A 121,896-nucleotide genomic window follows, 5' to 3' on the forward strand; every position below is an offset into this window, starting at 1 on the left:
TCCGTTTTAGTTTCTTCTGTGAGAAAAGTGAGATAAATGATGTGTACATGTCCATCAGCTAAAACATTTGATCGCTTACCTTCTCAGTCATCACTGATCTTTAGTCGCTTATTATGTAACATTAATCCCAATACAGATTGCTCTGGGGGAAAAATCACAACCATGCAGCCAGCAGGAACAAGACAGCAATTTGTCTGTAGGAGGAAGGTTGCTCTTTTCTGCGCACCCTGTTTACAGCATCATTTATCATGGCTGAGAATCGCCTGGAGGCAGCAGAACAATGCTATGCTGAAGTCACCCGAGGCCAGCTGCCTTCTTACGGGCTCCTGTCCTGTTAGCAGCCCAGCCCTAAGACTTTCCCAGGGCAAAGACCTCTAAAGTGATGCCAAATCAGTCAGCCCAAGTAGGCCTACAGGACTTTTTAAACTCTTGGCCACTGCCATAGCAAAGAATGGTCTTTTTCAGGCTACCTCTGTGACAGTGCTGTGTTCAGAGACCTATTGTACTTGCAGATTGAAGACAGATCTATTTGGTAATAACAAAATAAGGGAGGAAAAAAAAAAAAAAAAGAAACCCAAAGCTAAACCCTACAAACAAATTATTTCCTAGCAAAGAAAGTTTCCTGATCCTATGAAACCTAGCTACACTTTGGCATCTTTTCCCAAACACAGCATGCAAAGTTGTAATATTTTATGTTGTGATTATAGGACACTGTGGGCTGCAGCCATCTGCTAAAGGAGGGACATTCTGCTCCCTGAACATCCTGGCTGTAATCTGCACAGTATTTGAGTTTCTGAGTTACCACAAGCTCTGGTATGGTGTGGTTGCCCATCAGCACCAACAGCACATAAAACATGGGAGAGCTGACTCGGGGCCGACAGCAAATTTTGGCACCTTCAGATTTTTCCCTAGGCAGTGGAAAATGTTCCAGCATGAAATAAACATGTAAAAAGATTTCCCCAAAGCACGTGCTGCCCCTGTGGCAAACAGAAAGCACAGAGATGTCTCATGCAGTCACACTATTTCCTTTTTTCAGAGTTACAGTTGGGTTCAATTTTCTATTATGACCGAGGTTTTGGGTGGGATTTTTTTGAAGCATTGAAGACTTGGCCTAAATCCTCTCCTGTTGGGAACAATGAGTCCCCCTCTCCCCCACGGCTTTAATGGCAGAAGAGCGAAGCCAACACGGAGCGCTTCGGGAAATCCCTGCCCTCGCGCCGCATCCTTCACAGTGGGTCAAACCTTTCATCCGCGTGTGAAGTCTGAATGAGCAGCATTGCACAAGGAGCCGTGGTGGGGAGCTGAAGGCGCTCTGCCAAGGGCCGGCGCAACCACTGCAACCTCTTGGTGTTAGCTGTGGCTGCTTGTGGACCGGCATAATTTTTGGGAACGTTGCTACCCTCCTGGGGGAGCCTGGACCTCTACAGGTGGTCATTTGACCAATGTCCACAAAGCTCTACAAGAGTAGGCTTGTGGGACGGGTATCGCCAGGACGTGGTTCATACTTCTGTCCCCTTATACAGCCAACACAGACCCTCACTTCCGAACTTCAGGGCTGTGGAGATGGGAAAAACCAAACTATTTTACAGTGAATTTTGGTCCCCTCATTGCAAATTTTGATGTAAGGTAGTATTTTTGAAAATCAACACATTGCATTCATTAATGGAAATAGCCACAAATTGTTACCTATGACCTTCAGAAGGAGAGAAATCTACTGCTGGTTGGAAATAGCTGTCACTACCTGCTATCACTCAAATATTAATTTGGTTAATATTGTTAATAGCTGTTATCACTCAAAGACAAACTATATTTGGAGATAAGGCTGTGGTGAAAGGGATGTCTATTTGCCATGTCAGCCACACCTAGCAATTTTTTGTCAAAAAATGTCTGGGAGCCAGCTTGATCTCAGCCAGGTATCAAAGGCAATCTGTGCTGAAAGACCTGCAAAAATCACACATTTTTCTCCTTTGACTCACAAACAGGACAGAGACTGTGGATGTCAACTTGCATTCCCACTGCTTCCTCACCCATGGGCTACCTCCCAGGAGAAGTAAATATGGGCTTGATAGCCTTGAGCCTATTCCTATAGCATCCCAGCTAGAGAACTAACCTTGTGTTGGGTGAAGAGTATTAATTTGCTGCTAATACTCACTTTTACATAATTATTCTTACTTATCTGGGATGTTTCTGGTGTGGTTCATCAATATTTTGCACAAAATCTCAGGCTGTGTTGCTGTAGGCCAAAAGAAATAAATAGATTTTTCTTCTGCATTAGTTAAACAAGCACAGTAAATGGACTCTCCCATTTTATGCTGGTTGAGGATCTGTCCCATCACCTTCAATGCCAAGATATCCAGGCATGTCTTATCATCCTTCTATTGAGATGACTACAGCAAAGGCATAAAAAGCTTTCTTCAGGCAGCCCTGTGAATATTGTGCTCATTTAAGATATAAGTAAAGAAGACCACCGCTGGATACGTCCTCTGGTAGCAATCAATGCACAGCATACACTTTTGATGAGGTTAGATAACAAGCCTCACATGGAGAGAGGAGTACCACGCACACACACCCTTCTGAATATGTCAGCAATAAAATGAGAACTACAAAGGCAAGCAGTAGCTGCCCACTGTAGGATGTCTCACCCAGCTCAAGTTCAGCTGTGCAGTACAAGTCTAGCTCTCTGTAGTTTGATTTAAAAAAGGCTATTACAGAAATCCACCATCTAGTGCTCTGAAGGATCAGCACGAGGATATATCTTTGTTCACAGAGACCTTTTTATTTCTGAAAAAGGAGTTTCTTATATCAAAAATAGAGAATTCTTTCATGTTACTGTCAGCTCTGTAGCCCACCTAACATTGTATTATTACCACTGACAGAAAGACAGGTGTTAACAGCTGGAGAGAAAACAAATATAGAGAGCTGTGGCAAAATCTGAGGAGAAACAGATGTGTGAGCAACTTCGTCTTTGATATTTATTTTAATAGTGCTTCTCAAGTGCATTTAATATTTATGTGGCTATCGTCTCAGCTTTCAGTGGCATACTGCAGCCAGCATAATGCGCTGCTCACCTCTGCCACCACTTCTTTTTTTCTTTTTCTCCTTTCTTGCTGCCATAAAACAGCATCTGTTAATCTCTCAGGAAATGCCAGTTTATTCCTCTCCCCTCCCCCAGTATGAAATGGATAGAGTTTTTTAGCAGTGGGAGCTCAGTGTGATTAGTATGCTAATATAGGAGAGAGAAAAGGAAATGGAGATGAGAGATATGGTCCTTTAGCGAAGAAAAGCAGGAACAACTGAAAGGAGGATCTCTGCTAATCAATTAACCTACAATGGACCTAATGCCATAAGAAGCTATTGTGCATAAAGGGACGAAATTCTCTGTGACAGATGGCACTTGGGCGCATGATATTGCAGGGTTCCTGCTCCAGAGCTTGTTTACCTCCCATACAGGGGTAAGCAATAAAGCAATAAAATTGCTTATTTATTTTAAAGAGAGAAGTTGAAATGCTTATTTACCAAATCAATCAAGGTTTACTAAGGCAGAACAGCCACAGTCCTCGCGGCCCTAAAATGCTGGATACTTCACTGATTTCAAATAGCAATTATCTATTGCAGTTTCTTGAACCTGCTCTGACTGCAAAGAGACATTTAATTTGCAAATTTTGATGAAAATTGTCATTTTTTTTTAATTGCCTATTTCACCAATTTGAATTTTAAAACAAACGATTAACTAGAATCTCATTTTTTACTTGCCTTGGGCAAGCCAGGAAAATATTTGTCAAGACCCAAGTCTGTCTGCTTAACATTTGAGTTGAGAAATGCACAACTGCCTTCAAGTCAACATTAGCTATGACAGAAGCAAGACTATTATTTAACAGTAGCTGGAAATGTCAAAAACAAGCGGCGCCTGGCATTTTGACAAGGCAGCGTTGAAAAGAAACCACTTTTTTTCACCACTCGGTTAACTGTAAAGCAAAACTGTACAATTATCGCGCGGCTCAGAGCGAGGCTCTGGAGGTGCCCTTTGAAGCGGCGGGGATGAAGTTCAGGTGGGTCCGTCCCCATCTCCTCCTGCCCCCGGCAGCCTTTGCGACCCAACCACGGCCAGACCTCAGCATCAGCTTCTTCTCTCCCGGCAGCACGACGCCATCCTCCCGCCAACGCAGCCAGCGTCATCTAATGACTTGTGTCAGGCCCCGGGCTCATCGGCTCGATGAAGACATCCCGAGAGCTAAGGGACGTATGTAAATGTTTGGAGGTGTACGTGTTAGATGTTGGCTGGCTGGCAGGGTGAAATGCAGGCGCTTTGAGAAGCAGGTAGTGCGTCTGGGCGTCAGTAAAGCGTGTTTTACATCAGAATTGACAAAAGAAAAAAAAGGGTTGGCAGATTTAATTGGAAGTAGTATTGTGATGAAGAGAAGCCTGGTACTGAAGTAGTATGGGAAAACAAGTACCTAAACCACTTTCCTCCCCTGGGAAGATTAAGTTGGAAGTTACCATTTTAGTCAACTGTGAGTGTTTATGACAAACAGTATTGAGAACCATCTCAGGGAACAGTGCAACAGGTGCTAAGATGTTGTTCTTGAAAATTTTAGATAGCAGAACGAATAGGCCTTAATCATCTAAGTGATGCTAAAGTGATGAATGTAGGTCAATCTTCATTGCAGACACCAGATTCTCAGTACTACTTATCTCTACTTATCTGAGTAGAAACGTTTTTAGCATTTTTTTCTTACCCGTTAAGTCCCTTTAGCATCAGAGAGCATCAGGTAGGGTATCAAATCCCATAACAATTCATCTGTACAAGCGTCAGTTGTCTCTTTGTTTCCTCCCGCAGTGAAGTCTCTGTGTGCACCTCACAGCAGCTGTGCAAGAGACATCAGGGGATGTGTACACGATCCCTTTTCCAGCTCACATCTCTGATATTCTGACATGTAGCAGCCACACCACCCACTTCACCCCACCTCTCTGGGTTTCGTTAGTTACCACCACCTTAGAAATCACAAATGGACTATCAAAGTCTGACAGTATTCCACCAAAAGCTGATTTAGATGAAATCCCACCAGAAAGCACGTGTCCCCCGTGGCTTTGAAACTTCCCTAATGAGATTGTGTGGGGTTTTCTGGCAGCAAATGGTTCCCTTCCTGATTGCACAGCTTCTCTGGTACCTTGCTTTTATGGCTAGTTGAAGGCAGGACACACCAATACTGCACTGACAAGCACCCTTTGCACTGACATTGGTGCTGCTATAGGCAGGAGGAGACCGTGGAACTGCTCCTGCTTAAACTTCGTTGTTTTTATTTGCCTGGAGCCAGCTTTCCACGTGCCCCCTCTGCCCACTGCCCTTTGCTGCTGCAGCAGTGGCACAGCCAAAGCCAAGTAAATCTGAGCAAATTCCCCAGCAAGGCGTGCATACCTCTTTCTACGAGCTTCACGGTTTCTTACACTACACTTCTACATTTATTACGTACATAATACTACATTTCTATCATCTCTTGTACTACTTATCACTACAGTGGATACATCACTACATTGATTCACGTCCTTGAAACATCAGTCTTCAGGAGCTTCCAATTTATCTTCCTTAAGCCACTTCTCCCGTTGCATTTCTGCTTGTTACGCTGGTTTGAGGAAACTGGTTGATACGAGGGGCCTGAAACCCCACAAAGCAGGATTATTTCACTCTCTGCAGTTTAATCAGAACAGGCACGGGTCCAAAACAAATCATCAGCGGAATTTCCTACAAGTGAAATACTGGACACAACACACAGGATTGTGGCAAGCCTTTATGACAACAAGCCCATCAGTGGCCAACATTTTGCATTTGCATCATTATTAATCTGATCTGCCAGATCTGATTTTTGTAAGTCTGTCCCCCTGAAGAGCAGATATAGCATATAAAAGGCACACAGTGTAAATCACTGAAAATGACACTTTTCATCAGCGGTGAAAGAAAAGAGGGACAGGCAGATTCTGCTGTGTGCTCGTACTTGCTGCACAATGCAAGACTTTTTATTTTTTTGACCTGTGGCACATTAAAGAAAGGAGCTCAAAACAATTTCATCCCTTTCAAACACAGTGGGCCAAATTCCTGGCTAGCACGAAACACCACATATCCACTGAAATCGGTGGAGCTCCGCCAGTTCAGCTGAGAACTTGGCTTTGCTTGTCAGTTCATTCAGCAGTGATTGCACTTGACATGCAGCACAGAACAAGCATTTGTTTTTAAAAGAAAACAGTGGAGTCTTTCAGTGCTAACCCAGCCTATAAATAGTCCCGATTCCAAGAACGGGATTAACTGTCCTTAACTCAGACTTCTATGCATTAGTGCAAAGGGAGAGGAGGAGGAGGAAAAGAAAGCGTATTCTTCCGTCCTTGGCACAATGACGGCAGATCTCAGCGCTCCAGACAAGAAATGACAGTCTGTAGAGCAAGGTAACTTTGCTTTTTGTTAGAACCTATAATTGAATCTACGCCCTTAATGCCCTTACAGGGATTTTCAGACCCCCTGAGCTCCATGTAGTCCCATTCCCTCAGCTCTAATTCATCTTTACCAACCGAAGCGCCCAGGGCCACTTCACTGGTTTCTCACAGAGCCCGAAAGGACTGCGCCAATCTCAGCTAGACCTTCCTAAAAACATTTCTTATGCAGTGGCCGGTGGCACAGCCAGGCTCACGCTGGGGTTTGGGATTGTTTTCTAGACACTGAGCCAAAGACTGGCATAGCTGGGATAGAAGAAAACAGACAAGCCAAAACATGGCCCAGTGGCCGTGGCCAGCAACGCAATGCCTTTGGACAGCAGCTGAAGATCAGAACAAGTCAGTACAAATGCACTGCATCTGTAAAGCTCCCCTTCCCCTCTTGTTTTGAAACGCAGCATGGAAAATTGAAATGATCGCTTATTGTCCTTTTCTTTCCTGCAACGTTATGCCAAGTGTCGGAGCTACCCCTTGCATAAGTTTTAGCCTGCAAGTTAAGCTGCAGCACTCTTCCTCCCAGCTTTTTCAGTTCATACATGTTTGCCGTAACTGGATGAAGCAAATCTTGTTTGAGATTCGATTGAAAAAAAAAAATTATATATATATAGGTGAAATTTCGGTTTATCACATAATGCAAGCCACACATTGAACTAATCAGAAGAAACAGAACTACGTTCATTGTGAATTTCAACATTTATAAATAGATTTATTTACAATGCATATTTTGCCATATTTGCTTAAAAGGTACAATTTCAGGATTTCTATCAACAAATTCATAAAAAGCAGATCCTATGGCTATTCCCCTGAACTTTGCAATTGAGAATACCGGGCAATGTGTGCGAATATCCCTGCATAACCCCATTACATCAGGTTACTCCCCACACGGAGGTTTTTAAGTGCAAAAGTCCAGGCAGACCTGCTGCCAGTACAGAAACTAATCCCATGCACGTGAATCCGGGAACGCTGCAGGTCGTGAGTCAGACACTGACGTGCACGGCGTGCTGTACACTGAGCTCCCAGGTCACTTACCTGGGGGAAAGCATAATAAAAGCCCTTTTCCATTATAATCTTTCCTGTATATTTAGTTTCCTACATGGTGTAGTGCTAGGTAGGGCAAAAATGTGTGAGGGTGCAGAAGTAGCTGCGAAACTTTGGCACTTCAAAAAGAAAGAGCAAGAAAGGAAAGCCTCAAGAAAATGCAAAACTACCCTTAAACCTGGATTTTGACTCCAGTCTGATTGAGAAATGCCCCCTACCTCTTCCTCGGAGCGGCTTTTAAGCATTCAAAGCACAACCCCCCAGTATGCTGCCTGAAAAGCCCCGGGTTAGCCTTTAATTTGAGGCTTTGTCATTTGACTGGGGGGAAAGTAATCAGGACGAGGCTTTGGACCACGCTGCTCAAAACATGACACCAGACACACCAAAAGTCCAGGCTGATTGTATGAAGCAATTAAGGTAGTGTTTACTATTCCCTGACAGTTAACACGTTGGACTGACCTTTCATTTACTGCTTAGTACTGAACATTAAGCCGCAAAATTACTTATGCTTTGCATTTAGTACTGGCATCAAAACTAACAGCATTAGATAGCTATTCCCCCTGCGAGACACACGCTCCCTCCGCCAGCTGTGCCTGTACTTTTATAAGCATTGTTTTTCACATTTAACCTCAACTCCATAGGTTGCATTCATCCCTTAACATCACCATTAGGAATTATTGGTGACACTGCTCCAAAATGTAAAAAAAAAAAAAAACGCAAAATGTCCAGGGTGGTGCCGCTGGTAAAATGACATCCCTTCCTTACACGCTGGGAGAGATGAAAAGAAAAGGCTGGCATGCCCACAGCTCCTCGCAGCAGATCCCAGCCAGATGGCAGAAGGGAAGTACAGGACCTACGGAGGAAAACTTCGTTTACTCTCCTCCTAGCTACTCGCATCAGCCCCGTCATAAAAAGAGGCACAGGATGCCTATCAAGAGAGCCTGGCAGCCGTGCGGCTGGAATATTCTTTCTGAAATGGGCAAGTTCTCATTCACAGCTGCAGGCTGAAGGCTGGCAGGGAGGACCTGCATTTCCCATTCCCCAGGGCAGTGCTCTCACAGGGCAGGGAGAGGTAAACACGCCAGCAAAGCAGCTTTGCCAACGTGCTTCTGAATGAACGTAGTGCTCCGACTGTGTAAAATTATAGTTATCTTTGCCTGCAATTTGGTCAGACACTTGGCACGCCCATGACTCTCTGCTTTTTGACAACAAACTTAGGTTTTTCGGTCACAGCTTGCCTCGTCCAACACAAACCTGGGGCTTTTCCGTTTGCCTCTGTGTTCTCTCCGGCTTTCAGTCATAGTGCAGTCCTGCTCCGAGACGGCTGTGGGACGTACACCTCAAATACCGATGAACCTCCCTCCCCACCCTTCCATCAGATCTGCCCTGAGTTTTTTTCGTCACGCATTTTTAAACCTCTACTTGTCACATCTTTTTGAGACAGTGATGGGCACTGTCAATAGGCAGTCAGTGAATATCTAGCATTCAGCTCATATCCAGACCAGAACATTAATAAATACAAATACCTCATTATGGGATTTCCTGTCATCACTTTTTTTTTTTCCCCATATTCTCAAGGACTATTTAAATCTAAATCTCTATACTTTGTATTGCAACTGAAGTTATCTAGTTTATTTTCCCCCAGCTCAAATGCTTTCATTGCAGATTCAAAAGGGCATATTTTCAAAGGCAGCTCGGCATGCTGTGATAAAATCACTGCTGATTTGATTGTGCCTTTTTTTTTTTTCTTTAACTATTTCCAGAGAGGTGTTTTGTGCAACCAACATGCCAGCTCAAAGTTATTATCAGACTGCTGATAGAAGACAATTCACTGTATTAAAAAAAAAATCAATATTATTTCTTAAAAAAAAAAAGAAACCTTTCAAACAACGTTGCAATTGTATTTAATGCACATTTTGCTTTTAACAGCAATTTGCCAGTTTAAACAGCATAGAGCTTACAATGCTTAATTAGTGAAGAGGTTATAGTGCTTATAAAGTTGTATCTAAAATATACCTTATTCATTCTCTATTGAACAACGTTTTTAAGACAGTCTAATGGTATAATTACATGCTATACAGTAGCAGCATGTTCACACCACTACAGTTAAGGCCGTGTCAGCATTTTTGTGAACCTTTGTCAGGGTTTGAACACATCAGCCACAAAATTACAATGCAGTTTGAAAAAAATGAGACATCCAAGATCTCATTCTTGTAACAACTTCAGTCGAATAAGAACAAAAAAGTAAAACACATGTAATAAAGGACTCCACCCAAATTTATTTTGGATGATTGCTGCCTTTGCAAGACGTGCTCAAAATTTCCAAAAAGAAATTTAAAAGATGTTAGTTGACAGCGCAGTCTAATCAGGTTTAGATGAATCTGAGTGCAAACTGCTGTAAAGTGGGTGCCACGAACGCACAATAACCACTTCTCACATACTGCACACATTTTCACATACACAAGGCTGCTTCTGTGTAAATATTTAGACTGGCAGGTAAAAGCAGTTCCACCACCAAGTGAATAATAAGAACTATTCATCTCGAGTTGTACACACTTACTGGTCACAATGAAAGTAAATTGTTTGCCAAGTCAGCACGCTGGCTACTGAGGTACCATGTTATTTCCTACAGTCAGGATAAGAAACACCAACATCTGAATTTTTATGCCATTCATGCCTTGATAATTCAAGAGGGACTCTTCATTCAGCCCACCAAGCTGAAACCATTCGTTGAAGTAGAGAAGACAGATCAGGCCAAATACTGTACAGAAAGCACAACAGTTTCTTTCGTGGGATGCCACAGCCTGCCTAAGGAAACTCACCCTTAGTTCATGCTCAAATGGTCTCCTGGTGTTACGAATTAAAAGCTTTATATTGCCACATGATTTGATTAAAAGAAATCTGTAGTCAGGGATCTACTTAAACATGGTCTACCTCAGTTTAGAATACCATGGTAAAAAACATCTGCAAATGCTTTCTTGAAACATTACCAAATGAAAGTGTGCTTTAGGTGCTGAATTGCCATAGAACTGTAATAAGCTAATGAAACTGTGGAGCTGCAGAACCAAGCTCTTTACACATCACTCGCTTATTTATTGGTTTTACACTTTCCCATTCAAGAAATTTTCCGTCTTGTGACCATCATTTTTGGAAGCACTCCATTGCATACTTTTCAGACTTAGATACAAGTATATAAGACTGAAAAAGAGTTGCCTATTTCAAGCTTCATGTACAATGCATATACACATTTATTAATAAAAACTTGTCTAAACATCTATTTGTTCTTTGGACCAACTCCAGTCTCCTTAGGTGACTGTAACATTTCTTATAAACCTTTCATGGAAGATTTAAAAAGTACTTCAAGACAAACAAACAAAAAGAATACAACAATTAACATCAGTACAGAAATAGAGGAAAACAAAGTAGAGTCATTCCACACCAAATTCACTGCTGGCACAGGCTGGCAGAGTCCTCTTCAAGTCTGCTTTCTGCCTTCTTGCACAGTTTCCTTTGTCTCATGCTCTTAAAAGGGAGCTGCAAAGCCAACATAAGGGAATTCCATGTATGCCCATGAACATGGATCACACCAAAATTCCCCTTCTTAAGAAGGGAACCAATTAATATATGGCCTATTTCAGCTCTGTCCTATCAGACTTTCTGTGCACAGGCACCTGTAAAACAAGGATAACAGGACTTCTCTACTTCAGAAAGTTGCGATGAGAACAAATGCATTTATGAGTGCGTAGACCAAGGTCACAGAAATAAGGGCTACATCAGTACCTAAAATATAGCCTTGCCTTCTCCTGCCAATCCCTGCAAACACAACAGGGAGAAGACAAAAACAATCACGAGTAACGATGGTAATGGAGGTCTTTCTGACACTATATGGTAGTGGCTGATTTAGTTCAGCAGAATTAAATTTCATTTAAAAAAAAAAAACGACAACACACCTTTTTAAAAGGGATCAACACAAGTCAGCTTAAGGATTTGTACAAGAATGACCCGAATTGTATCCTGGTACTCAGTACAAGCAGTTTCAGAATTTGTCCACATCTAATGACTGTCCACATAAATCCGTATCTAAGCATGTATATTGGTTGTACAAGGGGGGAAAACAGTGAAGCCTCAGTTTCCATTTCTACGTTCTGAATACGGGAAACTGGGCATGGATCACAGACAAATGAAATGATACAGCAATAACCCACGCAATCCATATTAAGTTTCCTCACCTGCAATGAAGAATGATACAGCATGTTAATAGGCAGGAATCAGTTAACTTATTGCATCAAGGCTCACCTGTAATCCATGAATTTCTTAAAGGTATTACTAGCTATCATCATGTAAAGAGATCTTCATTCCTAACTTTGAATCCCTTGTCTTTCATTGAGCTACTAAGAACAAATTCCTTAAAACTTTCAAGATAAAGTGAAGCAGAAGTTTCAGCTACAGAAATGTAGTGCAAAAGGTTCAGTTTGGCACTGCAACATTATGGACAGACAACAATTTATGGTAAACTCGGTTTAGATTTGGAAAAGAATCCTATATTTGAACCAATATTATCAAATGTATTGCATACTATTGTAACTTCACAGTAATCAAAAATCAGACATCAAGGTTTCTATAGAAGCAGCAATCACAGATTGCAGTAAAGTATACCACTGAAGGGAAAAAAATTGCATTTTGGCAATTTCATAGTCAAGTGTTCCTTATGCTCCTCCGACAGTCATTTGTCAGATATTTTCCTGTTTAAAAGGTGCATCTTGTTTCTCCTCAGTCTTCGTGAGACTTCTCTGCAATGACTTTGCATTCATACTGAAACACAGAAGTTGACAAAAACAACAACAGTAATTTACATAAATAATGAAAAAGACTATGAAGGAGAATTTTCTACAAAATGAGTGGTAAGACAGCTCATTTTACACTTCACCCAGATAAGTTTAGTCTCCCTAGGTTCTGTGCACATGCTGCTGGCTGCAATTTCTGCTTCTGCGAGCAGCAGACTTAGGGGATGGCTCGACTTCTCCCCATACCTGGTGTTCTTATTTAGCTCCTAGTCTTGAGATAACTAAAAGAATGCAACTGAGTGTACAGAGCAAAATGATGGACTGACTAACAGTGCTAACGGCTCACTAACTAGATCAAAAAACAAAGATTACCAGTTACTACCTTACTCCACCTCCTCAATTCAAATAACTGATTGGTATCTCTGAAGGAAACAATGATGTGGATTACATCTACTACTAGAAGGCAGTCAATCCTCCCCCCCAAACTTACCATTGCCAGCTGCCTGCCAATATTGCCCATAGTTATTCCACCAGCAAAAAATATACATGGCAACCAGGAACGAACATAAAGGAAATCTGGAGATGTGTATCTGGAAAAAATACATTTTTTTTTTTTAGCTCAATCTTGTGCAATACGTAGAGACCTCCAAACACAGGAGACAAATCCACAGATTTAAATAACAGGACACTTCAACTCAAAAAGCTACTATTATAGAAACTTAATTGCTTACAGCAAATAACAAATGAGACTTCTTACTGATTATAATCCCATTTGTTAAACTAAAAAAAAAAAAAGTGCATTGTTTGTAACGGCAGCAATTTTATTGAAATAAAGAACTCCCAACTAAAAAACTCACCTGCAAACACAAAGCTTTCGCAAATGTATTTTATGCTCCAAATTAAGTGCTGGCAGCTTTGGAAGTCGTGACAAATTCTGCCCCTTCAGTTATTCCGATTTTATTGTATAGCTTCAGGATACTATAATTTCACCTTAAAGAATTAGAATACTTACTGATAAACTCCATTGTAGACCAGAAACTGTGACACCAATGTGGCCAGGAAAGCAATTCCTACTCCAAGGCCAAAGCCACTTCGTGATCTATCAAATGTCCACCACAGTCCAATTGATAGGGCTGCTAATGTCAGAGACAACTGGATATTGTTGGCAAAATCCACTTTCTGGGTTAATTGTTAAGGAGAAGCTTGGAAATGTCAAATGCAAATGTAAAGTTTTCTTAATTCCTTTTATCATATTTTGACACAACAGATAGTGCTGTATTTTTTACTGTGAGACAAACTAACTGTATTGGCTACCATATTGCTATCAGGTATAAAGAAAAAAGTTATTTGTCACTCTTACTTCAATTGCAATTATGTTTAATTTACACACTAGTTTACATTCAGCAAAACATTAAAAAAATAATGCTTTCTATAAAACAAAACGTAAATAATATTAATGTGAAAGTATTCAACAGTGAAATTCAGTTTTTATCAAACCTGCAATAAAATTGTGAGTTGCTTGAGATATCTTTGCAGTATCTCACCTTCTTCAAAATGTTTTGGAAGTACTAACTCATCCTCACTAGTCCTTTCCAAAATAGATTATTAAAAAGGAGGCTGTCAAGTTTCATAAGCCTTAAAGAAAATTTATGGGATGACAACGTAAAACCACTGTCCTATTTTCTCACACAAGCCTGGAGAGAGACCTACAGGAAATTAGAAAAGTTCAACTAGCAAATAAATTAATTAATTACAGGATAAAAATCAATAGCATCAGAAAAAAATGTCAAACGAACAAAACCCACACCAAATATGGCAATGTGCAGAACGAGTAATAAACTGAAAAGAAAGCTGTCTGGAGAGCTGTCAAGGAAGAAACACAGACAGTACATTAATGACATTCTGGAATATGTGTAACAGCTGTTAGAAAACTGTAAGATGGTTTGCTGCAAATAATCTGACCCATGCAGAGAGAAGCTGTCAACTCTCTTGCATTCTTAAAAGCAGCGAAGTTGTATGTGCTTACAGATCAGGTATGGTCCAAGGCTGGTAAGAACCACAGGACCACATTAATTAATCTTTGACAAAAAAGCAAGGTTTGTCTGGGACAGCGAGTGTGACTTTGAACCTCGACAACTCCAGCTCATCTGGACATACTGCATAGGATGGCTTGCAGGAACAAAACCATAAAATAAAAACCGTTTAAGGGCCAAGTCACCTCAGAATTCAGCCAGCCCTTACACTGCTCACTTAACTTGTGCTCTTCTCTTGGAAATGAGGAGATTCAGTAGCAGACAATCAGAAACTTCTTAGCACTCCCCCCACAGATTTCTGGTAAGAGCTGGAGCTGACACTGAAAGAAATGAGAGTTCCAGAGATGATAAATTTTCTTTCTGACCATTTCATAAGAACCCCATTTTTACAGACAGAGGAGTCACTGGATATGACTACACAAAACCACCAGGACCGTGCTGCCAGTAAGGTGCACCAATCCACATGACAAACGCCCTGTTGTGATCCAGCATGCCCCCAGCACTACCAGCTGCTTCAGAGGGGAGGAATGCCAGCTTCCAGCACACTTGTGCAAGGCTGCACATGAACAGCTACACAAATAGGAGGAAGATAATGTAGCGTAACACACTGAGTTACTTCTAATTGCTCTTAGTGAATGGCCACAGGAATGGTAACTACCATCTCAGCATTAAGGCCGTGTTTGTAGAATGGGGTAACAACAGTAGCCTTGGAAAATGCTGTGTGAAGTCACTGGTATTACCTGGTCCCCACTTTTCCCCATTCTCTGCAAAGTGCACGTGCCTTCACACACACCCTGTAAGTATTTCTTGCTTCCTGGGCTGCATCAACAGAGGAGTGGAGAGCAGGGAGGGAGGGGACTGTCCTCCTCTGCTCTGCCCTTGTGAGGCCCCACCTGGAGTCCTGCGTCCAGCTCTGGGGCCCCCAGCACGAGAAAGATGTAGATCTGTTAGAGCAGGTCCAAAGGAGGTCCACAAAGTTGATCAGAGGGCTGGAACACCTCTCCTATGAAAAAAGGCTGAGATAGCTGGGGATCTTCAGCCTGGAGAAGAGAAGGCTCCGGGGAGACGTCACTGCGGCCTTTCAGTACTTAAAAGGGGCTTACAAAAAGATGTAGAGTGACTCTGCTCAGTCAGATAATGACAGGACAATGGGGAATGGTTTTAAACTGAAAGAGGGGGAGATTTAGATTAGATGTTAGGAAGAAATTCTTCACTTAGAGGGTGGTGAGGCACTGGAACAGGCTGCCCAGAGAAGCAGTGGGTGCCTCATCCGTGGAGGTGCGTATGTGGGGGTTGGAACCAGATGATCTTTACGGTCCCTTCCAACCCAAGCTGTTCTACGGTTCTATGATTTCCCTATGCTTAATTTTTCAGAGATAATAAAGACTATAAGACTAAGCCCAATACTGAGGCATTTCTAACGAAAAGCTTTTTCAGAACCAAAAAATGTGAGACTTACCACCTCCAATAATGCTATCCCAGTTTAACAGTAAGACATATTCAGCATTTCCTTTGCAAACATGCTGCACGTTATATTTTTAACAACAATTCACCATGACTATGTAAGCTTTGTTTTACTGGAAACCTATTTGTTATCGCCAATTTCATTAGAATATAGGATACAGCGCTGGCATGATTTATTCCCACAAAGACTGCTACACATCGCATCACACTGGACCATTCTCTCTTAAATTTATGTGGCTCTCCCAGATGTCTGTCCATGCATGGGTACAATAACCCAATCACAGCTGTGGAAACATGAAAGAAAAAAGGCCCAAAAGTTAAAGTACTGGCAATATTTAACTAAAACAAAGACTACCTAGACAATTATTGTAACCTAAACAAATATTTTAGGCATACATGGTACAAAACACACATTGCAACAAAACAGAATTTCAAACAATTTCATTATTTAACAAAGCCCTGTAGAATTGTTCAGCAGCACTGTCAACCACAGCAGCAGTGATGTAGCAGAAGTAGTAAAACTGAGCTGATTTGAACTAAAGGCTGAGGCTCAAAGCACTCTGCACCCTACCAGAATCTGCACTCTCACAGCATACTTCTAGAAGAGCAGTAATAGCTTGCAGGCTGGCACTTCTGAAAAGCCCACGTATCAAACATGCATGTTAAAATAACTACAAAACAAACACCCCACAGGAAGGGCAAACCGTTCTCTATAATGTCAATATTTTCTGTCTTCTTGTGTTGTTGTTACAAGCAGTCTTTGTTTGGATAATGTTTTTATTTTCTTCAGTGCTACTATAAAGGCTCGCACAGAAGAAGGAAAGCCAAGAACCTGCAGTAGCTGTTGAATACTAAAAGCAAACAGGACTTTCAACCCCAGGGAACTGCTATGCTCTTTGAACACTTCTTCATAAATTTATTCTGTACTGCAGTTGCAGTGAAAAAGACTGTTACCAACACAGCTGAGGATTAACACTGCTGCTTAAAGTTAAACTGGTGCTGCAGGAGGGAGGCAGAGGCTGAGTAATTGGCATGGACTGTAGTACCCTCAGTCTGGCATGCTGCTGGAGGTATGTTATGGCAAATGCTCTTTACTCAGACAGAGAGGAACCTGATCTCCATGATTCAGGAAAATAAATCACCAGTAAGGCTAGAGAGGAAAAAAATCTTCCATGAACAATTTTCGTGCCAAAGGCATGGGGCCAAACTGATGACTAATAACAGAGATGGATGAAAGGACTTCTCTGAAAGCAACCTCGATTACCACCGGTTATAAATATGCAAAACACCTTTATTCTGTTCATAATAATAAACCGTACTGCAAAGAAATGTTTGTGCCAGTTCCAGGAAGGCTGTACAAGTATAAATGGTAAGAAAATGGGTGAATTATCAGCATGTACCGTAGAGATTGCCTGTCTGTATGCTAGCAGAGGGGATAAGGAAGGTAAATGGAAAAGACTGATAATAAAAGAGAAAGAACTCGAACTTTAGCAGGTGTCACTCCTGCTGGGAAAAGCCAATTAAGTAATATCTTTAAATCAGGTGGTTTAAAAGCAAGTAGTGCAAATATCTAACAGATGACTGTGTTTCACAAACAATATCCAGTCTTTCCATCAAAACCACCGACACATGAGAAGCCTTTTGACTTCCCTGTACACAGCTGCAGATGGTGTTCTCAAACAAACCAAGAGTGCCTAGGGTACAACCTGATGCAAACAGTTCACAGTTCAAACTTTACGGTGAACTTTACGTGTTGCTGCTGCAAGATGGGATTCTGTAGGTTTTAACCCCCAGAGAAACCTTGAATGACAAATGGAAAGTAGTACTGCTAAAACACTGTGTGAACATGGTTTTAATAGAACACAAAGTGTACTATTGGTCCTTCAGCCTTTTCAACCATGTCACCCTTCTCACATTGTAAGCCTCACAGACATGGGACATCCATTTTCCAAGTAATAATTACAGACAGCTACATCCCAATGCTAAGAACCACAACACCCTAAATCATTCCTACACAGAAAGCCATAGAAAAACTGTTGACTAGCTGAACTCTGTCACAACTACGACAGCATTCAAACCAAACTTCTCCATACATAAAAGACCATTTCTTTACCAGATGTGTTTGTCTAGACAACCAATTTAAAGTTTAAAAGAAAAATGCAGAATACAATCCAAAAAAATAATCCACAATCACAGTAAGACAAGGGAAAGAGGAGTAAGACAACCAGCAGATAAAGTAGGTATGTAACTTCGGCCATACTGTGCCAAATGCATTTCCACAGTAGAACAAAACTGATGGATTCAGAGAGCTATTTCAACAAGCTATCAAAAGGAAAGCAATTAGATGAGCAGGAAAAAAAAAAGACTTAAATATTATCATCAGCACAACAGTAGTATCAACTCAAAAACTCATTCATTGACTCTTCATCTCCATGCCCATGGCTGGGGGTTGATGATCGTTAAGCTCCCTTTGAACCCAAACCATTCTATGCTGCTATGATTAATCCCCAGAAAAGTGAGCTTCTCAATCTTATTAAAACTATCTGAGAATATGCTGCACTTACTGTGAAGGTTCATTAAATCAGAACTCCTCCAGACCTCGCTGCTAAGGATATTCCCTTAGTGAAGTGTAAAATCGACCCATGTGATCAACAATCTTCAAAGCCAAGTAGAAAGCCTAACTCCGTCAGATTTGTACTTGATACTTGAAGATGAAAGAAATGGAAAAAGGGATATTTCTTACTACCTACAGTAGACATCTCACTTAAACTAGTTCCCAAATCACACAAAAAAGCTTCAACTCCCTACGTGGTTATGGGAGAAACGAAGCATGTACACATCATCCGACTTGATATATGAATCTAACTGAGGTGCTCTGTTCTGTAACGGGCTTCTACAACTGAAAACTGTGTATCTGGCCTTAACTCCCCGAGACACAGTCAGGTTTCTGAACTTCACACAGCTAAAGCAATACCTCAAACTGGACTGAGGAACAAATGGAAAGCTGGACCACAAAATGGAGCATTACTGGGAGTAGTTCATTGTGCTCAAAAACAAGCTGCAGTGCGCAGCAACATCTGACGCTTCCAGCCTGTTTCCATGGGCTGCCTGTAGAGCATATTCCTGTAACCAGCCCCAAAGTTACAACTGGCACCACCTTCCCAGAAGAAAACGCAAAGGTTATACTCTGCTAACAATATTACAGTGTAGTGAGTTAGCAGAACAATAATTTTTGGACACATGCACGCTATTTGTGAATACCCAGCGAGATCTGGATAGCATTAGCTTAGAAAAGGCAATGTGACTGAAATTTTTGTTTTCCACACCTTTCAAATGAAGATTTTTGCAACTATAACTACCTATCCAACCTCTCATCTCCATGCCAGGCATAAATACACAACTGAACTTACCTGACGCTGTGCCACAGCAAGGTGGCACCCACCAAGCTGAGGAGAAGATGCTTGTGATCACATCAGGGGGGAAGAGAGTAACGTTTCTCTGGATCTGAAGCAAGTTTAATACTAATGCAAGAAATACACCAATAAAAAACAGCACTATACCACGAATTACCAAATTCATGCCACGACTGGTTACAGATGAAATGTATGGACCACACTTTTTTGGTAAGGTTGGCATTGCGTCATTTTCCGCCATGACTTCTTATGCTCTCAGAGGCATCCGACAGGCTGGCTGAAGAGGATTCACTTGTAGTCGGTATTTTGACTCTCCTCAATTAGGAGATACCCAAACCCTGAAAAATAATAAAATGATGGTGAAAAATTCAGATGTAAAAAACATTATACATAGTCCTCCTAAATAAATCAGAAATTGGGTTTTATATTTTTTTCTGAATTTTCTGAAGAGGCAATTTGTCTTTGGAGACCAGAACCAACCACAGCTGCAAAAACGCCTTACAAAGAAAACAGGTTTTACAAATAGCTTTATCTACTAGGAGACAAGGAAGAAAATGTGGGATAGGACAGCTAGGAATGCAAAACCACAGCAATGAGAAAAATAAAACTGATATCAGATGGAAGAAAGGCTTGCTTCACAGTAACAGTAAATTTTGTCTTAATTCCCTCCTTTAAACAACTGGAGATTATGTAATTCAGAAGTAAGGCAGCCCTTGGTTTCAAGTTAGCCACAGGGGTTCACAGATCTTTCTTCTTGAAGAGAAGCCAGAAAACATTTCTCAACTGGAAAGTGAAATCTGAGAAATATTTTTCAGGATGGAGACAAAATTTCAGCAATCCCAGAGCGCACCAATTTGCATAATCCCAGATAAAGAGCAAATAACTTGCTGAACCAGAAAAGTAACCCCGGTACAGAGAAAATGTTTACCAAAGGAACATTTTGTCAAAGCTACCATCCATTATTATAAACTATAATTGTGGACAGGCAGAAAAGAATCTGAGAGCGAAGGGAAAAAGGAGCTCCACCTGCCCGTGCCCTGGATGGCTTCCTACATGAATAACTCTGCAGGCACTATGTGAATGGCAGAGTTCCCATCCCAATCACTCTTTTTAAAAAACAAAACTGTCAGTCAAGAGTCTTGTTATACACGGATTCGGTGCCACATTCGTGTATAACAACAGTTTTGATCGGCAGCTTAGCCACCTGGAACTCAAAAAAAAAAGAAAAAGAAAAAGCCCTGACATTGTTTTTAAATTTGAAACTGCCAGCTGGTGGCAGCTTCTGTTAACTCTTACTTATGGCCACGGGGACGGAAGGGGAGCCAAAACAGCGGGTGCATCCTTCCCCTTCCGCTCAGGTTCAGCAGATCCAGAGAAGGCTCTCTGCAGACGTAAGGGCAGTGCGGAGGCACCCGCCTTCCCTTTTGCTGACCGAATGCCAAGAGGCAAGTGAAATGCACCCAGGCTAGCTAAGACACTCTGGATACCTCCAGCAACAACACGATGCCATGCTGAGGTATCCTTCAGCACTGTGAAAAGTTCTAAGAGGCAAAACAAAAGAAGAAGATTTAAAAAAAAAAAATGTTCTTATCACACCTAACTTCCTGCTGGCAGTTAGGGGAGGCAGCAGAGCCCTCCCAAGAACACAGGATCTCTTCTACGCAGCTGCTTCTGAGCGATATTTGTAATCAGGAACCCGTCTTGGGGAGGCGGAGGGGGAAGATGGCAACCATGGTGTGTCTGGCTTCTTACTCAGCACCCTGACTCACACCGAGCATTGAGATGTCTGCACCAACGCTGGCACTGCAACACTTCCCTCCAGGAAAAGGGAGGTGCTCCAGATTTTTTTTCCCTCCTCTGGATGGCATGGCAGTAGAGCTTGGATAATACATTTAGCCTCCAGGAAAGAAAGCAGGGAATCACAAATAAATCACACCTTGAGTTGAGAACCTCCTCTGCAGGCTGTGCCCACCTGGCGATGGCAGGAATATTCACAGTCTACAGGGGAGGTCTTAAACGGCACCAGAAACCGTAGGTCCCAACTACAAAAAAAGAACTCCGTGGGAATACCGTACCTAATGGGGGAGGGAGGGGTGTTAAACCGTTAAGTCACTTCTTAGCTTTAGTTTTCCCAGGAAAACACACTAAACTCTGGACTCTCTACTTACTTCATCATCCCAATAGCTCTTGGCACTTCCTTTTTTCTTTTTTTCTTTTTCTTTTTTTTTTTTTTTTAAATGTGACCAGAGCTGACATGAAAATTTCCAGATCTGGCTCTCCTTGTACAACAAAGTTTCTACTTTTGTGTGCCTATTTAGCTGAGTTCTTCTGGGGCACTCCACATTTGCTTTTTTTCCACCGCCACAAAGCAGTTGCTCACATCCTGTGATCTGTTACCACATTCACGTCTTTCTTCTCTCCTGTTAGCAAACTGCTGTTTCTCAGTACCAGCTCCAAACTCTGCATGCCAAATGTTATCCCACATGTATCACTCTGACACTCGATGCCATTCAATTCTTCCTGCAGGATACCTTTGTCCTCTTTGACCCTGCAAACATTGCCCAACTTTGGGTCACCAGTAAACACCATTACTACAATTCTGTTTTGTGCACCAAGCTCATCAATTAAAATATTAAGCAAGACCAACCCGACTCCCAATCTTTGAAGAAATCTATTAATAATTTCCCTGCAGCCATTATTTCCCCATGTTATACCATCTCTTGATATCTTCCTCTAACAAGACTCTGCTTCTTGTAATTCTTTGAATGCAATAATCTCCAACTTAATTAAGAAGCATCAGCTGTCCCACTGGGCACTACGTAAAATGTTTTACTGACGTAAAAATCGACCAGATCTTACTCTTTTTTTAAAAAACTACAAATGTTGATGATCAAATTAAAGTCCATTTTACTCTGGCATAAACCAGTTTCAGAAAATGAAAACCGTATTTACCTGATTTCGCACTGAATACACCCTTTGGCAAATACATGATACTTAATTGTTAAGGCTTATCAAAACATAACAGGACTTTTCTATGCTAGGGAATTGCTTGCTGCTTTTAGACAAGCCCTGCAGCTGCAAGTCATTCAAGGCACTGCAGATTCCGGCAATGTTTTTACTACGAGGCAAACAGCTTTAGCAGCACAAGGACACTTTCAGTGGGTATATGTCAATGAACGTCTTTATAGCAAGTAATACCAGATCTCAAATTAGCATGACGCAGTGGTTTCTGTCCTGGTTTCCCACCCTACACACGCTGTTCCTATTTATTTTATTACAGTTCCCAAATTCTATCTGCTGCCTGGCTGCTGGCATGCCAGAGAAATGGCAGAGCAGAGCAAGGTAGCTGACCAAAACTAACATCAGGACTCTTCAGTGTCTCTGACAGCCTGGGTTTAAGGTTCCCAGGCAAGACACGCTAACTGCGTATCAAAGGTATTTACTACTGCTTCCTTTAATGAAAATGGACATTAAGATTTCCAAAGAAGACATCAACTCTTTCTCCTAGACTGCGAAGCTGGTGTACTTGCAGATGATTTAGACAGCCTGCCTCCTTTCAAGCCCTGTATTTTATATGTAGGGTTTCCCTTCAGATGGAATAGTTCACACATTGAACCAACACAACTTCTATGCCTTCGTCTTTCGGGAATGAACACTCAAAGCTGCAAAAACATACAGAAAGCTGCAGGCTTGGCACTGTTACAGAGTCACAACTTCACTTTCCCTCTTCAGTGGCACAAGGCCTCAGCCCGAGCTTTTTAACATACCAAACGTACCATGTGAGAGAACCAGATACGATTCGCAAGGCAACCACGCAATGCCTGGCCTTACGCAAAAAAAGTTAACAAGCAAATTATCACTCCTGACATTTTCAAAACACTTAACTGTCTTTTAATTAGAAGATCCATCCCGCCACTGCTCCCCAGCGCTCCCCAAGCTAATGAAGAGCTCTGCTGTGCGAGTTTCATCAAACTTCTCACATAATAAGATGCATTATGAACAATTCGGCATGTGGGGGGGGCAAGAAAGAAGAGATTTATTTCAGTAAGACCAAGAAGGAGGTGAACGCAATGGCAAAACGAAGGGAAACCAAGGGCGGGGAACCCCACAGCACCGAGCGCTGACCTCCCCACTTCGGCGGGCAGGAACCGGGCACCTCTGCGGCTCGGCAGCCGCCGGCCTGGGCACTGCCGCCGCCGGGACACCGCCTGCGGCCACCTTGATGCCGCCGAGGCTCGGTACGGGGCGACCGCGGACAGCGGGCCCGGCCCCGCCGGCGGCGCCCTCCGGGGGCAGGGAGAGCGTCTCCCCGCGGCAGGTTCAGCCCCGCCCGGCGGCACCGAGCCCCGCAGAGCGGTGCCCGAGCCGCAGCCGGCAGGTCAGGGCAAGGCAAGGCAGGGCTGGCGGCAGGGCTGGCAGCCGGTACCGGCGGGGCCGCCCCTCCTGCCTGCGCGGCGCCGGAGCCCCGGGCACCCCGGCCGCGGCGGGGGCTCTGCGCCATCCCCGCCCCGAGGCCCCAAGCTGGGGCTCCGCACGGCGCCTCGCCCGCCTGGCTCGGCTCGGCCTGACCCGGCTCGGCTCCGCTCGGCTCATCCCGGCCTGGCCCGGCCCAGCCGCCCCCCTCCGCCCGGCAGCCGCCGCCACCCCTGGACTCACTCGGCCTCCGCCATCTTCTCCCTCCCGCGCCAGTCCCCGCCTCGCGCAGCCTCCGCAGCGCCCCGCCGGGCCGCTGGCGGGGGAGGGCCGCGGACGGCCGCGCAGGCTGCTCGGGGGGACGGGGACAGGGACGGGGAAAGGAACAGGGAAAGGAACGGGGACGGGGAAAGGAACGGGGACAGCGACAGGCCTCTCCCTACGGAGCGCCCGGCCTCGCCCGGCCCGGCCCGCCAGGCGGAGGGGCAGCGAGCCTCCCTGAGGCACCAGCGCCCTGCCCTCGAAGCAGGGAGTTTGGCTGCTAAAACGCCAACGAATTAAAGACCGTTTTCATGTCTAAGTGTGTGATTCTTGTATTCTTCACTCTCTGCTTGTTGTCTCTTCAGGCCTGACAGAGTGTGCACGGGTGCGTTAGGTTCAGCTGGACTTCAACGAAGCTGAGCTGCCGGCCATGCCAGCAGGATTGGGGGCTGAGATTTGGGGGGAAAAGGAGAGAAAAGGGAAAAGAAGGGGTCACAGCGCCCTGTCCGCCAGGCCACGATTCACAGAACATAGGGAAACAGCCGCCACTTCCTCAGCGAGTTTCAAAGAAAAAGGAGAAGTGAAAAGGTGAACGTTGTAAAATTAGAATTTACGCATGCTGGCCAAAAGCAACACGTGTGCTGAATAAATGAAAGAGTAACTAGTACAAAAATCAGTAGGATGCTGTTTAAACTGTACAACACAGCTCTGGAAATGGGGTTTGTTACCAAAATGAAAGGGTATAGGCAGCTAGGCTTTTTGTAACATGCTCATGCTTCCAGCTTAGGTGGTTTTAGCCATGTACAGAGCGCAATATCCTTGGCAAATTTCAGTAACAGAAACACAGAAGATGAAACACTTGTTTCTCAGCTAAAACTGCTCGCCTGAGTCCAGCTGTCTCGAGCACCAGATTCTGCAGAGACTTTCACATGTGCTTAACTTTATTGATTAGGGCAAAAATGACACAGCTCATTACTCCAGAAACCACATTTTCATCACCAATTTGTGGCCTTTCAGGAAGAAGGTACAATGCGAAGCAGAAAACAATTTGCTTTCTTTACAAGTAGTACAGGCATAACAGTATTTACTACAACAAGTAGTAAAGGCTGCCATATGCATTATTAAATTAATTTCTATATCGTATAAATATTCACTATATCATTGTGTTATTATTCCTCAGTGAACTTTTTCTATTCTCATTGCACTGATATTTAATACAAGTTATTAAACAATGTTTGTGCGTTGCATTTATCCAAACTTAGTATTTCAGTTCAAACACTTTGCTGAGCTATCCATATTCCAAGGACCATTCTCAGCAATTCGCTGCAGTGCAGTTCCTTTTACAAGTCCCAGGATAATGAATGGATAGGATGAAATCTGTTACTCTATTTACTACAGCAGTATCTTTAGCGATAACTTTGGTTTCTTTGTGCTGATACGGATATGTTATGAAAAACACTTTTACCAAACATATATAAACTCAAAGGAGAGTGTAATAGATGTATTAAGAATGGTAAAGAAAGAGATTTACAGCAACAGAAACCCATTGTGGTTTATATGAGCAATGCAAGAATTTTCAAATCATTCAGCTTTGGTTTTCTTCACATAGAAACAAAATCTTGTTTTCTCAGTAACCCCTAGCTTGTTTGTGATTTAGATAGTTACTTTTCTGTACTTTAACGCCAAGTTTGGGATCCAGAAAGACAAACAAAAGGGCATTTTAATCAAATAAAATGGTCTTCCCCAATGTCAGATAAATTCCTTTGGACAGCCACGTGCCCAAGGCAGAGCAGAGCAGACCAGAATTGTCAGTCCTTATGGGAAAGCCTGAAAACAGAAACTTTGTGTACATAAAGTGTGAACATTAGAGGGGAAAGTGTGGCATAAGTGAATGGTGACTGCAAATGATTGCTGGATCTTTCTTTCTTTAGACACATACATAGTCAGGTGATGATTTGTCTGTCAATAAAGTCAGGTTACTTATAGTCACGTCTATAAGATTACAATTCCTATAAAAAATAAGCTGATCATATCAGAAATACTAGCTATATTAGTATAAGGGTATTAAAACCAATATGTGAGAAAGTAAATAACCAGGGTTGGTATAAATCAGTGCCACTCCAAGAACCTTATTGGCATTGACAATTTACACCAGTTAAAGACTCAGTCCTTATAGCCATCTGGTTACGTTGGAGGGTACAATGTCTGATGGCACAAAAGTGAGATGAGCATGAGAGGAAAGCACAGGAAAAAGCCTGAAATGGAAATTGCCAAAATAAATACATCAACAAATAGTTTTGCAAACAAAGGAGATAAACGTATGACCTGCAGAAAAATGTCATTTGTCCTGACTTTGACTGCAATTGCTATGAAACATCATAGGAAAAGTATCTTTTCTGGAAAGGAACACAGAGTTTTTCATTATGCTTGCTGCAGAACAAGACAACACAGAACATTCTGGATTTAGTTGGGGGAAATAAATATTTCTGTGGATATGATACATCTGAGAATGAAAATCTCAGCAAAGCTCATACAAAGCAGAGGAGCCTAGAGCAGCCACTTACCTACAGAAAAAGTGGAATTGTTCTAGCATCCACAAGAGCCACTTTTAAAAACTGGCGTTTGTCAAGGCCATGGTAGCTGCCTGACCCACTGGTTGTGTGAGCCAAGGCCAGCCTGCCTACCTGAGGGTTGTGTGCACAGCAGGGCAATGAATGAAAGGAGACAAGACAATGGATGAGTAGACAGAGAAAAAAAGGTAGAGAGACAATGAGAATAATAGGTAGAGCTCTACAAGTACAGCCTGCAGATCCTGAATATTTCTGGCAATCCTTTGAGCATTTTTCAAGAAGCCTGCATGGGAACTGCGCTGAAGGATGGCTGATGAGCAACTGCAGTTTCACAACATGCAAAACCTGTCCCCTCCTCATTCCAAGTTCCAGACAACTGCATCAATACTGCTGTACTTGGGGCCTTTAGCTATCATTGGGAAAGGAGGAAAAAAAGAAAAAAAAAAAGTAAATTACAGATTTGTTATTTATCAAAATATTCTTCAGGAATATAAATCTCCTTCAAAGCCTTCCTGGAAGTTCTCCATGCATACAGAAGGCTTCTAGAAGGCCTTCAGAAATGAAGGATTATAGAACTGGGCACATTTTCCAGCAATGCCTTTTAATTCACCAGCTGAGGCTGCTGTCTTGTCTCTTTTATTATCTGCAAAAGAAGGCGTAGTAGCCATCCTCGTTAGCACACAGCTGGGTCACAGGCGAAGATGAGAATGGCTGACAAGTCCTGCAACATATGGGAGGCTCGTTAGGCACAAAGGGGCAGTGTACTGTGAATGAGTCTGGGGTCTTGGCATGAGCTGCAGATAAGTTCTATAAAATTGATTTTCCAATAGGGTTGGCATTTTAAAGAGGGAAGGAAAAAGAGAAAGCAGCAATGTGAAACCGTCAGATCACATGCATTCTTACATATGGAAAAGGCTTGTGCTTATCTCAGGTTAGCAACAGGATGCACAATTCTAGGGCTGATATCAAAGGCATTTTTTGTTTGCTTTATTTATTTAGCCACTTGCAAAAGGTGCTGGGCTGTTAGCTCCAGAGGCTAAAGTCCTTTATTTATTTACTGAAAGGTGCTGCATGGATAAATGCAGCACGAGTTTCCCTGTATCAGTGTGCCAGTGTGGCTCAGCCCTGATCTGGTTTCCACACTCATTCAGTACTTGCTAAAATAGTTACCTAGGGAGTAAATGCTGCCAGCTACGGTCGTGGTTTCTGTGATATGGAGCCCAGCCCAGTCAGAAGTTTACCAAGATAACCTCATTGCGTCACACGCCAAAGAGCCACAAACAGCTGTAGTACTGAAGGAATATGGCATTTAAATAAAATACTGAAAATGTAATTTATAAAGTAATTTATAACATGCGAGGTAACTGCTATCATGTTAGAATACATCCAACTATGGGATTTAGAAATTAAAGACCTCCTATCATATTATTCTAGTGCCATACAACATCTTATTCAATAGACAGACTAAACAAAACTGAATAGCCAGGACACTGAACTTCATTAGGACATAGTTTTTTTTCAGAGAAGAATTCTGGTGGGAAGAAGAACAGTAAAGAAACTGAAGATACAGAGAATATATATGGATGCACTCCAGCTCTAGGTGTGTGCGTATGTGTCAGAAGCATGTCACTTGCTAAGAGTGAAAATAAGGTCAGTGCAGATGAATTAGTATATGGGAAAAGGGCAAGAAGGAAATTCGTGTCAAATCAAGCTAAAAATAGGTGGCTGAGTGGATGAGAAGAATGGCATGAGAAATGCAAACAGGAAAGCTGCAGTGTATGAGAATGAAAGCAGTCTTGGACAGGAAGTTAAAAGGTTTTGTGAAAATATTTTAAATATACGTGGCATTGAAGGTAGAAAAAAATGTTTTCCCCATTAATATATTTAAGGTTTGAGGGTTCACAAATTCTCTGCAGCTGTGAATTACAGATCCTCTTCCTTTTTCTCTCTCCCTTTTCTCTCTTCTTTCTTTATTTTTTTTCCTCTCCCTCTCTTGTTCTGTTTGTGGCATCTCAGATCCACAAGGAAGCTAAAGACTCTAGAAACTGTATTTGGAAAGCTCCTACCAAATACCACAAGTCTTGCTATGTCATTAGCAAGAAATTGCAATGGCAACTGCATTGGGTAATACTGAACTTATTTCAATCTGCATTAGATTTGTAGAGATACAGACCTTACATTTATGTCTTAAAAAAAAAAAAAAAAAGTGGCAACAACTCATTTTAACTTATTTTGAGATATGGCAATAGTATACACTCCTATTTTGCTATTCACTGTACAAATACATAAAGAGAACTGGTCTACCCTTGTGGACTTAAGGGACCTTAAGTAGGTTCCTCTGCAGCTAGAGAGAAATAGAGAGAAATAGAGAAATACTGAGTGACTCTTCCTGCTCATTTGGTGCATCTATTTTAAGTTAAAAAAATTATCTGCTGGAGAAGGCTGCTTCTTTCCTTCACCTGTTGCTGATGGAAATTATCATAGAATCATGCCAAACTTCATATAGGCGTGTAACTTTTAGGCCTCAGAATAAGGAGATAATGATGTTACCCTGTGTAATTTGTTCAAGAGCACAGGTTATCTGGGTCAGCGCTGAGGAATGTTTGTATTGCAACCGCTCTCAGACATGGCTGCGTTGGACAGCAATCATTGCTGGCATTGACACTGCCGGGAAGGACACATTACAGAGCAGCTTGAAAAGTGTCTGTTTCTCTTAGCCAACAGAAATCTGTCCATTTCCAGTGACAATTCAAATACTGAAAGATTTTTTGTTTCGAACAAATATTTCCATTTTGTGGCAACCCACCTTCCTCTCAAGTTGACCTTTCCCTCAGAAAGTACCCAATGCAAGATGCAAAACCAAGCAAACCAAGAGCTCACTTAGAAACACCATTTTCCATTAAAAGTAGTTTTAATGAAGTATATCCTGTCAGCCTTGGCTGCTTTTGACCATAAGCGATACAGGTGGTTAAGCATAGGACTCAGGCTCTGTTCTAAAAACACGTGGAGTTGTCCAGGACACCCGCGTGGAGCTGGGATGTGCAGGGCCCTCACCTTCCTGAGGTGCAGCTGCAGCTGGGGAGGCACACTGAGGCGTCTGGAATCATAAAATCATAGAATCATTAGAGAATAGGCCTCGCTCAGGCTGTTAGTCTGAATCTCTGCAGAGCTACAAGGTTTCATACAATCAAGCATCCCATCTGCTATTGTTACTAAAGGGCTCTCAGTCTGACGAAGGGGAGAGGCCCGTGCCGTAGCACGTTCAAGTCGCACCCCACACTCTTGACATCGCTTTGGCCCCTCCCGGTTACGTTACCACTGGAGCATCCAGAAATTCACAAGCGAGCAGCTCCGTGCCAGGACCTCCACCAAGTGCAGGGCACTGTGTACTTGGCTTCACCCACCGCCTGCGGTGCCAGGTCCTGAGGCAAGAGGCAGGTTGTGCTCCAGGCACCAGCAGCAAGGCACCTCCGTGCTCTCCTGGGAGCTCTCCTAGCACATGACACGGAGCCTCACCAGCTTGGCCAGAAAAAAAATATATAATAATTAGGCAAGGAAACTGGGATAAGTGGAGCTGTAGCTAGCAAGCAACCCCATGTAACTCCCCTGAAGCTATAAAAAGACAAGAAAGATTAATAGTTGTATGACTCAGCATTACAGGGTTTTTTGAGTCACAGGATCAGAGGCAACACTAGGAAACCATGTGCTGGAGAAGGAAAGAGACAGAATAACGCAATACAAAGTAATGTAAATGGAATTTGTATTCCAGAGTTCTCTGGCCTGAAAAATGGAAAACCCTTTTTTACCATTTTGGCTATAATCTTTGTGGAAAGAAAGAAAGAAAAAGGAAGGAAGGAAGGAAGGAAGGAAGGAAGGAAGGAAGGAAGGAAGGAAGGAAGGAAGGAAGGAAGGAAAAGGAAGGAAGGAAGGAAGGAAGGAAGGAAGGAAGGAAGGAAGGAAGGAAGGAAGGAAGGAAGGAAGGAAGGAAGGAAGGAAGGAAGGAAGGAAGAAAGAAAGAAAGAAAGAAAGAAAGAAAGAAAAAGGAAGAAAAGAAAGAAAGAAAGAAAGAAAGAAAGAAAGAAAGAAAGAAAGAAAGAAAGAAAGAAAGAAAGAAAGAAAGAAAGAAAGAAAGAAAGAAAAAAAAGAAGGAAAGAAAGAAGGAAAGAAAGAAAGAAAGAAAGAAGGAAAGAAAGAAGGAAAGAAGGAAAGAAGGAAAGAAAGAAAAAGAAAGAAAGAGAAAGAAAGAGAAAGAAAGAAAGGGAAAGAAAGAAAGAAAGAAAGAAAGAAAGAAAGAAAGAAAGAAAGAAAGAAAGAAAGAAAGAAAGAAAGAAAGAAAGAAAGAAAGAAAGAAAAAGAAAGAAAGGAAGGAAAGAAGGAAAGAAGGAAAGAAGGAAAAAGAAAGAAAAAAAGAAAGAAAGAAAGAGAAAGAAAGAGAAAGAAAGAAAGAAAGGGAAAAAAAGAAAGAAAGAAAGAAAGAAAGAAAGAAAGAAAGAAAGAAAGAAAGAAAGAAAGAAAGAAAGAAAGAAAGAAAGAAAGAAAGAAAGAAAGAAAGAAAGAAAGAAAGAAAGAAAGAAAGAAAGAAAGAAAGATTGTCTCTTCTATAGAGAACCACCAGTTATCGTCAGCAATGTTTTGTTAGGCTGTCCTATATTTCTGGGCTCTCTCTGTTCCTGCTTCAACTTGTCCTCTTCTGATGATCACTGGGATTTAGCCGTGTTGTTTAAGATCTGATGTTGCAACCAGAACATGAGGTATGAACCTTCTTAACTTGGATTTGAATGTGAGAGCAAATGGATCTGATAAGAAAATGAGCTGTACTTTCTTCTGCATATTTTTTTAAAGTGGATGATGATCTAATGGTTTAGTTTAAAGGCTGAATGAGCAAGGTTTAAGAAGGTTTAATGAGGAAGATTTTTTTACTTTATTTTTGTGGAAATCTTACACACAAGGTGAACACGTAACTTGTCCTACATAGGACTTTACATGTACTTAAAGAAACGTATACACTAAGCTACCTTGCTAATGCGGGTCACTGAACCATGACCAGCCTAAACCATATCTTGAAATTTGTCTTATTCCTTTACTACAATTTTTTGACTCAATTTATGCTGGCTTTGTAGATTTACCCCAGTGGAGAATTTGGCCTTCGCATTACAGAGACATAAATAAAATCTCAGGATTGTGTTTGTGTTTGGATTGTTCCATGTGTTTTTTTGGTCTCTTTTTTAAAAACAAACAAACAAAAAAAAAAACTTTTGTTAAAAAAGTTTTTAAAATGTCCTTTTGTTAAAAAATAATAATAATATATATTTTTTTCCTTTTCTTTTTGCTCTAGTGATTCATTTATGAAAAAAGTTGATGAGATTCAGGCTTCTGATGGTATTTCCATTACCCAAGAATTGAAGTACTCTTAACAGGCCAGGACTTGCGTAAAGATAAACACAGATACTCAAAGTGAACACAAATACTTTAAACACAGAAAAGAATTAGAACTTGTGTCCCATGCTACTTACCCAGAAGACCTTCTGATGTGGATTTATGGCTGTGGTCACAACACTTTCTTCTCTGTTTTTTCTCGAAAGAAAGATTTTTCAAGAACTAAATGAATTAAAATCATAGGGAGAGTTGAAATAAAAATATTGTCCATACATCTAGATGCAAATACATCTTATATAGTATCTGATAGTTCTTACAGAGGTCTGATCTAATTCCATCAGATTAGGTTATCTGATATTTAGTTTGTCTTGAGTTTGGATCTCTAGGGTAGATGCTGGGCTCCAAATAACATAATTAGCTTGCAAAAGAGCACCAGCTTCTCAGCGGTTCACTGTCATTTTCTGAAATGTGTTTCCTGAGAGTCTTATGAAGATCTTTGACTCCCAATAAATTCAAAGCTGTGTGTCAGTTGCCAAATATATTGTAAAAAGATGGGAATTTCATGCATCAGTCTTTTTGAGAGTAATCTACTTCTACAATTTCTTGACTCTTATCTCAATATTTCTAACATTTTTGGTGCAACAGAATAAAGATCATATTTTATTCTGGTTACTAAATTTTGGCTATATATTATTAGACAGTTCAGTAGTAATTTGACATGCTTGTAACCAGAATATGGGCCAAAATGAGTAATGTTTTGTCATCAGAGAATTTCTGCTGCTTCAGAAGAAGTGATCTCACCTTCATAGTCAGCAATGATCTTATATCTTATGTCTTCAGACAAAACTTGGTCTCTTCTGGCCACGCTAAACGAGTGGCACATTTACTATTTGCTCTTTAAGCAGAATCTCAGTTGCCCTGGCTTTCTCCTTTGCTGCATAATAAAGAAGGACTGCATTCAAATTTTATTTTTCCTCTTCATAAATAAGAAATCTCATTCTCATTTGGTGTAGAGACACTTCAGATGCTTTACTAACATTTTATTGTCTGCCTCAGTAACAAATATGCTGTCTATTCAGAAATACCTTGGCTTCCATTAGACCGTCCTATTCATTTGACTCAAGTGGACAATAAAACATGCTGAATGACAGTGTCACTGATGACTACAGAGCTTTAAAGAAAGAAACCATTCTGCCTCTTGCTTCTTCATTGGTTTTCCTATATCTGAGTCTACCCCCCACTATTGTATTTTAATGGAGGCATGGACCTTTTCGTATGTTTCTATTAGTTTTTAGTGATTAGCTCAGTGTAAAGCCTTGTCAGATAAATCTGATTACATTATTTTTCCAAGGGGAAATGTGGGTGCCAAGATCTCAAGAATTAGAACCCCGCTGTTGGAAAATGTTGGTGAAATTTATTTTTGGTAAATTACTCTGCTGCGTTTGAAAAGCATTGGAAAACTGCGTGAGGTCTTTAAACAAAGATATGCTGCTCTGGGCATAGATGGAAGAGGTGACTGCGAATGAGCGTTGACTACTAAATCTGTGACTCAGATTAGGGGTATAAATTGGTGGGATGATGCAACTGGTATGGTAACAAAAGACATTGCTTCCTCTCAGGTTGGAGTTTGCCATGTTGCAGCAGCCTGGTACAAAGGTACCATTACTTACAATCCCCTTTTTACTTACACAGTGCATAGGCCTCATATGCTGCACAGGGATGAGGTTTTATTTGAATTCATTTTTTTTTTTCTGTCCTCCCACTCATGCAGAAGTTTAAGCAACTGTGATCCCTCTCTAGTAACTAGACTTGGCACTTCAGCAGCTCCTGCCTGGCTTACATCTGGTTTTCTGGAATCCATCAGAGGCCCCTTAACCTGAGGGATCTCTGGGGCTTCAGTTGCCTTTCAGATATTAGGTATCGATTTGTGATTTTCAAGGAGACACAGGAAATATTTTTGTTTCTGAGATGCAAATATTTTTATTTTTTTTTCCCTCACTTATCACATATTTCTACTAAGAGGAAGGAATCAAATTCCAAGTGTATTGAAAATACTCCCTCCCTTTCTCAATACTTACTTTTTGTTCCTTACTAAGAGAGTCAGCATGGGGCTAGAGACTGTAGCTTGGATGCACGGGCCTCCTTTTCAGAAATTGGTTCATGAAGAGCTGGCCACAAGCAGTTTGTTAAGGAGGTTTTCATGTGAGTGTTTTTAAGATGGAAGACCTCGCACAACATTATTACAGAAACATAGAGTGCTCCAGTGAGCACATCCCTCACATTCTCAGTGATGTCTACCTTGTGTTCAGCCGCGCCGACCACAGCCTCTACCTCGAGCAGGTAAGATCTATGAGACAGTAAGCGTTTGGGGAGAGGCAGCATCTTTCTGCTAAGTGTGAGTGCAAGACATAGCATAATCGTGACATCTAGAAGCAACATTTCGAGAACCCATCTGTGAATCTCCTAACTGTTGTAATAAGCCATTGCTTACCCAAATGACCCCTTTGAAAATGACATTTGCAATACAGACCACAATAAACAGTGACAGAAATAAAAACAACAATGCATTTCTGTGGCTGCCTCCCTTTTCTCTTACACGGGAGACGTTCAGGTACTACAAGATGGATACGGCATATAATACAGATGTATTGTGTTTGGAAGTGGTAATAATGGCAGCACACACAAGGTAACTATAAGTGAACCATCCCGCAGAGTGATGGTAGCGTGTGCTCAGAATGTTACATCTCCACCTTCGAAAATTACACAGACTATTTACAACACCTCTTGGTCAAGTAGGGATTTATTTGTGTTGCTACATGTCCAGCTAAATGTTAAATATGACGTCACGCCATACTGCTCCATCTCTGCTCGAAGTTACGAGTGGCAAGACATACAGAACTTTCTTTTGTGACATTCCCATCTACTGATACGTGCGAATTGATAGAAATAACCTTTTGTAATACCCACAATTTTCTGTAGTTCTAATTTTTATTGTGCCTGCTGCCTGAAAGATGATAAGACTTATTCATAGAATTCACACTCCAGTGGTTTGATAAATATATAACGGTCTGAAAAGGAGTTTCTTGGTGCAGTGCATGTTATTCATCAGGTCTTAGTTTTCCTCGGGTTTGGTTCTAAGGTTTATTCTTTTATTATTTTTATTTTTTTATTTGACATTTTTGTCTGACTTTTCTGATCCTCTCCCTACCAGTATCTACAAGGAAAAATAGCACTTGGGACTACTAAAACTAAATACGGCGTGACAAAAAATATGTTTATATACCTTTATTATATTATCTCTTATTCTCTATCTGACAAATGAGGAGGAGAGAATATTGTAAAGTGATATTCTATAGCAGGCACAACGCTTATCAGTTATTTTCCTTTGACCTTCTGCCTTAGAAAATTAATTCACTTGAGCTGTTCGTACGCTAGAACATTAGGGAAAAAATAATGTTAGCACTAGTGAATATAATCTCTGCAGGAAAGCTGGGCAATTATTCAATGGTCTAATCTTATCTCTTGTTTCATTTTTATATGGCAAGCCTACATTTAAAGTATTAGATATACTGTGCTTCTGCTCAGTACCTTCAAACCACAGTAAATAAACGCCGCTAAGTGCCACCATGAGTGAAAGAGCTTATAATGAGAAGTGTGAGTAGACATGTGCACCATTCATCATCCTGCTCAGTCCGATATTGGGGCTCTTTTTATCAGCAGTATTCCTAGCAGTGTCATCACCTCTGGTATAAATCTTCTGTCAGTGTCTGTCGTCCCCGCGCCCTATTAAACTCATGCTCTCACATAATCACTGGACGACCTTTGGATGTCTTTCATTAACCTCTGACCTGAACCCTGCTGGCTTCTTGTTGGTAGGTAAATCTATAACATGACTTTTTCTTATGACCCAACCTTTATCCTTGCTTAATAGTCGTGCCTTTCAATTTTTTTGTTGTTGTTGTTCTGGAGCAAAAAGATAGTTATAATCTTAAACCACAGCTTGGGTTTCAAAGGTGGGAACACAATGTTCACCTCGGTGTCTGCTAATAGACTTTCTCTTATTTTCCACTGCTGCTTATTGAAACTTATTAGTTGTCAATTGATGCAAGATGTTAGCCTTGAAAATAATATATATGTATGTGTGTATACATATCTGGCAGAGCTTTGTTTTCTCTCCGATATTTTCTTCTTGCCATGTTTCCCTAGTCAGGGATTAGGGATTGATTAATTAAAATTAAATTGCACAGCTGTGCCACAGCGCAGCCTCAAATTCCTGATGCCGGCAATGATGGTAACTTTTTCACAGCAACAATAATAATAATAACAAAAATGTGGGATTTTGTTCTCGTGAAGATCAATACGGACTGGAAAGGAGCTGCTCCAGCGCTCTGTGTTGGCAATGTCTTACTGCAGAGCCTTGGTCAAGCTACTTGCTTTTTCTAAGACTCATTCACCTCAGCTGTAAAGTGGGTCTTGGTAAAACTCCACTCTGCAGAGTGAAACATGAAAAATGGCTTCTATTTACCTAGCTATCGCCTCTTGTGTGCTTGGGAATCACACTGATACTCTTATTAACCCTGCTCAGCTAGGTGTGTGTACAGAGTTAAGAGTGGGCTGAATTATATTTCTCTTCCTTCATCCCCATCTCCCCCTGTGAATGTGGCCCTAATTACAGTTAACTATAATTAGTTCCAATTAACTGAAATTCCTGCAAAGCCATTGATGAAACCATTGTCAACAAGAGCAAATGGTTATGGTCTGGAAGCGGGGGGGTCATGGAAATGGATATGGGAGCAGGGAGACCAGGGGATGTGATGCAGGTATTGCCTGGGAGGGGGGCTGTGGGGGACATAACAGGAAGGATCATTTCGAATAGGGGCTGTCTGCGAGGTGCTGGTGTCCTAATCCAGTCTTTTGGTTGACCACGGAACAGAAAGGACCACAGACAAAAAAATAATGTAAAAGTTGGAATGAAAGTATATAGGACAGCTTTTGCATTTTCTGCTAAAGTGCTGTAAATCGTCCTTCGGCAATGTTAAAATAAGAGATGACATTATCTTCTCCACAACTTTAAATACACCTTCCATAAGGGTGTTTGAGAAAACTTGTGGATGTATAATTAATTCAACTAATGTGTGTAATGGCAACAATGTTTCCTAACCATATAATGCACAGACATTCACAAAATCTGTGTCTTGATGATTACGCCATCTAGAAAGCTAAAGCAAAATGCCAATAGATTTTTCCTGAGTTTTCTCTCTCCATTTCTTTTTACTGTTTTCAAGTATGGCAAGTAAATTATGCTTCTATTTTCTGCTACAGTCAGAGGCTGTCTCCTCACAGCTGGAGAGCCCATCTCCTCTCAGCTCGTGACCAAGCTCGTGATCAAAATGGGGAAATTTTCAGGGAATTGGGAATGAACGGATAAAAAATTTGTCTCTTCTTTAATTTACTGCATTTGATATTTGATATAGCATTTACTTGTTTTTGCTTGTGTTGTCCTCCATTCTCCTTTCTCTCTGGCTTCGTTTTCTTCTACGCTTGGATATGGACTTCCTTTAAGATCGTGTTTTGAACTCCTTGCTCAGTTCTTCCAAGACGGAGAACTGGGGCACAGCGATTATTAGTTATTGCTGTTGGTTTGTATGGCTGGTTCCACCAAGCCGGTGCAAAGAAAAGTGTGCAGAATCCCCACCATGAAATGGCTGGTAAGTAGGTGTACAAAGCGAGATGAATAAAGTCACAAAAACAAGGGAGTAGAATGGGACATAAAGGATTGGAGAAGGTTTTCAGGGTGGAATTTGGCTAAATGTAATTGAGAACCTTGAGGAAAAAAGTGGATTTTGAGAAAAAACCTATAGAGTGAAGACTCTGTCCCTTTGGTGGCTCAGTCCCACAGACCTGAGTAGGCTTTTGATCTGGCTGGGGAGGAGCAGAAGTTTTTTGATGATGACAACTGAGAGAACTTGGGATAGCAGCAAGGAAACACAAATGGGTGGTTAATTGTGTGACCTACAGGGAGCACTGCAAGACATTAATGGGTATAAAGAGGCCATATTTCCATAAATGACCATTAGTCTTCTGCAAATGTTCCTTGAAATGTAAAGGAATGATTTTCTCTCTCCAATTAATCATCCTGGAAATTCTCCTTCGTGTAATCTTGAAAACACCGGAGAGGACTTAGTATCAGCAAATGTTGCCAGATGTACAAAATGGCAGAGTAATGTGTTGTATAAAATGATTTTGGGTGGCAGAAACTGGAGAGCAAGCCAAGAATATTGCACCAACATCTGAGCTTTTCTATGAGAGGCGTTGCCAGCCTCAGGAGGGAGCAATGGATAATTTATAGGTTAACATTTTCTTTTTATGTGAATAGCATTTTTTCTCATTTATAGTTAATTAGGTTAAGCATGCATGGGGAGCGAGGGAGGAAAGACTTTCAGAGAGAATCTAAACGATTAGTAATTTGAATGAAGTAAAAGAATCTGCTAAAAGATGTAGCTCTGGAATTAAATATGTTGCTATAACAAGTGTAAGTATCAGATAGGAATTTTAAAGGTTCTTAGATTAATTATAGCAGCAGCATAAAAAGAGGTAGAGCGTATTTACAGATTTGGCACGTGGATTCTTTTCACAAGCAGCTGCCGCTTTGTTTTACTAGAGGAGTAGAAGTTATTTGTCCCACCATTTCACAGATGTTTGCATCTTTTGCACACATTTCTTGCCTCAGAGATTTCGGCTCACCTATGGGATCAGTCAAGGTAAGCTACAAAGTAAAAGGAACATTGACTTAACCACTACATTTCTTTAAATCTTTTGCTCTGGATAAGATTCTCTTGATGCTTCCTGGTTAGCTGAACTTTTTTTTTATTTATTTATTTATTTATTTATTTTGTCCATCTATTTACAGCGAGCAGCACAGTTTATGTTCCTCCTTGGCAGCACTGAACCATGGGCTCTGTCCTGTCCTGTGGCCTCATGTGCCAGGCACAGCATGTGATCCAGCTATCCCCTTCCAGCACATCCATGAGACAAAATTTTACAACACAAAGGATGTTTCTGAAAAATTAGCTAAAAATACATTTCCAGCTGGAATGCCTTCTACTGTACAATTTTTTGAAAGCTCTCAGAACAGTTTTTAACTAATTTTTACTTTCCTTTGCAGATTACCGTTAAGCACTGGGTGCAGTTTTCTGAAGTATGTAAGTTTAAATTTGCTTACTTTATCTGAGGGGTCTGTTGTACAAGGTCTCCCAGCTGAAGAGTATGCAATGCTTCAGAAAATCAGGCAGAACTTGGAGTTAGATACTAAATATAGATTTAACAGTTTATCCCCTGACACCCAAATAATTCAAGAAGTGAACAATTTATGATCTCAAGAATTGAATGATTATTTATACTGGAAAACACTTCCATTTTTATTGCACATGAGCAGTTCCACATGGAGAGTTATTCAAAGTAGTCAAATGTTTGTGCTATGCCCATAGAAGTCAGTTTCTTTTTCTAGACATGGATCTTTAAAATAGCCTAAAGGAATTGAATGCTGAGCACCAGAGAAAGTCAGGCGGAGATAAGCGCCTAATTCCCTTACTCGTTTCAGAAAATCCCAATGTTTATTGGCTTACCCCAGCTGCAAGTTAAGCCCAAGTGAGGCTGAGGGTTGTGCAACGGCGGCACAATCTGCAGCCATCTCTGCTGGGTGGCTCAAAGGAAGACTTCCCGGTTTGTTCAGATTTACTCTGTCCACATGCTTTTGTATTTTAAAAATAAAAGAAAATAGAGTGGGTGCAGATTGTGTGTGGCTGCTTGGATGTGGTCGGGGAGAGGCTGACCCCAGCACAGGAGCAGAGCCAAGCTGAGCCCATTACCAAACCCAAGCCACAGGACCTGGATCCGGAGAGAGCAGAGCAAACGAGCGCAGCCCCAAATTGCACTGTGCTGACACAACAGCCTCGCAGGAGCTCTTCCAGGTTCCTCTGCCACGACACGTGTGGTTCAACAAGTTTAAATGCCTGGCCTAAGGTCATGCAGGAGCAGAGGCGGTGTGAGGGCAGAGGCATCTGACTCAGAGCCCAGCCGCCTTCTGAACCACAGCCCTGTTGCTAGGCCGAGGGGGTGCTTTCACACACGCAGGGAGACAAGTCAGAGAAAACAAGTTGATCCAAGCTCATATAGTGAGCTCAGATAAATATGTTTTTATCTGAGCCATGTTTATATATATGTTTTTATATGCAGCCAGAGTTGAGGACTGGAGCCCAGAACTTGGAACTGTTCACAGTGAACTGCACCCGTGCCTCTGGTGGCTCCTGCAAGGCCTTCTCGTCCCCAGCAGCCTGCAAAGCAGAAATGACCTACGGAATGACTGTCAAAATTAGCTAATTAACACTTGGCTGCCTTCAGTGGAACAGAAGCGAAGTCTGCTCTGTCCAGGGGCTATAGACTGCTCTTGCAGGGTAGGATTTAATTGTACAAGGCCTCGTCTCTTGCTGATGTGATCACTGGGGGAAATTTTGACCCACCCTATAGCACACGTATTTGCCTCAGCAGCCCCACTGAGCAAAGATTTGACTGGTGCAGCGAGAGGTGAGTTCAGGCATTTTGGGCATCATCCAGCTCCCACAGAGCAGCTCAAAGAAGGATCTATGCAGAGCTGTGCTGAAACACCAAGGGAGGTCATTGCTGCCTGCAGGGCAGCCATGGAAGACCTGGACGAGCAGCGTGAGCTTGGCCGTGGCTAATTGCTGCACCTCCAGAGCATGTCCACAGCTCTCCATGAAGTCATTCCAGCACAGCTAGGAAGCTGATATGACCTGTCCCTCTGAACACGTGCCGGTTCCCACACATGCATGGCAGGAAAGGCCACAGCAGGAGGATCCAGGCAGAGAGCCACGAGACTATTCATTTCCTAATATCCCTTTGGTTCAGGGAGCTGGGCTCGTTCACAGGGGGGCAGCTGTGGTCTCTGTTCCTTTCAAGACCAGAAACATGCCATTATCATGTGAAACACTTCCCCTTGGGCCAGCTGGTTTTCCCCATCTCTGGGAAGGGCTCCTTCCTTTGCAGCACCTCCTCACCACCCCTGTAGGTGACTGTCAGCTGGTGGGAGGTGCTGGGCCACAGAGCCGTCCTGCCTGGAGAGCTGCGTAGCTCTGCACAGCTTCTGCTGTGTCCTGGTGGCATCAGTCCTGGAGTCTGTGCTAATGGAAGCACCAAGGCTTGGCTCATAGCAATGTTCCTCCAGAAATAGTGGTTTCTCTGGAAGAAAGTGATAATGTTTTAAAAATGTAAGAAGGACAGCATTTTTGATGCAAACACTTGCTGTCGAGATGGATAACGAGCTATCTGCTGTTCATTTCCTTCTTTTTTGGGTGGGAGGCAAAGAAGGAGAATTGGACTTTATGCCGAACGGGTGGCTGTGGGCAGCGGGTGCTATTCAGTCATTTGCGAGCAGCTTGCAGACATTGGGAGTAAAGGTTCGTTACATCTCTAATTTTTTTCTTCCTTTGGGCAGGTGGCCTAACAGCCTAGCAGCTGATCCTACTTTTTAAATTTAATTTTAATTGAATGCACTGCTAGAGATGCCTTAAATTGACTCTTTTTGTTTAAATTTCCTAAGGGAGTTTGCCCCAAGACCTCTATCCTAGTGATAACTTATTCTGGCCAATGGACCAGTGTGTATTTATTGTATATCTCTCTGTCCCTTCTCTGGCTTCTGCTACAGTGAACACTGCAGTTGCTGATGACTAGAAAATTACTCAAGTGTGAACTGTTTCACTGTCTCTTTCCTCATTAGGCTAGTGAGAAAATGTATCTACGACTCTGTCACACACAGCCCTCATTAGGTGTGCAGCACATTGAGATCATTGCCTTTTTTAAAGATGGCTGCAGGAAAATGGCTGTGTAGTTTGATGCTACTCAGTAATAAGTGGAAGCAGCAAAACTAGGGCTCACTGCACTCTCCTCTGAAATAATTGCATTGTTTGCAGAGCCTGATCAATGGAATGAGCTGCTGCTGCTGGGGAAGTCAGCTGGCAGTACGCAATCCCATTTCTCACTAAGCAGAGGGGGCAGAAGATGCTCAGGGTTAGAGTAACTCACTGTGCAAAAGAGATTTAGGACAAGAACACTACCCATTTTTGGCATCCGCTTTTCCTTTTGCCTGTTAAACTGGCAAAGGCAGTGTATTTTCTTTTGTGTGTCAGTAACAGCAAATTCAGGTCTATAAGGCGTAGCTGTAGCTGGTGGCAATGAGGGACCAGTGTGTTGTAAGCCTAGTTCCTACCTCGGAGCCATTAGCCAAAGGAGCACTAATCAATATGCACCTGTTTTAGCCATTGCCAGAAGGCTGACTTTAGACAGTATCACTGCCAAATGTTCATGCTGAGTTTCTGCTAGAAAAGATGCGCTAAATGGCTGCATGCCCTCTTACTAGTGTTTTCTTTTTAGCTTACTTTTCCTAAGCAAAGTGAATAGTGCCACAACCTTCCACTTTATCTCCCTTGAAATCAGTCCATTAACTCCTATATGCTCTAGAAGGATAGGTAACTCTTCACTCCAGGATTTCTTTATCTGAAAAGGAAAAAAAAAAAAAAAAAAAAAAGAGCAGCAGTAGCTACTGATGAACTGCAACATGCATCAACCACCAGAGTAGCTACATAATCCTATGTGCAATAGGGCTAAAGTGTTGGATGGGATCATTGTGTTGGCAGGAACTGCTGCTCGCCTCACATGGAAGTGTACTCCTGAAAATCAGAGTACAGCTGAACCATTTATAAATAGATTAAAAATACATTTATAATGTGTTTTTACTGTGATCCCGAAGACCTGAAAGGCAATTTGCACAAAACCTTCTATACTGAATCTTGGTAGCAATGTGTAGGGCAGTGTTTGGTTGCGACATGCACTCCCCAGGCTGATGATCCACCTCTGTCCTGCCATGTCAATGTTTGTTCATTAGCATTGGCGTAGAGGACCAGTGACGTACTGGAGTTGATTAGGTTCATAGCAGGTGTACATCCCCCGAGGAAAGATGATGAAAAAAAACATAGGCCCTTTTTGCTTATTTAAAGTTGATATCAAACTCCACATTAAATTGGATATCAAGTACTTGGCTTGCTCTGCATATATTCTCTTCAATTCCATATACATATGAGTCTTCTCATTATCTATGCTTACAAAGTCAAAGGCAATTAGCCCAGAAATTGCTAGACATGCAGAGAAAGTAATGTTTAAATTTTCATTTCCCATAAAGTTCCTATTTCCTATCTTCATTTAAGCGGAACTGTAATTTCTTTTGAAAAAGACAAATGTAAAAAGAAAGTCCCTCACGGGACTGGAGGCTGAGGAGGACTGTTATCATGAAACAGAGTATTTCCTTCCTAGGCTGGTGATTCAGACATTGTTTGAGAGGCTGAGTCCATACAGGCAGGTAGAAAGTGGGCCCTGACCTGTAGCCCCTGGGTCGGGACTGCCAGGCTGGTGCGGCCTAGCTCAGGTATTTTTGTTCTTTCTTTACCCTGGGCAGCTCAAGCTTGGGCTGTGGGCAGCACTGGGTATTTCTATGAGGGAGCCTGGCTTGTCTGCTCAATCATCAGCCTGCAATGTCTCTACAGAGCACTGACAAACCGTGCCCAGCCTGGCTCTGCAGCAGGCTAGCATGAAGTGGTGCTACAGACAGCAAGGTAGGTGTAGGAGCTGAAATTTTCCTCCAAGCCTAGCTTTGGAGCTACCTATCCATGAGCACCTGTGTTCAGCAAGGTGCTGAGTGGATGCTAAGGAACACGTGAGCTCAAGAAAAGGTTCCAACTTGTGTTTAAAATGTGATCCAGGTGTAGCCTATGTGAAATGAGCCATTCCAGTGCCAAAGGAATAGGTGTCCTCACACGAAGAGTTGGAAGACCAAGAAGGGTTGGCCCTCAACATCCAATGACCGAGCAGCCATAGGATAGGAGCCAATGTCTTTGTCCCTTTCTGTCGGATACGAACCTCTCTGGTCAATATGAGAGCTGGAGTTGTGACTGCAGTGACTGGTAAGGGGGAGAGCTCTGGGCACCTCTCTCCAGCTCTCATCTCCATCCCTGAAGACCAGACCTATACCCTACACCTCAAACCTGACAGTGTTCCACAGGGCTCGTCCCAGCTTACCAGTCTGAATAACAGGTTCCCACTCTGTGTTAACTTCATAATTGCCTTCAGTTTTATGTTAGCAATTAGTTTGCCTTTCCACACATAACTCAGCTTCAGACACACCAACTTTTCAGGAAAAAAAAATCATTTACAGCAATATTACTTAGTTCATCCAGCTTGCTGGTTGTATCTTATTAATGCCTAGGTACAAAAGACTGTTTTTTTCCTTCATTCTGACAGGGATTCTTGGAGTCTCAATGAGCAATTAGTATAAAATAGCTGTCCTGGGGAGACAGAATTAATAAAATAAAAATCCAAGCCCAAACTTGTGAATCTTCAATGTCTGGAATTTTGCATATTTTTTTATTCATTAAAAGATGCATTAGTAACTAACAATCTTCCCCAAAATACGTCAGCTATTAAATAAAAGACTAATAGCTTTTCCTTAAAGGTTTCACAAGTTAATTTTAATGATTTTTTCAAGTAGAAGAATAATGTCATATTCCAGGAGATCAAAGACTATCCTGTTTCACATACGATGCTTCAATATTTGATTCTTCTCCTTTCTCCCAATCCCCCCCTTTTTTATTCATTTATTTATTTATTTATTTATTTGTAGAACAGCATTTTCATAAAGAGGTACCATTTTTGAGAGCATAATTATCACTGGAGTTCCCATTTGGACCTTCAAAAGACTGTTGGCAGCATCATTTCATCTTCTTTTTGTTGGAGCTTGTGTAACGTGAAAAGTATGCAATACGTTCTGCAGTAGGAAAAAAAAATAAGAGAATGCATGAAGACATTACATGTAACGTGGCCCAAACAGGTATTTCACTAATGTGTGTATAACCTTCTTTATAGAACCATATCTTAACCAGGCTTAATTGTTATTGATTAGTTCTGCCCACTGTTCCAATATCAGTCGTTATTGAAATAATCTCCATATCCCTCATTAAACGTGCATCTGTTTCCATGGGAATGCATTTTTAAATAAGAAATGCTATTTGAATATTATTGGTTTTACTGGTTGTTCAGGCACTTGGTACTGTGGTCGCCCAATCTGTCATAGTTAATCAACTCTCATCTCTTAACACTGGCTGCAGTTATCAATGAGTTGAGGATTAATATTCTGGGCGAAGCAGATGATAAATCATTTGTATATAATTAGTGTACAGCAAGGTTACAGCTGACATGAATTTTTATCTTAATTATGAGAGAAATTTGTTCCATTAATTTAATTTAGTTTGCATGAGTGGCTAGACACCTAACAAAGTTAATCTTACACCTGTCATTACAACATTAAGGAGAGTCTCATTTTCAAGCTGTAGACACAGATACTCTGGCATATAAGGATAATGTTGCTCATTCTGATGTGAAAATAGATGATCGTAGACAGAAGATATAGAGCCTACTCTTTTTAAAGTCTTCCCAGAGGATTTATGTGAGAATATTACAGAGATTCAAATCCTGTTGCCACTGTACTGAGTAGACTAATTTTTCTTCAGTCTCCCTTCTGTACTTCCTCATGAAAAAAGCTTGCAGTACTTACAAACAAAGGAAGACATTTTTGTCTTATTTTTATAGATATGTATTTTAATTACTTTGACTATGTACATACAGTTAACAGAAGGCATGTGACAATGCCATACACTTGTATGACATGATATCTGCATTAATAGCAATGGATGAGGAAATATGCACTGCCTGCAATCCAGCCTTCATATTTATGTGAAAAAGAATTATTCATAACTTCATCTTCTACACAAATGGCAATTATGCAGGCATTTCTGAGGTTTCAGCACATTGAGTAAACCTAAATTCTGTGTTAATTATCCAAGCAATTATCAAGTCTGATAAATCATACATGATTGATAGATAAGGTGGGGCTGTTTGGGTAACAGGATATGGTGTTAGTTATTTTGCTGATAATTAACCAAGCACCTAAATGAAAGAAGACCATTTGTGGCATCCCTTATAAAAATGTTTATCTGTATAGATTTGTTGATTATAGTTATTTTATTCTGGTAGGATGACTTTGGAAAAAGAAAAGCCAATACCTGAGTCTTTTTACAGCTAATGAGATGAGACTGAATACAGTGGAGACAGGAATATAACTGAAAATTGCATTCTGTGCTAGCTCAAGTCCAAATACATATTTGTAATACAAGCCAGTCTCCTTCACATTTGCAGCATAAAAATAACCCTTGAACAGAAACATTAATTGAACAGTAACTCAGATTAATGTTTTGTAATATTAGTTCACAATTATTACTCCCAGCTAGGGTCAAGAAGTATATAGTTGGATATTCACAAAGAAATGACTGATTTAAAAACAAAGAGCTCTAATGGAATTCAATAGTGCTTTTCAGTCATTCCAGTTGGCATCTCTATTACCTGAAATGATTCACAGTCCATTATGGGAGCTTCCATGCTAATAGAATGTCTATCTTCTGTAATACAGACACATCAGGGCACTAACTGAGAATCTGTCACAATGAATTTCATCTAGATTTCACTTCATCTCTTCATGGACTGTAAAATTTGCTCTTGTACAATGCCTAAATTTACTGTGGGTAATTGAGAGAGATCTATAGATGCAGCACATGGTAAAAAGAGGCTTTCCAAAGATCTATTGTAAATTGTGAAGATTTGGTTCAGCTGGGAAAAGATTATGAAGTGCTGAACATCAGTCTTTGCTAATTAAATGTTTTTGGTGAGCTGTGAAAATATTGTGAATGGATCACAGTGAATAGGAAAGTGGAAAAAGGCAGCCTGCTTAAAATGTCTCTCTTGCAGCTGGAACAGCAATGAAAAAGCTTTTGAAATATAAGAAACCCAAAAAAGAGGAAGGCAAATGAGTAAAAGTAGGCCCCATTACCCCTCGCAAGACTTATGGATCATATCAAGTAGACCTATGATATTTTTTATCTGCCTTGTGTTTACATAGTGTAAAGTGGGATATTACCCACTTAATCTGACTTCCTCTAGTCCTTTAGAAAATCATCCTTAAACAGTGCAGGTAACTCCATTTTATTTTTGTAACCGAGATTACTCATCCTAACTAAAAATGTTGCTGTTAAGTTCTATGCATGGACCGTTGATAAAAAATTAAAATAACGTTTAATGCGTGGATCATTTTTTTTCCCAGCTGAATACTTACTGCTCTGCTCATGAAATAGATATACTGGGCATTTTCAACTTTTTTTTTTTTTTTTAATAATTTCACTTGTTCCTGTTAAAAGCTAAATGAAATTATTGGTCTCCTTACCAATCACAGACTTTAATATTTGTTGGCCAATTACAATTGTGATATATTCTATAGCTTTTTTCCTAAGCCACAAACTGAATAATAGCATCATGCTCCACTGCAACTGAAGTGATCTCAGCCTTTACATTAGGAGAAAATCAGAATGGTATGACTGCAGTTCATTACTGAAATAGGTAACTGATGAACTGAAAAGACAAAGGGCATTGTTAAATGAAATGTCATTATTAGAGCTGCTCATGTTTAACAAATGTACTGTAAGTTAATTCAGTGGTGTTTTCTCCAAAGTTCTCTAGAGGAGGTTCACTATTCATGTTTATGTTCTTTACACGTTCAACATATTTTTATTTTCCTCAAGGAAACAGTGCTAACTAAGCCTTAAATAAACACCAGTTAAACTGTTGGAAAAAAAAAAAAAAGTTTCATCAACTTTTATCTCCATTAAGGTTTCCCTCCAGAGCTCACCAAGTGATATCTGAAAGACAAGACTTTTAAAATGTTTTTAAACATTTATTGATATCTTGTTTGAATAAATGCCTTGTTTTCCTTGAAGGATATTGGAAGGTAAATTCTGAGTTTCATGAGAAAAAGGTTTAGCCTTTAGGCTCCAATTCAGCAAATGACTATGCAACAAAGCACTTTGGCACGTGTTTAATGTCAGGACCTGAAGTATCTGTTTTAATATGTTGCTGAATTGGGGCTTTAAAACAAAAGCAGAATCTTGGACCTCATATTTTAAGAGCTGTGTAAAAGTGGTGTTCTGATATTAAAGAAAAAACATATCATACTTTCAGCATCTGTGGGAAACTGTTTGCGTTGCCCCAGAGGTGATAAAAATAATTTATGGACCCCAGTATTTTTCACAACAAGGAAATGACCTCAGCTTTGGCAATCTGAGGTAGTTAGTGAAGCTTTTCTGCTACATTTATGGATATACTTGAGCTACATATTCTTTGACCTGTATTTTAGATTTATTGGCAGATACATAAGTCACAGTAAATAACCTAAAAAGCAATTGATGCTCTGTGCGTTTTGTGCATAGACTGATTGACAGATTAAGAGTGCTGCTGCTTCTCAAGTGATTGAAACTTGTGCCCTTGCTTGCTATAAATTTGTCTACTGGGGTGTTATGCACATTTTTTTTAACAAAAATTCTAATATAACTGGAAGATTAAAAGCATATTCAGACTATGGTATGTGTAAATATGAACTTGAAAAGAAAATATGTAGTTATGCATGCTACGATAAGGGCAATCAAACTCTGAGAGCAGCCCTGAAGCCCTCTCTTCTCCAAGCAGTCCCACTGGCTTGATTTCCTCTCTTAGGAACAGAGCTACGGAGTCCTGCTCTGTGTTGCAGAGCATTAATGGCTCAAAAGAGGGGCACAAGAAGGGATCCTCTCCTGCTATCACGGCATTTATGTACAGCTCATCACTGTCAATAGCTGAGGACTTCAGCCAAAATTTGTTAACGTCTCAAACAGGTTTTGAAACGAAGATCTGGGCCTTGACTTCCCTATCCTCCTTGAGCGTCTTGCATAACCGTACAGGGCTGTGTAATCCCCATGGTGTAGGATGGAGGAAGCGTCGTGTTGGGTTTCCCTAGGTGGATCAAGCAATAAGCAGTAAGTAAGGGAGATAAATATTGCATATGATGGTCTAGCATCTTCTCGGAAAGCACAGACCCTGCTAGCATGGTCTTTCATGATACTGCTATGGAGCTAACACGTTAAAGACATTAAGTAGGCATCCCTAGTATCTGTCCAACCCTTTTTCACTTTAGGCAAGGAATTTAAAAGTTGCAGTCAAACATCTCTCTTGACATCTCCATCCTTTGCCTGCTGGAAGCTGGAAAACAAACATCCCCTTCTACCATCCTTCTGCCAGAAGTGAGATTAATTGAAAGTGTGAAGCAGGGCTGAAAAAGTTTTTATCTTAATCATTTTGTTGTTGGGGTTTTAAACCAAGTTATTATTAACCCTTTCATGCAGCTTTCGTGTGGTGAAAAAAAAATGGCATTACAAAAGTTGTAAAGCAACCCATGGTGATATATCCTCATTCCCTCAAATGTAGCACAAGATACTAAATAAATAATAAGAAAGAATAAAAGTTTACTCACTTGCAATTGAGCTTCATCCTCATCTGTGCAGATATACAAAGATTTTAAATACAGATTTAAGGAAGTAAAGATAGCAGAGTCTGTATGTTCTACCGTTTCTCTGACCAAAACCATCACAAACATAATAAATATGACTTGGATTACGAACAGCAATGAATGAATTAATATTTTCTGCTACCCCGATGTACCTAAGTCATCCCACGGGTGATCTGTGCACTGGAAACGAACCTTGCAGGCTCTGACTAGGCACGGAGCTCTCATCTCTCTGCAGCAACACAAGCCTGCAGGAAAACCACAGGGGCTCGGTCACTGCCACCCATTTGTTGAACTTCGCTGCCATCTGCTGGTTCACTGGGTAACCTGTCCCAGGGCCGGGAAATGGCCGAGGTGGTGCCACATCACCTCCAAGGCTTCAGCGCCCTGCAAAGGACATGAGGGAAGTATTTGCCCATATGGTTTATGACCCATGGGACACCAAGCTACTGCTACCGCTCTCAGGAGGTCAGGAGATGCTGTGTGACCACCGAAGTGTTAAAATGGGCAGTGAAGATTAAATCAGAAACAATCCTGGTACAGACTAACTGCGTGATGCCATCCTCTGCACGCTCGTACCCCACCCAGGGCAGCTTTTCACCCCAGCCACGTCTCGTCAAGGCTCCAGCAACACCAAGCTAAGTAATGGCATCGCTCCCTCTGCTCATTTCCTCTTCTGCATCTTCCTCCCACAAGGGGAAGCCTTCCTCAGGGTCCTTTTCCATTGCCCTATCTGCCCTCGAATAGATCCTGAAAATCCCATCTTTTCCAACTAAAAAGGAACCTAGAAGAAGAGCTTGAAAAGTAACCAGTAACTCTGATGTCTCTCATTGTGTGCAATGGAAACACGGCCAGTTTATCAGGCAGAGAGGACCAGCCCAGATGGATCATCAACTCATGTCATTCAGCGTGTCAAGTAGTTCCTTCCAGCCCAATTATCACCTGATGCTGGCATTTTCGCTGTATTTAACAAACAGAAGTATCCTCAGGGATAATTGGGTGCATTCAGAAATAAAATTAAAAAGAAAAAGAAAGAGAACTGCATGCAAAGACTATGAATTCATACAATAGAGTTGTATTACGGAAAACATGTGAAGAGTACAAAATATTTTATCACTGCTGAGTGCAGTTAGAGATAGTAGGAGGTCTGTAAATGCAAATGACAATTCTTTGGCTTGATTCAGTACAAAGCAACAGAAATCTTTACTTTGACCTCTGCAGGCTTTGCGTGAGACTGTCAGTAAAACTGCTGTGCAAGCTAAAGAGATTCTTGAAGATTAACCTAAATATTGTGTTTAGATAGTTAATCTGATGGCCTTGAAAGCTAAATGATGATATTACATTTACTACAAATAGCTTAGTTTTCCTCTGCAGTGTCAGGGATATGCTCTTGTCAGAAGCAGGTTACTCCTCTAGTATTAACTCTTTCCCCATGGCAACACCTCCAACTCCTTGCTTTTCTGATTTTTTTTTTAATTACTATAAAGCTTGATAATCAATACAGCTGCAGAAAAAGCAAGATACAGTCTATCTCCCCTTATGCCTTAGCAATAAAATTGCAGTTCCATCCCGATCTCAGAATATCAGTTGCTATCAGAGCTAAGTTATGAACTACAAGGCATTCAAAAAATGTAGCTCGATTTTCAGATACTCTGTTAAGTGCAGAGCTGGCAGTTAGAGAAATCTTATTTTGCCTTATAAATGGGGTGAATTTGATAGGGAATTCAGTGAAAAAGCATCGGAAAGAACACCAGCACAACAGTTTCCAAGTGCAACAACAACCTTTGGGGCGACCAGACTTGCATGAGAGTTCTCCAACGCTGGGTTACCTCTAGCACCAGCGGGTGTTCTGGTGGACAGACTCAGGTCCCCAGCCCTTCTTAAAAAGCTCTGGATGAGGCATGGAACAAAATACTCATCTTCCACCTCTTAAATGAAAATTAAATGAAAAACTTTATAAAGAACGTGGTCTGGAGCTGAACAAAGTCACAGGCTAGAGATTCTTTCTTTCTTTCTTACTTCTCCATAAAGTGTTTGAAATAATAGTTCTGACTCCAACCCTTTCACAACTCATTTCTTCTTCTCTATGGCTTCTCCTACATGAAGAGCCAAGCTTTTGCACAGAGAACCAGCATATATGCAGGCAGCCTTTCCCTCTTCCAGAAGCTCTTCAGAACTGTCCTAACACTGGAAATTCTGCCTCTGCTGGCGAGTCCGTGGCTCATCACTGGCATTTCTGACACTGCACAGCATGACAGCCCCTGTTTGCCATCTTATTTTGGAACCCCATTTCACTTCTTACCAAAAGCAGAGTTGTTTGCTCTCTCTCTTACAGCTCAGCACAAACCTATTTTCTGTGAGCATCTCAACACTCTGACCCTCGCTAGGAACAGCTGCAACTTTTCTCCTCCTTGTGCTGACTTCACCTCTCGCTGCTCTACAGCATGCTGCCTCACTTCATATACACCTCCAGAAATAAAGGCAGGCGAGTCTTGATGCGATGTTCTGATACAGCATATGCAGCTCATTTCAGCCTATGCAAAGGGAGACTATAGCAGAAGGACTGACTACAAGGGAGAAAGCTATAGAAGAGATTGACAATAAAGAAAATGCATTGCCAGATTTTTCTTTAAATGTGCAGTAGAAAGGGAGCTGGGAGAGAACCTAGCCAGAAGAGATGAAGACAGCAGTGTCCTTAAGCTCAGTAGAACAATTTAACAAATTTAAAATTTTATCAATTTTTAACAAAATTTTAACTAAAGAACAAACTAAGACAGTCGCTTCTGCTCCATGCTGATCGTGCTGAACTGCCAGCTTGCAGCAAGGCTCGGTGCTGCCTGCTCAGCTTCCCACCAGCCCCAGGCTTCCCACGGTGAAAGGAAATAATTCCTGCTGGATCCATCTGCAGGAACGGGTGACTTCTTAGGATGGGATTCTACTTTACAGAAGGTCTGAAAAACAGCATCACTGTGTCTCTGCAGTTACAGTAGTACTGGCCAGGGATGGGTACGGTGCAAAAGGAGCATGACTAAGCTCTACGAGCAGTTCCAAGAGACAGAAAGCTGGAAGAGGTGATTACATTCCCTACACAGAGGCTGATTTAGGAGATAAGAGGTAGTTGCACATCTACTTCTTATACTAAGCAAAAGTAGCACGGATCCTAAGTAAGAGGGCAGCAGTAACGGGAAGCAGAGCTTGCTGGAGGCAGCTTTTAATGCTTGCTTTGTGAATGAGCCATGTTTTGAATTGCCATTTGGACCAGACTAGACTGGACAGCCTCCAACATAGCCCAACTGTTAGTGTGTCTGTAGGAATGTTTTTCCGAGTTGTGAAGTCACGGAAGTTACAAGGCATCCCCTTCCATCTGTTTCTAGTAGTCACTGATAAGAGGGCATGCTTTGGGGATGCACAGTATAACTCCAAACATATTACCTCCAGCTTTTCAAACTCACAAGAATATGAACTGCTGGAGACAGCAGAGAAATTGCTAGGAGAATTCTACAACAAAAAGAAAAATCCAACACATTCACTGGAGTCAACCAAACTGCTGCTTATGAGTTGACTGATAAGAAAAACGCTAACAATTTTAGAGGTAAATCTTTGTCCTAAGTGGCCCTGCTTAAAAGATGTGAGGCTGTGTAATAAGGCATTGCCAGTTCTCCCTATTTTTGTTATGGGCTCTGCAATATTCAGTGTTTGTCTAAAGCCTGGAATCAAGAGATTAGGTGAACGCCTCTGTTTTAATTAAGAAACAAACAAGAAAGGTTTTCTTAATTTTGTCATTGCTGGAAAAAAAAAGGGGGGGGGGGAAGAAAAAGAAGAAAGAAAAAAAAGCTCTCCAAGGGCTCAAAAGCCAAAAAGCAGGCAGAAAAACCTTCGTATTGATATATAATTTAGATATATTAAATCACCTGATTAAAGTCAATTACGTTATTTATGAGATTGAATTTAAGTCAATTACATTATTTATGGAGATTGAATTTTTAACGTTCGTTGTTTAGTAACACTGACGATGCCATATCCATGAGGCATCAGGTTTCTTTATTAAAAAACCCATCCTTTAATCAGCAGCAAAACAGCTTCAGAGAGATCCACGCTCAAGCCAGCTGATTCCTTTCTGATATCACTGGTGAAGGAAAAATAGCAGGTAGCACCGATAGCTGCTGCTACCCGTATGCCTGCGACTAAGCAGGAGAGAATAAGGAGCATGCATCCATGGCTGTTTCCAAATCGACCTGCCCCATGACTGCCATTAGATGCACAGCAGGATGGCAATGCCGCCTGTGGCATGTAGAAAAGGAAATAACCTTGTGTGGAAACTTGCAGAGCTGTTGAAGAGGGACCTTCCCCTTCTGGCATGTGACCGTTGGCGAGACTGAATCACAAATATCTGAGCTAAAAGGAAGAATTGCTGCCGCCGAAGCTGACCCTCAGTTGCAAGCAGTGCGTGCCTTTCTGGCTGCAGTACGCACGTGGTCTTGCCATTAGGTGGGACTGTGAATGAGCGTAGGCTGCTTACTCTCTCTGCACGAGACAGCTTCTTCCAAGCTTCAGAGACAGCTGAATGTAATGAACTTTCACGGTTAAGGGAACCCTACTAGGTGGGTTTTTAGCAACTGAGCTAGAACCTGGGTCTTCTGGGCTCGGCGCTCTCTTGCTTTCTATTTTTGAATTTTGTCCTCTAAGAAGTCTTAGAGCCCTTGTATGAATTGGCAGCTAAGGCTTTTGGAGCTGTAACGTTTTTCTTCCCCACCCTTTTGGAAACTGATGGACCTGATCTCTAACTCATTTTTTAATAAAATGATTTATCTCCAACTCATCCACTGCTCCAATCTTCTTCAGTATTCCTCCCCGCACAAAACAGTAGGCTTACCAGTTGGGTGTCTCTGCCACAGCCTGATCAACACCGAAACAAGGCTGATATTTTTAGGAGTCATCACAGGCTGGAGATTCATCATCCCACTGATGTGAGGTGGTGGGAGGAAGCAAGGCGTATCACTTCTCTTTCAGGATAACCGCCATATGCTATACACAGACTTCCTCAGACACGCGGCACAGTTTTATGCCAGGTGACATTCTGATGATAATCTTTACACTTTGGAGAGGATAATGCTTTACCATCTTATTAAGTGAACAATTAGATTAATATTATGTGGATCAGGATTACGTGATAAATTAAAAAATAACTTGGTAATTATGTGAGCATGAATTTTTCATGAATTATATGCTTAGCACTCCTGCGTAACAGTTAAGAATTTCCATGGTTTCCACATTCTTGACTTTTATCTAATTTTTGGCAAGATTCCCTAATCTTCAGGGGGTTTGTACAGCTTTTGAAGTATGAGAGAGTTAGGCTGCACAAACCAAAGCCTTATAAAACCAGTTCTTCGCAGGCTAAAATTCCAGAAGGTGTTTTCTAAGCTTAGCATAATTACTAATTGCTTTTATTGATTTCCAACTAAATTCACTTTAATTTGCCCCTGAACTTAAAGGAAATGGGGGTGATCATCACTGTGAAAAAGAATCTATTTAGAAAAAAAAAAAATGTATTTGTTAACTTTCAGGTTCAGTTTGTGCTGAAATTAGCTATGATTTGCAAATGATAGTCAGGTTACGATCCATGCTTTTTCCCTACCTCTGAATATCTAGAATGGCAAAAGTTAATTCATTTTTCATAATAAGCACTTCTGTGGAAACAGAAAATCTTTGTAAAGACAGTTAAGCCAAGCTTCTTGAATACTGAAGGAAAAAAAATGCTTGGATCACACACAGAAAATCCTTGAAATGTCTGGTGCAATAAAACTTGGTACCGCATTTCATGGGGCCTATAAAATCTGCTCCAAAGCCACCTAAAAAATGGCTCAGAACAACTCAGAGAACGCTTGATTTAAATTATGAGAACTTCTTGTGATTTAATGGACAGAAGAGATACGGTCACCATCAGCTTAGATTTTTTTAGCACGCTCAATCTTGTACTCCTTATGCGTAATTGAATAATGTACTAAAGCATATTAAAGCACCCTGAGACAGGGGTGCCCGAGGCTTTCCAAAGCTTTGGAAAGCCCGAGGCTTTGGAAAGCCCGAGGCTTTCCAAAATACTGGCTCTAACCGAACACCACAAATATTTCCCAATAGCAGAAGAGCATGGTGTTGTGCCTGGTGTCACCAGATGGTGCTCTTCCACCATTTGTCAAAGTGTTTGCCTTCGCGTAAGCAAGTTTCGACTCTTAAAAATATGTTGTTCTAAAGTCAGTTTTGGATTGTGCCAGAATCTGCTTGGAAGTAGTTGGAAGACGGGGGCAATGGAGTCAAGGTAGCCAAGTCTGCTTTTCATTTAGGGCTTAGTTGCTGTCAGTATAAAATTCCTAAAAGATATTAAAGATGTCTTTTAGGCTAAAATTCCTAATGTTAGGAATTCCTAAATTTAGGAATAATTTAGGAATTCCTAAATTTAGGAATAAAATTCCTAAAAGACATTCAGGCTAAAATTCCTAAAAGACATTAGACTATTAGTGTCACAATGAGGTAATAGTATCAGAAGATGGAAGATTTGTTAACATTTTTGATCCATTTTTTTCACCAGAAAAGGTTGTTTTCAAAGTCAGTAAATTGAAATAATTCTCAATACAATGATTGTAGTTCACATCAAAGGAAAAGTCCTATTTACTTGAATAAAGCAGGAATCAGGTAAGAAGTAGGACTGTCTTTGTTTGGCACCTCACAAGCCTTTCCGCTCAGCCTTCAGCCTATTTTCGTTTTTGCTTAACTCTGTTCAAGGCTGCACTTCAAGTGCTTGCCTTGCATCTCTACTTTTCTGTCTTTTCTACTGCTACATCACTGATATTCTCTCTTGCTCCGCTTACTACTTCTCTCTTTTCAATTGTCTTTCACAAAAACTGACGTGGAAAAAGAAAAGCTGGAGAAACTCCTCCACCTTAGTCTTTCTCTTGGCAGAGATGTGCACCTGTGAGGTCTGTTACTGTTCCAGATTATCTGTCTGCACAGGGGAACTAAATTGCTCATTCTTATAACTATTTTAAGGGAAGGATTCACAGATTCACAGATTTCTCTAGGTTGGAAGAGACCTCAAGATCATCGAGTCCAACCTCCGACCTAACACTAAGTACTCCACTAAACCATATCCCTAAGCTCTACATCTAAACGTCTTTTAAAGACCTCCAGGGATGGTGACTCCACCACCTCCCTGGGCAGCCCGTTCCAATGCTTAATAACCCTTTCGGTAAAGAAGTACTTCCTAACATCCAACCTAAAACTCCCCTGTCGCAACTTTAGCCCATTCCCCCTCGTCCTGTCACTAGGCACGTGGGAGAATAGACCAACCCCCACCTCTCTACAGCCTCCTTTCAGGTAACTGTAGAGAGCGATGAGGTCGCCCCTGAGCCTCCTCTTCTCCAGGCTGAACAAGCCCAGCTCCCTCAGCCGCTCCTCGTAAGACTTGTTCTCCAGACCCCTCACCAGCTTGGTCGCCCTTCTCTGGACTCGCTCGAGCACGTCCATGTCCTTCCTGTAGCGAGGGGCCCAAAACTGAACACAGTACTCGAGGTGCGGCCTCACCAGAGCCGAGTACAGGGGCACAATCACTTCCCTCGACCTGCTGGCCACACTGCTTCTTATACAGGCCAGGATGCCGTTGGCCTTCTTGGCCACCTGAGCACACTGCTGGCTCATATTCAGCCGACTATCCACCAATACTCCCAGGTCCTTCTCGGCCAGGCAGCTTTCCAGCCACTCATCTCCCAGCCTGTAGCTCTGCTTGGGGTTGTTGCAGCCCAGGTGCAGGACCCGGCACTTGGCCTTGTTGAACTTCATGCAGTTGACCTCAGCCCATCGCTCCAGCCTATCCAGATCCTCCTGCAGAGCCTTCCTGCCCTCGAGCAGATCGACACACGCACTTAGCTTGGTGTCATCTGCAAACTTACTGAGGGTGCACTGGACGCCCTCATCCAGATCATCGATAAAGATATTAAAGAGGACCGGCCCCAGTACCGAGCCCTGGGGGACTCCACTAGTGACCGGCCTCCAACCAGATTTGACTCCATTCACCACAACTCTCTGGGCCCGGCCATCCAGCCAGTTTCTAACCCAGCGAAGCGTACGCCAGTCCAAGCCCCGAGCAGCCAGTTTCTTGAGGAGAATGTTGTGGGGAACGGTGTCAAAAGCCTTACTGAGGTCATGAGGATGTGCCATACTATCATGACACATAGAAGGTAAAGTCTAAATCCATATATTTTGCCTAAAAAAAAGCAAAGGTGAAAATATACAACTCTCTGCCCCTTTGTAAAGATTTGTCCGAGACAGTCTGTGATCCAGCAACCTCTGTTCTTTTGTTTGAACAACAAATAAATCTTAAGGCTTGATTCTATTTGGAAAAGTTTTACCTGTTAAAAGCATAATATAAGTTCTGCTTTTTCTTTTCCAACAATTCCAAATCAGATTTGCTCAGTCTAAATATAAAAATGAAACAAAACATTTCTCCCCAGTGCTAGCTTCACAGACACAGCTGTGATCTGACCGAAATTTAATATCCTGGCCCAAAACGAGGGCTGCGTGACGCAGTTACAGTGCAATTGTTCTCATTTGCTTTGTACTTTCTCAGGTAAGGACTCCATGACTCAGACTTAATTAGCTGTTCTATGGATGATACACGAGTCAGAAAAAGCCCACTGCACTCTCCCATAGATGCATTTCTCCCAGCAATAACAGCTACAGATGTCCTGAGACTTTCAAAAGAGAAGATGTGTAACAGCATTGTCCTGAACAGGCTTCACTATGGATAATTGCTCCATGTTGGTCTGCACTGTGCATCTCCTTGCCTGGACTTTGCAATTTGTACCCATGTAGAAACAGAGCTGTCCCCGTGGTACCCATCCTCCCCATGAGCCAGAAAAGCCCCTGTGCCATCACAACTCTGGAGAGCAGGGCAGAGAGGAAGGTAAAAGGTTGAAACCAGATCATTTTCTGCTTTTCAGTGCAGCTTTTCTGCCTGTTTGCATGTGTTCTGGGCTTCTAGCAGGAAACTCCATAAATATCCATTGTTAACTCCAATTTCTTCTTGGCAGCTCCTACTCCACAGTCAAAAATGTCCCGGATGAGAACCACAATTGTTGTTTGAAGGATGTTGTATTGACAGTTTTTAGGTCTTTATTATAAATAATGCCAGCCTAATTAACATTAGATGAAAGAGATTATTAAGGCCAGAAGAGGCTTCTGAGTACGTTTCTCTCCCTTGTGCCACTATGAAAACTATGCCTCTATTTACCAGTTATGAAAACAAACTACTTTTGGTCTCCATGAGGATGTTGTCCATGGAAGGGGACTCCTTGGTAGCCTGATATTCAAAGTGGGCCCAGTAGGCACTCTCAAAATGAAGTTTCTTATCAAGTTTCTCCAAAACCGAAGAACCCAAAATGACCAGTCATTCGAATATTCTGACCATAGCCTTTGAGTGGTGAGACCTAAATCATGTTACTGCAAAAGGGAAGTCTGGTAAAAACTTTCCTATTAATCAGGTCTTCATGCTATTATCTTATTCTCCAGCCAGAACACTATGAGAGAGGTTTCACAGATGAAACTGTAAAGAGCATCAGCCACCAATTTTGCCAACTGTAGCCTACATAGACCTTGAAGGAGCTGGTTTTTTTTGTTTTTTTTTTTTCTTATCAGAACATCAAGATTTTCACCATTGGACTGTCTTGACCTCTACAAATTCCGCAGGCCATAGTTTTTCCTGTTCCGCCTACTTAAAAACCAAACTGTTGCATGGCCCTTTGCTAACTACTGTCACCAAGAAGACGACTGTGAACAGGAGCTTCTTCCGTTTTCTCATCCATTACTTTCATCTTTTTTTTTTTTGCCTATATTTGCCTTGGATTTGCTTGGGATAAACTAGCAGTTTAGTAAGTGAGATAAAAAATGTTCATGTTAATTTTGCCAATCTTAATGAAAGAGTATTAAAAATGACACTCATCATTTTCAAGAAAAAATTCTTGCTGTCTCCCTCTATGTTTTAAACTATTAAATGCTGGGAATAGGAATTATTCAGAGGAGAGACTGAACAGGATCTTGGTTAAACTGCACCTTCTAAATGTCACCAACGGATGCGATAGTAGGCATGTTTAAAACATCACTATTTAATGTCAACTGTGATTGCTGAAAGGGCACCATACTTTACAAAACATATCAGCTTGTCTGATGGGATGCAATGGTCTGCTGCAGCTTCTAACGCAATGGCTACTGTAACAGGTCTGTGACTTTTTCATTTCACAGTGCACAGCATCTCACTGCCACAGATGATAATTGGGAATTTGCAGTTGCCTACCGAATGGCCCCTCACGCCTATTACACTTAAGCAATAGATGAAGGGGGACTGAACAACTACAAGGAGTTGGGCTACAACCAAGACAACAAAGAAGAAAAAGACAGTAAATGCATATAGGGGAAGACACTGCTGCGGTGCCTGGCAGTCTTGCTAATTCCAGAAATCTAGATGAAAACCTTCATGGCAGGAATCATTTCATTGTGGATTGGGATGAGCTGCCAGGCACCAACATGGGCTCCAAACAGAGCTCACCCAAGAACAGAGCCACAGAAAACAGGGCAAAAATTGATACTGGCGTCAGAAGGCTTGGGTTCAGTCCCCCACAGTTGCCTTCAGCTTCTCCTGAAATTAGGTACACAACTGAGAAGATGCAATCATGATATTATTGAGGTCCATAGTCCAGGGAAATGACTTGGATCCTTTCTATTTACTCCAAGATATGTCCATGACAGTTTATTTATGTCATATATAAAAGAACATATTACCCCATCCAAAGGACCCTATACCAAAGGACCATTATGCAAGGAGTTATACTTATTTTATCGTATTTATCTATCATGCAGAACTTACAAAAAAAAAAAAAAAGTCTTAGAGACCATTGGAAAATTACCTAAGCCTATCTGACTATTTATCTAACTTCACCTGCCTAAGGACGAGTGGAGCCCTTGCTGTCGCTGTCACTACTCCACCTCATCTTTTAATTCTTGCTATGACAAAAAGCAAATATGTGCTGAAAGATACAGTGAAACCTGATTGCTACATTCAGTGGTGACCAAGTCTGTTACTGTCAGAAGTCCAGGCTGAACAGCAAAATAAATTTTGTAGTTATAAAAAGTGAGGAAAATCTTTAGTTCAGCTTCATGGGGTCAAGATGAATGAAACTGAAAAATCAAGGCAGTATTGTTCAAAGCAGCTGCACCAAGAGCCAGAATGTGGCTGACCTTCACAGATCAAAATAGAGCAGGGAAGGGGAAAACTACGACTACAACTGAACCTCCTACATATTTGCAAGTACAAAATCTAGAGATCTGAGGGAAGGGAGGTTTTCTTTTTTACATTGTATGCCTCTTGGGACTTTTTTAAGACCTAATTGGTATTTAGAAGATTGATTATCTGAATGTCATAGGGGACAATGACTCTGAATAATCAGGTGGATTTGCATCACAATTAGGTATCGGAAAGCAAAGCTGCTGTAGACTATTTTATCGAGTTTCAAGTAATCAAAGTTGAGTTGTAATGACAATGGAGATGCATTTTTGTATTTTCATGCCTAGCCATATATCAGGTGTAGGAAAATTTCAGCCTTCACTGCAAAGGTGAAAAATGTTTCCAGTCCTCATGATCACATAAACAAAGAGCAAATTAAAAGAAGTAAGTATATCATTTTAATCAGCTTTGTGATGTTGGGTATCAATGCATGAGTTTTAAAGTCTATAGGATTTAGTTAGCCATCTGCCTCCTTTTCTTTACTGTGCTTCAAAAAGCCAACAAAACAGTAAGTTTTCCAGAGTAGGTTTGATTCCTCCCTTGTCTGATACGCAGTTAGTACTTAAGCCTCTAGTTCATACTGTCTTCTGGTTTTTATTTATCCTTTCCCTTTAACGTGCTTCTTTGGAAAGGAATTTTGTGACAGTACCATGGCTCAGGAATCTTGTTTCTAAGTTGATGCTTCTTTTCAGTAGTTGTACTACAACCTGTGTAGGCCAATGCCTCCAAAGGTCCCGTCCACCCCAAACACTGCTTCTGTTCAACTCTTCTTGTCCCTCTGCTTTGTTTCAATCTTTCTCTCCATGACAAGCAAATTAGAACCTTACAGTTCTCTGTGAGTAGAAAGCAGACAAAAAGCAGAAAGCATGTATTGCTCTGGTGAGCATGTTAGCCTCTGGGGCTGCAAAACAGTTTTCTGCAACTCTAATTAAGACATGGCCTGTGGTTATACCAGGACGCAGACTGAGCCAGTCTGGCATATTTTCGCTTTTATTATTATTGTTTTGATCACTCTGTCATAGAAGCAGTCAGTACGGACTTGCTTGTGTATGCTCTGCTGCCCTCCAACGGATGGAAAAGATGCTCTCGCATGGCTTTTCTTGTTACTTCACCTCCCTGAGATGTCTCTAGTTGCAGCCTAATACAGGGTTTATTTCTGATGATGCTCTGTGTATGGCAAAGAGCCTAGAAACTGAACGCCTGGCGTAAATTTGAAGAGAGATCGCCATCAGGTATTTCTGAAGCCGTAGTCAACAAGAGAAGCTACACTGCCTCCAAGCTGTGGATTAGTTTATTTCTGGGCTGTTATCACCCTGCAAATCCTTGTGTATCCACCTAACTTTACTCATGAGTCCAAAGTGCGGGCTGGGTGTTAGGAACTGGTGTCTGACGGCAGCTTTCCAGCCCCTGGCCTTGCCAATGCGCTCAGTGCCACCGCTGGGTGACAGGAGGCCTGCCTTGGGCAGATCTAGTGCTTGCAGATCCACTTGTGAGCTTGTGGTTTCCGTCCACTGGATCTGCCAGTGGAATATGACAGAGGAATATGTATTGCAGTGGAATATCCAGCTGCCTTCCTAGTGGTCCGAACCCACGCGCGGGCCCCAGATGAGCCCCAGGCTCTTTGGACAGTCACTGCAGAGGCAGCACCAACCTAAGGGGGGTTCCTGAGGGGGAAGACCCATCCGCAGGCCAGAAAATATGTATTTATAACAGCCCGCCGCGGCTGTTACTTCACAGACCACTACCAGGCTACACATGAGGGGTGGAACCGCCTAGCAGGGCACGAGGCGTCTCTCGGATCACACCTCTCAGCAAGCTGCCAGACCGCCTCCTTTCAAAAATAAGAACTGAGGGGGAAATACTAAATAAATAAATAAATAAAAAGAATAAATTCGATTCAACCAGCGGCGCCAGGGACGCAAGGGGATCACCTCAGCCCGCCGGGGGCACGGGGGCACCGACGGGTGCCCCCAGGGGCGCTGCGGGCGGGGGCGGGGGCGGGGCGGCGCCGCGGCGGTTGCGCTCCGAGCGGTCACATGAGGCGCCGGGGAGCCGCGCAGCCCCCGCCCTCTTCCCCCCCCCCCCCACATTCCCCCCCCTCGGCCGCGAATGGCACGGCCCGGATGCGCTTGCACGCAAGGAGGGTGCGGGCGAACCATTGAGCGGGGGCGGGGGGACCCGGCAGCTGCCGGCTGGGAACACCCCCTGCTCTCGGGTGTTTGAGGGGGGGGGGTGGGGGGGGAGGAGAGAGGACGTGACAGGCGGAGCGGCCGGACACCGGAGGGCCATGGTCGGCCCCCGGGGACAGGAGAGCCAGGGCCCCCAGCAGGTACCGTAGCAGCACCCCTCCGGCCCTTGCCCCGCCGCTGTGGGGCCGGCACCGGCCGCGGGTGGGCCCGGCCCCGCGCCCTCCCTGCCCCTGACCCCATGAGGGGGTGCCGGGGAGGGGGTCTGGGGGTGCCGGGCTGCGCCCCGTGGGGGGCTTGGCAGGCTTTAACGGGCTCCGTGGGAAGGCGTAGCGGCCCCCTTGGGGTTATTTTTCCCCCTTTCGTTTCCCTCAGAGGGTAAATGGGAGGGGGGGGGGGGGCTGTGAGGTGGGAGCCCCCCAGCACCGTTGGCTAGCGCTGGCCTTGGGCTGAGAGCTTGGGTGCGCTGCGCCTGTGGTAAGGCACGAATATTCTGGTAGCTGGGGGGATTCATCCTATATCGTGGTGAAAAACCACTTCACAAGAGTGTGCTGATAAAGCTTTAGGGCATTGGAACTATCCAGACTACCCGTCTCGAAAAAAAAATAAACTAGTTTAGTTTTTGTTACCGCCTTCCTTTGCATTTGCTTAAAATTGCATTACTTGAAAGGTGGAAATCCGCAAAAAATTATCTACCTGTTTTTGTAAAAATATTACAGAAGTGCTAATGTGACTGTTCTGTTTTGTGAACCCTGAAATTGAAAGAGATGTGCAAAACAGAGAATAAATGAACTGTCTTATGGCCACAGGAGCAAAAACTATCAAGTGTGAGTCAAGCTGTGGACCCGGAGTTTGAACAGCAAAAGCAGATTAAAGTATTTAAATGTGTGGAGAAAAAGAAAAAAGTGATGTTTAATCCGTGCAGAAATGCATTACGTATTTAATGTTTTTCAGTTTAATGACGGAATTGTTAATGGAAGTCTAGAGTTTCCCTGATATGTCTCTGGTGTTAGGATAAAGCCTGGGAAACATTCACTGGAAGAATGGAAGAGAAATACTGAATTAGTGTTGTATTGTTCATTTGTCAGGTTGAAACAAGAGAAGATGAGGAACAAAACATCAAGTTGACTGAAATTTTGGAACTGTTGGTGGCTGCTGGGTATTTCCGAGCAAGAATCAAAGGGTTATCACCCTTTGACAAGGTAAGACCAATGCAGTACTTTTTAAAAATCTTTTTTTTTTTTTTTTAAGTATATGTGGGTTACATTTTTTTCCAAGTTAGTTTAGCAATTCTAGTTGATTTTTTTTATTTTTATTTTTTTTTAAAGACACTTGCAATGCAAGAGGCTTTCCTATGTAAATGATTCTGCAAATGAGCCCCTTTGAGACAGGTCTCCTCTGTCTTGTAAAACATTTTTATGCAGCAAGGCCTGTTTTAAAAGAGACAATTGTAAGAGCAAGCAAATTGCTGATGTGCTTTTCTATGCATATTATGGCTTAAGTTAGAGTCGTATACAGGGAACTTTGCTCCTCTCTGAACTGCAGTTAAAATTGCTAGAAAATATTTGGAGATAGCAACAATGCTTTTTACAAAGAAGTATTCATTAATTAGAAACGAGGAAGGATTTGGCTCGAGAGGCTTTGTGAAAGAATGGAATAGCTCACTTAGTGAGGTTATTTTGGGGCTGTTTTTATGTGTCTTTAGAATGTCACGTATGTCAACCTTTCATTGTCCTAGACAGGAAGTATGTGATACCAACAGGGAGTGGAGTTCAGGCTGAAAAGAGATTTCTGAATTGTTCTAGTGCTGACTTGGTGAGAAATTCCTGAACCAAGGTTTGACCACGCAGAACTATGGCACAGTCTTTAAATGGACACTTCTGTTTTCTGCTGTTCCTTCCAAAGTAGCACAGCCCTGCTTTGCAGTACGGTTTTAGTTTCCACAACCTGCGTGGGGTTACTGACCTTGGCTGTTAAGGAGACTGTGCACACAGCCATAAAGTAGTTTCAAGGAGACTGCCTTAGGATGGGATGTTGTTGCACTTATGTCTAGAAGTGGAAGCATCAGGTTTATACTTGCCTAAATATAATTGCAAAGCTACCATTTCATGACAATGCTCAACCTTTACAAAATGAGTGTTGCTATTGAAAAGGAGCTGGCTGCTAATATAAAAAGGGTACTGATTAACTGTTTTAGACTGGAATGTGAGAGGCCTATAGGGTATTGCAAGGTTTTCTAATACCCAAATTTGGTGTGTGACATGAAGTTATTTCACATTTAATCCCTTCTTTATGCTCATTGTCTTTGCATATATTTAGGTTATCTTGCATATGTTTTTGTAAGGTTGTCATTAAATGTTCAAGTAGTTTATGTAAAGTTGATGAGATGGCTCAGGAGTTTAAATATGCTTAAGGATCTCTAGGAATAGGGTCTGAAACAGATTTCTATAGAGTTAGACATTTCCATTACAATGTTTACACTGTGCTTAGCAGTTGGTGTTGCAAACGTCAGCAAGCAAAGAATAACAGTAACAACAGTATTGTTAAATATATTAATGCAGAAATTAAGATCCTTTATAAAATTTTGGTGTGGAATTATTGTATTGTATTACGTGTGTACATAAATATTTATCCCATAACTATTTTAAAACTAATATCTAAGGCTAATAGAGTAATTTAGGGCATCATTAATTGTTCTGGCCTTTTTCCACGCCTTTTGTACATGGATATTGTAAGTAGAAGTTGATATATGCTTTCTATCCATATGAATTTCAGTCTGTATATAAGAGTAGTGAGGATGGAGAAATTACGAAGCTGTAGTTTCTAAAATAAATAAAGCCTTTAAGATATGTTTGTTTTTACCTCTTCAGATTGAAGTGGAACTAACCATGCTTTTGATCCTTTGGTAGGTTGTAGGTGGCATGACATGGTGTATCACTACTTGCAACTTTGATATCGACGTTGATTTATTGTTTCAGGAAAACTCTACTATTGGTCAAAAAATGTAAGTTGTTGAAATGACAAAAGTGGTATTTTTTTCTTCTTAGACAAGGAGAAGGGATGGGGGAGAATTACCTGATATTTACCTGTTTATAACAAAGTCAGAGTTTTTCCTGCTTCTCAAGATCATCCTTTTTCAAAACAGTCTGTGGGTTTCTGGATTGCTCAGACTGTAGTTCAATGAGCTGCAAAACCAGAAGGAAGCTTATTCCAAAAAAGGCAGTTACCCCCTCTGCGATGCCATGTCTGTGCATCCCTACTAAGCAGTGAAAGCATTTATGTGGCTGCACGACGAACTGGATTGGGAACTGATCCAGCTTAAAACCTACCAAAAAAAAAGGAAAATAGTTGTAACATGAATCAGTTCCTGGCTCCAGTTCTCTGTGCAGCTGCACAGATGCTTGTGCTGGCACAAGAGGATGATGCAGAAGCCAAAACAAAGGGCAGAGAGAGACCACGCTGCTGGAAACTGGGGAATGCAACATTAGAAGACCTTCCTTGAGTTCTGTGTCTGCTGTGTTGCTGTGTAAATAACCTTTGGTTCTTCTTTCTGGTTCTGGGTTGGAATTGGAGGCATCAGCAAACGGAATCTAAATTGCTGCCAAAACAGTTACCTACTGTGATGATGACCTGATGAGACCATTTTGGTTTTATGTCATTTCTTATGCATGGAACTTAATTGTAAGCCAACCAATTCCTGTATTAGGGATCATTTATGCTGAGAAAGGGAATAATTCTAAACGCCGTAATTTTTTTTTTGTGTTTCTGTGATGAGCCATAATTAAAGTTTGCAGGAAGTAAGAATAGCCTGTCAAATTACAGTTGCATGAAGAGACCTATTTGCTCAACATATTTGGAAAGAACATTTTCCTGTGCTGTTTTCTCAAAAGTCATTTAGCATTGGCAAGGCTTTAACACATTTTAAAATAACGATTTGTTGGTTTTCCGTTAAATTTAGAAATACTCAAATCATCATAGCTAACTACATAAAGCATTGGTAAAAACACAAAATTAAATTTAGACTGAATGAAGATGGTGGTAGTGTGGTTTTGGTTTTAACTGCCAAGAAAATGTTTCTTATCTTTAAGAACAGCTGAATAGGAAATAATTAAGTTGTTCTGAAAATGTTCTTTTATCTTTCTAGCTGACTGTATGTAAAACTGGTGAAACAAAAAACAGGCTCATCTCCCAGAACAGCAAAAATGATTTATTTATATTCAAAGTCACACGAGTATAGTCAATTGTGATGGTCTGTAATGTTTAAATGAATGGTGGGTCAGTGCTTCTGTGATCTCAAGATAAGGAAAACTTGTGTTTTCTCAGTATTGTTCTGAAAACATTTTGATAGTGTCTTACTAAATTGCTATGTCAACTATTAGAAATGTTGAAATAAGCATGGAAACAAATTAGGAGATCTTGCATCTGTTGGATTAAGTAACTTTTTAAAACTACGTTTGCTGAGCATTTAATTACACCACTGAGAGACAGTGCTGTTTCTGTGTAGTAGAATAGTAGTGTGGCGCCATAGTGGAAACTGTCTTAGAACTGAGTTCTGTCAGATTCTCACGTCTCTTAAGTTTTCAGGCTCCATTCCCAGGCTCTGGTCTCTCTTATCCCTCTCACTGCCCATTTATTCTTTCAGAGTACCAGTTATCCACTGGGGCAGCGCAGAATATCACTGAGGTCAATACTGGACCACTTAATTATTTTCCTTCTTGGAAAAATAATTCTAATTTTTGCAAGTACAGTGTTCATACTCAGTGCTGACACCTGTTTTTAAAATGTGCTTGACAGTAGGCAACAAAAAAAAAGTCTTGCTCTAAAATAAGGGATTCTGTAGAAGGCGAATGGTGTTCTTGTAGATGAATGAGTAACCCTTTCATTTTATCAGCTCGTACCTGAACTGTAGGATGTGATGGTTGCTAGCAAATTTGGTTTTATTCACTTCAAACCAGAACCATATGAAGTATACTATGTGCTTAACTATTAGATGCAACACACATTTATACTCATAAAATTTCAGTAGTGGCATTGAGATATTTTGGCAGTTTTATTAAGCAGGCTTTTAAGCCCTTAAAAGTGCATATCTTAGTCTTTCTTTGAGCGCCTGTCTTAAAGCTAGTGTTTCATCATGCATGCATATATTATATCTACAAACACCTTTTCATTCCATCTGAGATGATGAGGGTTTTAATTAGCTCTTTATGGACTGATAATAAATAGCACAATGTAAAAGCTATTCTGTAAATGCATTTGATTGCTTTTCACAGCTGTGTACAATGGAAGCCACTAGAGGGAACCTTCTAACTGCTAATTGTGTTTGCAAAAATCATTTGAAATTTACAAAAGAAGAATGAAGCATAAATACATTTGTGGTTTTGTTTTGTTTTTATAATAGTGCCTTAACTGAAAAAATTGTGTCAGTATTGCCAAAAATGAAGTGTCCTCATCGTTTGGAACCACATCAGATCCAGGGACTGGATTTCATTCACATATTTCCTGTTGTACAGGTAATAGTCAATATTTTGCTGAGAAAGGCCCTAGCATTTGCATAAAGATATTAACAAAGATTTATGTTATTGTTTGTCTCTTTACTTAATTTTGGAGTAAATAATGACAGATGTACTTTAAATGAATGCTTTTGAAGAACTGAGTGGCACTGTAGATGATCCATGTTTAAGAAAAACACAAACTCTAAATTCTTTGAAATGGACTCATTCTGCCTCTTGCAGAACTTGTCTGCTTAAAGAAACTGAAATTTAAGCTTGTTTCAGAACCTGGTAATCTATTTTGTCAGACTGGGAAATAGAACAAGTATCTTACAGCCTATCTTTTAAGTTTACCGAGTGAGTTATGCAGGTAGTGACACAAACAGCAGGATGTCAATAAGATGAAAGCCAGCTGGGGTTGTTTCTTTAAACATAATTAAGCATTTCTTTTCTTCCCCTGTTGGTATCTCTTGAAGACTGGGTAGAAAAATAAATTTCTGACATGTGATCCTATTACTGTGTATTTGTTGAGCAATACTAACCGACTGCATGCATGCTCACAGTTCTTCATTTTATTAAGGTTGAAGCTAACATGTGATATGTTGCGCTTATGTGGTATCTAAAGAATCCTTGGTATGCTGTTATCGTTCTTCAGATTTTGCTTTTCATCTGCACACAAGAATGTAGCCCTGATAAATAGGGAAGGTGAAGACAGGTCAGCAAGCTTTCTCATTAAGTATCTCTTTTCCTCTTTCCTGTGAAAGAGTGTAGCAAGGAAGAATTTAATCAAATTCTACTTTGTAAGAAGTGGGGAAAACTTCCTGTTGTCTCTTTCTTGTTATCTTGTAGTGGGAGGCTCTGGAGGAAAACCACACTTAGCTGTCTTTCCCACAAAAAAAAAAGTGTGGTGTATGCTACTGTAATAAAGCTTTCAAGCTGTGCTCATGCTGCCTAAAGTGGGAAGTTTGTGTATTGTCAACGTGAGTTTTTGCTTCTAAATTTGTAACTTTCTACCAAAAGAACCCTACCCTAGATTCATTTTTTGCCCTGGTCAGTTTAAAATAATAATAAATGGCTACATTTATCATATGTAAGACTTATAGGAAAAATAATTCCTGTCCTAAAGTGAAAACAAACTATTTCTCCTGTTGTAAAAACGTAGCTTCAGGAATTCTTTTCTCTGACCTGCTTTGTCAAAAATTCTGATTAGAGATACTACCTCTGAAAAGGAAAATAAGGAAAATACATGGTTTTGAAGCAGGAGGGAAGACAGCTTCTGGATTTCTGTGATAGCAGTGATTCTCAGTCTTCATAGCTGGCCAGTAGGCAGTATATCTAATCCATGCCTGGTGAAGAAGAGTTTCTTGATGACCTAAGTTGTTGTTTTTTTCATGTGTAGAGGATCTTTTTCAGGAAACATGGCTTTCCCTCAGGTTCCTGTATTCTAGAAGACTGTATAAGATCTATAATAGGCCTACTACACCATGGTGTGTAGGAATTCTGTGTTTGATAATGACATTTGATTCGATGCCATGTTAAATTCAAGATTCTGCTTACTGTCTAAATTGCAAGTCAGTCCCCAGATGATACAGAAGCTTTTTCCTTAGCTCAGCTCTGTGTCCCAAAAGGTCTTCCACTGTGCAAGTTAGTCCAGTGAACTTGATGGCAGGAATTTAGCTGAATCCTTCTCTACAAGAGGAATTGAGATTGAGCTGGCTCACTGCCACGGACTGTAGCTAAATAAACAAAAAATAGACTTTAAAAATGGGAACCCAGTGAGCAGATACGGTGCTGTTCTTCCTGCTAACTTTTCTCTGCAGACATAAGCAAAGTTATGTACAAAATCTTGTGTTGGGATGTGTTTTGTAATTAATAGCCTGTGTTTTCAGCTCCCTCGTTTTCAGTGTAGTCCCCTGGCTTTCCAGGGATTCACGGTTGTAGCACAGAAAACTGTTGCTGGCTCAAACTTGGATCCCAAGCATGATCTGATCTCTGATATGACCTGCTGCACAGGCTGTCAACAGCCCACAAGATTTGTCTCCTCCAACATTATTTAAAGTGTACTTGAGTCTCCTGTGGCTTTTTGTGTGGTCTTATAAATGTCTGAAGAAATGTTTTTTCTTACACAGGCATGTGGTTCTTCTTGAATGCTTCATAGGCTTAAAGATGCATCTTTTCATGGTGTTGCTGTAGTTTGTGGAAAAATATTAATATCTATAACAGGGAAATTTGATAGAAATGAGCATAGCCTAGTTGTAATGGCTTCTACCTGGGGTACAACCAATATTACTGGGATGAGGTCATGTCCTAAGTGGTGTCCTGTGCCATGGACTGATGATACAAGACAGGTTCCGTGTTGGTTTCTGGCATGGGGAGCCGATAACATTTTCTGTTCAGCTTGCAATTGTGTCAAAATCCAGGCCGTCTGCCCCCATTCCGACCGTTAAAGATGAATGCTGTGAACAGTTGAAGCTTGCTTTGTAGGAGGATGCCCAAGGACTGTAAAAAGGCCACGTGGACTATTAAGTTGTTTGTTTGAAAGTATGCTCCCAAGGACGGCATCTTTGGAGTAAAGAGGGTTTTCCTGCTTGCATGCAGAGTGTAATCATATTTTTGTATACATGCTATAAATCTAATACTTTCTGGAATCGAGGGATGTATTGCATTTTCAGTATGGCCTGTGCAGTACAAAGACAGTATTGATGGCTTGTGTAGCACAGCAGAGTTTTGAGTTTAAGTATAGAATTCTAGGCAGCAAAACTTAGAGCCTATAGCTGAGGCCTTGGTCTGGTGAGTTTTCAGGTGTGTTGGCTTTTCCGTAGTGTAGATAAAAATGAAAAGCCAGAAAACTGAAGTTTTGACATTTAAAGTTGCAGGCTAAAAGAATAATGTTTGAAGTGGCCCATGTCCATTTGTATTTCACAGTTGCTCATCATTTTCTTTTTTTATAATAAATCTAGTCGACATACAAATATTTGGATTATAGAAATCCATATAGGCAAAATCCTAATGAGCTTTGCTTGTAGTTGTAAAGATTTCATATGTTTTGTTTATGAATTGAGTACTATGAATTCCTACTAGCTGAGGTTTGCAATAATTTTTTCCATACTTATTATAAGAAATATATTGGTATATAAAAGCAATTCAGTATAGGGGAAGTTGTAGTGCAGGCTAAATATAGGAGAAATCATGCAAGAGCATAACTAATTCTGTAATATACTACTTACAAATAGCTATTCAGAAAAGTTGTTTTTGGAGTACCAGGCCCTGTTCCAAGAAGTGTTTAAGGGAAGGCAGTTTTGATCTTTAGACTGTTGAATCCCACTGTAGTATGAACTCTGTGGATCTTTGAGGTTTGCATGGTTCAATATATTTCAGCAGGATGAAGAATGTTTGTTTTATAGACAAAATTCTGAATGTAAGGATAGCCATGTGACTTCTTGGAATTTCTTACTAGGTATGTGATTTCTTCTTTTGTTATCTTTTTAGCCCATCAAAGAATAGCAAGCATGAAACTTATAGAAAGGCTAGTTCTGGATCGTTTTGTTAGGAGTAGGTCTATCAGTTACCATGCTTAAACATAAATGTTCGTTTGTGTGCTTAACATGTGCTTTTAGCTTTTATCATGTATTAAAAGCAATTATGAAGCCATTTGCTGGTCGCTGCTGTTGTTTTTCTTCCTCTTTCCACTGACTAAAAACTTCTTTTTCAGTGGCTGGTAAAACGTGCAATAGAAACAAGGGAGGAAATGGGAGACTATATCCGGTCTTACTCTATATCACAGTTTCAAAAAACACACAGACTTCCAGAGGTAAGGTCAAAGCTAGTTCTTTTTTCTATTACAGTGTGTCAAATGCATAGGTACAGTGTCAGCTTCACAGCTCTGAAAGCCAGCATGGATGTACCAGAGTTGTTTAGACTACGCTGATATACATCAGGCTGTGGGGTTTTGCCTTTGCTATCCCTTTGTTAATGGGTCCTAGAGGAATCCATGTACAGATTCAGCTGGGGAAAAAAAAAATTTTAAACTTCGTTGTGGCAGAAATTTATAGGTGTTAGTTAACTTTTGCTTAGTATTTGCCCTAATTTTTCAGCAATATTTGTTAATTCTCTGTCAATGTTGCTTGCCAGGTAGCTTGCTCCTGGAGTGCATATAGAGCCATGCAGTGTATCCAGGCTAACTGTATGACTAGAGCTACGCTGCCTGAAATACATTCTGAAACACGTGGCATGCTGTAGAGAAGCTGATCTATCTAAACGAGTATTGTTATGTTGTGAATGCTGTGCATAGGTATAATGCCACTTATGACTTAGGTCGTATTTTAATGTGCTCAAAGTCAGCTCTTTGTCTCCATGGATCCAAAGAACAAATCTGTTCTTGAAAACTAGATGCCTGAAAAACTGAACTTGGGAAAGACAGAAGGGGCACTTTTGTGAAAAAAGTGGTACTTTTCTCTCTTCAAAATATGATTGCCAGAGGAGTCAGAGCTGCAGTTTTAACCAGAAGTGCAAAGAGGAACCTTTGAGGTGTTTGAGATATCTTGGTCAAATTTCTTCTGCTTGTGACAACAGTCAAATGCTGCCAGCTTTGAAGTTACATGCTTAGAACAGTGATGTGATCCTTTCCTCTTCTGTTGAAACTCTTCCTGTTCTGCAGTACTGATACAGAACTTTCTTGGGCCAGGGGGAGAGCTGGAGTGAGCTTGGATCTCTGCATATAGTGCAGAGCCATCAGTTCTGTTTGTGCATATCCTGAGGAAGTTCCATACTTAGAAACAAATCTTTTGGTTCTGGGTTTTAATTCTTTAATATCATTAAAGGTAGATATCCCTAGTGTTGGGAATGACAGCAGAGTTTTATTAGTTTGAGTGCTGTGGGTTTTTTGTTTTTTGTTTGATTGTTTTTTCTTGATTGTTATTAATGCTTGGGAACTAAAATGATAGGGGAAACTTCTTTCTTTCACACTAAGCTTGTCCCAGCTTTTTTTTTTTTTGTAGTGTGGTAATGGTTGGAGGTTCCAGTAGTGGGCTGGGATTGCATTTTTGTCAGGTACTATATAAACAAAGAACAGAAAGACTGCTGATCTGGATATGGTTTTAAAGACCTACTTACCTATCTGATGAGAGAAGCAAATACTTTTCTGTTGCAGGAAATCGCTAGTGTTTCACCAAACTATTGGTCAGCTCAGTTAGAAAGCATTTGACAAATTTGCTAAACTCGTTGCAAAAGTTGAGAATTAGTCTCATTTTTTTGTATTTTTAATCACTTCTTACATTTTGCAGGATGATGAATTTATGCAAAGAAAAGAGAAGGCCGTCAAAACAGTTACTGATATCTTTGTAAGTATATTATTTTTTATGATCAAGAAGCAAGCAATTTTAGTAATGAAATCACTTTGCTGAGGAATAGAAGTGGTTTTAGGGCTCAGATTTATGTCCTAATAAGCTGTTTTTTAAAGTATATTCTATCCTGTTAATGTGTTTATTCAGGAGAAGCTGTCTGAAAAGGAGGAATGCAATCTATTAGCAGCACACAGTTACCTAGTAAATGTCAGCTCTGTTCAAGTGTCTTGTCCAAAGTCCCATGGTTCTTGGTAGGGTTTTCTTTACATGTCTACCAGCATGTTTTCTAAAATTGCTTTTCAGAGCTCAGAGAATGACACAGCAAAGGTGAAATAGGTTCAGGTATGCCAAATTGGGTGTTTCTTTGTTAACTGAAGAGAGTGAGTTCCCTTATCTGGTATGCTACGGCTGTTACTTTGAAATTCATAGATCGTGGCCCTGGAATCAGCTGTGTATGTGTCCACTTCTGCAGCCAGGGGAATAATTCCATAGTCAGGGTCCAAGAATGGGACAGATAATGGAAGTCAAGGATGACAAGGTACAGCCTGGTTTGATACTATTTTATACTGCTCAGCTGGCTTGTCTGAATCTCTCTGAATAGCTCTCCTGGCTTTGAGCATGCTGGCTGCTCTCCCCAGTTTGGATCTATCTGCAGAGTTGATGAAGATGTGTTCTGTCTTTTCCTCTGGATTACAGGTCTCTAGTATTTAGGTACATCTTCACGGTAGAAAAAATTTTGACATTTGTTCATCATTGCTCAGGGTATCAGACAAGCACCTTTTCACTAAATATATGCGCTCTGTCAGGATTATAGCCTCTACCGCTGGCACCTGATCTTCTTATCAGAAGATTAATTCATGAGATCTTTTAAGGTGTCAACGCATGAGTGCAGTCTATAGGGAAATGCACAGGGAATTTTAAGGGGAGAAAGCATGCAAGCTTTCCTATCTGTCCATAGGAACTGGAAGAAAGGGTATAAGCTCAAGACTCTTTTGCAGGTCACCTTTAAATCACTGTGCATTGGAATTGGAAGAGAAATCAATTCTCCTAAAGGAGAGAACCAGCAAGAGTGAAAGATTAGTCTGTTGTATGAATTCATTATTAGACCTGGGGTCTAAGGACCTACCTTTTCTCAAGGGGACAATACAATGAGATTTATGGTCATAACCAGGTCTAAAGGTTAGAAAAGGGAATATTAAATGTCAGTAATGCTTACTGGGATAAGAAGTACTGCTACTGAAAGGTGAATATCTAGTAAACAGATTCTCTGGTTTTGCTCAAGTACTCAGTTATCTAATACCAAGACTAAAGTTCATGGTATGATGTCTATTCTTTATATAGCACAAGTATAGTATACAATACCACCATAAAAACTAGAATTATTTTTATGATTTCTACTGCTTTTCTGTCAGTGTTGAAGTACGTGTTATGGGAGATTCTTGATCATAAAAAGCATGTTCATTGTGATGGGCAAAAATGTAACAAGATTTAATAACTAGAAACAAAGATGACTGAAATTCAGATTGGAAATGAGGTATAAATTGTAGAGAATAACTGGCAAAGTCCAGATAAACTTGCCAAGAAATACTATTTTCACTTGTTCAAAATCTCTACTTTGGGATTACATGTCTTGCTGAAACAGCTTTCAATCTTTTTTAAAGGTTATGGTTCAAGAATTGCTTGTTGAAAATCATAGTTCGTGTTGTGTAAGAAATCATATCAAGCAAAAAATGATCTTTCATTTTCCTTTACAGTCTTTGCAACTTTTTGCATTGAATCTTTTGTCTTGTGTGAATATAGTTAATAGTTTGAAGTTAAGCATATGTAGGAAAAGCACAAGCTTTTCATTGATTTCAGCATTTGTTTTAGTAATGTATTTGTTTTAACCATTTTAAGCCTAGCCATCAAAGGACTTTAAGTTATTTCAATGTAAAACAAACCAAAGGGAGCGGACCATTCCTTTTTGCTGTTGGCTCTTTGGTGATGATGATGATGATGTGATGAGCTGATGTGAATTCCCTCTCAGGAAAAAAGGATGAGAGAAAATGTCAATCTAATTGATTTGGGATGTGAACTTTTTTTCTGGTGTTTTGACATCAAATGAAATCATAAAATTATCTCTGACGTCATAGGTTCTTGGTTAATGTCCCTCTCCACCCACCATGCCTTTGCTAGCAGGATGGTACTGAATACTACAGTTCGAGTAACTTAAAAATCTTTGGTCTGGCAACAGGAAAGATGCATTTCAGGTTCACTGCACCCTAATCTGTTGTAAAACAAAATTAATTCCAGTTAAAGTCAATGTTGTCTTAGTTCCAATTTTTAATTTTGGGAAAGCTAAGGATCCCCTGATTTATTTATTTATTTATTTAGTCCGTGCTTGGGCTGGAATATTTTTTCTATTGTTGGTAAAGAGGCTTTTAAACTGTATAATTGATCTATATGGAAAGAGGAAGAAAAAAGTTACTACTTCAATGTAGTAACATATTTCATATGCCATACTTACAGTGCTGTAACAGTTGTGTCCCTGTTAACAGTCTAACAGGATAATACCTCTGACCTTTTGTTTCCACTTTGTTTTTAAATTAAAAGTAGCTCTGTCAGCACAAAACAGTTTTCACAAATCCTTGTTTTGTTTGACGGGTTGTTGTCCAGCTATAGCATCACATTGGGATAATGTGAGACAGAAACACTTTAGTATCAGACTTAAGATATTTTTCTTCTTTAAATTGCAATGCGATTAAGGAGATAATAAACATGATTTTTTTAAACTATTAAATAACTGTTTATAGTTGTTTTTAAACATGGAAAAACAGATCCTGTAACAAAGTCTTTAGAAATAAATTTAGTAAGATTTTATTGTGTATTTCCAAAAATGATGAAGTCAAGGATGTTTATTTTAGTAAATATATTGAGTTGGAAAGCAACCAGTGGTATATATCAGTCTAGATAGCAATGCCACACTTACTTAAAAATAAATTCTTTCTACAAGCTCTGAATTCATTTACTGTCTTACAGGAGGTTTACAAACCCCAGAGAAAATACAAGCGTCAGAAAGGAGCTGAAGAACTGCTAGATGAAGAATCAAAGGTTCATGCTACGCTTTTGGAATATGGCAGGTGAAAGATTTCATTTGATTGCCTGAGTGTTTTGTATTATGTCTCTTTAGAAGTATTCCATATAAAAATTGGTGTGGTGGTTTCTTTAATACTACTTGAGAATCATATTGTTTCAGATTTACTCTAGTTTGGTTTCAGACTTTGTTTACTCATCCTGTAAATTCCCTGGGAACTGGAGAGTCATCTTATATATGTGTACAATGCCTGATACAGTGGGAACCCACTTTCTGACTTTGTCCCTTTAGCAGGTTATGTTTATTGAACATACTTGTTCTTTGCTCCATAAAAATAGCTTATGCAATGATGGCAATACTACTGTTTTTACAACACAAAACAATACAACTCATGTCAAATTTTTAACCTCCAAAAAAAAAAAGTAGAAAAGTTTGAGTATATCTTTTAAGATTTGAATACTGTGCTTCAGAAAGACGTTGCAGGTTCATTTAAAAAAAAAAAAAAAAGTGACTGGTTTTCTGGGCCATAGAGATTACACTAAGAATATCATAAGGCCTTTCCTGAGTTCATGAGCTAATAGCTCAGGATTAATTTCCAAATGGAAAGAGCATCACTTCTTCCTTCCAGTAACTTTACATGACAGTATTTTAGGCAAAGTCTAGATTTGCAGATCATAATGGAAGAGCAGATTGAGTTTGAAAATATTCTGCAAATACGCTGCACTACCTGCTTATTTAGTTTATTTGAAACATTCCAAAACTAACCTGAACCTGGCTTCATATATATATATATATTTTTAATAATCCAGTTTTTAGTGCATTTTTATGTTAAAAACTGATGGAAATTTAATTTATTTGTGGAAGCTGGAAACAGTAATTCTTTCCTGTTGTTTTAGGAGATACGGATTTAGCAGGCAAGCAGGAAAAACAGAACAGGTAAAAAAAAAAAAAGATCCAGTTGGGAGTGAGTGGGTGGGTAGGTGGGTGTCTGTGTGTTAATGGCATATCCTGTCTGCTACATGAGTGATGAGTATCTTTTAGCTAAGTGTTCCATGGTGTGGTAATTGAAGGAGGGGAGCGGTGGTGTTGTGTTGTACTTTTCTTTTGAAAGAATCACACTGCTCAGTAAAAAATTTTGCAGCCATTTATTGCATACAGGTCATTTAATGTGAAAGAGAAACGTAATACCATGCCGTAAATAAATAGTGGTGCCTCGTGAAAAGTAGGATCCTTTTCTATGCTTTTGATGACAATGGAATCATAAGCTATCTTAGTCAGAGTATTTGCAGTGTTATTATTTCAGTGTAGATACTACTTTAGGTACAAGTTTTTATTATAGACAGAGATGATGAAGAAATGCATCAATTATGTCATGGACTCAGCAGTAAATTGAGCATGTTAAGGTTGCCCTTATTCATTATCTCAACATTCCACATACAAATTTAGCATTTACAATTTATACATTGAGATGTTTCCAAATCTCAGCGTACCTCTTTTTCCCTCAAAGTAACTGCCAGGCTGCAGTAATGTTTTATAGAGTTCATTTTGTTTGTTCATCAACTTGACTGTCTTTGAAATGTTATATATTGCAGCCATCATGTTTGTTGTGTGAATTGAGTCACCAGTAAGGCAGAACTAGAATATGAAATAGATTAGTGAGGCAATGGAGAGACCTAGAAATTGAGTTGGTCTGTCACCAATTCTTGTTATTTTAGTGGTATAAATTCCTGTGATTAAATTAGGCAATTCTATGCTTTTTTTTTAAGTTGCATGTTTATCATGCAAATGTTAAGTTATTAAAAATATATATTTTGGTCAAAAATTACAGCTTTACCCTCTATAGCAGACATTTTGGTTTAGACAATTGCCTTGTCGAATTGGTAGTTTCCAGAAGAATATGGAATAAGAGATCTTTGCCCTGGAAGTGTCCGTAGCAAGCCAGAGATGCTGTGTCAAAGACCTTCTGAATGCTTTTGAAATCAGTGAGGGATGGCATGAAATGGAGTGTGGGGATGTTCTGGTAGCTGAAATATTTTTATAAAAGCAGATTAGTTATGTTCCATTTTTTCCTTCATGTCTGTATTAGTACTTTACATTACATGGACTAGATATAATTGTTTCTTAATTTCTCTTTAAAAGGCTGAAGATAAAAAAATTGTGGTACCTTCAGGGCTCGCAGCATCAGGAAAAGCTGAGCCTTGTGATGAAGATGACCTTCAAGCTGCTGAAGAGGTGTGCCATGTACTGAAGTAGGCATGGATGTAACTAGCTTGGGTGGAGGGCAACAGTTATCTGTGCCCCTCCTTCCTCTGTTGGAAGGAAAAATTAGGTGCTTAGCTGAAGGGAGAGTTGCTTTCCAGAAGAGTATGGAACTTGAAATCAATGTACAGGAGTTAAATATTTATCGATATTCGATACAAAAAAAAAAAAAAGAACTTCGGTTTTGGAATTTGAGCATTTTTAGGAGGTCAGTTTTTGGCTTGATACTGGGTTCTGAATACCGTGAGTTAGACTGTACTTTTGTAAAGAATTTTCCTTTATTCGGTAACTTCATTGACCTCTGAATTAACTTTCATAGACTTACTGTCCCGTTACGTTCATTAAAATGCATGTTACGCAATGTTAGTTGTATACATATGCCACTGTCACTAGGCAGAAATAAATATTTTTATGTATAATACCTCATATTTTGTCCTAGCTTCGCATTAAAACTCTGATGACTGGAATGGCTGCAATGGCAACAGAAGAGGTAAGCATCTAAAACTGATACAGCTTTGTTTAAATCGTTGTTAGTTATGTTTTAGTGGTCACTGTTCAGATTCATCATCATCAGTGTTTCCTACTTCATCAGGCTCTGTAGTACATTAATATGTGGTTATAGGGGCGATTTTTGTCCAATGTAAAAGTTTTCTATGTTCCTGTTAACATTAGAGTTTGAGGAAATTGCCATATAAAAAAAGCACAGGCAGTTCAAAAACTCCAAATGTTTTTTTTATTTCTTTTACTTTGATACCCTTGCAGGGCAAATTGACAGCAAGCACGGTAGGACAGATAGTTGGACTCCAATCAGATGAGATCAAGCAAATAGTGTCAGAATACGCTGAAAAGGTAAGTGTTATGTGGTTATGATTTACCAAATAGTGTTTGATAATTAATTTATTTAAGCTTCTAAATTAATTGCTATGATTCTCCTAAAACAACACTGTTCCATATATTGTGTGCATGACAGCACAGTCAGGATTCAGGGAAGTGTTTTAATTAGACTTAAATATGCACAAGCTTTTGGCATGAGAGTGCATATTCTGTTATTGCATATATGAGTAGTTTGGCTGTTAAGCACCTGCTTAAACTTGCTCATGAATAAAGAAAGGCCTGAGCTGATACCTATTGAAACCAGAGGCCTGAATGCATTTGAAAATGTTAAACGTTAAGTGCAGGAATAGGGTTCTGCGGGACTGCTCAGAGAAAAATCTATGCCTACTCCACTCAGATTGTTAGACACTGGGATCTTACTTGCACTGGGCACCGTTCATCAGTCATATGCTAGGTCTCTCATTCTGAATCTGGTATTAACAAAAAACAAATCTTTGCTCTTATAAGTCAAGGCGATTAACCGTGTATATTAGCTCCATTCATTGTGTTCAGCAGTGATTGTTTTCTTTACAGTAATGTGAGGAAGAATTCTGGCTCTTAGAGCAATTAATACATATAATACATCACTGCCAGTTATGAGTTATAGGTCGCTCTTATTTGTCCAATAGTCTTCTCATATTTCTTCCTTTTTGTTGACACTTATGAGGTATGGAGCTTTCCCATTTGGGAGATAAACCCTATAACTCAACAGAGTCTATAGCAAATTCTTGGCCTTTCTTTATTATAAAGGATTGGAAGAACAGAAGCCCAGGGGTCATATTTCAATGTTACATTTCTTCTGTTCTGAGAGAAGGCAGCAAGACCTTGACTATTACAGTAGAACAATGATTAATACTCTGGGAAGTAAGAACTGATTCAAGTCAAACCAAAAATATATCGCTTTTCAGATCTACTGGATATGATGGAAAAGAAATGTTGTGTATGTGTGTATGCATACACCAGCAAAAGAGAATTAAAGATGTTATCAAACAGCTTATTAAAGCATCAACAATGTTTGGATATGGTTCTAATAGTTTTAACCCCTTCTAAGTATTCCTAGTCTGAAGAGAAAGGTGGTTCTTATTTGTCAATCAGAATCTTAATAGGTTTCACAGGCCCATTTTCAGTGCAGAAAGCTGGCAAACAAAATTCTAGATCTGATTTTGCCATATGCCAGGACTGTGCTTACAAGATAGTGTTTTTGCTGAAGATCAATGTGCAGTTTTCTGCATTTCCCATCCTTTCTGCTGCTCTGTTAACTTGCTTGGTGAATTGTAAGGAAAGCTTCTAGTGTTGTTCCTCGTTTTCTAAAAAAAGAACGTCTTGGCAGAAAATTGTTAACATGGTTTTTATTTGCCTATCCATCACCAGCTTTTTAAGGACAGTCATTCAAAGTAGCTTGGATTTTTACTGTGCTAGAAGGATACTTGCAAATTCTCAGAGGAAGAATCCCCACACATAACAGAAGGTTTTGCTAGGAGTAGAATTGGATGAAGAGCTTGTTGCTTGCTAAAATGAGATGACTATAACTAGAGAAATGCTGTCTGAAAACTACACCTTTCAAAATGCTTGAAGAAGAAACTTTTTCAGAAGTGTTTTAAATGGTGTTTGCAAATTGCTCTCATATCATGAAGAGTTGACTTGGAATATTTCTGGACTTTTAGATTTGTATTTGACATTACTACACACCCTACACATTGGGTTGGAGTAGCATAAAATAAGCATTTCAACCATTTAGTGTGGTTAAAGTTAATTGTTCAAGGAAGATACTAAATGTGCTATTTATTAATTTCTTGGTTTGCAGAAACCCTGGAAGGTAGGGTGAGATTCTGTGATTTTTAATGTGGGTTCCTGAGACTCAGGAACGTGTCAAGGAAAAATGATGGCAAATTACATTGGAATGACTGCTAAGGATTTAAGTGGAACTTGACTGAAAACAGATTTGAACTGTTAAAAGAGTTGAAGATTGCTTTTGTTTTCCCAATGGGCTTCAGACAGTTTCAAATTGAGGCAACTATGGTGGAGTTCAGTCTCCTCTGAAGTGTATTTAGTGATAGGAGGTGGTTGAAAGTGAAGAGATAAAGTTTACTGCTACAACATTTATATCTTCATACAGAGACTCAATATTTTTTTCCTTTAAGAAGCAGGCTGTGACAGTCATTATTACTAGCCATTTATTTTGGCTGGCAGTTTATGAGCTGCAAATAGATTAGCAATACTGATGAATATAAAATAATGTAATTAATATTGAGTTTTAACTTACAAAATTTTGTCTTGCAAAGTGAGTTTCTGAATAATATTTGACTTGTTTATTTTAATTCACTAATTCTTTTGGGGGCAGTTGGAAGGAACCTGGGAGGAGTGCAAAAGTGAACCTATACCTACCTGCCAGTGGGTGGGGATACCACACGTTGACTGAAAAGTTGGAGGATGTATCTGTTCAGTCCTTTTTGTCACATGCAATTGCAATTCTTTTGAGATACAGCAGCAAATTGATAATCTTGAACAGGCAGAGACACTAATGCTTTCTTAAGTAATGTCAGCTACTGGGACAGTCTAGTAAGAGACCAGGTAACAACAAACAATGTCAAAAGCAAAGTAGTTTCTATAAGGTGTGCTTTCTTCCTTCTGTGCTGAAAGTTTTGTTTTCTCCCCTAGTTGCAAATCAGTTCCACAGTAACTGCAATGCTGTAGTGTTGCTGCAGAGCAAATCCTTTTTAATTTTCATACCAGAAAGGTTTTTCTGCAGAAACCTCTGTATGTGGTGGTTATTTCCCGGTTTCAAAAAGCAAGCTTAGCAGCCCACTTCTTGAGGCATGGCCTTTTCTTAATAAATCATCAAGAATGGTGGTGTGGAAATACATTTTTCTTTTAGGTTCCCAAGAGGTTACATATGAGGCAGAAAATACTTTTAACAATGTACTTAAAGCAGGCATGTTTTAATGATGTCATTTTAAAAGCGAAGGAAGGAGAAGGAAAGAAAAGGAAGGAGAATCTTGACACTACTGTAGGAACATTATGGGCGCATTGCGAATGTAGCTCCCATAGTAACCGATAAATTGCATCAGTAACACATGCTCTTTTGAGTTTTAAAGATCAAACCAGGGTTGATTGCCATATTTTTTCAAGAGCATGGAGCACAGGACAAGAACAGAGGTAGGTAGAATTTGATGAGGAACTGAGCGCTCTTTGTTTCTCATGTATTCAAGAGGAAAAAAAATGTTAGGACAATAAGAATGTGAATTGCCTGAAGAAGTAGAAGTTTGCAGAGACAGCAAAAACTGTTTTGACAGTGCTTCCTAAAAGAAAGGGAGCTTTAGGGTTTGGCTGTTCTTTGGGATTTATTAACAAAAATATAAAATGTTTTGTCTTTTTATATTCTTATATATTAGTTTTGTTTTATAAGGCCAACACCGAAATGCAAGAAGTTAAAAATACTTGAATAGATTGAACGTTATCAGCCTGAAACAAAAGATTAGAAGATTATGACTATGAAATAATTATAATATGCCCTACAGATTTTTTTTAAAAAAAGAGATAAAAAGAACAATTGTTTTTTGAACATCCCATCAGATCCAGTACTTCTACACACCTTTCCAAAATAAATGGACATGTTAAAACTCTGTCATAGAAGCAAGTCTAGCATTTGTCAGTTTCTGTACTGAAAAGCATTTTGCTACAGAAAAGCAGTTTAGCATAAGCTAATGTTATGATAGGCATTCTGCTTCCTTCATTGTGTGCACATTTCAAAAAGGAGAAATAGAAAATTTATAGGGTTCAGTGCAGGTTTAGAATATCATTTGCCACTACAGAGTGCCAGTTTTTAGCTTGTGATCTGTGAAGCCCCTGATACTTCATAGACTACTACAGATCTTTATGCAAGAAATTAAGCAAGCTAGTTTACCTTTTACAGTAAAATTAAATTTGTTATATAGAACTTTGCACTGTCACAGAAAAAATAGTGGTGTCTACAATCAAAAAAGTAAAAAAAAAAAAAAAAAATCAATAATGAAGTAGAATGTTTTTTTCGGTTGTCTGAAGCCACTTGAAGACTAACATGGAAACCAACAGGAAAAGCAATACTAACTGTATTCGCAAAACGTGTAAGATACATGTTGTGGTTCACTTTTAGTGTTGTAACTGAGGAGTGTGGAGGAGTATTAAGGAAAGTGAAGTAGATCACTTCCTTCAGCAGTAGGTGTTTTTAATGTCAGTATTTAATCTTGCCATGTTTTACGTCATTCCTGCCTAGTAGGCACTAGCTGAGAAGGGTGCAGTGTTGGTGTCTACTCTGCCAAGTTAAGGACTTACCCTTTCTTCATGATTGGCCTGCTCCAAGACGGGCATCAAAGGAGATTTTAGTTTGTCTTCTGCCAATTATAACACAAGTAAATTTTTCACTTCAAGTTGAGAAGAAGATAACATTTATGCCAAGTGTTTATTTGCCAATGATAACATTTATGCCAAGTGTTTATATTGCCTTCTGTGGATGAGGTGTTCTGTTGTTTTTTCTCTTGTCTTCAGAAGACCCCTCTGCCTTTCCTATACTTGTAATAGAAGCTTTGATGCTATGTCTTGAAGCCTCCACACGAGGCACCAGTATTTAGTCTCTCTGCTGCAGTTCGTGTTTGATGTATTGACTTTTACTGTGCACTGTTGTCAACAAGCTGTCATGAAAGCTTTGAGATCTTCAGCACAAGTTCATATGGATTAATATATTATTATTAATAACTATTTTACTATATTAATAATATATTAATTGCTCTTTAATCTACTGCAAATACACAATTTCTATTACAGATGTTATTCATGGTAAAGTATGTTTCTGGCAGCTTTCCCTTCAAAATTCAGAGAGAACAGGAGAGTGGATCCAGATTGTTGTCTTAATTATGTATTTGTGAGACACTTTCTTGGCAATGCAAGCACTTTTAAAGACTAGTGGCCATTGCACAGAAACACATAAAAATAAAAGCGTAGAGAGGTAAATGTAATTACCACGTTGCAATTATGTCAATCAGCATACTGCATGTAAACCAGTATTTCAGAATCTAAAGACACAAATGTTTAGGGCTTTTAAGAGTTATGGATTTACGTGTTGAGGTATGACATTGATATCTCCAATTGAAGAAGTTCAGTAAATACCACTTAAGCAATAAGATTGCTTCAGTTTAAAGGGGGGGGGGGGGGGTAGGCTGCTAGGCTGCTTTCTTTCTTTTTTTAAGAACCCTACTAGGTTTAACTGTATTGCTGACAAAACAATTAATTTGACGTGGTATGCTGTAGTATTTTCAATGAGTCTCATGGCACTTGACTATCTTACCTTACTGATACCTCTGGGATATAATTTATTTGTTTGGCTCATTTCTTATCTTGATGCAAGACAGATTGGTGAGTCGTTCTTCCTGTTGGGTAGTGGGACACAGCCCTTGATAAGGAAATATCACAAGTGTGTCCCAGTTTGGCGTTTCCTTAGCTACTGTAGAAGTAAAAAGTAATGGTTTGAGTTTCAACAGGCTTTACTACTCTTTATTTTAGCAGTCTGAGCTTTCTGCTGAGGAGCGTCCTGAAAGGCTTGGAGCTGCCCAACAGCACAGAAGGAAGGTAGCATCTCTGAATAAGCAGATCTTGCAGAAAACCAAACTCCTGGAAGAGGTAAGTATTATGTGTGTAACAAAGAAAACATTGATAAATGTGGTTGATCACCAAGTTTATGCCACCCAGAAAAGATTTGCAAGCTGTCTTCTCTACCAGCAATTTGTCATGTTCAACATCCATTTCAGCATCTCTGAACATCTTGCTTGCACATTTATTACTAAGACAATGTGCCTGGTTTCATATTAAAAAAATGAATAACCCTGTGAGGGAAAGGGGCTAGTTGATCAAAAGATGTTTTTAGTTTTGTTTGGGTTTTGTATTGTTTTGTACACCTCTTTTGGAGATGCTCTGTGTGTTTTTTCTGCATTTGACTTGATAGCTATGATGTTGAAACTGAAAACAGTCCACTGAAGAAACAAGTTAGGAAACTGCTCTTAAATATGTTTCATGCTTCTTTAGGCTGATGGGTTTTTCACTCTGTATGCCCCATCTGTCAAAACCAGTATTTTTTTAATAGTAAATAGCACTAAAATTATTATTTGCACTATAAGTTGAACGTAGGTGATGTTTGTCACAATTCCTCTTCATTCTAGAGTGAGAGGTTAGAAAGTATTATGCTATATTTATTGCGATATACTGAAATTTATTACAGGTTTTTTACTTGAATTTGTATTATTTCAACACAGTAATATGAATTTTCCATGTCTATTTCAAATACAACTTTGGTACCTGGTCAAAATGATGACTTAATGCTAGGTATTGTCAGTATTTTAATACTTAAATGCACGCTGAAGTGTCAACCTTTCAAAACTATAACATGGCCTTATGAACAGTTAAATTCTAGCTTAATTCCATTATAGGTCTATATAGGTTTATTTTTCTGTTTGTTTCTTTTTTTTCCTCACTGAAATAGGAACATAAATTACAGAGTGTGATCTTAAGGCATTTCAGAAGTGGGGAAAGTAGAAGGATATTCACTGTACCCTAAATCATTACCGTAGAGTGGAGGCAGATACAAGCACTTTGAGCTTGCCGGTTGCAGACCTGTTCCAAATTGAAAGCTGTGCTGTCATGACTGGCAACAGTTCGGTACTGCCCTGTGATAAAAGGGCATGTTCACTTGGGTTTAAGGATATTCCAGTACAGTTCTAGAGATTTGGAGTGGATGTTGGCTTGTGTCCATCAGCCCACATCCATCTGCAGTTTTTCTGCAGACAGCAGACGTACTTGAGGAATGCTCAGTTTGAACGTAGGATACTGGAACAGCGCACCACAGCTCTTGTCCTTTGCCCTTGCACTGTGAGAGCTGTTCGTGTTCTTGGAGACAATTAGCTCAAGGTGAATTTGGGGAAGGATCACCTAGGTATGTTCACATTGTAGCATTGGAGAACTGCAACAGCTAGCTCAGGTTTAAAAAACAAATTTTGATATTGCACTAGCACACTGACCTCCAGCCATGCTGTTTGTTTGATTTTTTTTTATTATTTTTTTTTGCCTAGTTGAACAGTAGGAGAGGCTGGTATATGAGCTTAGCAGTTGTAATTGGCTTTTGCAGTGGGGTGAGATAGAAGAATTTAAAATCAGTGACAGTCAAGACCTCCTTTTAAAAGGTATTTGTGAAATTCTGTCTTCAGTACTGCCAGTATTAAGTAATTTCTGGCAAGAGTTCTCATATCAAGTGGTTCTTTAATCTTTGTCTATTTTCATGAGATGTGGACTTCAGGTTTAAATTACTTTCTTTTTTAGCTAGTTAGAATTCAGTCTGTTGGTGATTTATTTGTGAAAAATACAGAAATACTAATGCAAAAAGTCTTATAAATTTGTCTGTGGAGAGGGATGATTAGAGTGAGTCACAGCTCCGTGTGGTGAATGGCAAACTCAGCCATCAGGAAAAGAGGAAAAGAAGAGGATCAGAAAGTGAAATGTGCATTTCTTTACTTGCAGTGCTTCTCTTCTCTAACCCCCGTCCTGTTTTTATTGTTAATATTTGCAGTGTTACCTTAAAATATATGGACTTTCGGGAAGGATATTTATGTAAAATTAACCTCTAAACTATTTGACAAGTGAAAGAGCCAGTGGCATTTTGGTAATAATATATATCAGGAAGGTCAGGTGGAAAGTATTTGCTGCTATTAATTAAATGTTCAGAGTTCTTGCAATAAGATATACTCACCTGATGAGGAAAGCCCCTGTTTGTGATGGCTTGCCTATCATTTAACAGACAACCATTATTAGCATCTCAAATATTGCTGTTCTCCATTACAGGTGTAATTAGCGTGAACATAGAATTTAACTCTCTTCTTTCTCTTTGTAATAGTTGCAAGCTAAATGTGCTGATCTGCAGACAAAATGTACTGAAGCAAAAAAGACATTAACCGAGGTAATCTCTTTGTTTGTCTGGGCGCTGATTCTAGCTGGATTATTTTTGAGATAATTCTTTTGAGACGTTATGTGTAGAGGGATGTATTAAATGCTGAAGATGACTGACAACTTTTCTATGTTAAGAAGGTTTTGAGGTTGTGAATAGGGTTATGATTTTTTTGTGTTATCACCCAGTAGCTTTTCTGGTCCAAAAGAAAAACTCACACGCTCTAGAATGGGAGGAAGTGGCTTTACTACGAAAAGAAAATAATGTTTATAGTGGCAACAGAGTGTATGAGTCAGTAAAAATGATTGCATGAAGTGTAATGTTAATCTATTGGATTACTTCATGGAGTTATTTTTGGATTTAGTTATTTCTGCATGTGAAGACTGCTTTTTGACATTTTATTGCTTTTAATTCTTAGATTGTTGCTCTGCTTTTTTTTATGACGATGCTTCTACATAACTCTAGATCCGAAATATCGTGAATAATAGGATTTTTTTGGTTGGTTGGTTGTCTTTTTTCTTTCAGTGGGAAGGATTACAGACATAGTAAAGGGATTGAACTAAACATTATGGTCTGAAAGAGAAAGTTGTATCTGATTTTACTGTCTGATCTCGTATGTCAACTGTGGAACCCTCTTCCAGTTGTGAAATGTCATTATGACTGGATTTTGTTCTTCATAAGTCCCTGCAGTCCTGCTCAAATTCAGCGCTTAGATCTTTATGTTCTGTGCCTTGTATTACCAGCATTTTGGTTGTACTCATGGGTTGCTGGATGGCATGGTTACTGCCTTACCCCATGCTCCAACGGAATATAGAATAGTTAAGATGAGCATATTGAAGTCACTTGGCACAATGTAGGGGACAATCATGTTTTTTATTTTAAAAGTGTATCTTACAGAATTATTATTTATAACCCTTAGGTCAAGAGTTATAGTGAAAAGCTGGACAAGGAATTGGCGGCTTTAGAAACTATAGAATCCCAAGCAGATTCTAGGTAAGTGTTTTTCCTTCTTTTGTGGCATTTGAAGTTCTTAAAAATGATGGTTTTAAAACCAAGTAATTGAATATTTCTAGCTTTTTTCAGCCTAAACAAATAATTAGAATTTAAACAAGTACATTTTCCGGCTTCCTTCCAAAAACAGCAAAAGATTGTCTTATTATTAAGTCTGAGTGAAAAGTGTCAATACGTAGCTGAAAATAAACGTAGATGCTTAAATATAATACAAGCAAAAGAATACTAAACACAATTGAAATGTATATGAGGCCTTCCTGTTCTTATTTTCTTTATATTTGAAGTCTTCATCTTGCATAAATTATGGTACTCTTTCAAAACTTCCACAACAATGAGGCGAGAGCATTGCAAAATCATCAAAATATTTAGGGTAATACCATGTTTTATTTTGACCATATCACAGAATAGTCTAGGTTGGAAGAGACCTTCAAGATCACCCAGTCCAACCTCTGACCTAACACTAACAAGTCATAGTAATATTTGGATTTATAATTTACATGGATTTTATTGGAAAAGTGTATAGAACTAAGCTTATTCCTGTATCTTTTAGTTCTCAATCTGTTTAATTTAAAAACTAAAAAACTAATGCAGTTTGCTGGATCTTCAAATTTAGCATATTACAGAATCTGCGAGCACTGGTGGCCATGAATGAGAACCTCAAAAGTCAGGAGCAAGAATTCAAAGCACATTGTAGGGTAAGTTTTGATTTTTTTATATAATGCTTCTTTACCAAGCTTTAAATGTATGCTTATACTTCTTCCTGCTTTGTCCTTTCTTCCCCTCCCTGCCATTTACTGCTTTTTACAGGTTCATATTAAATACTGCCACTAGTTTGATTTTTTGCAGAATTATGGACAGTTGCCCAATTCTGCAGTGTATCATATCTACAACGAGGCTGTCAACCAAGAAGGTTGGAACTGAACTAACCAGAAGGACTCGCTCCCTGCTATGAGGCAGGGAGCTACAAGGAAGGCAGGCAGGGCATCTGAAGTAGTGTGGCCTTCAATGTTTTGTTTTGCCAGGGGTCTTTGTTAAAAGGCAGTTTCTAGATAAAACGCCAGATCAGCCCTGTACTGTGGCTCTTCCTGTTCCCTTCCCTGTTCTGCCACATCTGGAGATGTGGCAACAGGGATTACAAATAGATAATAATATTACAATAAATCTAAGTTTGAGATCAGGCTGTACTAGATACCATCTGTGCTATTCACAGCCTGAAACACGTTCTGTCGTCTTGGACGAGCAGTGACCTGAGAAGCACAGTGCACAAGAGGAAGGCGTCTTGAAAGTCCCTAGCTTTGGAGCAAACCACCGGAAGAGACAGAGATTGAGATAAATCTATTACAGTTTTCAGAGTAGAGTTTCAGTTTTACTGCTTAATTACAGTGTTTTGCTGCCATGTTTACTGCTGTGTTTATGGGCTGCTTAGAAATATGATCAGAGAGAATTGTTTCCTTCTCTTCTGTTTAAACAGTGTTAGATCAAATTTAATGGAACGAAAAAAAAGTAAAAAGACACACTGCCTGTGGCAGATACTGAGTATAGAAACCTCATTTTCCCCAAACATACCGTTTTGGAAAGCTGTAAAGGATCCTGATGGAAACGACCTTACAACTAACTTTGTTCATTCATTAGTGTGAATACCACGTGTTGTGGTTCTGTGTCATGCTATTGCTATTGTAATATTTCTTTACTTCCTTAGTTTCTCATTTTCTATGTCACTCATTAGTTGTTTCAGCTGGCTCTAGTATATTTGTAAGTAAGAAATATATCTGTTCTTTTGTTTGATAAAAGCAGGCATTCAATTTTATGCAATGAGTAATAATGGGTGCCTTACCCCTGGGCAAGGAATGCTGTTTAATCTTACAAATTCTAAAATAAAATATGTTGTCAGTGCCACAGTTTTGTTACAGGTCTATGGCATCAAGCCTCCTGCCATCCCCTTTTAGGAGAGGTCTCAATTAAAAGCAACATAAGTTCCTCTCTTTTTTTTTTTTTATTTTGTAGGAAGAAATGGAGCGTCTTCAACAAAATATTGAGAATCTGAAAGCTGAGGCAGCGGAAAGTGGGGAGGAAGAGGTAAATATCAAATGTGTTAATTGTTTATTTTCAGTTTGTGTTTTAAAATGCTGGTTTAGGTCCTTCTGACTTTGGCACATTCTGGTAAGAAAATCTGTTGCAATCTCTGAAAAATTCTATTTTCTATCACTGGTAAAGCCACAATTCTGGCTAATAAACAGAGAAGTGCAGTAGACTGAAAATCACTGTAGTATTCTTTATTCTTTTTGCTAGAACCCATGGGGCTAACTCATAGATGCTTTCATCCCCTTTCATTTCATCTTTGTAGCAGCAGGGAAGAATCTCAACATGTTAAGAGTTGTGCATATATTTGACAAAAACAAGTCTTCCTCAGAAAGCATGTTTGTTTTGGTTGTCTTTTTTTTTTCCTTAAAAGTGGATTTATTTGAGGGATGGAGGCACGGGTTTTTAGTGGCTCAGTGCATTGTATGCAGTGAGCAGCTGTCGGAAGCTAGGTTTTAGTGCAAGTGCATCCAGACCGAAGGCAGTGAATAACAAATGAACAGAAAACGAAGAGCTTGACTCGCTTGTATTTTCAGTGAGTAAACATTTGGTGTATTTGTGTGTCTAAAATGAGGTAGATTACAAGTTCCATGATGCTGCTGTCCTTCTGAACACAGTGTGTAAAAATGAAAACATAAACCTCAGTTGTAAGTTTTTAAAGAAGGAAAAAAAAGAATCTTTAAAACTGCAATCCAGAAAATGTAGGACACATCTCAGAGGGTTTATGTTCTGTCCTGGGCCTTGTTTATCCTTAACCCTGCCAATGAATCAAAGTATAAACATTTGGACAAGTGCAAAGAATCTTTTGATAGGTGTCTTCATTTTGTGTGACTGTAGCAAAGCAGTGGGGAAACACTATCAACAAATCTTAAAAGCTAAAATACCAGTATTAAAATTATCAAAACACACTTCTTTACAGTAAAAATCTGCATTTAAAAAAATGACGACTTTTTATGAATCATCTTTAAAAAAGCAAATGGTTGTGTTTTAGTGGGAGCCATTAAATGGAAGATACAAATATAGAAAACAAACCAATCTGCACATTTTTGTAATTGTGCTCTCATTTGTTGCTGTAATACATAGTTGTTTTGGGTTCTCAAATTCTAGGAGCCGAATAAGCTTATAGACCAGCAGTACAAAACTGAGAAAGATAAACTTCAAAAGATCCGGCTATTATTGGTAAGTCTTCATAAATTGGACAAAATTACTTGTGTTTTTCTTACCTTGTCACTTTTAATACCTCTCTTCTTGTTGTTTTAATTAAAAAAAAAACAAAAATCAGTTACAAAATAATATTGAGCCTCAGCCAATACTTTTTTTAAAAAAATTGATTATTTAGTAACAAAATATTGCTGGGGGGGCTTCATCCATTTTAAGAAAAGAACGAGAAGAGGCTTTGTTTTCTCCCCTCCTAACTTTCTATTCAGGCACGAAGAAACAGAGAAATAGCGATTTTACAGCGCAAGATTGATGAAGTACCCAGCCGAGCTGAGCTAACACAATATCAGAAGAGATTTATTGAACTTTACAGTCAGGGTATGTATATCAAGCAGGAACATTCTGCTGAAAGCTAAAGCCCTGGAAGGAGGGTAATTGCATTTTAAGCTTATGGAGTGTAAAACAGCGCTTGCTAATTCTGAGGAGTTTAAGGGTCGTTTGATATTCACATTATACAACCTATTTTCAAGGTTTTATAAGCTGGCTATAAGAATTCTCCTGTGGGTGAAACTTGATACATGAGGTCTTGGGAGTAAATTCTGGCTGCAACAGGTTCAGTTGTATAGTTAAATGACCAATGATTTTAGAAATTCCTTAATCTATTTATAGACGAGGTTGCTATAAATTTAAGTCATGCTTCATTAATTGCTCTTAACATTAGATAGTTTGGTTCAGAATCAGATGTCAACAAAAATAATGCCAAGTAAAGACAAGAACTTCAAAGAAAACAAGGCATTGTTTATTTCATTTTTGATTTATAAATATCCTGCAATATCTTGTTAGGATCAGAGTACAAGTTACCTTCAACTTCTTTTAAGATAAGTTATAAAAAGTGGGCATTTGCCTGGTTGACTGTTTGGATAGCGATGTGTTTGCTGCGCATGGTATGGAGCATGCAAACTGAATAAAATTTTGAAGTTGTTCTATCAAACTGACAATGGACCGGCATACCTACTGGTGTGTATTTAGTGTAGCCTGTATAATGGCATAAGCTAAAATATATTTCTCTGTAGAAGAACTAGCTAGTATTTTAAAGATACTTTGCATTTATTATATACAGGTGCGAACGAAGCTCTTGAAGGTTGAGCAGTTCTAAAATTGTTATTTAACTTTGATTCATATCCATTGTTTTTAAGTCACCTCTAGTTGTATAGTCACATGCTATCTTCCCATGTGCATTATCTAGCTCAGTGCATGGAATAGGTGTGCTTCTTTAGTGAGTGCAAATCCAGTTCTTTTCTCCCCTTGCCCCCCATTTGCTTTTTATGTGCTATGCAGTTTGTTTAATCAAGTCCAGCATCTACCTGCTCAGAAGATGGAGGCTTCGTTTATATATGAAGGACAGGAAGATTAAGGAGATTTGTGGAACCTTGGGTGCAGATTTAAGAGGCTTTGAATCTTACAGGACTGTTTTCTGTAGTGCAAAATATGTGTGGTAACTTAGGATAACACCGGGCTTGGTCTCCTGGCCAGGAACCTGTACTGCTCAGGCTAAGCTTCTGGAAATTTGAGCTGAAAATCTCTTGCAAGTCTTTCTGTGAACTGTAGCATAGTCTTTTAGAGTTCTTGCATTTGACCAGATTCAGGAGATCTTCAGTGTAGACAAAAACTGTTTTTTGGACTTCTGGGTCCAAGGCATGGTGGACAAGACAATCTTCAGAGGTGCTTTCTGACTTCAGTGGTCCTGTACTGAAATGCTTTTAAGTTCCAATATTCGCTTTCTTAAACTGTATAAACCAGAGTGAAATCATCCTCATGTATATCTGACTTACTCATGAGCTCTGGAATAATTTTCATTAAATCATTTGATCTTTATAAACATGTACTTTTTTTCAGTTCAGGATTCTAGGCTGCTTAATATAATCATGGTAACTTTTGCCAGCTGTCCTTCTCAATTGAACTTTTTCCCTTGAGAATCAAAAGTGTCTTAGATTTCCTTAGTCATTGAAGAACTAAAGAATAGACTTCAGAGACCTGAGTATCAATCATCATCTTGTGGACCCAAAGGGGAAAGAGTGTCTGAGCCTTACCTTCTGCACTGAGCTGTGAACAGCATCTGCTATAATCACCTAAAATAGATGGCATTATTTGAAAAAAAATGTTTTTTTTTAATTCTATCAGCATGCATATGTTGTAAGAAGAGAAAGGAGGCTTTCAAACAGTAAAACCTTTCTTGTGCATTGTGCACGTTTGTACCTTGAAAGATACAGTTTAATGCACTCCTTTTTTCCATGCAATGCTGTCAGATTACCCATTCCCTTTCTGTGCCCCTGCACTCCCCCTTCCCACCAATGTGCCAGCTAGGCCAGGGCAACTGTTAGCAGCACAGCAGCCTCCGTGGTGTGAGGTTAAAGTTCACGAAGGAAGGATGAACAGGTATTGGTAAGGAAGCACAGCTGATAGTGCCAGTGTGCGTTTGTGAAACGGACTGTCAGCAGCTGGGCTGTAATTTAGACACTGAGCTGTGTTGTTCTGGAGCCCAGTTATCATAAAATCCGATAGCTGTGAATGCTGCTGAAGATTTACATGCAGAGGGAATATTCTTCCAGAATGTATTATTGTCTGTGTTCCGTTATTGATAATTGTATATTATAACAAGCCTACAAAGTATTTTTACAGGTTCCATTTCACCCCATTTATTATTCTACCCTTTTTTTTCTTTGCAGTCTCAGCAACTCACAAAGAAACAAAACAGTTCTTTACTCTTTATAATACACTGGATGATAAGAAAGTATATTTGGAAAAGGAGGTAAGAGAATGTTACTATTGTTTTCTAAATATTCAGTCTATGGAGAAGATAGGGAAAGCTAAGTAAAAACTACTTAGTCAGCCATGTCAGAGCAGGGTCAGCAGTCTTTGAGAGTAAAATTGAGACAATGAGTTCATAAGAACATTTCTAATGTTGAGGTGGAAGTGGTCTGTGTTGTAAAAAGTGCTGTTGTTAATACAGCATGTTTAATCTGCTTACTGTGCTCACAAAACACAAGTAACATTTGATTAGCAAATATCTTTGTCACAGGACCAAATTACCCTGTTTCTCTCTTCTTGGTTAACCTAACCAACCCATCTCTAGTAACTCTGGAAAGCAAATTCCACCTGCTGGCTTGCAGCATCATTTGGTTCTCAGTGTCTCAGTGAAAGGTTTCTGCTCATATGGTTGTTGGTTTCAATCATAGTTTTTAAAATACTTTTTAAAAACATAGTTTTTAAATGTTTTTAAAATCATTTTTTTATTATGTCTTTGATTTTTGGGGTTTATCCACTAGCTTTACTGTTCTGCGTTGTAACACAAGTGTTACTGTGCAGTAGTTGTGCTGTGCTACCTCTTATTACTTGAATGTTTTGTGGTATAAACTGCATAATTGCATTATTAAAAACAAACTTTCAAGGCAGGGATGTGGGTTTGGCAAGTGTTGATGAATCATGCAGTGATTTCTTTGAGTAACAGGCATTTTTAAGCTTCACAGCTTCTTTGGAATCTGCTCAGAATTTGTTTGAATTTTTCATAGTGAGGTCACGAACAACTGTGGCTGCTGCCATGTATCACCTATTGCTCTCTCATTTATATCAAAGATCTTGGATTTAAGGGAAGTCAGTTTAGCTTTCTGTGGCAGTGGGGCAAATGCTTCTGTTTGCAATGCTTAGGTTTGTTTAGTAAAGAACGCTTAAAAGTACTCATCAAAAGGAGAAACTGCTCGGAAGGTTTAACCGCAGGAGACTTGTGAGAAGTACTGAAAGCCGAAGGGATCGCATTAATTGCTGCTGCTTTGTGAATTTTAGTGCCCTCAGCGATGTTTAGAAAGCAAGAAAAAAATGCATGGTTTAATCTGCACAGCGCGTTTATACCAAGAGCAACAAAATACTTTACTAATGTTACAAATTCTTATGTCTGTACTGTTTAAGTGCAATGTTAGTATCTTCGTAACAGTAGCTATGCAAGTGAAATGCTGTTTTCTACTTCTTAGAAGTTCATCTTTAAACAGACTGTGAAATATGTAGAGGTGAAGTGTGTAACAATACATGGCTTTATGGAAGCCAGTAAAACTGACCAGCACAAAGAATACAGTGCAGAAATTTACCTGTTCTGCACTGCTTGGTTAGGCTGTGTGGTATTAGGTGTGGCTTTGTGGTGAGCCTGACCGGCTCCAGTCTCTAAAGCAAAAGGTTTTCTATTAGTTTTTATTTTTTAAGACATTTAAGTGAAACTGTTTTGCTTTGACACTGCAACTAGGACTAAGTATGCTACTTTAATATAGCTATAACATATGCTTGTGCACCATCACAGTTGAACACTGGACAACTACCTGTAAGCTTCAACACATTTAAACAGCTCTTTTACTTCATTGCTTTAGTTTAGAAAGCTGTCCTGCACGAATATGTGATTCTGTAATATTCTCAGTGGTATAACTGGGCATCAGTAAAAACTAAAAATCTCAATTTTGATCCAAGACTTGCTGCTGCCTTCTGTGGTTCCTCCACTAGGACAGATGTCACTTACAAAGACGTATTGTGGTTCCTTTTTCAAAAAGACGCTCAGGATTTCATACAGCTGACTGCTTGTCAGGGAAGCCTTGATACCAGTCCATTTTTAGATCTGAATTTCATGTTATTGTCTGTGAAAACTCAGAGTAACATCAGAAAGGACAAATGTATATTTTCTTTTTTTTTTTTTTAATTCACAGGTTAATTTACTAAATTCTATTCATGACAACTTTCATCAGTAAGTAATGGTCATTTTTCTCTTGATAGTTGCAGTGGGTGGTGTGGTTGTTTGGGAAAAATGGGAGGGGGCATGAGTTAGTGTAAAAATTTGTTAGAATATTTTATTAACTTAAACGGTTTAATAAAATAGCTTATTAATTCTGTTTAAGCCAATGTTTGGGGAATCACAGACTTGAAATTACTTAACTTTTATAGTCAACATATGTTTTTAATATCAGGCTGTTCGGTTGCAGTTGTGGAAAGAAATCATTCAGTCATAATTTTCCTGGCATTAATTGAAGTATTTTTCTTCATTTTGTGAGTTTGTGGTTATTACATTATGTACAAAACATTAGGCTCGAACATATTTCAGACATGTTTATTATACACTAACTCTGTATTTAAAGGTTTTGATGAAGTGTGAAGTCTTTAGGTAAAATCATGGTTCCCTTGGAAGTTTAAGGTCGAATATCAGTCTGTGATGCAGCCAGCATTTGTTCCTCTGTGTTTTGGTTTTTTTTTTGACTTTGGGGGCGGGTGGGGGAACTCCATTGTGATTTTTTTTTTGTCACAACAGTACAGTGCAATAGAGTCATGGGGGAGGATATGGCCTCATAAGTTATAAACATTTTTTTCTGTTATATCTCTTTATAATTCTGTTGTGAAATTGTTGTGAAATTGTTTTTTTCTTATAGAGTAATTAATGATCTCTGTAATACTATACACCTGTGCCTTTTTGTGTTTGGTCAGAAGTTTTGAGCTTTGTGATGTTTTTTTCCTATTATCCGAAATTCTAATTACAACTAAAACAACAACAAAAAATCCACACCAGCACAAAAAAAAAATAAATTAGGTATTTCAAATGTTATCCTTTGCAGCAGGGATCATAGATCTGTTTTGCTCGGTGATAAGATTTTTGATATTCTGTCCAGTCATTAGAAACCAATTCTTTAATTGACAGCTGTGTTTTGGATTGTTTTTATTGATGGTTGGGTGTGGGGTGGCATTTTCTTTATTTTGTTTTCCTTAATCTGTTCAGAAGTGTTTCGGGGCCTGTAACATATCTTGGCCTCTTCCTGTTAGGGCATAAATTATTATTATTATCTTTTTTAGAATATTTACTGTTCTAGTCCTCTACTCACCTTCTTTATATTCTAATCAGCTGCCTTTATTATAAGTTTGTGCTCTTGGTTAGTTAATAGTAGTTCATTATTTATTACAACACATAAGAGAAAGGAACAGATGCAAGCTGTCAAGGAAAATGTTTGCGATGAGCTCTGTAGTCTGTTCCCATCTCTTTGATGGTTTATACCAGCTGAAGATCTGCACTGTACTTGAAATCATTGATTAAAAAGATGAGTTTTTTACAAAGGATATTAAGCAATGTGAGTACTTGGACATGGGTAAATACGCAAGGTAATTGTAGATGAGACACAGTGTCCCACATCCCTATCAGTTATTATCTTTTTTTCTTTCCAGAGCAATGGCATCTTCTGGTTCTCGTGAGCAGTTCTTACGGCAGATGGAACAGATTGTGGAAGGCATCAAACAGAATCGAATGAAGGTCAGAGACTCTTCTCGCTTTCTCTTCTAGAACCTGGGAATTATTTCAGAAAAGCCTCTTGGTTAAAAACTATGAATGCAGGAATTCACTGTATGAGGTGCAAATTAAGGAAGCAACTAACAAGTATTGTCTCTTTCACATCCATAACAAACAGTTCACCACTAAAATGGTAATGGACAGAGTAGAAGAGAGATAGGAATCTTGTACCCCTAAACTTTGTTACTGGCAGTGTAGTGACTTAGGTCTTTGAAACAGCTGGTTCAAATATCTCACTGATATCCCTGAAGTTGATAAGAATTTTTTTCCATTTGGACTGCATAAGCACAGCCCAGGCCTATGTCAGACCCACTTTCTGGATTTAACCTGATTTAGAAAAGACTAGATGTTGCTGCTGAATACACAGCCTCAGTGGAATTGTGTTAAGTGGGCTTGGGGCAATGCACGCACACAAAGCAAGCATGAGGTTCAACAGCTACTCTAGCTGAAGCCGTCCATGGATTTATTTGCATACAATGGGGTAGTTTTAAGTACCTGGTTATAGCAGTTACTAATTTGTAATTATTGTGTTGTTCTACTTTCTATTCATATGGAAATAGATTTATATACCATTAAGGGGCTTTGAGATGGTTTATCCCGTAGAGCCAGGAGATTCTTGGTAGTGGATTATAGTCGTTCATTTGAGTTGAAATGGAAGTATGGTGCACTTCAAATCAACATATACCAGAGTATGTACTGAAAAAGCCGTCTTTCCAGGTAAAAGGCTGTTTTATCTTAATAGCTAAGCAGAAACTTCGGATATAAAATGCAATAATTACGTGTATATAGGAAAAAAATAGGATGGAATGCAACTCAAGCTGTCATAAAGCCCTCTGCACTACCAAACTTGTAAAAACATTGACTATAGACTACTGTTTTGGAGAACATTGTTTTCAAAGAGGACAAAGGACAGCAGAATAGTGATGATGCTGTTGTATGTATGGGTCATCTTTCTGTTACCAAGGCTGACATAACGAGTGAGTCAAGGTCAAACTCAGATTATGAAAAGACTTCAGAACAGTGCAATTCCAACGAGCGTAGATGAGCTTGAAGATAATTACACTTATTTTGGAAGAGTGACATTCTCTTGACTGCTGTAGCAAGCAACTGCAGGAAATTGAAACTGCCTAGGAGTTCATTGTTTTGAGGAGTTCATTGTTTTGTTTTCCATCTTGACCTCCATTATGCAGACAGAAATGAATAACAGCACAATAAGTCAAAGGAGTGAAAGCAGACCAAGAGCTCTGTGCTGTTCTTCGGGTTCTTAAAAATGAACTCTTAAATCTTCGAAGTCCATTAAAATCATCAATTGTTTCTCACACTTTATGTGCATATGTGTGCATTCCTTATACAGTAAGTGACCTTTTTTCCTTCCTATATACTTACAGATGGAAAAGAAGAAGCAAGAAAACAAAATGCGAAGAGATCAGTTGAATGATGAATACTTGGAGCTTCTAGAGAAACAGAGGCTTTACTTTAAAACAGTGAAAGAATTTAAAGAGGTAAGAATGTTTTGGTTTTTTTTGCTAATGTAAGCTGATGAGTATTTGAACTGATAAAGAATTGCTTAAGAAGTTCTGCTCAGATACACTGATTGTTTTCAAGTGTGTTATAAACCTTGCTTATGTTTAGGAGCAAAGGAGCAAATTTCTAAATACATGGATTTGTCTAGAACTTTAAAAAAAAAAAAAACAACTTTCTGCATTTCTCTATTTTACCTCAAGAGTTAAATAACAAAAAGTTAGCTGTCTGAGGAAGCTGCCAATCTCATTTTGAGAAGGAGCTTTGTAGTGCTACCTAGAAATGAGCAGCATTTGTGTTGTGGGAATGGATGAATAGCTCTCTCCTCATTAGCAGAACTGTGAAATTTTTCTCTTTTTTTGCAAGGCTCATGATGTAGTTCATTGCTGTATTTCTACTCAATGAGAATGTAGAAGGCAACAAATGGGTCTGCAACAGCAAATGCTTTCATTAGGTATTGGGGGCAGGCAGCACCTGACTTGCTGGTACATTAGGGACAGTTCTAGCAACTACCTGGAGACAAGGTGGGATTTCTGGTGGAACATCTGCCTGACTGACTGCTCTCACTGACATCAGTGGCAGCAGAGGCAAATCCAAGTTGTTTCATTTCTCAAGAGTGAATTTGAATAGCTAGTTTAATTAATCCACTAATAGTATTCCAAAAAGTAAGAATGGATTTAGGTTTATTAATGCCATGACAGCTAATAAGAGCTATTGTACTTCCTTAAACTTACAGTATATAACATGTATCTTTCGGATGAGGTTTTAGGCCTTTGAGGCACCACAATAATGGGAAGGAAGGAAGGAAAATTGGTGGAATTGAATTTATGTCCCTCCTACTTAGGAGTAGACAGTGGAAGCAATTCAAATAGTTTATGCCATCTTGAAACAGACATGCAGGATTGCTCTTTGACACTTGTTGCTTAAAAATTCCATAAAACTGGGGTAAGACACAGAAGCCCAGTATTCAGGTAAGAAAACTGACTACATAGTAACTTAAGAGCTTTGTTAAAGCCTGTCAGCGGATGAAGGAGTGGGTTTGGATGTTTGCGTTGCTTCTGTTTTTCTGCACTTCATTAAAAAAAAAAAGTCAATTCAAGATTTTAAGGCTTCTAAACATGTGTAGGCTTTAATGTCTACTGACCCATTTTGGCTTGACTTAGGCATTTACTTGTGCACAAGTGTTCCTTACAATGCTTATTGCACCATGTTAACAATGTCTCTTGGTGTGATTCTTCATGTGATTCTTTAAGTTTTATTCTGAAAAATTCCTTTGTCACTGATCAGCAAGCACCACTCCACGTTACATGGGAAGTACTAGTTTGTTACTGAGTAAGCTGTATATTCAGGTCTCCAAGTGGAATCCTGGAGATCTCCAGGATCCTCCTTGAGATCTGTGAGCAGCAGCTAGGTATGTGTGAGTAAGGGAGGGAATCCAGAATCTTTGTAGTCCTAAATACTTTTAGGGACCAGCCTTGTTTTCTAACCCCTGTCAAAGGACTGATTAATACTTCATTGATTTAGCCTTGCCTGAGTTTATCATAATGTGCTTCTGTTAATCACTGTCTCCATGATAATAAATGAAAGTAGTGCTGCCAGGCGAAATTGTTATTGGCTTCAGGAGTTTGGGGGGAAAGAAGACTTTCTGGTTTATTTTGAGAACTCCTTCCTTATTTTGAGGCTCCTTCCTGTTCTGGATGGTACACTCTGGGAGATTGACAGACTGTTCAGCTACTTTTCTGACAGAATTTTGCATCCTCTTTGTAGAAGTTAGGTGGATTTTTTTTTTAAACAATAAATAAGCCATTTGGCTTCCTTGCCTTGTGAGACACCTTCAATCTTGCTATCCTTAAAAATAAATAGTGGTTGTGGTGTTGAAAACTGATGGTATGTACCTATGTAAATATATTTCTTGACTTGGAGTTATTCCGTAAAAACTGACTTTTTTTTTTTGCAAACTGTCTTGTGAATTTTTAGATCACTTAAAAGTAATCTCAGTTTCAGATTTATTCAATTTATAAATAAATAGGTGGATATGCTTTAACTACTTGTAACCATTTTAGACCAATGGTCTAGCAGCATTCCTTTTGGCGTGTATGTTGTAAAGTTTAACGAATGTCCTATTGGAATACGTTTATGGATGAATCAGAATTATCTTCCTTACTCATTCCAGGCTACTCTGGATTTTGGAGATCTTTCAAAATTAGAGAGTTTGGTTTACTGATGTGAAGATCTAAGTAATAGAGTTGAGAGCTACTACCTAACTTGTTTCCTTTCTGTTAACAGGAATGTCGTAAGAATGAAATGCTGCTCTCCAAGCTGAAAGCTAGCTCCTCCTGAACGTCTCCAGCTGGTGAAGTTTTATACATGATTGTTCAGTCCATACATCAAATCTTTTTTGTGAAGTGACAGTTAAAAATGCAATTGTAGATATATATATATATATACATAAAAAAATATATATATACAAAAAATATATATATACAGACACAGCTGTAAAGTCTGGGTTTCTTTTCAGCATGTACTCTTTTACATTCCTTCATCAAACGGCCATGTTACTCATTATTGCCTCCACTACACAGTAAAGAGTTAATGCAGTACAGCAAAATAGAAATTATTTATTTGTTTGTTTTTCACAGAAAGAACAATTAAGATGGTTTTTATTTGGGTTTTAACACTGAAGTACATCAAAACTCTGGAATAAGTAGATATGGACTGTTTAATATGTCCGGTACCATAAGATGAGCACTGCAGGATGCAATAGCTTGTAAATTTTGGCCAAAAATAAGCATAAAAAATGGTTCTTGAAACTCTTCACCAGCTAATAACTCCATATTACTTTAATTTACACTCCTAGCTATAGATAAAATTCCAAAGGATAAAAATCAGTTTCTAATGGTTGACAAAAGAAAATGGAAACTTACCTTGGATAATTCCTCATGTAAAACTATAGATCTATATTTTTATAAAGTCTAGCTGTTGTATAAATTTCTTTGAAATTCCATTTTTATATATAGAGTATGTGCTTGTTAAATTAATAGATCCAGGAAAAAAAAACCCTAATCCCTAGGACCATCGCATTATCCCTAGCTGGGATGAAAATCAAAGTCTGTGTCAGCTGTAACATAGGAAGATAAAGATTCAGACTTTCTACTCAAATGAACTGATGTTCACCTTTGAAGACAACAACCTATCTACCCTGCTGAAGATTTGTCCTTGAAAGTTTAGAAACTTTGTGGAACACTTTCTGAAACACTTTTATATCTGTATATACAGTATTTTATAATTCAAGCAGTTGCTTTTTGTACTTAACATCGGGATTTTGGACTGACTTAATGTACATCACATATTTTGTTCAGGAAAAGGAAAACCACATTCTTCTTCCCCAATAACATTTACACTGCTGTTAGATTACTTTCTATGGCAGCACATACAAAATAAAAAGATGTTTAGAATCCACTGACCTTCTGCTATTGTTTTTGAGGTGGCACTTTAGGCCATGTTAAAGGGCAGCTTTAGAAGCCTTAATATGCTTTTGAATTACAAGTGCATTAAAAGATGAATTCTGTAAATGTAGTATTTTGATATTCAGTCTTAGAAATGCTTTCATGTGTCACATAGCATTCAGTAACACTTCTGTTTTCTCTTGCTGCTCTTGTTAAGCTTGATGTTTCAGTATTTGGGACAAACTGTCAAACCTGCTGTATGCCAAGGAGATCCGTGGAAGGGTTAGATGTGTCTTGCACAGGCATCTGTTCACTACACAGAATTCTCGGTGGAGATGGTACACGTTCATCACACTGCGCTACCTGATTCCATGCCTTTTGAGGACAGGGGAAGGTTTGATAGTTGTATGTGATCTCATGCAGAGTCTGTAGTGTTAAATGGAGAAATGTATGGATTTGTTAAGATCTGCGTAAGGAGATTGTTGACGTTCTGTATGGGTAAAATGTGGTGAGCTACCCCAACCGTGGTAGGCTAGATTCAATGTGTTGTGCCTTCTCATAAAAGAGACTCTGTTTTTGTGACAACCAGAAACACTTTTCCTGTTCCTTCAGTACAAATAAAAAGAACCTTTGCACTGAGCCAGTTTGTACCTTACTCCCCCCCACTAGTTAGTGACTGAATACGTGCAGGCTGCTTCTCTTCATATGTATCTGAAAAATCTAGGCAAAATTAAATACCGGAGTACCTGAGGAAGGAAATCTGGATTGAGTGCTACTTGCAGACATTCTCTAGTTGGCTTTGATAGCAGTAGACATCATAAATGACGTCTACACACTTTGCCCTCTATAAAAACCTGTAATTATTCTTCTAATTTGTACATTGGAGGTAGCATTTCTTCTGATACTTGAGTAGAAATCAAGAAGTAGTATAAGAAAATGGGCACTTCTTCGAACAGCCAACTTGGTTCTTCCTCCTGTTCAATATGATGCCTGTCAGGCTAACTACTTTATCATTCTGTCCCCAGCCACTTTTACTGTAGAGGAACAAGTGTACATCATGCTATGACTACTCGTGGGAAGGTGATTTTTGGGAACAGTATCCACGATGCTCTAGCACTATAAATATGACAATCCTGCTAAACAGAACCAAACAAATTAATTTTGGATTCCACTGTAAATGACGACAGCTATTTTTCAAAGTGAAAGGCAGTATCAGGAGGTAACTCTTAAGTGGAATTTTCAAAGACAGGAGGACAGTTCTTAAGCAGTTATGTTTTCATTTAAAAATGTTCATTTTCTCATTTGCTGCTCATTTTCATCTTCCAAAGCTTTTGGATTTCTGTACAATCTGTGGATTGATGCCGAGAGCACAAAAAACCTGAGGCCTTAATTTATACAGCACTGCAGGATTCAGAGCCTTGCTGCAGGGTGCAGCAGTGAACTTTCTGCTGAGCAATAGTCCCACTGAGTTCTAGGAACAGATTCAGCATCAGGAAATAAAATTAAAATTAGTAGTCCACTGTGTATGGGCAGAGATAACTGGTGTATTTCAAATGGGCAACTGGTATTTGGGGAAATGACCCAATGTTGAAGCACTGTCAAATGATTACTTCCTAGAATAGCTTTTTCTTTTCCTTTTTTTTCCCCCCTTCTCTCTATTTGTATGTTCACGATCCTGTATCATTTACCTTAATGCATGTGGGAGTTGTATCTTCTGTATATTCTTTGGTCTGTCTTGAAGCTAAGGGTAACAACACAGCGGTAATGTGAGCTCTGAACTCTAATGCTTGAACTGCCGGAAGGAGGAATGCCTCCATGCTTCATTCTACTCTTTCTTCTTTTTTCAATTAGAATAAAGTTCCAAGTTTTAGTAGTGAGAGTAATTAATCACGGAAATAAAGTACCAAGGGAGGTAGAAAATTACGCACTGTTCCAGCTTTTTTAATCAAGGTTGATGACTATCCAAGAGAGATGCTCCTACTGTACCAGGTTACTAGGTTTGGTACGTAAATCCGTGGGTGAAACCTGGTCCTTGCTGTGCGGGTGGTCAGGGGCTGGCAGTGCCTGCTCTGCTATCAAACAGGAGGCAGCAGGCTCAGCTCTGACGCTGTGCAACGCGGTTCTCCTCCTCCTGCCCCCCCGAGCCCAGCTTCTGTGTGATTGAAATCCAGGATTTCACATCCTGAATATGTGTTGCTGCTCTTCTAAATATAGGCGTGCACAGAGCCAGTGTGGGAAGCTGATTTTTAAGAGCTTTCTAAAACTGCACTGTAGTGAAATGTTTCTCATCTCTGGATATGAAGCCAGGTTGCTTTCAGTGGCAGCATGTCACCGTGTAACAAGTCACTGCTGTCACAGATGCTTGGGTGGGCAGAGCACAAAACTAGCTATCCTGAGAACTCACAGTGAACCTATAAAGCCTAAAATTCACCTCTTAAGGAAGCTAAATTAATTTTTGACAAGGTGAAGAGTTCCAGTGCATGCTCCATCAGTAGCCCTGCTACTATCCGTTCTCAAGCAAGCTGAGACAGCCCTGCTGCATCTCCAGCCTTTGCAACAGCATCGGTGCAAGCAGACAAGAATTGCACAGTAGTCTTCTGGCCTCACGGTGCTGGCTCAAGTTCCAGATGCCAAGCCATGGTGAAGCCTCCAAACCTTAGTTTGAACACCAGCTATTCCTTTTGTAGGCAAATTGAGATTCACAAGGGAAAGGCTTATTTAAGTTGGCAATTATGAAGCTGAGCAAGTATCTAACTTGCTGCTGGGACTCTGTTGCAGTGAAGAGCTGCCATGCTAGAAACATTCAGAAACACTCAGCATCCTCCCTCAGGGAAGGGGAGGAAGTAAAACCCATTAGAGTGGCAAATGTGGAGAGACAGATTGAGTAGTATGCGTGGGTATCTGTTTCTCATCTTTTTGTTATTGTTGGGATGGGAAAATTAGATGTTGGGCAAACAATTTAAGGCTTGATTCTAAGTCGTTTAGGATTTTTTTGGAGTCACTCGAACCTGATGGCATCAATACCTATCTCACAGGAGGAGAAAGTTGATTAAAAATGGCAAATAGTGGAATTCTCTCAGTTAGGGTGATGAGTACAACACTTACGATGCCAGGACTCTGGACAGGGCAGCGCAGACATTCCTAGTTTGTCACCTACCTCTGAACAGCGTTACACTTGGCCCTAAACCTTCACGTAACCCCGGGGGACATAACTGACCTTTACTTCACCAGGACTTCCTGCTGAGAGCTGCTGCTTGCAAGAGAACACAGCCCTTCGGTTATGCTAGGGTGTGGTTTAGGGCTGCTTAGTCACCCCTCTTAATTTCACATTAATTAAGCGATGGGTGGAACGCAGGATGTTTATTCCCTCCTTTCCAAACAAATCTCAAGAACGAAGCCAGCATCCTGCCTGCATCTCAAACATTTCAGTGTTGCTCCATTTTAGCAGCCCCCTTGGTGTCTTTGCTAAGCTGAGCAGGCTGCAGGACGGCACCTGTGTTTGCCTGGCTGGGATCACGCTGGTTGGCTTTGGCAGTCACGGTATTAGACACAAACAGCGCTTTGCTTGCAGACTTTAGCCCACATTGCTTCAAAGAAAAGAAGGGAGATGTTCACCGCTTCTTTCTTTGCCAAACCCTGGGGCAGCATATATGTATTTCCAAAAGACAACTGCCAAGTGTCAGTAGGTTTCTATCCAACCATCTTCCAGCTTCTTCTTCACTGTTGCTAAATCCCCTTAAGTAGCTCTTGTGCTTGAAAACTGCATGTATCACAGGCACATCTCCTTCGAGAAATCTCTGCATTATGCAATAAAGGAATCATTTTCTCCTCCGTGTCCCCTTTTATCTCTGCTTTACAAAAAGGTTCTTGAAGGCATTGTTGTAATTTTTGTTAAATGCTGTATAAATGAGAGGATTAAAGAAAGAATTGGAGTAGCCAAGCCAAAGAAAGATGCTTTTCCAGACGGGTGGGATGTTGCAGGAACAGAGGGGACTTATTAATTCTGTGATGAAGAAAGGGATCCAGCACAGCACAAAAACGCCAATTAAGATGCCAACCATCAAAGCTGCCTTTTTCTCTTTCTGTTCCCTCCATGTTTCTCCATCTGTCTGGAAAGTGATAGCTGCATGACGAGCTGTAAACACCATCTGTGGTTCTTGCGAAGCTTCCTTCACCTCAAAACAAAAGCAAACACGGATTCTTACCAAGACGATTTGTTTGAGCGAAGTATTATTTTTAAATGACAGTACGACATCTGCGCACCTACCACAAAAGGCCGCAACTCATTCCCTCCACGTTAAAAGAAAGAAAATGTCCCCGAGTGCCAAAAGTACCAGATTTCTCATTATGTTGGAAAAGCTGCTGAGAGTGACTGACAAACCAAGGTCAGCAAGGAGTCACCGATGCCGCGTGTGTTGCAGACATCATTTTGCAGTTTATCTTACTGGATTCCTTGATACCTACCAGGAAATCAGGTTGTTAGGGTCACCTAACAAAGGGAGGTACCTCCTGCGCAGCCCTAAACTATGCTCTCCTGTGGTGTTACGTGATCTTTACGGTTTCTCAAGGCCTGAATAGTAAATGAATTACATTCCATGGCTTGTATCAACTGTAAGATAAACTTATTTTCTTCAACCTAACTGCCTGGAGGCAGAGCTCAAAACCCCATCCCTGGGGGGTGCTGGAGCACGGCAACACCACTTACTTGTTCTTCAGAAGGGACAGAGCACACCCAAAAAAATCTCAGCTAAACCTGCAGGAAAAAATTCTATCAGAACCTTTTTAACGACAGAATGGGACTTCAGTTACAGGCAAGTTATATGAAATGCATGCGATTTTTGGAAAATGCCAGCATTAATCACCCCCATCCACCCAATCATAAATACCTGAAATAAAAATGATTACTTTGGAAATATTTCAGTGGAAAGTAAACCCATCAGCCAGAGCCCCTTACGGAGGGCAGAACTCAGGCACCTTCTGCTCCTCCTCGACAGAGGCCGTCTCCCCGCAGGCACGTCCCCCTCCTGGCGAGGCACCGAGCCCTGCCCCACAGCAGCCGGGGCTGGTCACAGTGCCCACGCTGCATCTGGCCAGGGGAACAAAGCACACACCTGAAATGATGCAGCCTCAGGCACCGTGCCGCCGTTTTGAATTGGCATTTAAAATACTCCAGAAGTAATCGATGTATTCTGATTTAAAGAAGGAAAAAAAGCTTTGCTGGAGAAGCAGTATTTTCAGGTCCTCGCTTTTCCTCTTCTCTCACCTGCCCGTTTCACCCACATGGACTTGGTGTTCTCACAAAACGTCCGTCGCTGCCTGAAGAGCACCATTTCAATTGGCCTTCTGTCCGTGCTCCAGCTCCCACAGAAGTACACATGAGATGGGAAACCTCAGCTCCCCCTGGGTGCCTCCCGCCTCCTCCTCTCTCGGTGAGGACCACACACCACCTGCGCAGTGAGCCCGGCACAGAGCTCCCAGGGGCGGTGAGACTGGCCACCAGCTTCTGACCACAGGTCACCAGCATGCAGGAGCCTGCCCAGAAAATGGAAGTGACGGTACACTGACCATCTGAGTGTCTGTGAGCTCAAAGCTCTTCTGAGCACTACAGTTTTAAGGACAGAGCAATACCACGAACGGTTCAAGGATGCAACCTGAGGCCCCAGAAGTTGCCCACATGCCCATAACTCATGAGAACCACAAGAACTTGACCCGGCTCCAAAGGTGGCCCTGGGTTCAATCAGCCCCGTATTCCACACGCACGGGCTGCCTCCGTGCAAGCTTTGTAAGGGCTGGAGGGCTGCTATTAGCATGGGCAGAGCGACTCGGAGGGGGAAGCGCTGGCGAGAGCTAGGCAATCACTCTTCAAGATGGATATCCCTGTCGTCGCCCTCCGACACGAGACGTGGCTGCAGAATGCAAGAGCGGCAGATTATGGGCGCAGGCAAATAATGGAGGGAAATGAAAATCACATCTGTCCTGACAATTAAAATGGGACACCCTTCATGTGGCAACGATCACATCGTTTGTCTGCAGAAGGACTTGCTCCGCACGTCCTTAATCACGCTCTGTAAAAAGAGATGGATGGATGACACCAGGGCAGATTTGTGACAAGCAGCCCTGAAAGATCACCTCTTAGCCCTGAGGAATAGCTGCAGAGCTACGCTGCTTGGGGAGAGCCACACAAAGGACCTTGTCGCTAGCACAGGGCACGGTTTGGTACCATATTTAACCTTCAACCCTTACTCAGAAGACAGAGTTCACAGCATCCCATCATCATCTTTGGGTTCCGGGGGGAGTATGGTTGCAAAGCTGAAACTTAAAGGAATTGACGGAAGGGCACCACCAGGAGTGGAGCCTGCGGCTTAATTTGACTCAACACGGGAAAGCTCACCCGGCCCGGACACGGACAGGATTGACAGATTGAGAGCTCTTTCTCGATTCCGTGGGTGGTGGTGCATGGCCGTTCTTAGTTGGTGGAGCGATTTGTCTGGTTAATTCCGATAACGAACGAGACTCTGTGAATCTGTGAATCAAACCAGAGCCTTTTCTTTTCGGTACTTCAGATTTTAGAAGGTTTGTGGCTGAACTGCGGAGTTTACTAGCAGAGGTTCTTCTATCCCTTAATTTCACTTGGGAGAAAATTGATTAATTTATTTTGACACATGATGCCACAGTCCTCAGATATTTTTCCTTCGAGCAGGCATTTACACCCTGATCCAGCTCCTACTGAAACAGAGGAATTTCTGCAAGCTCCTCTGCTTGTTAGATCAGATCTCTGAATACTAAACAGCAAGTGAAAACAGATCATGTTATTTTTTGTAAGTTACAGAACAGCAGTTTCCTTATATTTACATAATTTCAACTTTCTCTGTTTTCATAGGTACATTTTCAATTTTAATTTTTTTTTTATTAACTAGTTCTGCTTGGGACTTTGGAATAATGTTGTAATAGAGCAGTCTGTTGCCTTAGGAAAAATAATGGGCTCTCTCATAGAGCCTTCTGTTCAGTAAGTAAATTGGGTAAATATCCCTGGCAGGCTGGAGATATATTGCTTCAATTTTCCGTAAGAAATCCTTTGAAAGGATTTAATAACACAAAATGTTATTGAAAATGTAACTAGTATCCCTGCTCAGCAAGGCCCTTCAGCCAGTGCCTGCAACAGGAATTACAAACGTGTTTGAACCTTGGACGCTGCAGAAAGCTCACCTCTGCATGCCCGGCGTACTGCAAAGCGGGGAAATCCCAGCCTTTCACAATCATTTCAAGTCGTTTGATTTTTATTGCTCTCTGTCTGATGTGCTGCAGACCTGACTCACCTTTCTGTCCCGGCTGGTGCAAGCTTCTCCTCGCTGCAAGTCCCAGTCCCCACGAGCGTGTTGTCAAAGCTGTTTGCTATACGCCAACCCACACGGAGTACATGGAAGGTAAAGCAGTCTGCTGTAGGCAAACGCTGCAGAGCTGGCAGGGGAACCACGCTAAAGGATCCCCCTCGTGCAGGCATGCGATAATCCATTGCGATTTAGCATTGCCCGAACAAGGGCACACCCAAAGAGATTATGTAGCTGCTTTCCAGCCTTGCCAGCTGTCCTTTCCTGAACAAAACACAGCTCTGACTACAGCAAATCTGTGGTGTCCAGTGCCAATCCTGGAGGCTTTGCATGACTCCCAATTCCTAACGTAAGTCGCAATACTTGACCATTATCTCTGTGCCATATGGAACAAAGGAAAAGCCCACCATAACACCTTTCACCCCATTTTGGGCCTATTGATGATCAGTAGCCAACAGGCTGTGACAGGGGAACAGGTCGCCACAGAGTACACCACAAAGACACCTCAGTTCACACCAGGGATATGAGCACCTCTGCAGGGTGCTGAGCACCCCTCTCACTCAGCAGCTGGCAGCCCGCTATGCCTTGGGCACAGGTCTCCTCCCCTCCACCCAGACTCCTCTCCCACAGCTGCGAGTCAGGAAAAATAGCTGGCATGAAAGCACTGCTACTCTGAGGCCAGAATTAGCTCCTGAATTTGTGAAATCAGCTATTTCCAGGACAACAGGCTCTGAGAAGGGAAGAGAGGGCCACTTTCCAGTGAGAGTGCCATAAAGAGATTTCAAGGAAGGAAAAGAGCTCTCGTGTATGCATTCTCCTTCTACACTAAAGACACAAAGGAATCACCGCCAAAAGGAGGTTGGTTTGGGTTTCAGAACTCATTCTGCACATTCATCAGCAGTTCCAGCTCGGTGCCGCTTCTGGTGTTTGTCCCCAGTACCTCACTGCCGCTGAATGGGCACACGCAGCTCTCTGCGGAAACACACAGTCAGTTCCTGTGTTCCCAGCAGTGTTATAAAGAACACGCCACCAAGGAGCTTCTGGAGAAATCTCTTGATTTAAGATGTTCCTTATAGCTTTAATGACTGTTATTACTGGTCCTTCGTGGCAGGTATCGTGTATGTTTGTACTGCACCTTGAGGGTGTGCAAGAACTTCTGATTTAAACAACAGTAAAGAAACCTTTTGGAACTTCGGAACCACTGTGATAGTCCTGATATATACCAATCAAATCTAGCTTATTCCCACAAATTCAGAGTTTTGCCTTTTACGGTGTGGTTCAGCACAGAACAAGATCATTACTGCCTCAGTGCAGCTTTGGTGTACTTCTTGCTCTTTCAACAAGAGCACGAGAAACTAAAATGCACAACAAAAGATCAAAACACAAGAACATCTACACTTTTTTGGATGTTCCACCAATATTATAAATAGCACATTTGATAGGGATAAGAATGCCTGCTTTCTCTCATGGGAATTTTTTTCTGCCATCAGCAGGAATAGCTTTGTGTCTCCCAGGAAAATCCCAGCTATTCCACTTTGCTTCCTGCCTCATCTTTTTCCTACCAGACATCTGCTGCCCCTCTTCTGCAAAGCTCCACTTGTTTTCTGTCCCTTCTCTTCTACAGCCAGAGGCAGAAATAAGAAATCGATGTCCTGTGACCCCTTCAGAGAAGAAGAACCTTCTCTCGCTCCTGTATCGTCCTGACCGTCTCCGTGGGCTGCAGAGGCTGGACTGGCCAAGGTGCAGAACAACGCTGCAGCTCCTCGAGCACTAGGACCTTGCTCACATCCCATCAAAGCAGTGGGAAGGACTCCTGCAAAACTGATAAGCTTTGGGAAGACAACAACAATGACACATCACCAGAACTTAATTTCTAACTCCTTACACTGAAATTTAATCCTGACCCTGTAATTTTTACATTTAAGCAACCCTGACTTGCAGATTCTGCCGTCCTTGTTTTTGCAAAACTGACGCTACAAGTGACTCAATTGATTTGAAAGGGCATTATCCATCAGCTTCTGCTGTCTTTCAAGTTGTCTCATTTATTTCAATTGGACTGTTTACAGGGAGAATTATTACCTACTGTCAACCAGGTAGGACAGAGTATAGCTGTCAGCGACAGTGTGTCACTGCTTTTTTCACACAAGGTTCATTCACATCAGTATTGACTGCAGAATTCACTTTTTAAGGAATTTCATAAGTAAACAAATAGTTATGAAAGCACCAGCCCACTTTAGGCTCCCAATTCTGCTTTATTTGTTTGTTTGTTTCAAGAGAAAGTAAGAAAAAAGTTCTCGTTTTCAAAGGGGGAAGAGAACAGCCCTATACTGTATTATATTAAAACAAGAAGCACCTCAGCTACTTCATGTCCATCTCTCTCAATTTTTTCCAAATACTTTCTAAAGTGTTTTTTAAAAACTCAGGTAAAATTTTAACCACAAAGTGACAAAGAATCATACCCTAGGTATGCCACCCCTCAGCTTGGAGAGGACTGTCCCCTCTCCACGTGCTTATGTCCACGTACAAACCACTTCAGCACCTGGCTCTGTTAGTGGAAAAGCAGTGTTTAAAAACGTCCCCATATCATCGTAATGATATTTTATTCAGAAAAAGAATGGTGAAAGACGGGAGAGAGAGCAGAGACATTAGGGGAGAAAGAAATGGAAAAATAAAGTGAGCTGTTGGGCAATATAGGAGAAGTGGAACAGAATTAGCCCCATCAGAGGGCAAGGGCTGATGCTGACAGCCAGATCACTCCCAGATACGGAGAGGGATAGCCAGATCCCCTCACTAGGTTTGCACTTCCCCTGGAAATGTTATCTTTTTTAGCACATTAAAAATATATTTATTTATTTATTTAATTTTTCCAAAGGAACAGTAGTGAAGCATCTGAAGATTCTTCTCCAGAATTCCCTGGGGGACTGCTATTGTTCGGTGGGCATGACAGACCCTGCTCCTATGTGCTTAAATGGGATTGGGATAAAAATCAGTAAGTCTCAGCCTCTTAACTTAGAAAGGAAACCGAGAAGAAATGCATCCTGAATGCCAGCTCCCTCAATCCACAGGTTAATTTAATGAACGTGTGCAGCAGGGCGTCAGAGTAAAGGTTTGTACGTGAATCACAAGTCTTTTTATTTAAGTCTGCAAACGAAGCTGATGGGACAATGGGGAAGGTTGGCAGTATACACCAACTGCAGATTCAAGAGGCACGCTTATAAAAGAACTTAATGTCAATCACTGCAAATATAAGATGAAGAATTGCTGGCTTGAGCACTTGCTGAGATTGTAATAATAGCTATACTGGCAAACGCCTCAAAAATGGGTATTCAGCTCCCACTGACAGGAGCTCTTTTGTCAGTACAGCTTCTACCAGCTCTCAGACACTGCCTCAGCAAACAGCACTTACCTGCCAGCCGAGCTGGGCCATGCACGGGCCTTTGCTGACAGAGCTGTGACAATTAGGAGCCAGACTTTGCCGTCGTAAAACTGACTTGCCAACAAGGTGCCTACATACAGACTAAAACTTGAGCAATAATGCCTCAGCCCAATTAACTTTCCGTACTTTTAGATTACCGTTAGTCCTGTATGAGCATGTGTGTACGTAAAACATAGAGCATATAAAAACCCTACAAATACTTAGTTAGATTTTGTGTTTTGAAAGATTGTAGATTAACTCCAAGCAATACGTTCATCACACTTAGAACAACTTGGAAAGAAATGTGGTGCAAACAAGAGGATGGAGGCTGTAGGAAAAGAAAGGATGCCACTAGAAGAGACATTCCATCTTTTCTAACACTTTTTCTGTGTTTGTATAGAAGACAGCTTCAAAAATCAATTTGTATTATAAACATCTTCAAGACATCAGGACACAAATATGCAAGTATGACCACATATAACTGCCAGGGCTGTCATCTCTTGCTAGAAACCCCAGACTTTTATTTATGGCCATAATAACATGTTGCCTACCATGACTCAAAATCAAATTTAGAGGGATTTAGTGGATGAGTGAGGATTGGCCCCAGCTGCATAGAAAATGCTCCATGTCTCTTTATATAGATCTAACAGCCACACACTCATCTTTTGTTATTGGGAGAGAACTGGACTCAGTAAGCACAACATGCAAACACAAAAACATACCTTAACAAATCAGTTCCACAGTTTGGAGCAAGAGTATGGGTATGTGACAGTAAGTGGAGAGCTCGCAGTAAGCACTGCTGAGCACACTTGGCATGGGTGACAACATCATCACGCAAAGACCCTGACTTAATGGGACACAACGGGCCTTCCTCAACCCTTCCTCAGGGATGCAGCTTTCCCTTCAGTTAGTCATATCCCTGAAACAAATGAGACCTCCCACAGGTCTAGGGCTTTGCAGGGTTACCAGGAATACCCTGCTCTGGTACTATGCAGCAAGCACTATGTTCCCACTATACAAGGTAAAACAGCCCAAGTACATAAATAAAGTGTTGAATATAATCTGCTTACTAAAATCCCTTCAGATACTGATAGACCCTACAGAGATCCTACATAAAGTCTGTATCGGCAGAAAAATGTGCATGCATTTATTCTGTATGTGACCTAAGGATTTGTTTATGTCTTTGTTTACCCTGACTACACTGTAAAAAGATAAAGAGAAAAACAAAACAATAAGGAATGGAAATTTCAAACTAAAGGGACATTTTTTAAATGGGTCTCAAGACTTGCAGTGAATGCACCTGTCACATAGTCTCACAACACATGTAGGAAAAAAAACAAGAATAAAACTCTTGGAGCAGAGTAGCACTTTTTGACTGGCTAATTGCAGCTCAGGTCCAGACCATAACTGAGCTAAATCCATGAGAGCCCCGGGGCACGTCTCAGTCCTCTCGCTGTGCTGAAACCACCGACGGGTGCAGAGGTGAAGCAGGAGCACAGGCGGCAGGGGGAGGCAGTGCAGGGTCTCCTCCCCATCCCTCACCCTTACCTGGGCAGCCTCGGGCAGGGGCACCACGGCGTTCCTCCTGCGGCCCCCGATGCGGAACTTGGCCGCCTTGTAGATCTTCCAGTAGACGAAGAGGACCACGCAGAGGGGCAGGTAGAAAGCCCCGCCGGTGGAGACGATGGTGTAGGAGGGCTCCTGGCTGACCTGGCAGCGCTCCTGCTCGGGGCTGTAGCTCTCCCCCCAGCCAAAGAGGGGGGCGAGGGAGATGGCAGCTGAGAGCGCCCAGGTGAGAGCGATCATGACGTTGGAGATGCGGCGGCGAGTGAGCAGCGTGTACTCCAGGTGGCGGGTGATGGACCAGTAGCGGTCCAGGGCGATGGCGGTCACGTTCCAGATGCTGGCCGTGCAGCACAGCACGTCAAAGCAGACCCACACGAGGCACAGCTCCCGGCCCAGCCGCCACCGCCGCCCGGCCGACAGCTCCTTCACCAAGCTCAGCGGCATCACCAGGGCCGCCACCAGCACATCCGACACCGCCGTCGAGGCCACAAGGTTGTGGGGCACCCGGTGGAAAGCCTTCACCCGCAGGATGGTCGCCAGCACCAGCAGGTTCCAGAGGAAGGTGGCGATGGTCAGGAGCACCAGCAAGGTCAGGATGAGGACGGTGAAGATGGAGAAGGGCTCCCTGCCCCTCCACGAGCTGCCACCCACCAGCGCGGAGGCAGCTGAGGAGGTGTTGGCGTCCATGTTGGACGACGAGGCGTTGGCGCCCATGTTGGCTTGACACTGGCCCCGGGGGGCGCAGGGACTCAGGGGCTCCGCCATACCCGGACTTTCAGCCCTTCCCTGCCCTCCTCTTCCCTCCCAGCACCTCCCTCCCCCTTCCCAGCGCCAGCTCTCCCCTCAACGGTCCCCCTTCGGGTGTTGTCGCCGCCCGCTCCCCCGAGACTGCGGCGGCGCCGGGCACCCGCGGCCGCCCGCTCCCCGGGCTCCCCGCTCCCATAGCGGGCGGCTGCGGTTCGGCCGACGGGGCTCGGCGGGGCCGCTGCGAGGGGCAGGCACGGGGAGGCGGCACCACGGCTCGCGTCCCGCCCCAGAGGCCGCCCTGGGGCCCGGAGGCGCCGCCTTCGCCGGTTTTTGAGCGGAGCCGCCCGCCCGCTTCTCCCCGCAGCCCCCTCAGGCGGCCGGGCTCTCCTCGCGGCCCCGCCCGCCATGTTCTCCTCGGCGCCGCCGCCGGGAAGGCTGGTGTCGGTTTCGGTGCTGAACGTGTGCTATTTCTAGGCTGCGGCACCTAAAAAAGATTTTTTTTTTTTTTTCAAAGGGACCGGGAACATCTCCCGTTTTTCTGCCTCGCAGCAAGTTCAGGGCACGAAGGGCGTGCACCCAGTCTCCGAAAACGCGCCCTTCTCCCGGCCGTTTCGAGGAACTACCCTCAAAATTGCTGTGTTTCAAAAATAATTTTAAGCCTGTCCTGCAGCATCTTTTAAAGTCTGTAATGGACGGTAAGAGGGCAATATGCATCAAGGAGAGATGGCAATGAGCTTCGCTGCTTCCTGAGCGATAAATGGTAACAACTGGTGTGACAGGATCATATACCAACTTGGGTATATTACATTTATGCTGTGATTGAGGCATTTTATTTATGGTCTTTGTGAGGTATGCTATATTCCAGCTTGCTTTCTCTCCTAGGGTCCTTTACAACCCATAACTGGCCTTACCACCCTGTTTCCCCATAGTTTGTGGCCAGGATGATTTCAGTGGGAGTTACTGGGTGAAACACAGCCTCTTTCCAGTCACTAAGTTACTCGGTGCTCTCAAGAGCTCTCCAAAGGTATCTGAAGTTTTTCACGGCCAAAACAAGCAAACGGGATGAGAGAGGGTCAGTGAAGTTTTGTTTCCTTGCACATAGGAGACACAGCTTTAATCATGGGCTGAAGCAGGACACTGGGACTGGGAGGACTGTTAGCTCCCATCTGAGGTAGAGAAGGAATATTTTCTGGGTCGGGGCTATGAATAGTCCTGTCTAAATGAACGCTGCTGAAATCAATGCTCTCCCCTTGCAGTCACTCTCACTGACGAAACAGGACTATCTGACAGAAGAGAAACCTCTCCCAGCACCACAAAGTTACCCACAGCAAGCAAGGTCTAGCTTGGCTTGCTCAGGATGCCCAGCCTTGAAAGTTGGCGCAACAATGAAAAATTACAGAAATGAAAGACAATGACTGTAATCAGAAAAAACAGGCTGTTTTGTTTGGTTAACTTCCAGGTCCACTTCATTTGCCAGATAAACAACAAAAAAAGCAAGCAAATCCTTCCCCAGGTTCTTCACATAAACATGAATTTAGTTGGTCTTTCCTTTAGTAATTCTAGCAAATGTTCTAATGTAAGCCGGCAGCAAAGAGAAAACTATCTGTATTATTTAACAGCTTTTATAATTAGGAGAAAAGGACTTCTGTGTGCTAAATACCTTATTTTGCTACCTGAATTTTCCCCTCTATCCAATAGGCAGAATCTGACAGAGCTTCTCAAAGAAAGCTGTTTACACTACTGCTGCAAGTAAAGCCTAGAGCAGCACCTGAAACAATTAAACGTTGGTGAAAATATGTCAGGGTTGGCAGACAGCATGTGACTGCTTCACAGCTACCTTCCCATGCTTTATCTTTGTATTGTTCCTTTCTAATTTGTGTCTCTTTTTGTTAATTAATGCTGCTTTTAAAATGCCAGCTGAACAATTATCAGACAACATGTTATTCCTTTTAAAAAGACACTCAGACCTAAAAGCAATAAGGGAAACAAACAGATAAAAAGGCCTTTTAAATTCTGAATTTTTCAACAATTGCCAGACCAATTCTGTGAATTAATAAAGGAATTTATGAATCTTATCACAGTTTGAATGTCTCAGCTATTAAAGAAAGAGGGAAAACAAGCAAACCCAGGCTAACTGCAGTAGTTTAATGTTTGGGGGCCCAAACAGGACAAGATATGATTTCATGTTGGTTCCTGCTCCTGAAGGAAATGAAGTTCTCTTTTTCTTATGTTACTTAATGTGTGGTTTGTGGCCATCATTAAAGCAGACCAGATGATTTCAAAATCTTTCATAGAAGCCATTTCTCACCCTCCTCTACTCTTATTATGTGTGTAGGTCATGTACCACAAATGGATAGTCACTTTCCAGTCCACACATCAAATGCATTGAAATCTCCCACTTTTTCTTTCAATTTGGCTGAAATAATCTAGTCCTATAATACGGGGGCTTGAAGAAAGTCTCAAAAGGATTTATTTTTTCTTGATAATTACCACACTGCTGTCTTGTCCCGTGGATGCAAAGACTTAGCATTCCTCAAAGATTGCTATGGCAACACATTGCAGTGTCTCAGGAACAGGGTATGTTTCGAGAAAGAGAAGGGGGAATTTTAAAAAATGAAGAGACTGCAGGTATTCATGTATTGTAAATAAGAGAAAAGAAAGTAAATGTTACATAAAAGAGTAAGAATTAAAAAAAAAATCAAGAAGGAAAAAAATCAAACTCTAAAACCGACAGTCTTCTACTGAAACAACAGGACCATCTACTTTAGTTTTCTGTACAGTTACAGCATTACGAGTTGCTATCATGTCAAAGTGCAATGAAAACAATGAATATCCTTTGTTCATTCACTGAAACTTTTCAGCGACTGGTACTTTTCAGAAGCCACAACCTGCACCTTCATAGTTTCTTCTCTCAGCCAAGAGTGGTACTGTGTATGCTCAGAAGATATCTTAATTACCAACTGTTTCATTGTTCTTAAATAAATAAACAAATAAATATGCAGCTAAAGACTTGGAGCTAGATAATGGAACTAAGAGTAAATACAAAATATCTTTCCATCTGAATGTTTGGAGCTTTGTAGGCTGAGAAGTTTAAGGGATACAAAACACAAGAGGGTAGAAAATAGTTTTTTGTTTATAGTAGAAATACTTTACATCTTCCTTTGCAATGTTTCTCACCTTTCCCTGGTGTCCTGAGAATTGCTTAGAGAGCAAAGGACTTGTGGCTGAGGTGAGCAAAATAACAAGTTACAAAAATTTTCCCAGTCCTTATCACTTTACCAAATACCATCTGCAAAGTTCACACTTCTGACTGCTGACATTGAAATGAATCTTGTCTGATAAAATTTTGTCATAATTATTTTTTTTCTGTCAGTTTGAGTGTTCTTCATATAGCTTAATCCTCTCTGCACCCTCATAATTCCTGTCCAAGCTCCCTTTTGTACAGTTGTACTAAAGAAAACTGACTTCATTATAGAAAACTCTCTGTTTTCTAGCACTTTTAAGGACACCGTGCTGCTTAAGAACAGATCTGGAGGATGATGATTCATCCAGATAACAGAATTTCAACTTATATGAGCTGATGAGCCAGTTTTCATATTCCCGTTTGCTGTATTTTTATAGCAAATATATGACTTAAATATAGTTTACATTTTTTTTCAGAAGTTTGCTTTTATCTGTTAGAAATAGAAGCAGATTATTTTTAGACTGTTTTAAAGGGATTACACTGAACTTTACTGTTTTGACTCATTTTCTTATTTAGATACAAGAGTCCTGTAAGAGCTTCTAGCAGATGCAGTTTTATTCTGGCCTGTGTTTTCTCTTGGTTCTTTAATAGAAAACAAGCCTCCTTCATAAAGCACTCTTCAGAAAACTCAGCTATAAAAATCCTACAATAATTTGATAAATATCTGCAAAAATTGGAAAAACAACTCCCTAATAGTCCTTTGATAGCTGGTTCCAAATTTGTATGATAGAAAACATGATAAAAGAGAATTTAAATGTCACACAAATGCTAGACAGTATTGATTTTCTTAGTAATAACGTCTAAGACATTAGACGTTATTTTCTTAGTAATAATGTCTTAAAATAATTTCCATTCAAATATCACTTTTATGAAACCTAAAAGGATGCAAGTCACTAAGCATGAGGTTTTTAAACATGAGGACTATTCTGCAGAGATCTGTATACCTGCATGAATGAAGTTTGCTACAGGGGATTTTGCACGTATATTCTTGTGACAGACCATGAATCCTATCACAGATAAAGCCAACACATGAATGTGAAGATTATATAGTAGCACATTAGCTGACATTACGCTTTCCACCTGTTATAACAACCACACTAAAAACAAACAAAACACCCCACCCCACCAAGCCAACAAAACTCATCAACTAGTAATCTATGATTAAGTCTAATTTGCTTGACCTTGACTGTTGGCTCCAGCAAGAATATTTTGCTATTATTTTGGCCATGTAGAAGACATGGACTTTCCATTTGTGGATTTTGTTTTTAAGTGTCAGGTTTAAAGTTATTTCAGAGCCATCCATTGACTTCTATTTTAATTGGCATCTGATAAAGTCAAGGTGCCTTTTTGATTCTTATTCTGACAAACTCTAAACCTGCGTTGAAAATCTTTTCATATTTGCCTTTTTAATTATCCCTCATGGCAAAACAAAAGGGCCTTCAAATGGCGATGTAAGAAGTCCTGGGCTCCCTCCTCTTCAGCTTCTGAGTGCACTGAGAGCAGAAGGAGCAGCCGTCACTGGTGGTGGGGGTGCGGAGCACACAGGCATTTGCCAGCAGGGACCCGTTAGTTAAGCTAGTCAGCCTGTTTTCTCTTCCCATACAGAAAGGTTTTTATTAATTAGAAATGACAATGTATCAAGAACACTTATCGAGGCTTATAAGGAAGACTCACTGGCTCCTACAAATGCACATGATCTGTTAACCCCTATGAGTGAACATATAGTTTTAGTTGTGCAGAGTAACACATTTAATATATTCTTGTGACTCAACGTTCAACGGCAATTGCAACCACTCTCAGAAGAGCTCAGAAAGCCCGGCACAGCTAAACTTCTTCAGATGACAGCAAAAATAAAGAAGAGCTGCTGCTGCAAAAAAAAAAAAAAAAAAAAAAAAGCTATACACGATTGTGCAGGGACTACAATTTTCTTTTTTAATTCTGACCAAGGGGGAAAAATAGCAGACAATTACATTTTTCAGTGTTGTAGCTTACAAAAGTGTTTGGGAAGATGGACTGCTATCGTAGAGCAGGCTCAGATATTTTTTGAAGGGTGAATGCAGTTCTTAAACTGGATGACACTGATATAACAAAGTGAGTGCGTGTCTAGACAGCACCCTGAATTTCCATTTGTCTTC

The 121,896-nt window shown here is 40.5% G+C and overlaps 3 protein-coding genes and 1 long non-coding RNA gene across 7 annotated transcripts; 2 read left to right on the forward strand and 2 right to left on the reverse strand.

Annotated features, from left to right (window-relative positions):
* Positions 1-9,398: 9,398 nt before the first annotated feature.
* INSIG2 (insulin induced gene 2) lies at positions 9,399-24,026 on the reverse strand. Of its 2 annotated transcripts, XM_048079675.2 has the most exons (6): positions 23,869-24,026; positions 19,210-19,550; positions 15,959-16,083; positions 13,315-13,481; positions 12,793-12,892; positions 9,399-12,330 (listed from the first exon to the last, which is right to left on the reverse strand). In XM_048079675.2, exons 2-6 carry the CDS (start codon positions 19,451-19,453, stop codon positions 12,289-12,291), a joined length of 678 nt encoding a protein of 225 aa, XP_047935632.1. In that variant the 5' UTR covers positions 19,454-19,550; positions 23,869-24,026; the 3' UTR covers positions 9,399-12,288. The 2 variants fall into 2 exon arrangements, with proteins under 2 accessions (XP_047935632.1, XP_013041947.1); XM_013186493.2 differs by lacking the exon at positions 23,869-24,026 and having other exon boundaries at positions 19,370-19,550.
* Positions 24,027-62,876: 38,850 nt separating this feature from the next.
* Positions 62,877-104,100, forward strand: CCDC93 (coiled-coil domain containing 93). Of its 2 annotated transcripts, XM_066999042.1 has the most exons (24): positions 62,877-63,029; positions 63,975-64,088; positions 65,796-65,890; positions 68,285-68,396; positions 72,088-72,186; positions 73,658-73,714; positions 76,736-76,836; positions 77,687-77,726; positions 78,930-79,022; positions 79,489-79,539; positions 79,812-79,898; positions 85,458-85,574; positions 87,835-87,897; positions 88,805-88,878; positions 89,510-89,591; positions 90,901-90,972; positions 92,083-92,154; positions 92,403-92,511; positions 94,860-94,942; positions 96,876-96,913; positions 98,374-98,458; positions 99,883-99,996; positions 102,302-102,368; positions 103,679-104,100. In XM_066999042.1, exons 1-23 carry the CDS (start codon positions 62,988-62,990, stop codon positions 102,353-102,355), a joined length of 1,854 nt encoding a protein of 617 aa, XP_066855143.1. In that variant the 5' UTR covers positions 62,877-62,987; the 3' UTR covers positions 102,356-102,368; positions 103,679-104,100. The 2 variants fall into 2 exon arrangements, with proteins under 2 accessions (XP_066855143.1, XP_066855141.1); XM_066999040.1 differs by lacking the exon at positions 103,679-104,100 and having other exon boundaries at positions 102,302-103,478.
* On the reverse strand, positions 103,990-116,778 carry LOC106039360 (5-hydroxytryptamine receptor 5A-like). 2 transcript variants are annotated; one of them, XR_001209194.3, is made up of 3 exons: positions 115,753-116,778; positions 106,730-107,636; positions 103,990-106,694 (listed from the first exon to the last, which is right to left on the reverse strand). XR_001209194.3 is itself a non-coding variant. In XM_013186463.3 (2 exons), the coding sequence occupies exons 1-2, from the start codon at positions 116,533-116,535 to the stop codon at positions 107,304-107,306; spliced, it is 1,116 nt and encodes a 371-aa protein (XP_013041917.1). In that variant the 5' UTR covers positions 116,536-116,778; the 3' UTR covers positions 103,990-107,303. The 2 variants fall into 2 exon arrangements, 1 of the variants encoding a protein (XP_013041917.1); XM_013186463.3 differs by having other exon boundaries at positions 103,990-107,636.
* Positions 116,779-117,159: 381 nt separating this feature from the next.
* On the forward strand, positions 117,160-121,629 carry LOC136791047 (uncharacterized). The gene is made up of 2 exons (XR_010832157.1): positions 117,160-117,277; positions 117,400-121,629. It is a non-coding gene; the product is annotated as an uncharacterized lncRNA (long non-coding RNA).
* Positions 121,630-121,896: the final 267 nt, after the last annotated feature.

The sequence above is a fragment of the Anser cygnoides genome, chromosome 6 (assembly GCF_040182565.1).
Source record: "Anser cygnoides isolate HZ-2024a breed goose chromosome 6, Taihu_goose_T2T_genome, whole genome shotgun sequence".
Taxonomy (NCBI): Eukaryota; Metazoa; Chordata; class Aves; order Anseriformes; family Anatidae; genus Anser; species Anser cygnoides.

Bases quoted from the DNA above. Each gene is read 5' to 3' on its own strand.
- INSIG2 (XM_048079675.2), bottom strand. From the start codon at position 19,453: ATGGCGGAAAATGACGCAATGCCAACCTTACCAAAAAAGTGTGGTCCA. The intron at 16,084-19,209 runs GTAAGTTCAGTT...ATGTTTCCACAG, and splicing joins TTGCTGTGGCACAGCGTCAG to CTGTGATTGGGTTATTGTAC. The intron at 12,893-13,314 runs GTAAGTATTCTA...TATTTTTTCCAG, and splicing joins GTCTACAATGGAGTTTATCA to ATACACATCTCCAGATTTCC.
- CCDC93 (XM_066999042.1), top strand. From the start codon at position 62,988: ATGGTCGGCCCCCGGGGACAGGAGAGCCAGGGCCCCCAGCAG. The intron at 68,397-72,087 runs GTAATAGTCAAT...CTTCTTTTTCAG, and splicing joins ACATATTTCCTGTTGTACAG to TGGCTGGTAAAACGTGCAAT. The intron at 79,540-79,811 runs GTAAGCATCTAA...ATACCCTTGCAG, and splicing joins CTGCAATGGCAACAGAAGAG to GGCAAATTGACAGCAAGCAC.
- LOC106039360 (XM_013186463.3), bottom strand. From the start codon at position 116,535: ATGGCGGAGCCCCTGAGTCCCTGCGCCCCCCGGGGCCAGTGTCAAGCC. The intron at 107,637-115,752 runs GTAAGGGTGAGG...TTTTGTTTTGAG, and splicing joins CCCTGCCCGAGGCTGCCCAG to GTGAAGGAAGCTTCGCAAGA.